Here is a 141,469-nt window from a genome sequence, read left to right as displayed (position 1 = left end):
AGCCCATCCATCCCTCTGGCACAACTCCGCATGGATTATGCCTTCCTCAGCTCCTGGGGCAGCTCCAGGTCCTCAAAGCCCCTGGGGAAACCTCACCTCTAGCAAAGCCAGGGCGGGCCAAAGGTGCCCTGCCCTGCCCGCAGCCCCCACTCCGCCCCTCGGTGCCCGCAGCACTCCTGGCAGCCGGGGCTGCCCCCTAAAACCCACCTAGGAACTGCCCCCCGGCCTTTCCAGGGGTGATCCCGGCTGGCGGGCTCATCCAGGCCACGCGGCCAGGGATCGGGTTCGGCAGGAAGGAGGCAGAGCCGGTGGCACGCCGGAGGGTGACCTTCGCCTCCCGAGGAAGCTGAAGGTCGGGGGCACCGAGAGGGACACGCACTTGAGGAGCCGTAGGCAGCCTGGGTGACACCTGGCACAGGCTGGTGCGAGCAGATGATCTCACAGCATTGCTGCCATTTCAGACCATTTCTCAGCACAGATCTGTATCCACGGAGCTATATGCACACGCGTTATATATAGACATGTATACATAGACAGCCCTATATATAGATGCACATACCTGCAGGAAGGTCAGGGCACCGAATCCTTGTTTACTTCTCTCAGCTGTAGTGGTTTGCCTGGCAAAAGCCATGACTTCCACTTACTCCCCTCCTCTTGAATTACACACACATGCTGATTCCCAATCCGGATCCACGAGGAGGATGAGGACCTGCAGGACTTCCTCACCTCTGGAGTGCTGTTTGTGCCAGGCTTCCTGTGTCAGCACAGCTGAGGGAGGCACGGCCACCTTGCTCCAGGAGGATTTCCTCTTGGGCATCTCGGTGTAAAGGCTGCAGCTGGTACAGGATCACGGCAGCAAAATCCCTGTTCTTCCTCTGGGGCAGCAGAAAACACTTCTGCCCCTGAGGGTTAAAGGTGAAAGCAAAAACATTCATAGTTACCATCCTGGGGGTGACCAGGCACAGCAACAGCCCAGGAGCAGAAAGGAGGCATCAGCATGCCTGGGTCAGAGATACCCACTGTGAGAAAATCTTCTGTGCCCAGAGGGTCACCAGCAAGCCCATCCCCCTCAGCTTTGACCCTCCTGTCCACCCTCACAGTTTCCAGCAACACTTCTGGTGCCACCCTGGCTGCCAGGCATCCTCTGCTCACTCAGACTGCTGTTATTCCCTCCTGCCAGTGAAGAATTCCCTGACAACTCAAACTTCCAAGGCGGGGGGGGCCACCAAGAAGGCAACCCCAGCCAGGTGGGCTTGCCCAGGCTGCTCCCCAAGACCTGTTTTTGGAAGGAACCCCACTGCAGTGAGCGCTCCTGACCCTTTCTGGGGTCACAGTGAGGCAGCAGAGCCCTTGGGGTTCACTCATGGCCTGCGCTCCTCTTTTCCATGTTGTGGAATGGGACAACTGCAGGACAGCATTCCCCTTTCTCTGGGGACTCCCTCGCCCCGTCAGAACATCAGCCAACCCCCCTCCCTGTGGAGAGGTGCCTGACACAGGGCCCCGTGCTGTGCAGCGTGTTTTCACCCTCGCTGTGACCCTCCCAGAGCCCACAAGCAGTGCTGTGGGCATGGCCCGTGTGGCTCTGGGTGCCCCCTCTTTGTCCCCCTGCCTAACACATCCATTTCAAATACCCCTGCAGCACGGCTCAAAAAAAGCCCCAAAGAACACCAAGATAAAAACAGAGCAAACACGAGGTTTAAACCTAAATAAGCAAGCAGACGTAACAGCGAAGTTCCTGGAGCAATTGTGTGTGATTGCCTTTGGCAGTAGCAGCCCTCGCACACACAGCAGCAGCTTTGGAAGCCTAATGCTGATGTTATGTTATTTAAATTATTCAGGGCTCGGTTACAGAGAAAACTCAGTAAATGGAGAGGATAAGCTGTGTTTCAAGTGTGAAATTCCCCATTTGAAGATGAGAAGGACTCTTGTGAGCCACTTTGATCTGCTGCAGAGCACCGGGCCTGCAAGCTGCACCGCGGGAGCGCTCCCCCCTCCCGATGTCAGCCTGGTACTTCCTAATTGCCACTTACAAATACACCAGGCAGAGCGTGGGGAGACATGAGCCCAGCCAGCAGAGCCTGGAAACAAAACCTTTGCAAGGAGGATGTGCCCCAAGGAGACTCACCACGGTCAAACGGAGATGGCTGGTCCCCAGGCCACCCTGCACGTCCCTCTGGAAGTGTCCCCACTCCAGAAACACAGAGAGCTGCAGCTGCTTGAGGAGCTTTGCCGAACCAAACAGTCGAGCAGGAGGACGTGCCTTAAAACAGGTTAATTTAATCAGGATGATTGTCCACACCTGTTACCACAGGTGAATTTAATTAAGATGATTGCCCTCCTCTTAGTTAATTATGACCTTCAGGTGCTGGGGAAGCACAGGTGCAAGTGGTTAACGTGCCCCATGGGCACGGATGTCACCGAGATCACTCAGAAGCCACCCCACAAGCCGGGATAAGGAAAGAAAAATTCTAACAGGTGAAAAGCACTATCTCCTTAAATAAAGCTCAGAGCACGCCAGGCATTCCAGCGTCCTGCAGGACAGCAGTGTATCTCACAGAAACATCCCCCCTGCCCTTTGCTTTTTGTTTGTACTTGCTCTAAGCACACCACCAACACGTTCTGTACTGGGCCAGGTCTTTCCCCACGCCAAATCAGACCTCAGCAGCAGGGAAAGCAGGGAAGAAATACCGTACAGCTCATGTGACTTTCAAAACACGGGGACTACTTCAGCCTTTCCTAGACATCCACAGCTGAACAACACGTTTTCAAGAGCTGGCTATTGCAGTGAAATCCTAGTAGCTGCTTTTCCAAATGTAACAGTTAGAGGTGAACTGGAGATAAGCACTGCACAAAGAGGAGCTCGGCCTCCTGGCAGCAGTGGCAGCAGATGTCCGTCTGTCCGGCACGCTGCTCGGCACCCTCACATCAGCACAAAACCCAGCACACAGATTTTGGGACAGCCTCCACAGGCTGGCTGGGAGGATGCTCAGAGGTTGTGAAAGCCTCGCTTGCACAGCTCTGTCCAGGCCTAAGGGAAAGAACCCACGTGTCTTTCCGCACAGCCCGTGCCCACAGTTCAGGTGCCTGTGTCCAGCTGCCCGGTGCTAATCCCTTCCCAAACCTACACAGGCACAGCTCCTGCTGGCTTTAGCAGGAGGGGATCAGGCCCCGAGGCAGGCAGCTACGCCCAGGTCCAGCCCAAAGGTGCAAGGCTGGGGGTCTGCTGCCCCTGGCTGCCCGACTGCTGCGCCTTCGAACAGAAACCTCTGTGCGTGCAAAGCTGCCTACTGCTCCCCGGGAACAGCATTAAAATCAGGATTTGTTGGAATTATTATCATTGTATGATTTGCAGTGTGGCCCAGCTACAGGGGAGATGGAGCAGTCTGAGTGCTGCAGGGCACAGCAAAGGGGCTCCCCAAATCTGAAGGCTGCTTGTCCTCATTCCCAGCTCCTACTTGCTGCTCCTCTGCAGCACAGCAGAGATGCCCCTTGTGGGTGGGTTTCAGAGGCAGATGCATCTGTGGGCTCTGGCAGAGGCTTACAGGGGCAGCTCTGTCCCAGAGAAATGCCCAGGCGATGCCCCAGAAGGGAATTTTCTGGGCTGTGATGTCGGGTGAGGACCCTGCACGGGGGAAAGCCAGCTGGTGCCACAGCCCAGCCAGCTTCTGTGCTGTGCAGAGACACAGCACAGCATCCACCACGGACAGGGAAAGACATTTAAAGGAAAAAAAAAAAAAAGAAAAAAAAATATAAAAGGGGAGATTATCTTCCTTTTTCCCAAGCAGCAGAAATGTTGACAAAGGAGTAGTATGTGGCAATATGTGGCAATGGTACCTGTGCTGACCTGAGGAGAGCCAGCGTGGCTCTGGGGAATGAGGGACGTGCTGTGGCCAAGCCCTGATCCCAAATGGCCCAAGGGGAATTCTGTGAACCCTCTCCACAAAACGCCCAACTCCACAGGATCGTGGGCACCGCCTGCCCTTACTACAGCACGTTCTGCTTGTGCAGGAAGCATAAACTGGAGTTTCATTTATCACTTTGGAGTTCGATTTATCACTTTGGAGTTCGATATCCTATTTCAGCAGAACAAAGTCCTGGATTAAATTTGCTAGTCTGTAGATTTTTGTGCTTTTAGACAGAAACAGTGCAAGGTTTGTGTGGCAGTAGCAATGCAGGCACCCGCTGCACCACAGGTGCATTGTCTAACTGTTTTTAGGGGGGTTGATCCTACCCCAAAGGGAGAAATCCTGGGGCTCAGCACAGTGCCTTCTGACAGAGCCACAAGGAACGCACAGAACGCACGGCGCTGCAGGGGCTGCCAGGGCAGGGGCACAGCACACGGCTGGGAAAAGCCATACGATATTTGGGGCAGATGGACGAGACTGTGAAACCTGCAGCTATGTGCTGGGCTCCCGAGTGCACCTTCGTGCGGGGGAAGCACCATCCCTCCAGCAGCACCCGGACAAGCGCAGGGAGCCAGGGACAGCACAACCAACGCGGCCGCTGCGAATCTCCCCGGCTGCGGGCGGGAGCCGGCCCCGAAGCCGGCCCGGGGCTGCCGGGGAAGCGAAGCATCACTGCCGGGGAAGGAGCCCGCCGGGGCCCCGAGCAGAGCCGCTCTGGCCCCGCGGCGGCCCCGCTAGGTGGCGGTGCCCACCCGCCTCTGCCGCCCCCGGCATCCCCGAGCCCGCCGCGGCATCCCGGGGAACCCCCAGAAACGGGACGCGCGGGGTGGCACCGCTTCTAAGGAAGATCCACGGGGTAATCGGTGTCTCGCCCCCGCAGTTAACGGCAGCAGGTGAGGCTGTGCGTATTCCAGAGGCAGGGAATGAGAGCGGGGCGCCGCTTCGGATCCTGGCGTGGCTTGCGGGTATGGGCACGGCGCCGGGGTCAGCGCACCGGGAGAGCGGGCAACATCAGCGGGAGGCTGGGCTGCCCGCGGCCGGGACTTCGCTAGGCTGCCCTACGTGAGGCCCCAGGCGCTTCCCAGGACTGTAAAGGCTTTGCAGCAGGTCCGTGTACCCGTGCAGACCCCAAACCCCACGGCAGCCGGCGCCGCTGGCACCTGGACCCCATTTACGTGGGGCTGTCACGCTCTGCCGTGGGCTCCTGCTGCACAGCTCCGGCTTTGGGATATTTTCCCGGCCAGTGACCCGGCACAGCCTCGGTGCCAGGGTGAAGGCAGCGTGTTGAAATGGGTTTCCCGCACATCCCCGCGCTGTGCATCCCCCGGTGGCCTCCCGTGCCCCCCAAAGCGGGGCTGGCACTGAACGCACCCGCTGCCAGGCTGTGCACCCCTTGTCTTGGTCCTGCCGGGAGTCCCTGGCTGCGATGCCACCACCCCGGCAATGCACCAGGACACAGGGGACCCAGCCCTAGCCCCTTGAAGCGCTCCCGAGGCACCGCGGGCTGGGTCCTGTCGCCCCAGAGAACCTCCGGGCAGCCTCCGTGGCTGTGCCACCCTGCAAGCCCGCGACCACCCACAGACGGGCAAAAAGAAAACAGCTCTTGGGCCAGAAGGCCGTGGTGTAGAGGAAGGGGCTCTGCTTGGGCAGCCCCCCGCCGCCGCCGCCGCCGCCCGCAGCGGCCGCTCGGGGCCGGGGCCGGGGGGACAACCCAAAAGACGAAGGGGAGAGGAAAGGAAGGGAAAGACAGGATGGAGGAGAGAAATAAAGGCTGAATAAAACGCCGGACAAAAGCAAAGATGCACAGACAGACGGATGTCGGAGGGGCCGAAGGAAGGCAGGCGAGCAGGGAAGGAGAGCGCCGAGAACAGGCGCCGTGGCCGGGCTTTTCTGCCTTCCCCGCGGCCCGGGGACACCGCCGCCACCGCGCAGCCGAGAACAGGCCCCCCTCGGTCACCGCCCACTCCTCCGCATCGATTAACGTCCAGGTGCTTTGAAGAAAATAAAGTCATTTATTGTCAAAGCATCCAACATACCCGGATAAACTATAAAGTTTAATAAATCTTTTTTTTTTTTTTTTTTTTTTTTCGCCGCCGCGGGGACACAGCCCCGGCTCCGCGCCGCCCGCGCCCGGGGAGCCGCGCTCCGGGCCCTCCTCGGGGCCGCCGTCGGGCTCGGGGCCGCGGGCCGCCTTCTTCACCTCCACGAAGGCGCTGCGCTTGGCCTCGCCGGTCTCCGGGCTGGGCGGCGCGAAGAGGCGCCCGCCCTCCTCCAGCCCGCAGTAGGAGCCGGCGGCGCGGTACTGCTGCTGCGGGGCGCAGCCCGGCTCCTCCTTGGGCGCCGCCGGCAGCCCCGGCCGCTCCGCCGGGAAGCGGCCCCGCGCCGCGCCGGGCCCGCGCTCCTCCTCCTCGGGGAAGCGCCGCTTCGCCTTCCCGGCCGCCGCCTCGAGGCCGCCCTCGGGGGGCGCCGGCCGCCCCGGGGAGCCGGCGCGCCCGCCGCGGGAGTTCTCCAGCTCCCGCGCCAGGTTGTGGAAGTCCGTGGAGGGCTTGGTGCTGGCGGCGGGGCCGCCGTCGGGCCCGGGGAAGGGGTGGTGCGGCGGCCCGCCGGGCTTGCCGAACTTGCCGGGCTCCTGCTCCTTGCCGGAGCCGTCCTTGGCGGCGGCGGCCTCGGCGGCGGGACCGATGTCGGGGCCGTGCAGCCTCTTGGGGCAGCGGAACCGGAGGTGTGCGGCGAAGGGCAGTTCGAACTGGAAGCGCTGGCTGCACTCGGGGCAGGCGAAGGGCGGCGAGCCTGCGTCGGGCGGGCACGACAGACAGACACAGAGAGACAGAGAGAGCACCGTCAGCCGGGGCCACCGACGGCATGTCCGCCGAGAGTTTGGGCATCGGGAGCGGGGGATCCGAAGCCGACCGCCGCCTCCCCATTCCCCCCGGCGGCAGGGATCCCCCTCCTTCCTCCCGCCCGGGGCACCCACCGTTGGTGCGGGCGGGGGCCCGGGCCGGGCCGAGCAGCAGCAGCTCGGTGAGCTCCTTCCCGTACCACACCAGCAGCTCCTCGTCCTTGGCGATGCGGCGTAGGGAGCGGTAAAAGAGCTGCCCGCTCTTGATGTAGGCCTCCAGGTTCTGCTCCTCCCGCTCCCGCGCCGACTGCACCAGCCGCAGCCACATCAGCCCCTCCGACGAGCCATTGGCCGCCGACGTGTCCACCTGAAACCCCGCGTTCATCAGGTCACCGCACCGAGAGACAGACAGACACCAAAGGGGAAAGGGAAGGTAACACGGAACTACCGAGACTCCATTCCACGGGCACCAGTGACACTCGGGGGAAGGGGCGCGGGCGGCGGGGCCGGACGGGGGTAGCGCCCGGTGCATGCAGGACCCCGGCCCGCCGCCCGCCGGCCCCGCCGCGCTCCCCTCGCCCTTAGCTTCATATCCAAAATAAAAATTTACCCTGACATAGAATTATTATTACATCTAAACCATAAGTGCTTAATAATTTAAGTAGAAACGTATGACAAATGCATCAATATGTTGCAATATATGACATTTTAAAAAATGTATTTTTTAAGTCATTTGATTTGTTTTCTTTTTCCCGGTGCTTCTCTTTTCTCTCTCTCTCTCTCTCTCTCTCGCTTTTCCGCGCCGACTGCACCAGCCGCAGCCACATCAGCCCCTCCGACGAGCCATTGGCCGCCGACGTGTCCACCTGAAACCCCGCGTTCATCAGGTCACCGCACCGAGAGACAGACAGACAGACCGACCGACCGACCGACCGACAGCACGGGGCCAGGCAACAGCGGCTCTGCCCCCGGGGACAGCCTCCCCGGGCCGGACTGTGGCGAGCGGCTGGGCCCGGGGACGAGCGGCTCTTACCCGGAATATGTAGGGGACGGTGCGCTTGTCGGTGGACTTGAGGGCGATAAAGGCGATGCTGTCATACAGGGACGTGTGGCTCAGGACGCAGGGGCCGAAAATGGCATTTTCCGGGATGTCGCAGGTGGTGTAAACGCTGGTAAAAATGTCAGTCAAGCACTGCTGGACCGTCTTGGCATCCCCGTCCCATATTCCCCGCTGGACGCCGGCGTCCTCCATCCCTGCGGGCGGAGAGAGGGGCAGAGGGGCTGTTACCGCAGCGGGTCCCGCTGAGCGGTCCACCGGGATGCCCCGGGAAACAAAATAAAATCGACTTGAATTATTAAATAAAACATTACGAAAAAAAACTCCAAAAAATTAAAAAAAAAAAAAAAAAAAAAAAAAAAAAAGAAAAGAAAAAAAAAAAAAAAAAAAAAAAAAAAATCAACTCCTCCTCCTCCTCACCCGCTGCCCTCCCGCCCCTCCCCGGACTGTGGAAACGCGTGCATCGAAGGGGAAGGGTGGGAGAGGCGGGGGTCCCGGGCGGGTTCCCGGCGCCGGCGGGTGTCCCCGCTAGTTGTGGGAGGTCATGTGGCGGGAGAGGTGGTGGCGCTCGCGGAAGGACTCGTTGCAGATGGGGCACTTGAGCTTCTCCTCGCGGCGGCGCTTGACGAGGGGCTCCAGCGCGTACTCCTTCTTGTGGTGGGAGCGCATGTGGTAGACCAGGTCCGAGGTCATGCGGAAGGACGCGTTGCACTTGGCGCACCAGTTCTGAGCCGGCAGGCACAGCGAGGTGAACGACGGCGGCAGCAGCGTCAGCGCCGACGGCAGCTGCAGCTGCAGCGGCCCCGCCGCCGCCGCCGCCACCGCCGCCGCCGCCGGAGCAGTTTCTCCGGTTTGACAAAAATTTAAAGCAGGCGAGGAGCTGCGAGCAGAGGCGAGGAGCGGGGACTCTGCCGCGCTGATTTATTTTTTTAGATATCGCGGCGGAGCTGGTTCTGAGCGGGGACCCGGGAATCCCGCCGGCCGCGTCCTGTCCCGAGCAGGCTCCGGGTCTCCCTGGTGCAATCCCCGGAGCCGGGCCGGGCTGCGGGCTATGCCGGGGGAGCGGGTGGGTTCCAGCGGCTTGTCATTGTCGCCGACTGCGTGTCAGCTCACCTCCCGCTCCGCGCGACAAGGGGAACGTATGGCTGCTCATTATCATAATCCAGCACTTTCCCTCCGAGACTTTAATTAAAAGCAGCAAGCAGAGGTAATTATTTTTACCTCGACACGCTTATTTATGGAGCAGGGTGAGCCCCGGCTGCCGCGCGTTACGAGGGGAGGATGCGGGCGGCGGGCAGCTGGCGGGGCGCGGGCAGCGGGCAGGGTGCGGGGCCGGCGGCGCCGCGGCCGGGGAGGGAGCATCGCGCCCGGCTGCGGTGCCCTCGCCCTTCCCGACCAGATTAGCGCACGGCTGCCTCCCCCCGCCCCATCTGCCATCGAAATCCGTCATTCGGGGCCGGCTCGGCAAAAGACCGGTGCTCCTCCCGGTGCGCCTGCTGACGGCTGCCGCCTCTCGCACCGGGCACGGCTCCGCCGAGCCGCCGCTCCCCCCGCCGATTTCGGGGTGCGACCCGCACCGCCGGGAACTTCACCCCCCACCCCCCGGAGCGGCGGCGGGGGTCCCGGCCCCTCCCCGGGAACGGAGGCCGGGGGAAAGGCGCTCCGGCCGCCTCCCCGGCACCCTCCCCGTTCCGCCGCTGCCCGACGCATCCCTTCCCCGAAGGAACGATTTCTCCAAACGAAACCACCGGCAGCGAGCGGCCCCCGCCGAACTTTCCTCCCGGCGGCGGCGAGCCCCGCACGGCTCCCCACGGCGCCGCATCCCCCCGGCTCCTCGGGCCGCCCCCGGCCCCGCGGCGCTGCCTCCCCCGGGCCGTCCTTTGTCCGGGCCGGGCGGCGCCGGGGCCGCTCCCGGGGGCTCCCCCGCCGGTCCCCGCAGCCCGGGCGGGCCCGCCGGCAGCACGGCCATCCCCGGCATTGTTCCCGCTCCGGGGCGGCGGGGGGCGGCGGGGCCCCTCCGCCGGTACTCACCAGGGACGGTGGGGATAATCCTCGCCCCGAGAGTGGCACAAAGGCGGCTTCGGGCTGGCTGCCTCGGGCTCTCAGCGCCGCTCCATGCCGGGCCGGGCCGTGCGGGCGGCGGAGCGGGAGGCGCGCGGTGCAGACGGACCCGGTGCAGTGAGGGGCTGGCACGCAGACACACACTTTTTGTTTGCTGCACATAATCTGCCCAATGACGCGTGACAGCCCACGTCCCTCCCGTTAACCCCTTCGGGGCTGCCCGCTCGCCGCCCGCCCGCCCCTCACCTGGACCCGCCGCCACCGGGCACCGGCGGGGAAGGGGGTGGGGATGGCGGGGCGCGTTCCCCCACCGACCCTCTGCCGGGGCTGGGAGCGCCTTTGGGGCCGCGGCTCCGCTTCGGCCCGGCGGGGGTGCGGGGCGGGGAGCGGGGGTGCCCGACGGCCGCTCCGCCCGGCGCCGGGATCCCGGCGGCGGCTTCCCGCCCTGTCCCCTCACCTGCCAGGTAGGGGAAATCGGACACGCAGGAAAATAACCTCCTCGGCGGGACGGAGCCGAGTGGGGATGCCCGTGCCCGGCTCCGCGGAGCGGCCCTCCGGCGAGGCCCGGCGTGCGGAGAGCGGCGCCGGGCAGCCCCGCGCTCCCCGCCGCAGCCGGGTCCCCGCAGGAGCGGGGCGGGGGGCAGCCCCGGCCGGCGCCCCCCGCCCATTCCTGGCCGTTCCGGGGCGGGGGGCGGCCACGGGCTCTCCCCCTGGACACGCGAGGCTCCCGCATTCACCGACAGGCGCGCAGCTCCAGGGAACAGAGAGGCGCGGATGCGCTGTGCCGAGGGAAGGGGTTTATCGCCTGGAAAAGTGTTTACCGGTCCCTCCCTGATCGTCGTCATTTCAGATACAAAACAGATTTTTTAAAAAATTAAAAATAGAATTTGAAACCCTTTAAACAAAACAAAACAAAACAAACAAAAAAAAAAAAAAAAAATGAAAAGGGGAGACAAAGGGTTTTCCAGGGGCGAACGGAAAAGGGTTTGCAGAGTGGGCTGATGTTTGGCTTTCAAATTCACTTATCCTCCACATAATTACAAAAATAAAAAAAAAAATTTAAAACCCTTTAAAAAAAAAAAAAAAAAAAAAAAAAAAAAAAAAAAAAATGAAAAGGAGAGACAAAGCGTTTTCCAGGGGCGAACGGAACAGGGTTTGCAGAGTGGGCTGATGTTTGGCTTTCAAATTCACTTATCCTCCACATAATTACGATTCTCCTTGCATTAGGATTAAAGGCTGCATATAATATGCTTTCTACATTTATCTTATTAATTCGACAAAACGCAGCGTCTCCTAAAAGGGAGATTCTCATAACATTAAAAATATGGGAGTCCGTAAAAATTTGGATGTCAATTCCTGCTTCAAATGTGGTGGGGTTTTTTTCCTATTCCTGTTTCTTTTTCCCTTTTTTTTTTTTTTGATATAAATTGTCCGAATGACTGTCATTAGTGGGGGGAAAGAAAACCTACGCGCTAATTTTATTCGCGAGAATTTTAAGGGACACCACGGCACACATACGATCTCGAAATCGCTTCGGCGTGACCCAAGCCACCGAAATTCCCTGGGACTGGAAAGCACCGCGGAGGAATTTCCGAGCTTTTATCCAGCCTCTGATGCCTCTCTAAAAGGGGATCCCAGGGAACAGCGTCCTTCGACCCGCAGAACGGCTTTGGGACGGACGCGGGCTCTTTCTTTCGGAGTTTCTGCTGGGGGTGCGCCCACCGCAAACCCCGCAAAGCCTGGCGGCGCTCTCCCGGCCTCCTGGAAATGCCTCACCGGGATTTTTGGAGGACGCGGGGCAGGTGCGCCGGGCCCGATCGGGTCCCCGCCGCGCTGCCGGCGAGCGCGGTGTCACCCAGCGGGGCCGTGCGATCGCTGCCCGCACGCTCCTATCTCGGTACATCCATCTATTTTCTATTCGCTTATTTTTCCACAAAATCTCTTGCGGAGAGCTAGGGCCAACCCGGGCTGAGGAGTCCGGGCCGTTTTCCCAGGGACCCCCGCAGCCGGCAAACCCCCGGCACTCCCCGCCCTCCAAAAGCACAGCCCCTGCTCTGCCGAGCCCCTCTCGACGGCACAGCGCGGCACGACCAGCTCCCGGGCAAGGGGAAGCCCCAGGAGCAGTGGAGAAGCCCGGGAGCTGAGCTCAGAAGGGGCTGGGCTGCCAAATCCCCACAGAAGGGAGCCCGGGGGGCGGCCCAGGGCGGGGACCTGGTGGGGATTCAGGTGGCGGCAGGGCTGGCAGCGTGGGGATGGATCCCTGGATGCTCGGGCACCGCTAGCCACAGTGATAACCTCTTCTGCCCGCGGTGAGTCCGTGTGGGGATGGCTGCGGGGGATAGAGCACCTGCTCCCAGGAGTGCCAGTCTTCTCTTTCCTCCCTGACCTTCATGCAGGAAGGGGAGAGGAGAGGGACCAGGAAAGGCTGCTCAGCCTGTGCTCGGAAACACTCCTGCATCCTTTGGGAAACACTGCCCGAGTCGTGCCACGCACCAGGCCCACGGGTGTGCGGTTACTCCTGTGAGGAGGAACATACCCAGCTGAGAGTCAGCTCCCAGGTGACTGCAATAAAATCACTCATAAAATAAAATCACCGGGAGAACACACGAGTTCCCAGGAGCACATGAGCCCAGCCACACTTGCTCCTGTGGGGCCAGGGCACCGTGGGTAGGGGGCACGAAGGGATGCTCTAAACTGCCTTGCTACCCTCTCTGCCTCAGGGCCAGCTGTGGTCCCCGGGAGGCGTGCACCAGGTGGAATGGAAAATCCTCTTAAAACGAAATGTGGAGCCACAAGCTTTTCTGGTGCCTGGAGAAATGCAGCCAGAACGGTTCCCTTCCCTGGAGACAGACAGGCCTCTGTAGTGGAAATAAATCAGGGCCCCAGCTGAATGACTGAAACCATCCTTTCTGCTTGTCACCAGGCTCGTGGATGGCGCCTTTCCTGGGGAAGCCCTGTGCTGGGGTGCCAGAGACATCCCATCACACTACAGAGCCCGCTGGGAGTCCTCAGACCCACAACCAGATGAATGTTTGCCTACCTCCAGGTCCTTGCCAGGTCCTGGGCACACCACCAGTGTTCTGTCTTGTTTCCAGCCCAGCTCCCAAACACACCCGGGGTGCCTGTCCCTTCCTATTGTCTCTGACCCTTCAGCCCCACCTCACCGATGCTGGACTCCCGGGTCAGGTCACTGCCATGCCGCAAAACCACAAATCCCTAAAATGGGCTAGCTATCAGCTTTAGCTGTGGTTCACCCCAAGGAGCAAAGGCTTCTGCTCCCCAGGTACCTGACATACCTTCCTTACCGGCTTTCTTATGGTTCAGACACACCACAGGCACCTCGGCTCTTTCCTCATCCCTGATGGTGCCCGAACTCCCCCTCTACTTTCTTCCAAGCAAACACAGAGTCTGATTAGAAATATTAATTTGCATATTCACCAAAGGGTCACGGGAATTTTTTTTATTACCTAGACCACCGACCATAATACAGGTGGCTGGTTAAATGGTTCATATATAGCCCCCTATCGCTGCTGACTTTCTATTTCAGAATTATTTTTCTCAGGCTTTCTGCTTCTCCTCCTTACTTGGCCTGACAGCAGCATCAAGGTGTAAAACCTGGAAAGCTTTCACCTAGCTTCACCTTCCTTCAAACATTTAACAGCCTGACAGAAGACATGATTGGCTACGAAGGACAGAAAAGGGAGAGAAATGGAAGAAGGGGAATCCCTGCAGGACTGAAAACTGCCTCTGCCTCCTGTACACCCCCGGGCCTTTCTGTCCCTGTGTGCCACCAGCAGTGTCCCACGCTGGGACTGGTGTGGGGTCGGGCAGTGCTGGGCTCCATCTCCTCAGGAGACCCGAGCTCGGAGCGGTGGGCTGCGTGTCTCTTTGGTGGCCACACGAGCTCTCTGCTCTCGGGTCCGTGAGGACGTCGCTCACAGCTCCCCACCGGACCCTGGGTGGCCGCTGGGTTACGCGTGGCCGAGCTTTGGCAGGAGCTGACTGCCCAGCTCATATTCCCTCAGGTGGATCATCCTGGTGCAGGGATGGCCTCTCCCCTCCTGGTGCTGCCTGGGGGGCTCTGAAGGCCTTGGCCTCTCCAGCGAGTGACAGTCCCCAAAGTTAGCAAGGGTTTCCTAAAGCCTGGCGCAGAGGGGGTGGGGAGAGCAGTGAAAGGACAGACAGACGGGGCGGGGGGGAGGGAAAAAATAAAGATGCAGAGGATTTCAGCTCCAGCTCTGCTGCAGCAACTTGACGTGGGGTGTGTGAAGGAGCCTGAAACTTAAAAAGATTTATTTTCTCTAGTCATAAATCTCATCCCGTTGTTCCTCTGACCAACCAAGCATGATAAAGTCCTTTTCCATAAAGTATTCAGTATTAAAGCCACAAAGCTCACCCAATCAGTAGCCATCTGCTTCTCCCATAACTGCTGCTCCAGAAGCAGGGAAAAGCAGCCAGAAGAGAAAGGGCACCACTGTTACGGCTCTGGGACAAATGAGGAGGCACTGAATAGCAGCCGAAACCTTTGGTTTGCCTTGTATATCTGTATCTATAGAGACAGAGGAAGAAAGGAAGCATTATATTGATACAACAATTGTAAAACAAAAAAAGGAAGAGGCATCTAAAGGGCAATACAGCGGGCATCAGAGGGCCCCGCGGGGAGGGATGCTCGCAGATTCATACAAACCTTTAATTGCTTTGCAATTGAAAGATAAAGAGGCCGAGCGAAAAAAAAAAACCAAAAAAAAAAACCAAAAAAAAAAAAAAAAAAAAAAAAAAAAACAAAAACGGGGGGAGGGGAAAAAAGCCCCCCCCCAAAAAAAAAAAAAACAAACCAAAAAAACAAAAAAAAATACCAAACCAAAACCGGAGAGAGTGGCAAAGCGACCCGCGTCACACGGTGCATCGGCGCCTGAGCTCCGGCAGCCAGCGAGCCGGAGCATTGCTGGCTGGGGTACGATATTCCCGGGAGCGACCCCCCATCACGCTCCTCCCGGCCGCAGCCCGGCCCGGCCACGCCGAACTTGGCTGGCAGCCGGCTGGGAGGGAACAACCCCCAGGCGCCCCCCCGGAGCTCCCCGCCATGCAGGACACGTCCCGCGGCCGCCCCGGCATTCCAGGCTGGCTCCCCGGAGGGTGTTTCGGGGGACCCCTCCTCGCCGCGCCGCTCCCGGGCGCGCAGAACAAGCCGGCGAGGATGTCACCCCAAAAAAGAGGCGGGGAGGCGGGAGGGCGGCGGGCCGGAGAGGGGGTGCAGAAGGCTGGGGGGCTGCAGGAGCAGGGCGCGGCCCCCGCCCGCCGGGCAGACAGCGGGTTAATGACCGAGGTGGGTCATGAACAGATTTACGTGCCCCGGGAGCCGGGGGTTGGAGCCGGGACCCTGCTGCACGCTCTGGGGAAGGGACATCGCCCCCAGCCCGCGGGGACGCGGGCAGGCACCCACGGCCACGGGCCGGGATTAGCGGCGGCGGGCCGGGATTAGCGGCCGCCCGCTCTGTGGCCGCTCCCCGGGATTACGCCGGGATTAGGAGGCGGCCCCGTCCCCACTGCCGCGCCGGGCGGGGTGAGGGGGAGTCCCGGAAACCCGGAGGGGCTCGGGGCGCCCGGTCTCCCCCCCGGCCCCCTGCTGTGTCCGGCGAATGCTGCTTCCCTCCGATGGAGGGCAGGAGAGGAAAGACGAAGCCCGGGATGCTGCCGGCGGCGAGATGCAGGTGCCAGGCACCTGCCTGCAGCCATCCCGGATCCCGGGGGGCACTGAGCCCCCGGCTCGGTTCCCCATCTTGGGACACAGCGGGAGGCTGGAGGGCCCAGCAGGAGCCGGGGCTGGAAGCACAGGGGACCAAAAAATAAAAAAGGTGGTGGGTTTTTCTTTTAAGAGTCCCCGGCACGCGAGTGAAAGCAACACAAATAGGATTTACGCACCGATAAAACCAGGGCGGAGGGCCGGGAAAGGCGGCTGTGCCTCCCTCCCCCCCGCAGGTTTCGGTTCTCTGGCAGAGCACGAACGGGACCAAACGCCACGTTGAAGGCACGAGTCGCTCCCCGGCTTTTCCCGAGCACTGTCGTGTCCAGCAGCCCTGTATTATGTCAAAAATCTGGCATGGCAGGCAGTGGCACATCTGCTAGGTGTGGATGACATTCATTAGCCAAGGTTCTCTGCTAAACGGCCTGCCAGAGTCTCAGCAGCGCTGCCCAATGCCAATCACTCGTCTGCTGCCAGCTCAAAGGCAATCCTGCTTCAGGGATGGCTCCTTTCCATGCTGGCAGGAGAAACAGAGGAAACAATGCATTTGGATGTTTGGGATGTGAGCGAGGTTGCACATGGGAGCAGCAAGCAGATGTAGCAGGAGAGGAGATGAAGTTGTGAAGTGTCATTCAATAATTGCAGCACGAGGGAGATGTGCTGGTGAGCTGAGGTTTGGGAGGGGAAAGCGTTAACCCCTTTCCAAACCACAAGGCAGACAGCAGTGGAGGCTTTTTGGAAAGGAAGCATAATGAGGCTAATGCAGCAAACGGCCTGCTTGTGCTCATGGAGGACACACAGAACAACGCAGGGAGACTGGTGCCAGGACAGCCGGGAAAACCGCCCGGGCCAGGGGAGGGAGCAGCGCCGACCTGCTCAGGAGCAGCCTGGCTCAGGTGTCCTGTCCCTCTGGGGCTCCACCTGCTGCAGCCCACACAGCCGCCCTGCTCGTGACATAGTGGGCTCAGTGCTGGCCCTGACAGCTTGGTTCACAGCCCAAAGGGGCAGCTGCACACCCAGGGCAGGCTGGGCACTCCCCGCCCTGCCCTACGAGAGATGTGGAGACCAGAGGTGGAAGGAAGGAGCATCTGCTTGGCACTGCTACAAACATCATTCTCTGGGAAGAGAGGCTCCATTTTCCTCCGCTCAGAAGCTCTGGGAAGGTACTTGTTCCTACAAAGGAATTAAAACACCTCGATCAGAGGTAGATGTAAGGATGTTAATCTTCCCCTCTTATTAATTTAATAAATTTACAACCACATAATGAAGCTTGATTTTGAGCCACTATGTCCTTTCCAGGGAGCCCGGGAGGCAACCTCAGATAGACGCTCAGTGAAAGCTCCCCTCAGCCCTGTTTTCCCATTCTGACTTCTATTTCTGCCTACATCCATCCAGGTAGTGGTTCATAAAGCGTGTGAGATGCTACCTACCCCCACACACACACAGAGGTAATTCCTGCGACAGCCTCAGTTTCTTACATGTTCCAATACTTTTGCTCGCACCATGAAAGGCCACTGGCAGCTTGCAGCTTCTTTCAGCCAGGCAGGGAACCACAGGCTTCTCCCCCCAGCACTGGCCTCTCTGCAACTACCTGTGCTATTAAATCCCCGCGCGCACCAGGAGCCCTCCCAGGTCAGCACAACTGTTCCACGGTGGAGCCCATCCCCGACACCACACGTGCTCTTCCCACAGGCAGCGGCTTGCCCGACATCCTCTGCCTGGCCATCTGCGGCACAGCTCAGCTGTGAGCCCTTCCCTTCTGCTCTCGCCTCCCCAGGAAGTCGTTCTGCTCCGGCTGCATTCTGGACTGAGCCTTATCCCCCTTCTGTTTGTCTCTGTTCTAGTTACTTGGTCGGCCTCAACCAACAAATGTCTGCACATTATAAGAGATTTCCCCAATTTCCTGCTTTTCGTGGTTTAAGGCTCGCTGTACCACAGACAGCCCAACACCCTTCTGGCAGAGGCTGTGTGAACCCCATGCCCCCCCATCCTCAGGCACCAGAACTGGGTGGCTGCAAGAGCAGGAGCCAAATCAAGCGACAGAGACGAGACGCTTCTCCCTCCTCTCCGAACATTACACCTTCGTTTAAGTACGTGCGTAATCCCACTGGATCTACTCCGGTGCTTAAAGTTAAGCCTATTAAGTGTTCACGGAGCAGTGGTCTGCACACAGAGGAGCCAGGAGGAAAGGGAAAGGGGAGAGCGAGGCTCTGCTCCGGCAGGGAGCCATGGTGGCAGAAAACACCTCCCTGCTCTCCTTCCCCTCGGGCTCACCTTCTCCTCTGGCTGCTCCCCACAGCCCCGCCACACCAGGCTCCCCTCAGCGTTCGGCTGATGTGAGTGCGAGATGAAGCAGGGCAGGGGGGGAAAAGTGCTTTAAAAACTTGTCAAAACAAAAGCCTGGATGAATTTTTTAATGCCAGGTTGGGCTATGCGGTCGCTGTGTTGGAAACTGTATTTTGTTTTGTTTTCAAGATGCTTCTCGCGAATCTCATTGTGTTCATCATCATTATTTTTAGACAATGATACGGGGGAGAGAGAGCAGTTATCCCCTCTCCTACGAGGAGGGCTCTAGGAAAGCACTCATGCACGTGGTTTCCTTTGCTCTTTGAGGATTTCAAGCACGTACTTAGATTTAAGCCTGAGTGCTACTTTTTGTGACAGGGAGCACCTCTCAGAAACAGCACTCGATTCAAAACCTGCACATCCACGGAGCTCTGGCTCTTGACTCTGCTTCAAGCACTGCAAAACCTCCTGCCTTGGCCGCACAAAGCCCTGTCCCACCCTTTGATGCATTTCTTGGCACGTGCACATTCTAATTCCCGACACCACCCTTTCTTCCCCTTTTCTTAGCCGGCTTTTCTCTGGGCACAATGCATTATGTTTTCCTGTATGTACTACTCCATACTGCTTGCACAATGTTTTGCATGATCTAATATTCTTTGTTCAAAACTGCAAGAAAATCTAAATAAAGACTATAGCGTGTCGCATCAGTATAGGCATCAGCTAACGTTTTCCACGGCATATGGTACTTCAGAAGCCATATGTACCACTGTTTAGTGATTCTGGCAAAGAGGCGCAGAATGGTGAAATCCAACTGCCAGGATTTCTGAAAACAAATATGTAAATGCTCCAGTGCTTTTGTTATTCATAACATACCTCTAACACAGCACATACAATATGCTGTTCATTCTGTAACGAGTATACTACTAAACTATATTTGCTTCCGTTCTCGTTTTAAAAGATTTTTTTTCCTTCTGTATACGATTCCGCCATCCTCTCTACCAAAATCCATCTAAACTGCAATTCAGAAAAGGCGTTTTATCTATTTTGAAGCATACACCACGGGGAAGATCGTGTACCTACGCAAGGGTCTCGCATCAGAACAAAGACAGACGTTATCTCTGCAGCCTGGCTAGTGGAATGAAAGCAAGGCAGGGAAGTGCACTTAAGCAGATCAGCTGCACGGAGCCAGGAATAACCTCCCAGGGAACACGGGTGGGTTGGCCCTGCTCACGGGCTACTGCAAAGCAAGCGGGCGGACAAAGCTTCTGTGAACAGGCCCTCAGAAACAATAGCTGGGATGGGAAGAGAGGATTCCAGACACGTGGCCCAAAGTGGATGGTGGCTGCCAAACTCTGACCTGGGCCGGGATCGGTCCTGGTGAGCCGGGGCTCGGCCAGCAGGCACGGACAGAGGGGATGGTCCGTGGCTGGGGGCTTGTTCCCAGAAGGGCAGGCAGCACCAACACCGAGGTGTCGGGGCAGAGCACAGGGCTCACGTGAACACCTGTGCATCACTAAAGGCTTCAGACCCCATCAGCCAAGGCAGAAGCCCTCCTTCCAGAGCCAGCACCAGCAGGTACACAGGAATCAACACCCAGTTCCATAACCCACCTCTGACAGCGCTGCGCTGGGTGCTCCTCTCATCCGCAAGCAAATAAAGCTTGTCATCTCTGCCTGGGATCTTGCTGTGCTGAAGGATTCCAAAATGCTGCTGTTTAGCATTAAGCCTCCCCATTCACAACAAACATTTCAACATTACCTGTTGCCACCATTGCCTCTGTCTTTCAGCTTGTCAGTGTCCACAGAGGCTGAAATTGTGGGAGTGAGCAAGCCCATTCACTGGTCACTCTGCAGCTCGCTCCTGCCTTGGAAGCACGGCTCCTGACATCCCCAGAGCTCCTGGAGACACCAGGGGACCAGGCAAACCTCGGGAGGAGAGGACAGATACCAGTGCCTCCAAGAAACACGTGGCTTTTCCAGTCTACTGCTTAACTAATGTTGTTAAAAACAACAATGAGCCCAGGACTCCCTGCACACAGTCTCAGCGAAGTACTGTCACCCTACAGGGTCCTGAAAAAATGCAGCCATCTCCAGCCATGACAGTGTTATTCAAGACACACAGATGCCTTTTTCCCAAGAGACTGAGGACTGCTGCTCCTTTCTTTGCCAGTCTTGCACTGCAGCATCCCATTTCAGCAAGCACAACCTTCCTCAAGAGGGTCCCGTGCCCACCACTGCCTCTGCCTGACTTCCCTTGCACATCAGACCTGCACATTACCTCCTGTCTGCAGCCAGCCCCCAAGGCAATATCCTGAGCTGCAAACCATCTGGGTGCCCAAGTAATTCCTTTTTGGTAGGTTTTCCCCCCTGTGACACAAACTGGGATCCCACTTTCCTCCCCTCAAGTTACAGAGATACTCTGTTCTAAAGCTTAAGCCAGACCTCTGCCTGAAGCCAGGTCTTTCACCTCTAAACACTGTTTTTTGATATTCTACCACAGAAAAAAATCCTTCAAATAGGCCTTTATGTTTTCCTACTTTTGTAGGTCCTTCAGCCAGAATCCGTTTTTTCCTATTCTGTTCTAGCCAGCAGGTGACAAAAAATTGCCATAAGAAATGTTGGCTTTGAGCATAAGTGCCTGGATTAGAAAAAGAGACAATTAGAAAGTGAAAAGTGGCAAAAAGCTCTAAGAAGCCAAAAATAAAAGAACAAACAAACATGCAATCTGGCTATCAAAAAAGGCCACGTTTTTCCCTCACTGCAGTATGTCAAAATTACAAAGTATTTTGAAAGACAGGAAGTCATGGGGAGAGGGAAAACCAGCCCCCCAGGGTCAAAAAGGGGAGGCCTGGGCAAAGCCACCTGAAGGAGCTGACAAAGGAGGGCTCGGGGAAAGGCAAGCACCTCGCACCGTGCTGCCAGGATGCTGCAGTGATCCTGCAGCTGCTGGGTGAGACAAACTACCCCGAGGGAAGGGAGCCACAAAAAAGAGCCCGCTGATTGAGCTGGTTCACGTGCGCCCGCATTTATGGCAGCACAAAGGTCAGGCTTGTATTGCCTCTTGTGAATCCCTCTTCAACGAGCAGGCTGGGGATCCGATGAGCTCAGGAGGAAGATTTATCCACACGCCAGGGGTTGCTGGCCCTAACTCTTAACCTGCTGGCAGAGGTTGGGGCTCTTCATTAAGGGGGGCTATGCATGGAATACTTGCAGGCTTCGGCTAAGAGTAAATGTGATCTCAGCCCACACAATTTGCCACTGCCTAGGAGACAACAGATTATTTTCTCTCAGCACAGAAGTCAGCAGTGCCCTGGAACCCTCTGAGCAGCCGGGAGCACAGAGTGGATAGTGAGGGGAAAGCTGGGAAGGGGGTTTCATGGTGCATTGTTCATCATATCCATGAGCTTCAGATCGGCAGGGAAAACCCAATCCCCCCTCCAAGCTGTACTCCCGTGCTCCAGAGGCACCCCCTTTCTGGAGCCAAGCAAACACCCACTGCCACTGCCAGGACAGGCCCCTCTCCAGGGCCATTCACAGCTCCCATCACCAGACTCCCTGTGCCACCACAAAATCTGGCCCCTTTTAAGGGAGAACAGTCTTCATGTGGGATATAACCCCCTGGACAGGCTTGTTCCCTCTCCTAAATCCCCTGTCTTGATGGCACAAGCAACAAGGGTTTCAGGAGGAAAGAATAACCTGAGGAATTGGGTGTTTAAAACGACACATCCTTCTGCCTCTCTTATTACTTGTTTTCATTGAGGCCCACGTCTCTGCACCCCAGTCCCTCCACCTCTGACTGCCTGTACATCAGCTGCTGAGGTTATTTCCCCCCTGTTCTTCCTGGGGTGCTTCTGTGAACCCTGCTGAATCCATCAGACTTCATTTTACAAGATCCAGCACCATTTTGAAACTCTTGATCTTTCTGCAGCAAAAAAACCCCCAAGACAGCCCCAAAACATGGACTAAGGGGTTTTACACTTGGTGTTCTTGCACACTTCACCCTTGTTCCTATCTTTTCCTTTTCCTGTTGCAACCTGAACACCCCATGGTGCTGGCTGAGGGGCAGTAAATTCACTGCCTCCTTCCCTTCCTGCAGCCTCTGGCAAAGCTCTCAGCTTCCCTCTTTGCTGGGTTGGGAGATGTAAAGATTTCTCACCCGAGAGAACGCCATCCCAAGGAGCTTCCCAGCCCCTTGGGGACACCCCCCCCCAGGTCCCTCCAAGTGCCTGTGCAGCAGGCACAGCTGGAAGAGCCAGGCAAGGACTGGAAGAGGGATTCCCAATACGCAGAATGAGCGAATAATTTCTCTCCCGCAGTTAGTGCCAGCACTTGCTCCTTGCCAGTTGGCAGAGGGTACCGCTTCCTTTTCTGAGGAATGCTTACCATCCACCTTTCCCCCACCCCAAGGGGAAACCACAGAGGCTGGGGGAGTCTTTCCTGGCAGCCGGGCATCTGAAGGAGCTGCAGGCTTGGGGAAGCAGGAGGAATCCAGCAGGGAAGCCAGGTTTTACTTCACAAAATTCTTTTAGCTGAAGAGGAGCAGGGAGCACATTTCTCCCTCACCTGAGAGTTCCCATGGGAACACAGAAGGGCGGTGTAACAGCAAATTTTGGAACAGGCACGTCTGCGAAACAACTTCTGATATAATATTTGAGTCCTCAGATGTTCAGCCGCTCGCACATACTGCGCGAGCGCCTGATTTGCATGGGATTTGTATTTGTTGGTATTCACATTCGTAGGAGAACGCATACATTAGATTAATGTCATCACAGTTTATGGAGATCATCTGTGCCACAGCACCAGCGCAGCGCTCCGACTGCGTTCTGTGCCCCGTGGCACATGGCAGCCCCTCCTGCCCCGCCAGGGCCACCGAGAGTCGGCACGGCTGTGCCAGGCTGAGCCCCGAGGTGGTCCTGCTGGGTTCTCCTCTTTTTAACACAGAAGCTTAAAGATCATTCGGAGTAACTGTCTAAAATTGCCTAGCCCACATTCCAAAGATAAAATTAATCCAACCATTTTGACTTATTCTCTTATATTTGCTTGTATGAGCTCACAGCATGCTCCACACCCTCATTTTTAGTGCCGACTTAAGGACATTCAGCTGTCAAACAGACCAACTAGGTGGTCCCTTTTTGTCTTGCAAGAGCATCCCTCTCTCAGAGAAATGGGATGGTTATAATTCCCTCCCTGTTTGCCACGACACCTGGGTGCTCTCATCTGCTAGACAGCTGGAAGCTGTCACTAGAGATGCTGTTCTCATGGAAGCGTTGCTGGGCTCAGTCAGACACTCTTTGTAAAGCAGATGGAACACCTCAGAAGAACAGCACTGCAGCAACAAAAGCTCATTTTCTGCTAGAGGATTTCTGTTATTGGGCAATGCTTCCATCAGGTGACTTCACACCCCAGTGAGCCCGCATGCCAGCGGAGTCCAATGATGACTCCGTTAACCTACTTCCACTACCGAGGCCCTGCAGTTCCACTTCCCAAGGCTGCCCACCAGCCCCCTCTCCATCTCTGCCCTCCCAAATCACACAGGAGCACTAGCACTGGGGGCTCAGCCAGTGAGCTGCGGCCCTGCTGCCCGGGATTTCCGACAGACCGGGATTTCCGCTCCGTCCCCACGGAGCTGCGCTCGCAGGAGCCTCTCAGGCTGGCAGCCACATCCGAGTCACTTCTCGTGCACTGGGTCTGCAGAGTCTGTCTCAATCTTGGTGGCGCAACCCAGAGGAAGTGGGTGGCACAAAGGAAGAGGGCACACCTCCAAACCTGGTGATGATTTCGTGCTTACCCCGATAACAGGCCAAATACCACCTTTTGGTCACCCTTAAAAGCCTTTTTCTCTGCAGCACATGCCACCAGCCCATGCTCCAGCTACCTGCATAATTCAGCTGCTTCCAGTGCTCCTTACCCAGGCACAGCTCTCCCACCTCACAGCCAGCTCCCATCCCACAGCATTTGACACTCGGAGAGGCCGTGGTACGCATAGCTCACCCAAGAGAAGGGCATGCCCCGCTCCAACATGGGTTAGCAGACACAATTTCAATTTATGGCTCTTGCAAGCCACGTCTTGAAAAGGCCTTTCAATATTTGAGTGCTTCAGTCTTATTTTCCAAGGGATTTATACACTAAGAAATCTAGATGGAAACCTCCAAGTGATAATCGAATCCCTTAGGTATCTCAGAAAATGTTGCCCCATATGATCTAGTACCCTCATGACAAACAGCTCTCTATTTTTCTTTGTGATGGTTCCTACTTCCCACTAACATCTGTCACTGTGATTATGATCTCTAATGAGCTTCTAAATTATATCCCAGCATTCTGCCTTGATGAGTTACATTCAGTAACTTTCATTCTGCAAGACATGAAACACTGCCTACAAGATGCTGAATGAAAATTCCCTCAGCACAACAGCTGAAAAACTGGTTTGGAGAGGTTTTTTGCCTGTTTTGCTTGGGTTTTATTTTGGGGTTTTTAGGGTTCTGTTTGGTGTTTTTTGTTACGCATCTTATTCCAGGATGCCTAGGAACTTTACAAACGGGGCACAGAAAGCTGAGCCTTTCATTGCACACCCCTAAAATCTCCACCCAAAGATGGGAACTGTCCCTCACCACACAGCAGCAGAGATGGCACATTATTTCTGTAAGGCAGGACAAGGGGAGGAGCCCAAGCCAAGGCCCCAGAGAAAATTGCCATTATTTTATGCTGGCTCCCAGTTCCAGGTGAGGGTTAGTTTGGGTGATGTATCCAGACCCTTGGGATGCTGCACAGACTCAGTTTCCCTGTGCTGCCAGGATGCAGCATTATCTCCACACCTCCTCCCACGCACTCTTTTCCCCCAGTGATCACACCGGGACACTCCAGCATAAGTGAAACTGGAAGAGTGAATATGAACCCCCAAGGTTTGCTGCCCTAGCTGCAAGGAACCAGTGCCTCAGCTGTGGCCACTCAGCCTTGCTAACACATGCCCACGCTGGCTAGCAATCTCTAGAGGATTTGGATCTCTCCTGCTGATTCCTCAGACAACACCAGCCTCCCTCAGTGTTCTCACTCACGCATGTCACTAAGGTGCACACCCAGTGTCATACCTCGCACTAATGTCACCTGCCCAGCTGGGAAAGTGTGTATGGCGTGCCTGAAGACAAGGACAGAGCGGGCTGATCTTTGTCTGTGCAAACAGCTCCCCTGAGGCAGCAAGGTGTTGACTCCCTGCTGGTGACTCAGCTGCACCTTTCCCTGCTGCTCATCCAGGATCTCTGACGTGGTTCATGAGAGCTGAGCTCAGGAGGGTTTGATCTATAGGACAGGATTTATGGGGGTTATTCCTTACTTCCTGCAGATAAGCACAGACAGTGCTGATCAACAGTTGCCATGTTTCTAGCTCAGAGTAGCTGTGCTCTCTCTGTAACTCCTGCCCATGGCCAACCTTGCACTTGGTGCCTGCAAAGCAGCTCCAAAACTAATGGGACAAAACGTGCTGAGCACAGCAAACACATTGTTCATCTCTCCCAGCCAAACTGTGGAGAACCATCCACAATTCCCCATGCTCCCAGCCTGAGCCAGCACCCGGGTGGCAGGCAGGAAACAGGGAAGGTGCTGGGAGCACAGGCTGAGATTGCAATACAGTCCTGAGGGGGACAAGCATTGCTGGCACGCTGATCCTCGCTGCTGAGTTCCCAAGTGAACTTTATTTCTAAGGGCATAACTCTAATTGCAGGGCACTAGCCTGGTTCCAAACAAACCCCATCCAGCTGAAACATCTGCTCACTCACTGCAGCTGACACCATCTCCCATTTCTTTTGGTCTCTGTGCACACAGTACCTTTCCAAGCCCACGGTGACTCTGGCTCATTCCCTGAAGTGCAGCTGCTTCCAACAGTTCTTGCTAGGGCAGGAGCACAAAATCCTGGAATAGCAAGCAAAACAGGTAAGTCCTCCTGAGTAGAGAGAGAGGGAGAGCACAGGACTGGCGGGGAGCTACTGAGGAGCTTATGCCTCATGGCTTGTCTGTGCCACAAGATGAGCTGCCCAGGTGAACGCACACTGACTCATCACTGTCTCCCATACAGGAAATGAGTTTTCCAAGGAACTAAACTATGCCTTTGCATATCCTCAGCAGGGACTGAAGGCCCTTCCTGCTCAACATGCATCACTACAGGTGTCATGGGCGATGGTGCCATAGCACAATTGTACCATGAGCTATTCTGCTTCTTGGCTAGCTTTGCTGAGCAAAACATTTCCTTTAAAAGGCCTTTTTACAGGCACAAGAATTCAACTGGATCATGAAAATCCTGCCCCATGGGGGATGACAGTTTAGTACCCCAGCTCTCTTCCTATTGCCGTGTGGCAATTCTATCTGTTCCCCAAAAGCAGTGCTGCCAAGCACACCATCCTCTGCACCCTGCTAAGCCATGGAAACATACAAGGACCTTGGCAAACTGCTTCACCAGCTGGTCCCTGGGGGAAGGGACACGACCCTTCCTGCCCTTGTAGCATTTATTGCTCTGCCAACGGCACTGCAGAAAAAGGAGCCTGCAATCCAGTCAACACTGCTCCACCTCCACCCACCTTAACTGCCCAGACACAGGAAGAAGAGAAAAGGATAAAACCTTGGGTGGCAGGCAACGGGACATGAGTGCATAGAAGTCAAACGTCTTACATAGCTTTGCTGAGCAAAACATTTCCTTTAAAAGGCCTTTTTACAGGCACAAGAATTCAACTGGATCATGAAAATCCTGCCCCATGGGGGATGACAGTTTAGTACCCCAGCTCTCTTCCTATTGCCATGTGGCAATCCAAAAGCAGTGCTGCCAAGCACACCATCCTCTGCACCCTGCTAAGCCATGGAAACATACAAGGACCTTGGCAAACTGCTTCACCAGCTGGTCCCTGGGGGAAGGGACACGACCCTTCCTGCCCTTGTAGCATTTCTTGCTCTGCCAACGGCACTGCAGAAAAAGGAGCCTGCAATCCAGTCAACACTGCTCCACCTCCACCCACCTTAACTGCCCAGACACAGGAAGAAGAGAAAAGGATAAAACCTTGGGTGGCAGGCAACGGGACATGAGTGCATAGAAGTCAAACGTCTTACATGTGGAGAAATTGAGGAAAAGGTAATTCAGAGTCACAGAGATGTAAACACCAGTCAGATAAGACACATCCCAGCCACTTCACTCCTGTCTTAAGGCCAGCACAGTCACACTGGTGATCAGAGACACTTGTCATCCAGGCAGCCAGGGGAGCAGCTCACATGAACAGGGCAAGGCTGATGCATGCCAAGTCACCGGTGTGATCTGGCTGGTGAATAAGCAGGCAGGGCCCTGAGTCAGCCAGCAAACACTCCCACCACCATGCACCCTTCCTGCCCTGCGGTGTGACAGCAGCAGAACCAGGAGCTGACTGCAATGAAAGCCCCATCCTACCTTCTCAAAGTGGTGTTTCCCCAAGCACATGCTCTAGATGTGGAGTTTGGTGTACAAATCTCCACTGACCTGAAATTACACAGGGCAGGGGAACAGGAGTTGCAGCCAAGGGCAGGGGCTGTAGGCAAGAAGGAAAATCACCCAATCAGGTTGGAACGTACCTTGGATGGTTTTACCTCCTGCTCAGAGCAGGGCTAACACCAGAGCAGATCAAAAATCTAGTTGGCCTTAAAACCCCAAAGTGAGCTGACCCCAAATTAGCTCAGTTCTTGAGAGCCCGCTGCTTAAAATGCCAGGGTTTGGGTTCCATCCCCACGTGGGCCATTTACTCCAGAACTGGACTCAGTGATCCTCACGGGTCCCTTCCAACTCAGAATATTCTGTGACTGTGATCCCAGCCACGCCACTCTGGCTGTCCTGCCCCAGTGCTCAGCTCTAGCTGTGTGGTGACAAGGTTCCCCTACACCCTGCTGCACGTCTCTCCCAGCCTCAGGCACACAGCCAGCCTGCCCTAGAGCAGCTTTGCACCCACACAGGGCAGTCCTCCTTGCAGTGATCCCAGATCCATCCACCCTGGTGTGTACATGGCATCCTGGACCAGCAGGGACAGTTGGAAGTTCTGCTCTTCCCACACTGGCCATGCCACAGGGACCTGCTCAAGCATCCCTCGGAGCTGTCTGACCCCTCCCAAGAGCTCTCCAGTTCTCCCCGCTCTGCATGCCCAGCACCTAGAGCCTCACTTGCTACAAAAAGCAGGGTCAGAGCCCTTCTCCAGCTTCCAGGTGGCACAAGCTGCCACCTATCCCCAGTGTGGAGCCTCCATCCTCCTCAGGACAGCACCTGCTCTAGCAGGCACAGGAAGAAGCAGGTGCCACGTGGCCACCAAGTCCCCGCTGCGCATCCCTGATGTGCTGGGAGCAGCACCTCCTCCTCTCACTGCCCTGCAAATCTCCACGGCACCTCTGTGCCAAATGCCCAAGCACCATCCTCTCCCAGCAGCAGCAAGCCCAGGTGATCCCCAGGCTTGGGGATCCCAGAGATGGGAGCTGCTGGTACAAAAATCAGTCCCACAATCAGGGAACAACAAACAGTTCCCGGGGAGTGCAGCTGGGCTCAGGAGCAGTGACCTCACCCATGCAAAGCAGGATCTATAGGAAAAGACAAATATCTAATTCCACAAAGAGCTCCTGGGGAAAAGAAGGGAAAAAAAAAATCTAAACTCCAAGAAGCTTCCTCAAAATGTCCCACAAGGAAAAAAGCTGAAAAACCTCCCACAATGCCATCCAAAAACTCTCCCAAACTTATAAAAGCCTCTGTTTAAATACACAAACTTGAAAAAATGCTCTGCTGGCAATCTTCAAAATTGGGGAACTCCTCAAATGATGAGTGGGACAGAAAATGAGGAAAGAAAAGGGGGGAAAAAGCACCAGATAAACTCACAAAAAACATGGAAAGGAACGGTGACAAGGTGAAAAATGCACCAGCAGCAATGCCAGCAAGGGAATCTCCCTGGTGGGAAAACAAAAGGAAGTGTTTTTCCCTCCAGTTCCAAAATTCACCCCCCCACAAGCAAACAGCCCCTCTTAAGTGCTGGTCTCTGCTGAGTGCCTACACCTGTCTTGGAATGTGTTCCCCAGCACACAGCTCCCTGTCAGTAGGCATGACACCTGCAAGAGGTAAACCAAGCCAAGCAACTGACCCAAATCCCGGTGGGTTGCCCGAATCTTGTTTGTTCCCAGTGGAATTTTGTTCGTTCAAAGCTCGAGCCAGGTGTTTGGGCACACAGAGCACACGGCTCTTCGTGACTGTCACTCGCCCCAGCCTTGCAGCCGGAAGAACCTGGCACAGATGACTTCATGAAACCAAATTAGGGGTCATACACAAGAAAGGACATTGCCACAGCTCTGGCGTAATTAGGGCCCATCATCATCAAGGACAGGAAATTGGCACATCTGCTTTCCGGGCTGCTGATCCAACGGTGGCTCAGGCACTATGTCTTGCTGCAGCCCCTGGCCCTGCATAAATATTGCCCTGATTGCCCCCAAACCCTGGTACAAGCAGTTGTTTTATCACTCAGCCTCCCAGTTGCTCTTTACTCTTTCTCTCCTGGGCCTGGGAGGACAGAACTGACACTTTACAGCACCGAAGGGGCCAGGACAGATGGATAAATGTCGGCCCCTTTTCCCACAGTGTGACCCCAAACTGACCACAAGCGACGTTTCTGTTTGGATGCACCCTCGGAAGGTTTGAACCTGTCCCCCTGGAGTCAGTGATAAAACTGCCACAAACTGGATGACTGCTGGATCATCACCTGTCCTTTTTAAAAAATTATTCTTCTCCATATAATATTGAGGATTGTATCATCCTTTCCCTGGGTTGCACTGCACTGCAGGGAGAGTTCCTGGCTGCTCCATTCTTCTGTCTCCTCCGGCCGGGCCGTTGTTTCCCAAGAACACCAAAAAGGGTCACTACAACTCTAGAGTTGTGCTGAACTCCAGCCCCGGTGATCCCTGGGCGTTGCTCAGAGCCAGCAGCAGCTCCTGGGCCAGAGTGGGATTTCCATGTTTTCTGTCCTGCTCTTTTTTTGGCTCTCCCAGGCAGAGTGATTTATTTTTATGCTGTTGTGGTTTGCACCAGGACAGGCCATCTTTCCCTCTTTGTTTTCATTCCTTCTGCTTGTCTGAGCACCGTGAAAACAAAGAGCTCTGGAAAAGTGGAGACAAGCGGCTCTGTGCCTTGTCCAGGGCATCAGGCAGCAGAGAACCACAAGGAGCTCAAGGGAGCCTGTTCTGCTTCTGCTGAGACAGGAGTGAGCACCAGGGATCATCCTGGCTCCTCGGGGATGAGTCAGCGTGCACACAGCAGAGACTCTGCTCCATACTCCTGCACTTAGACCTTCTCTCATCCAACATACTGCTAGTGTTTAGGTTTCCTGGCTGTTGGAATTGAAGGGTTTCTTTCCCCCACTGTATTTTCAGTGGGCACTGCAAATGCTTCAAGATGTTGCAAAGGAAGAGCTATTCAGGAATTCCGAGCTTGCATAATTCCCAGATTTGTCTAGACAGACACTTTCCATCTGGATAATGCAGGCAGTACCACATGGACACGAGAGTTCCTGTGTTACTTAATGCTGTCCTTTTTATTTATTCATTTCTACGCTGCTTTACGGGATGCACACAGACACAAGGCTACAGCTGTAAAGGGAACAAGGATTTGTAGCTAATCCTTCAGGAGGCAGCTCTCAAACAGCTCCTGCGTGTTGTATAACTCCTGGAGCCCCTCTGGTTTCCCTTTCCTTTTACAAAGCACGACACTTCCATGTGTGGTTCATGTCCTGTGAGGGGAGAAGAAAAATATTTTCCTGTGAGCTGCCCTGGCTCAAGGCTCCCCATCATCGTCACCATCACCTGTCCTTGGGTTTGCACAGCTCAGGGTGTCTGGAAGCGCTGGCTGGTGCCAGTGCTGTGGAGCTGTCCCATTCCATGCTGCCCCTGGATCATTTGGCAGAAGGGAAATCCCAGACCTGAGTCACACAAAGGGGATTTGATTAATCAGCATTGCAGCCGCACTCACAGACAAACCCGAGTTTCATTTTTCCAAATGCTGGCAATCACTGAGCATCCTGAAGAAAGCAGGCTGGCTCACAGCTGTTGGGCAGAGGTATGCTGGACCTGAGCTGGATTCATCAAGCAACAAAACCCTCCTGACCCTCTGTAGTCTATGCAAGAGGCAGCCTGTGTGGCCACCAAGCTGCTGCTTGACTCCAGTCCTGAGGTCATCTCACCACAGCACTGAAGGGGCTCCCCCCCGGCACCACCCTTCTGCTGCAGCATTCCTGAGGACCCAGGGGCAGGGCCAGGCTCACGGCCAGGTTACAGCAAGGGTGACTTTTCCTTCCAGCTGCTCACTGCCCCAAATAGAGAAGCTGGCTTTGGCACCGTCTGCCTGAGGTCTTCCCGACCAGCCTGGGCCAAAAAGAAGGTGGGAGTGGGTGGATGTTAAGGGACAACATGTGGGGAAATCATCTGCAAATGCTGGAGATGAAGAAGGGAACTGTGTAACCCCAAAGGTGCTGTAAGTTGCTCTGTTTACTACTTTCTCTGCAGTAAACCTTGGCAGTGAACTTGAGTTCATTTGCGCATGGACCATTCAGGCCAAAACTTCGGCTGCTAGGGCTGGGTCACTTTGTAGCTGTGTTTGTTTAAGAGTTCAGTTTTCCATGACTGAGGGCGGTTCCTCCCTGGACCCATGGTTTCCCTGCTGTCCCAGCCTCCAGGCACAAGAAGCCAGTGTGAAGGAGGTCCTCGTGCAAGTGACCTGGATTCCAGACGGGCGGGATGGGGAGCGAGGACGAGCTGTGCCTGCTCCAGGTGCGGAACCAACAGGCAGAGGCAGCGGGACACCCAGCTGGGATTGGGGCAGGGGTCTGCGGCTGGCCTGGCTCCCCTGCTGCAGCCAAGAGCCAAGGTCCCCTCCTGCTGCTGCAACATGGCTTGTTTTGGCATTGGCAAGCCGCTGATGCCCCATCTGGCTCCCAGAATATGATGAAGATAGCAGCTCAGGAGGCTGCTTTCCTGAGGGTTTGTGTGCACACAGGGAGGAACGCCTGTCCTGATGGGGCTGGGCACCCTGTGCAGCACTGTGGCACTGGAAGAGGGCTGGGGAGAGAGCCAAGCGTCAGCAATGAGTTCTGGGAACCAGGAAAAGGCTGCAGACCTTGTGTGGATGAAGCAAAACAGCCGTGAGCCACTGCTCTGTACGTCCTACGTGCCTATCTCCCTCTCGTCCAGCCATTCCAGCAAAATAGCCGTGATTTATCTGCTTCTTCAGCAGAAACCACAGGCTAAAAGAGGAATTCACACACTTGGAAACAAGTAAAGAGTGAACTGGCAGTGGAGGCTTGTTCCAAACACACGGGGTCACATGCGCTTGAAGCAAGATTTCCAACATCTGGATAACATGACACGTACTCCCAGGGAAGGCGAGTGCTCCTGGGGCTTGGGGTGGACTCGTGCAGCTTGGAAAGCTGGAGCGCAGCTGGTTTTGGGAAGCTCAGCAAGCTTCCTCTGTTGTCTCACAAGCCTCTGCTCAGCCTTTCTTTTGGCTGGGTCTCTGGCAAAGCCCAGGCTGCTCTGCCCTTAATCTTCCATGTTTTGTGTATCCACGGAGACTGTAAAACACCGCTTGCTTACCCTTTGGCCTTGCTAGCTCAAAGGCATTAAGAACTTCGTGAGCCAGCTCTCTGGCTGACATTATTCACTGCTGGTCCGCGGGCTTTGGTCAAGTTTCCAACTCGCATCACAGGGAGGCTTGGCTTGGCGCTGGGATCGGCGTGGAGAAGGCACTGTGACACGGATGTGTCAGGTCAGAGCGCTGCGGCTGCAGCCAGCCGTCCAGAGACAGCGGGAATGGGGCTGAAGCGAGATGACAGGAAAACTCTCCAGCAGGATGCCTCTGACTTCCCCATAATCTCCTCCAGCGGAGAGAAAAGCAAGATCCTTTTTGCAGTCTGATTCACCTCCGCAGCCTGTGGGAGACACATGACCACTGTCAGGACGGGGCTTTTTTTTTTTTCTTTTTGTTTGTTTGTTTCAAAACCCCAACTCCGTGGTGTTAGCGCCCGCCTGCGCTCTCCGCCGCCCGCAGGCTCCATGGCCGGGGCCGTGCCCTTGCTGCTGCTGCCGCTGCTGCTGCCGCCGCTGCCCGCCGGCGCCGCGCCGGCTGCGGGCGAGCCGTCGTGCCACGGAGCCTTCGATATGTACTTCGTCTTGGACAAGTAAGCGGGGAGGCGAGGCGAGGCGCTGTTTGTTTCAAAACCCCAACTCCGTGGTGTTTGTGCAATCCCCAACCCCCCTCGGCACTAAATTTACGTGGGGCTTACTCTGTGGCACCCGAGCAGCGCCGGCAGCACCGCGGCCCGGCGTGACGCGGCTGCCGGGACGCCAGGGGGACGCAGGGGCCGGGCGAGCGGGGGCGGTGCGAGCCCGCCCGCCCTGTCCCCCGCCCCAGCCGCCCGCCGCCGCCGCTGCGGGGAGGGAGGGCCGTGCCGGGCCGGGCCGGGGCGAGGCGCCGGCGGGGATGGGGGAATCGCCGCCATCGGGCACCGAGGAGCGGGGCGGCGGCGGCGCTTTTGTTCGGGCGCGGCGTGGGGCTGAGGGGCCGCGCGCGCGGGGAGCTGTGAGGGGAAGCGGCGGGAAAGGCGCCGTGAGGGGCTGGGCGGGAAAGGCGCCGTGAGGGGCTCGGCGGGAAGTTCGGGAATCCTGCCGGGACCTCCCTGAGGGGATGTGCGGAGGGGCCCGTGGAAGTTTCCCCGCCGGAGGTGCGTTTGCGGCCGGAGGCGTTGGGAGGGAGGGCGAGCGGCGGCAGCATCTGCCGGCCGCCCCGCCGCGGAGGCCGGGCTTTTGTGGGGAAGCTGGGCGGCCGCGGTCGCCCTCAGGGCGAGGGGGAGCGGGGCCCGGGCGACAAACTTACCGGCGAGAGCTGGCGGTTCCTGGAGATATGTGGAACCGCGAATATTGTCAGTTTCTGCCCGAAATGCCACCCCGGATCAGGCCGCTGATGTGCTCTGGTTTTCCCTTGTAGGTCTGGGAGCGTGGCGACGAACTGGCGAGAGATATTTGATTTTGTACATCAGCTGACAGAAAGATTTGTGAGGTGCGTGGTGCTGCTTGTGAGACCCGAGGTGATGCTGGAGTAATTCTGGGCTGTGTTAAACACCCCCCCTCCTCCCCGGTCCCCGTGCTTTTGCAAGCTCAGGGGATGTGCTCCTCAAACACATTAAAAGTTTGGCCTCTAAGACCCAAATTGCTGGAAGATATTGGGAACTTGTACTTTTTTTTTTTCTTGTGCTTGGAGCTCAGCAAAAAGGTGACAGTATGTGCCTTTAAATACTCACTTTCTTAAATGACTCTCAGATGTGATTTGAAGTTTTTTTTTTAAAACTTGTTTTTCAATACACCATGTGCCTAGTTTCTGATGGAGATTCCGCATTTGGAGATGTGTATAAAGAAGCAGTCTTGAGCACATGTAAACATATGCGTTAATATATAGTGCAGGTCGAAAGGAGGGGAGCAGTGTTAAAGCTCAAACTCAGAGGAAGCCCATGCCATGTAACACTGCATTTGTTGTACTTACATATAATCAACTTTGTTACTGTCAGCAGTGTTGTCGGGCAAGTCCAGCTCCTCTTGAAATAGCTGCTGCAAATCCTGGCTGACCGCGATATCAGTAGTTTTAAGGTGCATCAGTGGACTGAAAACATACGGTCCTTCAGCTTTTCAAGTGTTAAGTCCTTACTAACCGTAACCTGATTAATTGATACTGATACTCGTGTGCAGTACATTACAAAGTTAGTGAATATATTAAAATAGCGATGCTTAAAATTTGAAATCATGCAGGAGAGAGTCGCCCTCAGGGCGAGGGGGAGCGGGGCCCGGGCGACAAACTTACCGGCGAGAGCTGGCGGTTCCTGGAGATATGTGGAACCGCGAATATTGTCAGTTTCTGCCCGAAATGCCACCCCGGATCAGGCCGCTGATGTGCTCTGGTTTTCCCTTGTAGGTCTGGGAGCGTGGCGACGAACTGGCGAGAGATATTTGATTTTGTACATCAGCTGACAGAAAGATTTGTGAGGTGCGTGGTGCTGCTTGTGAGACCCGAGGTGATGCTGGAGTAATTCTGGGCTGTGTTAAACACCCTCCCTCCTCCCCGGTCCCCGTGCTTTTGCAAGCTCAGGGGATGTGCTCCTCAAACACATTAAAAGTTTGGCCTCTAAGACCCAAATTGCTGGAAGATATTGGGAACTTGTACTTTTTTTTTTTCTTGTGCTTGGAGCTCAGCAAAAAGGTGACAGTATGTGCCTTTAAATACTCACTTTCTTAAATGACTCTCAGATGTGATTTGAAGTTTTTTTTTTAAAACTTGTTTTTCAATACACCATGTGCCTAGTTTCTGATGGAGATTCCGCATTTGGAGATGTGTATAAAGAAGCAGTCTTGAGCACATGTAAACATATGCGTTAATATATAGTGCAGGTCGAAAGGAGGGGAGCAGTGTTAAAGCTCAAACTCAGAGGAAGCCCATGCCATGTAACACTGCATTTGTTGTACTTACATATAATCAACTTTGTTACTGTCAGCAGTGTTGTCGGGCAAGTCCAGCTCCTCTTGAAATAGCTGCTGCAAATCCTGGCTGACCGCTCTGTACAAACAGCTGAGGATTGCAGTGCTTTGCTTTAAAAAACCCTACCACAAAACCCAGAATAAACCGAACGAATCCCTCGCCACACACAGGGAGAGATGGTGTGGTAGGATTTGCTGAGGAAAAGCCAGTGCGGAGTGCAGTTATAATCTTGGCCTGCTAACAACAGGATGATCCAATTAGGCTTTTATAAGTCAATACAGCTTATTGTCATCTTGTCAAAAGCAAATCTTCTGTAAACTTATGCAAAACTTCTGTCCAGGGGGCGACAGAAACTTTTCAAAGTTGTGTTGTAAGCTCTGGAATGACACCAAAAAAAAAAAAAAGAAAAAAAAAAGAAAAAAAAAAGAAAAGAAAAAAGAAAGAAAAAAGAAAGAAAAAAGAAAGAAAAAAGAAAGAAAAAAGAAAGAAAAAAGAAAGAAAAAAGAAAGAAAAAAGAAAGAAAAAAGAAAGAAAAAAGAAAGAAAAAAGAAAGAAAAAAGAAAGAAAAAAGAAAGAAAAAAGAAAGAAAAAAAGTACTTACATTCCCTTGATATCAGTAGTTTTAAGGTGCATCAGTGGACTGAAAACATACGGTCATTCAGCTTTTCAAGTGTTAAGTCCTTACTAACCGTAACCTGATTAATTGATACTGATACTCGTGTGCAGTACATTACAAAGTTAGTGAATATATTAAAATAGCGATGCTTAAAATTTGAAATCATGCAGGAGAGATGATACAACTTACCTTGGGAAAATTCCTGTCTTGGGCCTCCAGAGCATCAGGCAACTCCTAAGTGTTTTCCACTGCTAAGTAGATATGATTCCCTGCAACCCTGTGCAAAGAGACAGGTGACCTTCTTAAAAATACATTTGAAAAATATTTAATTCCTCAATCAAATCAGTTCATACAGCATTGCTTTTTCACAGCATGACATTTCTCTGGATGCTTTCAGGGAAGAAGTTTTCAAGTCTCACAAGTCTCTGGGTCAGAGAAACCAAGGCAGTGTCACTCTGGAAGACCCTGTGTGCTGCTTTCAGGGGGCTGGGGCAGTCAGTAGGCACTGCTTCTGAGACTGGGAGGAGATGATAAAGATAAACAAAAAGCAGGGTTGGAAATCGACATTGTGTCACCCTGAAAGAAAAGGGGAAGTTGCCAGGGTCAGTTTCGAAGGTGGGAAGTGTGCCTGGTTAGTACCCACGGGAGCAGGAGGGAACCGAGTGGTGTGCCTGCCTTGGTGTTACACCTGCGGCCCTGACAATTCCAGAGGGTGTGCCTTACCTTCCGTGCCTGGGGGGGGCACATCACCGGAGACTGTCATGTGGGAGAGAGGAACAGTTCAGCTGCTCTGCTCCCTGAGCATCTGGGTGAGGAGAAGGTAGGCAAAAATGCTTTAACTCCTCTCGTTTTGGGTTTGTAGTTCAAAAATACATTCCTAGGAGGCTGGAGGATAAAGATCATGTGAATGAGACCTGAATAAGTGAATTATAGGTATGTTTCTCTGAAATATGTTTCTGCCTTCTTTCCCTTTCCTGAAGCCCCAAGATGAGACTGTCGTTCATCGTGTTTTCCACCCAGGCGCATGTCATTATGCCGCTAACTGGAGACAGGTTAGTGCTGTGCTTTTTTAATTCCCTCTCTCCCTCTGCCCGTACTGAATCAGAGCAGCAGTAACAGGAACAGAGCAACGACTGATACCTCTAAGTGGTGGCCAGTCATGAAGCCACCCTGCAGAGCTGATTTAATTTTGTGACCATATGAGGATGGCCTCCTAAAAAAGGAAGGAGAGGAATGATGGGAAACAAATCCTTGATGTTACCTCTGCCACTGCTTAGCAGAAAAACTAGCAGTAATGTTTTCATCTCTGTGTGACTCTGCATCTTGCTTGGCACAGTGAGAGAATGATTCTTCCATTTGGTTTTGTAAAGCAAAAACCATTCAAAAACCTGTAACCACTCTGTGGTTATCAGGATTTTTTCATGTCTAGGAGAAGCATAAGATGGTAAATAAATGTTTCTCATATTCTTAAGTAAGGTAGGTATTTTGTTTTGTATTTCCTAATCTGGACTTCAGGGCTTGTTTTAGACAGTGGGGTTGGTGCCACCTTAAGGGTGTGAGATCTTCCTGACACTGTGGTGATGTACGGGTGGACCTGAACTTTCAGTGGATGGTTTGAAGGCACTGGAATTCAAGGCTGCTCACTCTGATTTCTAAAGCAAGTGAGGATTTGCAGCTAGGATATCTTAAGGATGGGTGGGGGGAAACAGAAGGAGGAGAAACTGGTAGAGGGGAAAATATTGCAAAAATAATTACCGAACTCCCAGAAACTGGGAAATGGTCGTGTGGAGTTAGTGCTCTCAGCAGAGGACAGTGGCACTGCTGTCAGAGTCCTTCTGTATCCTCGCAGCTTCCTCAAAACCCACACGACCTCTGCTCTCTCCCTTCTGTCCGGAAGCTACTGCCATGCACAACCTTCTGGGTTTTGAACCTGTGGATAAACCATTTAGGAGTCACTCCACAAACCTGTGGCAGGGTGGAAGTAAGGTGGTCCGTCCTTTCTGCTCCCGTTAGCAGGGTCAGTGCAAAACGTGGTGTGCTGTAGTTGGTTAGCTCTGCTGTGGGTTTGTTTGTTTTAAACAATGCATAACAACAAGTACGAGACCTCCTGAAAAGACCTGCTGCTGGCAACAGGCAGCATCTCAGCTGACATCTGAGATGTCTAAAAACTCAGGTCTGAGCCCCTCCTGTTTTAGCATTTAAAGAGTGGTCTGACTTGAAAACAGCCACTTCCCCCCATCCAGACTGGGATATTGGATCTGCTCTCTGTGGGCAGAGAGAAGCTTATAAGTCATTTTTCCAGATGGCTGGAGAGGGGTCAGGAGAGGACACTTGAGCCTGTTCTGAGGCCTGCTGAAGTCAATGAGGTCCTTTCTCCATTTCAGTAGGCTGTCAGTGGCCTGTTCCTTATCAGGCCCGAGAGGCAGCACTGATAGCACACAGGCCACTTGAAATGCCGGGCAGGCTGCTGGAAGCCCGCCACCGGGACACAAGCGCCTTTTTCATTGCCGGTCTGTGGCACACTTGGAGCCAGGGACACAATCGCGTTTTTCTCAGAAGCCTCGTGTAAAGCACAGGAAGAATCTCTGCAGATCTAGTGGCTTCCCTTGAGGGCCTTGGCTCTAGTTCAGGGCTGGCCGATGCTCCTGCGAGTGTGTCAGGGGAGGCAAAGTGCCACCCTTCTAGTTCAGGGGGAATTACAAAGAGAGGGTGACTGTGACCATATGTACACAGGTAAGGATGGATAGACACAGCTGGAGTAGCTGTCCTTTTAGATATTAAAGAAGTCAACAGAGGAAAAATCCTGAGACTGTCTGGCCCCCATTGTTCTCAACAGAAGATGAGGATGCTGGGCCCAATGCAGTTCTGGGGATGGGTGTTTGTGAGGCTGATTATGGGATGTTATGGCCTTGATTTGTTACGTGCACTTTGGACTTACAGGCATGTTTTTGCCCTGGCTTACTTGCTAATTCCCAAATGTCAGGAAACAATTTCTTCCCAGCAGTTAGATCAAAGTAAGGCAGAAATTTTTGTTTGGAAAGCCTTAGGCTTCTGATTGTTTGCAGAATGTTTTTGCTGGGTTTACTGCACAATAAAGCTGTGGATATAAAGAAGGCCACAGCATAGCGCCAAAACCCCCAAATTCCCAAATATTTTGTGAGTGTGGGCAGCACTGTGACTAACTCTGTAAAGAGAAGTCATTGTTAATCACAGTACAGACAGTGCTACAATAACCCCATGGAATAACAACAGCACCCAGGTGGAACAGCCTTCTCACACTGGTTAAAGCCCATTTGAAATACACACGTTTGTGAAGTTGAGCTGGAAACTGCAATAAGTGGTAAACAAAGATTGGTGCACTCACCTTTCGGGCTTACGGTTGGAAAACCCGCGGTTTGGGACAGTGGGTACCCTCAGGAATGCCATCCAGCTGGCATGATGTTGCCTTTGTTCTCTTCTGGCCAGCTGTGCTGGCCAGCAGCAGTCCAGGTTGCTGTGAGTCTGCTTTGGCAGCGCTGACCGGTGCCATCGGCCAGCCCTGCTGCCTCTGTCTGGGTGAAACTCCTGCTGGAGATAAAGAGAGATGGTGTTAGTGAAGGTGGGAAAGTAGGACTCTTGAGTACCTGGTTACATGACCAACCATCCCGTCCTTGTCCCTAGTCCAGTGGTGCACTGACTGCTCCTTGTTTCACAGGGATGTGTAAGACATGGACGTGTTTGGGGCCTCAGTCACGTCAGCTGCCCCTGCGCGTGGGCCCAGGGCAGCTTGCCAAAACAGACTCATCTGCAGAGAGTGCATTCTGCTGCGTGTATCGAGTATAGCAGAGTTGGCCACTGATGTGGTTTTCATCTGGAGCCCGTGCATGAGGCCTCAGGTTTGAAGCAGAGTAATTCTTTTAAGTGAATCAACCCTCTGTAGTGTTTAAGAGGCCTAGAAGGCACAAGCCTCCTCTAAGTGATGCGTCTGAGGAGGCTTGTGCAGGGTTTCCTTTCTCCAGTAGGACAGCTCACCTCATCAGAGATGGAGCCATCCCTCTTTTTGTTAAAGAACACTTCCCCTCTCGGTTTCACTGACACGTGTGTGTGTTTTCCTGTTTACTGCACATCCTCCTTAGCAGCAAACCCCAAGTACCTGTTTTGTTTGCCTTCGTTTGTTAGGGATGAGCTGTTGCCTTGCAGCACACAGCCTCACTTCTCACCAGAAATACATGCTCAGTGAAAGCCACCATCTCCTGCCAGTGCTCACGTGGTCATCACCTTGAGATAATTCAAGATTCCAGCACTTCAATAGGTGGAATGCAACACGGAAAAGACATACAGAATAATGTCCCCCCACTCAGAGGAGCTAAGAACACCCATTCCAGAGTCTGCATGGGTATTAGCAGCTGCGTTTGCCTGGCTGCTGCTGGAGGAGCTGTCTGAGGCAGTTACACAGCTTAGAGAGAGAACAGACGGGGTATCTATTAAAAAATTAGCTGTGCCTATGCTAAAACACAGAAATGGGCTGCAGCGCATATGCTGAGTGGGTAAAAGATATTAAATTTGTACTTATTCAGCCCAAACACAGACAGGCTGCAAGTTGCTGATTCTGTTTTGCCTCTTCCACCTCCGTCCCTTTTCTGACTTGCACCACAAAGCCAGCAGCCCTCAGCCTTTGTTAGTGTTCCTGAGCCATGCCGTGGGATGTCCGGGCACCCAGGCTGAGGTACAGATGTCACCAGGCTGCTGTCACGGTACAGATGAGTTATACAACCAGAACTTCCCTGGGGACTTCCGTGGCCACCAAGCAGCCTTACAGAAACTAGAGAAAGGGAAGTTGTGAGAGCACTGAGGAGCAGGAATAGGAGTCCTGAGTGCTGTGGCTGGTTGACTGCTGAGTCCCATTGATTACCAGGACAGTGCAGGCAGGCACGAGCCCCTGTGCCTGGCCTTCAGACCAGCCAGGGGTGAGTTTTGGAGTGATGGAGCCCACCTCTCCTGCTGGTTCTGGGCCCCAAGTCCTGCATCCACACTGCCTTCTGGCATCCAGACCAGGACCCGCTTGCACTTGACCAGCTTGGAGAATGCTGGGAGCTAGTTAACATCTGGCTGGGTCTGTCTGGTGCAGCTGTGCCCTGAGGGCAAGAGATGGTGCCTGATTAAACACAGCTAAAAGAGCTCATGCTACCAAAGATTTTCCTGCAGCCCCTTGTAGGCAGAGGCCTGGCAGCACCAGAGATTGCTGTGTGACCGGGTCACAAGACATTGCAGATAAATAAAACCGAACTGATTGTACAAAAGCTATTTTTGCAAAATGAAATCTGTTTCAGAAAACTGGGACTTGAGTTGCTGCTTGTTTCTTGGCAGCAGAGCACTAACGCCTGTGATGTGCTGCCACTCATTTCTGGCAAGCACCAACTCTGTGGTTTATAATCTGCGTTCGTACATAATCACTTGCAAGTTGTTTCTATAGATGCTGAATGTAAAATATTTGGATCAAACAGATTGTATTATCTTACATAACTTGTTCCTTTCCATACATTCAGTGCCACATATCTCTTCTACTCCCTCCCTTCCCTGGTTGTATCAGTGGATCCTGTGACGGGGAGCTTATTCCAGCTATGGATTGTACTTTGGAACAGAGCTGCTAAACATAGAGGAAGCCCATCCGTGGAACAAATGACGAGTGGGTGGCATTCAGGCAGTGTGGCATATGCATTCTTTCTCATTTGGTCTGGCCTAAGGAAAGCTTTCACGCATCCCGCGATGTATTTTCCCTCCATCTCCTCACCCCTGCTGGGTTCCTCTTTCTCACCTAGATTTGTCACAGTGTTCTATATATTCTGGCCCAAATTTTGCCCCTTCTTAGTTTTTGCTCTTCATTCCCTAGCATGACTTCCCGTGGACTTGGCTGGAACTGTGTTTGCAGAAGAATGAAGACCCTCCAGATCTGATTGTTTCAGTAGTCTCTCTGCCTTTGTTCCCCCCACTTGTGCTGATTTCACTGGAAATAATTTCTGTGGTGCAGTCTATCAACTTTAACCATTTCAGCCCCATAGTTAGAGAGCATCTTCCAGGTGGATCTGCTGTACTGCTCGTGAAAAATCACGGAGCAGATGCATTCTCCCATTAAATCTAAGTGAGCTGTGGACCTGTCTTATGAAGGGATGCCTTTTGAAAGGTCACACAAAAAGGTTCTAACTGTCAAAGTCTAAATCTGTCCTCAATCCTGCTCTTTTCCCATGCGAACAAAAGGTGTTTTGCAAATGCTGCATTTGCCTATTGATGTTTTCTTCAGGGCAAAGATTTTAATTTTTGAAGTCCAGTTCTATGTGATTAAATGCGTACATATTGATCTGGAAGATTGCTGCTGAAATAGAACTGCTGTTTTAGGGGATTTCTTCTTTAACTGCAATGTGATTGGAAGCAGAGTTGGTTTAAAGTAGCAAGATAGACCTAACGCAACAGAATTTCCACTGGACTATGTAATCTGAGGCTTTGCCACCTCTCTGCAATACCTGCTCCACCTGGACATTTTCCTTGATTGCATCTTTTTGACTCACTGAAGCATATTTTGTTAGATAGGTCTGAAATACCTGTTCCCACAGCGCCGCTTCTGTCATGAACACACAGTCTGCCTCCACGTGGGATCCTAGCTAAAGGCTCTAAGTTACAGCTTTTCATTTCAGTTCTCCGTGAGGACAAATACCTTTTTTCAATTGATAAATTACATCCTTTTCACACTTCAGGTCATACAAACAGGCTCTTACCTTTTTTTTTGTTCACAGAGAGAAAATCAAGAAAGGTCTAAAGGATCTGGAGGAGGTGACACCAGCAGGTGAGACGTACATACATGAAGGACTAAAACAGGTAGGTTTTACTCATCTTCTTGCAATCAACACATCCTCTGTTCTCACCCTTTGGGTAACAACCTGTAACATAAATAGATTTATGTTTTATCGGTCTGTTTTGCTCAAATCTGTCTGGTTGCCTGAGTGGTCCCAGTGCTGCCCAGACACTCTGCAAATCCCAAGCAGAAGATGACTAGCCATCACAGCAATGTGCCATGTGGAATGTCTCTGACTCGCTCCTTCTCACGGAGCAGGGGTCTGTGGGGTGGGTCTCAGAGCTCAGCCAGCATCCCAGTGACATGGTAAACAGCCGCACGCAGCTGGGGGCTGTGGGGCTTGCAGGGCCTTCCAGAGCGCTCTCCCTGGGGAGAGTTTACCATACAGAGCAGCGATCCAGAGACAAATGCTCTTCATTTTGGACTCTCTTAATTATAGAGTTCCCAGCCACTTTTATTTTTCTTTGTTCAAATAGTGCAGTTTGATGAAAGCTCTGGCCCTGAAGGTGAGGATCTAAGCTTTCACTGTTACAGAACAGTCAGTTATTCCCCAGTGACTGTAGAGCCTTGCAAGCAGGATCTACACAATGAAAAGCTGGGCAAAGGGAATTTTGTTGCTGTTAAAAAAAAAAAAAAGTTTTAAGCCATTCTTTTAATATCTTGGAACCTACTGACTGTGTTGAAATCTGGGGGGTAGCAAAGGAAACCCTTATGGTGGATTTGAAGAGATGTGTCCTGGAAGAACTGCGTGTTGGTAAGGGTTGATGGGTCAGTGACCCCAGTGCTTTAGAGATGGGCTCAGTGGTGGCTGGAAAGGACCGATGAGGGGTTTTCCCTGCCTGTAGTGAGTTCAAGGGAGGCAGAGGATTGCCATGAGAGAGGTGTTGTATTAGATGCTTAGAAGATGCATCACGGTTAAAGGTTTGGGTGTAGTTTTAAGGTGGATAATTAATTTTGTTGTTTTCAGGCCAACGTGCAAATTGCGAAGCAAGGAGGCTCAAGGTTCTCTAGCATCATCATTGCACTAACTGATGGCAAGCTGGACGGTCAGATTCCCCTGTATGCAGAGAAGGAGGTGAGCACGAGCTGGAAATACATGTCGTGCTCTGCAGACTTTGGGTGCTGCCTTGTTGAATAAAAAAAATTGCTTATTTCCTGTTCTATGATGCCACAGGCAAGGAAATCCAGAGAGCTGGGAGCGAGAGTTTACTGTGTCGGTGTCCAGGATTTTGAACAAGAACAGGTAAGAATAAGACCTTTACTATTAGAGAGTACTAGGCAGTACCTCAACCCAGAGTTTTACAGAGTTGATGTTAAGTAGTACAGAAATTTAATTTTACTTACATTAGGCAGAGTAATGTCTTCTCTGGCTCAGGAATCACACTCAGATGTATACGTAGACATAAATAGAACGTGTGGGTGTCGTGCTCACTGCCAAGGAGACCCGTTGGAAATCCCCCTGTTAACTGGGAGCTGCCAACGGGAGGGTGCAGGCAAGCCCCTCTCACTGGAATGGCAACCAGGTCAGGGTACTGATCACATGAACAGAGGAGCTGTAGGCAAGATGCAAGCAGTGTATATGTAACAGTCTTGGGATAAGGAAAAGAACGTGGGATTCATGTCCTTCACTGGAAAGCTGTTCCAGAGCTGCTGTGTCCCAGTGAACACTGTAGCTACTCCTGTTAGGCCAAAGTGGCTTCAAGGAGAGGTACACAAAGGGCTGCTTCCTGCAGAAGATGCAGAGAAAGAGCTTTTAGTGAGAGGCAGAGCAAACGGGGAAGGCAATTCTGGACAGAGGTACAAAACCACGGCCAAGATACAGGCCCTGAAAAGCTTCTTCAGTGTGATGCTTGCCACGATGACTAGCCAGCATTTTGTTAGCTGCAGTTGGCTGTGCTAAGTCCTGCAGTTCTGAAAACTCTTAGTTAGCTGTGAGAGAGCTCTCAAGTTTCCCTCTTTTCACAGAATTGATGAGGGTTGACATCCATTTAAATTTTAAGGGTGTAAAGCACTGTGAGGAATTGAGTTTGTCAGATGATTCATGTGTTTGCATGTGTTTTCTCTCCAAAGCTGGAAAGAATTGCTGACGTGAAAGAGCAAGTCTTCCCTGTCACTGGAGGATTCCAAGCACTTAAGGGGATAATCAATTCTGTGAGTACCAGGCAATAAGTTTTACCTTTCCTCAAGATTAGCGCATACTCCCCAGTCCCACTTCCAGGCAGAGCTGGTTCCTAAGGCAGGAGATGCAGTAGATGAAGTTCTTTACCATTACCTTAGAGAGGCAGTTCTGTAAATGAGCACTGCTTGTGCCTCCTGCAGTTGTTGGTGCTCAGACCCTCTGTAGAATTCGAGGACTCTTCCAGAGGAGAGGGGAGTTCATGTGCAAAGTTTGGGGCATGCTCTGATAAATGACTGCTTCGGAAACGTTTGGTCTGGAAAAAATGGAGACTGTTACTCAGGGAGACTTGAGAACAAACAACTTCTTAAAATCTGGGGAATAGGTGCAATTTAGGAACTAACCTTTACTTACAGAGAGAAGCGTTTTAAATCCATGACTTTAACCGCTTGTTATCCCAATAAGCGTTAAGACTCAGTTCCAGTTTTCAGCATGGCGTGACAAACTCCTGCAGGTGAGATGAGGCCATTTAGCTGATTACTGTGGTTCGCAGAAAGGGATCAAAGAGAAACATTTTGGTTGTGATCAGTGGCTTGACACTGTTTCAGCTGTGTGTTAAGACACCTGTGGTTGTGAACACAAAAGTTATTTGTCTCATTTTAGACTGAAGGCTGTGTTTTTTATGCAAGGTTAGCAGTGCTGCTGCTGCATGTCGGCAGCACATTGCTTACTGGCAGAAGTCAAAAGCAATAATGAAATCCTTTTTCTGAGAGAGAGCCCACTGTCATTCATTTCCCTTTCCTTTTCTTAAATAACAAGAGGATACTACTCACATACAGGATACTACAGTCACGAATTTATCACTTCCTTTGAGCACTGTGGTTTTTGTGAATGCCGTAATGCAGCAACTTATTTCCCTTGTTACTTAAAATAAGTGTAGTTCCAGAATCTTCCTTGGGTTTTGTAAAGAAAATTAATCCATCTTTTGATGCATTGACATTTGTTCTCCTGAAAAGACAGGGCAGCCAATGTGGCGCTGCCTAAAACCTTTACTATTTAAAATCTCTGTGCCATTTGAAGGACTCTTAGGATTCAGCTATGCTGCGGGTGCAAATGATCCAAGTGCCAGTGCTGGGCTTTTTTATAAGGGCTGGATGTTTAACCCCAGCTGATGACGTGGTGTTTCCAAGGATACTGCTTTGCAAATAAGCATGTCAGGGATAGAGGAGTAAAGGCACTCGCGTTCGGAGTTTCCCCTCCAGCGAGGGTCACTGACCTGCACATGGGCATTTCTGAGGGCTCAGGTCTCCGCACTCCTCCGCTCCTTTCGGGAAGCAGCAGGACTACGGTCGACTGAGGTTTCTGAGGAGCTCAGCTCAAAGAGTCTGTCATTCAAACACACGGCAGGTTAGTGTAAGCCGTAGGGCGTCCCATTACCCAAGGTGGTTTTGGGCAGTCTCTGGCTGCTAGCAGTGCCAGCCTGCTGCATCCATACCTCCCAGAACTTTAAAGCACCTTCACTTCTGTGTCAGCAGGGAGCGAGGCTTTTCTAACAAGATATGCCTGATGGTGTTTGCACAAGCCTCAATCCAGCTGCTTCTGATACTTAGGAAAAACCTGGCTGTAAAAATCCCACATTTGGGCATATCACAGCTGTAGAACAGGACCAAACACACGGAATGGCAGCACGGATATTTGGTATGTTAATATAATTAATACTCAATTTTCTTTGCTGGGGTTTGGAGTGATTGTGACAATTAATTCTCATAACATTATAGCACTGATAAATAGATATAATTGAACATGAAATAGTCACATTTTCCTTTTTAGTCACTATTATAAATTCATTTCAGTTTGCAAGTTAGCTAGAGAATACAGACTCGGAGACACTGATCTGAAGGGGAAAGCTAATTTTGACCCAGATGAAAAGGAGATAGGTCACAAACATACAACAGTATTGCTCAAAGTACAGAGTCAAAGGTGCAGTTGTGAAACGCTCTGTGAATGTTGCTGAACAATTTCTATTCAGAAAAAAACATTGTCTTCAAAAATGGTAGCAACCCAGCAATTAAAGCCCCTGAGCAAAACTACAGCCCAGAACTGCTGAGTAGGTGATGCAGGAGCCTCTATTACACTGATCTCTCCAGGTATGCGACTATTTGGCTGCTATCTTGTTACTTTTGCACTGTATTCCCGGAGAGCTGAGCACTTACTCTGCGTTTGTTAGTGTTAAAAAAAAAGTGATGATTTCAGCACAGACTATCTGTCGTACCTGCTCCTGCAGTTGCTTTCAGTATAAGCAACTACTCCAATTTATTTTCTCTGGACAGATAGACAATGTCTATTTAATCATGACCAGGGATTAACATTCAGGACAGTCATAATGAATGAACATTTAGACTAACCTTGGCTTAGATGCAGGAGAGCTTGCGCCGTGTTTTGACGTTAGTTCTGATAAAACCCTTGGGAAGTGAGAAGGGTTGATGTACCTCCATGCCATTGTTTCTGCTGAATAACACGCACTACTACACTACTAACTACATCCAACTACACTACTAACATCCACTACTAAAAGTCTGTCCAGACCTGTGAAGAGGGGGCTGCTTTGCAAAGTTTCTGCTCTGCCAGCATTGCTCATACCTAGCTTACAAGGTCATAACTAAACAGCATTGTCAGTGTGAATAAATCTGAGCAAAACTCTAGAGCTTAAAAGCAAAACGCTGAAGGCAAGTTACCGCACTCTGAGGAACAGTCACTGATGGGGTTTGGCTGATTGTTACACGGAGTGCAGCCTTGTGAGCGAGCCAGGACAGGGTGAAGGCTTTGGGAGGGCACAGTTTCTGTCACCGTGCAGCAGATCACTACTAGATAAGAAAATGAAACCCTTAATTAAACTGAAGTTCTGCTGATTTGTGAGTGAAAGTTGTCTGGTTGTCTCTGCAGGCAGAATTGGACAAGGCTGGTACCTTGAAAAGTTACATTAAGGGAACTCACTTAAGTAACATTATCAGTGTATGACAGCTCTAAGTAGACAAACACAATTTTATACTGAAGTAAGTTGACAGCACTTAATACAGGAAGTTAAAATATATTTTGTTCGTAGGAAACAGCACAAAAACTTACAGATAAGACTACAGGAACTGATACATGCAGAATTTTAGAGGAAGTAGGTCAAAAAAGGGTCAGCCTAGAGTTGTTTTATCTTCCGGTGTTCCAAAATTTCTTAAAAATTCTACCTGAAAATGATTAGAAATAGAATTGGTAATCTCTCCTTGTGCTTGTTCATTTTACAGGTGCTCAGGTTTTTTTTTTTTTATTTTTACATGGGAAACTCACTGTTAAACATAATGGACAAAAAAAAAAAAACCAGATTAAGTCATGTGACTGAGTAGTTGCATTGTAAATTGAAGCAAAATTCTCTCCAAGTTGGCTGAGCCTCTTGGGAAAAAGCCCTATGCCTCAGCATAAAGCTGTTGGTTTGTTCAGGAAAAGCTGCCAATTGGGATACTCAAGGATCTGCCTCCTGGTGAAGGGTTGACCAGGGGAGAGGAGACCTCAGGGTTTGCAGGGTGCAAGCTCCCAGGCTGACATGGACTGACTGAGACCCACCCAAGGAGTGCACCCGGGGCCAGTGAGGCCAAACAAAGGGTTAAATGCACACAAGGTCCTTAAAAAAACCTAGGTTCACCCCGTGTCAGACTCTGGCTAAAGGGGTTTAAGTAGGGAGTGCTGTAAAAAAATAAATTGCTTGCTATAAAAGTATAAATTCTCTCCAGTAAAACTCTGTGGGTGATGGAGGGAAGTCTGCTCCTGTTGCAAAGAGCAGTCAGCAAAATCCCTCTGGCATTCCAATCCCTTTGGACACCAGTGAAGGGTATCTGTGGAGTATCCTGGGGGTTTCCGTGTCAGCTGGATGGCTCCTGTGTCACTCGCTGTGCATGGCAGCGTGTTGCGGTGTTGCAGTTGCACGGCTCGGTGACAGCCAGCGCAGCGGGGCCCGCAGGGAGCTGCTGCACACACACACACCGTGCGCGGCAGCACGCTGCCGCTCCCTCGCCGACTCACCTCTCATCTGGAGCGTGGTGACGCTCACTGCCACCACGCCTGTGCCCCGGGGCTCGGCACACACAGCGGAGAGGGGCCCCGCAGGCTGCTGACAACTCGGTGGTGAGCAGACCTGTCCCCGTTTGCCGTACTAACACAAAGTCAGCGGGGAGGGAAGCCCCCAAACCACGTTGGACAGCCAGGTGGTGCCCAGGCAGGGACAAAACCACAGTCTAGCAAGAGGGAGTCAGTTTTGTTGAGGTAGGCAAGAGGTTTTCATGTGAGGAACAACTTTAGCCTTTTTGTTTATAAAACTTACTGCACTGGCTTCCCAAAGACATGCTCCAGCTTCTCTCCATGGATCTGACGCCTTCTTTTCCAGCTGTGCTGTCAGCAGCACTTCCTCAGGCTGACCTGGCTTTGGCACTGGGGGAGGGTGAATTACCCAGCTCCCAGGAGTCCAACAGCATCTCCCGCTGGTACCTGCTGTAAGGCAACAGAATTTGTGTTTAGGGAGGGTGGGAAACTTCCCCACTGCCTCAGTGGTTCTCCAGGGTCAGACACCAGAGAACGCTGGTTCCATGTCTCTAACATGGCTGCTCACCAAACTCAGCTGCCCAAATCCAGGGGCCAGGCTGCAGCTCGGGTACTGAGCAGCAATCAGGGACTACATGATTTTCAATAATCCCTTCTGCTGTGCAGCCCCCTCGAGCTCAGCTGCCTCCCTCCACTTCCTTGGGCAGTGTGCTCAGCCTGCTCCCTCCCTTTCCCCAAGTCCTGTCCCTCCACCGTGGATGAAGGGGGGTCAGCCAGCTGACTGGACGCGGTTAAGATTTTTCAAGGCCAAAATCAGCTTAAACGGTTCATTATCAATTATACATCAACTTAATTGGATCATTTCCTGTAGGAAGAAAATATGCTCGGTTTATGCACTGGGAATCCAGGAAGCAAACTATTAGACCTTTGAGGAGGTGGGGGGAGGAGAAATGCAGCAAGTTATCATTAAAAGAATTATTCTGATTAAATCAGTCATCTTATTTAATCCCCTTGGACGGTCTAATCTTCAAGCTGCACTGGGTGCAAGGTTCAGAACTAACGCTGCGCTATGTTTTCCATGTGATTGAGACTGAGGAGGTAGTTTTGGGAATTACTGCATGTAGTTGTTAAAAGGAATCAATGGCCTGGAATAGAATGCTTTCTGCTCTACCCTTCACTGCCGTGCAGCCCTCAGTTTGACATTCTCTGACATATTACAAACCATATAATGTTCTCCTGGAGCACAGTGAGCTTGATAAGCCAGCACCGGCACTGACACGACTCCGGTTAGAGTGAGCGTGCCTGTGCCCTGTGATTGGGATGGGACTTGTCAGCCAGCCCTGCACGCCTGGCAGCTCTCTTACATAAGGGATGCTGTACAACTGGCTCCAAAGGAAGCACTCACAGGTCCAAATGAAATCCAGCAACTCCTTAGTGAGAAGTTTCTTTGAGACAGATTTTTCTTACTTATTAGAAAAAAAATAAATAGCCCAAACAACTTTTTTTCCTGTTATGGAAAGTAACAGTTTGTCTTGATTCCTAGTTACATTACTTGGTAAAGTAATGGTTTTAGGGTTGTTTTTAGTAATTTGGGGGTAAAGGTTCTGATGCTGTTAAAATACGCATCTCATGACCCACAGTTTTGTCATCTCCATTTGCTTTCCTCAGTGGCTGCCAATGAGGTGCTGCTCAGCCTTGGTGTAATTAGAATATTCTCACTAACCTAACGCCGCGCCAGGCTTCTCTCGGGTGGTGATTTTATGCAAGACCATATGTCTCAGGGATTTTTTTCACTTAGATAGGGGACAGGGTAGCAGCCTTCCCCTTCCCCTCGCTCTTTGTCCACGGCACTGCCAAGCAGTGTCAGGGAGCAGGCTGGGCTTGGCAGCGAGATGTAGTCACAGGCACAGCTGTTTGGCAGCGGAGAAAGGTAGAGCCCATTAGATATTAACTGCTGCAGTTCCTGCTCTGACTTTGTGGGAGAGAAGCACCAAAATGGTGTTTGCTTGAAAAGCATGTGTTTTGTTCCAAGTCACCCTGAATTGATTGCCTTCCGTCTAGTGTGAGGTGGTCCTGCTGCCTCGTGCCTTTCTGCACAGCTCGGTGCTGGGGAGATAAATGACAGAGCTTGCTTGAGCACAGCAGAGGCACGTGATGTGAAACCAACGCTAGAAAGAATGAGAGGCTGCACTTTGGAAACAGTTAATTTCAGGGAGTTCAAGCATTAATTGCTGTATGGACAGGCTGGCCTGTCCAGAGCCTAAGGTGGGCTGTGAAGGTGCTTCTCACTTAAAAAATCTGATAAAGGTTTCTCCAGTGTAATCACAGAAATCAAGAGCTCTACTTAAATTTCTTTCCTCTTGTAACCTACTCTAGATTTTTTCTGTTAAAACCTAATTCTGCCATGCTATGGGGCGGCGGGGGGGGGGGGGCACAAGTACTATTTTCATAAAGAAAGCAACAGCTCATGAATGAGAAACCTGTAACAATGCCAGCCTACATACGCCTTAAATTCTTCATCACCCTCATTTCACACGTGTTGATTTTACATTGCCATAAGAGTCACTGAATTCAGCACAAAAGATCCTGCTCAATGCACAGTCAGCATTTCATTCTCTGGAACAAAACCAGTGAGTCCAGCAAACCAATTATACACCTCCTGCTTGACTTCTCTTTCCTTTTTACTGTCTTAGCAGTAGTAGAAAAAAAAAGTTTTGAGTTAAAAAGAAAAAAAAGGAAGCTAGCTGCCAGTAATACTTCTAAGTGACTCATAGAAAAACAAACCTACATGGAAACACAGGGTAAGCCCAGTCCTGATGCAGCCAATTGGAAGGAACGAAGCAGAATAGTTTTAGGAACTAAACCAAGCACCTGGGTGAGCTCAACTGGACACAGCTCACCCAGCACCAGCACAGTGCTGCCTTCATCATGCATTCCTCTGAGGAGCTCCACAGCCCCGAGCTGGGATGGGGCTCCAGAAGGCATTAACTCACCAGAGAATGGCCTTGCTGAGGAGCAGTGTTCCGTAGGCTGGGACAGGTTTCCCCAGCTCTGATCTGAGCTTCTGGAGCCCATCTGCATGCCCTGCTCCCCCTGTGTACGCAGGAGCCCTGCTGCTGCCTACCATTTAAATAGCTGCCCCCACGCCCAGTGGCATTGCTGAGCAGCTAAACCTGGAGCCCAAAGGTGCAGGCAATTCCTCATCAAGAAAAGGCCCACAGCTGGCAGCCCTTGAGGCTTCGCCTGCATGCACAGATCCAGCTGAGGCACGGAATGCTCAGCATAGATTTAAACACTCTTTATGTTGTTATCAGGGCCCTCTCAGACATCACCTTGCATTACTGCCCCCCACTTGCCATAAATTTATGACACTGACAGTCCGTGTGTTGCAGTGACAAGTACATGAGATAGGTGCTTGCCACTGTGTCTTGAAATATGTACCCTGATGAGAGATGCAGCTCTTCACGAAGCTGGTTTTGTGGTTACCTGAGGGAGGAGCTTGGCAGGAGGAAAGCACATCCTCATGGCAGGTCACACCATGAACAGTGTTTAGTTTCTAGCTCTGTTTTCCTTGAGCTTACAATTTTGCTCACCAGCTGTTCTGTTTGTAGCATTCCTAGAGAAAAATTACAGACCTCACATTTGGGAGGGAGAGAGGAAAGAAAAGGAGTCTCCACAGAAAAGCTACTACTGCCTGCAGCTCTGAGGCTGCCATGCAGGGTGCTCTCGGGGCCGTGCTGCCATCTCTGGCTTGTGCACACTCTGGCTGGCAGTGTGTCCGTGGACTGCGCTCCGGGGACAGGCTTCGTGCGCCGACCAGGAGATAAAGCTGCAGGGATGTTATCTGTGCACACACCAAGTGTGGAAGCGATCCTGTTGTGCTGTCAGGGGGTTTTGCACAAGTCTTGCAAAGATGAGCTTTTAAAGGTGAACATTTTCTCTTCTTTAGAAACAGGTTCTGGAAATAGCAAGTTGGATGCATTTGCTCTGTTACCGGACATACACTTTACTCAGAGACTCATGCTGCCTTTCCCCAAAAATGACAGCAGCCTGATTTGTGGTCAGCTTCTGGTGGGCACTGATGTAAACAGAGGTGCAAGCTTGAATGGATCCACAGGGAGGAAAGGCCACTGGTGGCTCTAGAAATCCTTAGTTGTTCAGAGTTGTTAATGTGCCAAGTCTGACCAGAATGTGTCAGCAGCTGTCTCCTTCCAGCAGTTCCTGCTTATTCTTACCTCTATCCCAGGAAGCAAATGCTGTACATAGCCATAGAGCATTTTCAGTTCTTGAAATCATTATGGTGGTTCAGTGAAGAATCCAGCTGTGATGATGACCTACCCAAACCCTGTATGCAGTTTACAGTTCTGGGCAGGAACAGATGCCATGCAAGTTATGATTTATGGTGCTGCCTGCTGCCAAAAACTTTTGAACTGCATACGGGGCTAAGCAAAACCGAGTGAGGTTGCAAGACAAATTGACACTTAGCGTATTTTGTTAATTGTCTCTGTATGGTTGGGCTGCTCATGGCTTGTTACTAGTGCATTGTTCTCACAATTTCATGGAACACAACCTTCATTAGAGGCCTGGAAGGAAAAGTTGTTGTTTGTGTAACACTGTGCCGCCTGGTACAGCTCTGTTCCACAGCATGTGCTGAGGGAATGGCAGGCTAAATACTGAAAAAACTGCAGGAGCCATCCTGCTTTCCTGTTAAACACTGAGAACTTGTAAGAGGCAGCAGTGAGGATGAAAAAAAGAGTCCAGGAGAGCCAGGCCTGGTCTGTGACAGGCTAAAGAGGTCCTGGAAGATCCACAAAGCACATTTTCCACAAGAAGAAATGTTGCATAAAGCAGGGGAAAGATCTCTCTGGCAAGGCAGAATTGATAAACAGAAGTGGAGTTTGCAAAGACCATTAGCAGTGGGGAGCTTGATGTCAGCCTGTTAGTTGGCTGCCTCTGTGCAGCGTGCTGCAGGGACATCTGCCCTTTCAGTGCTGATGTCAGAATTTGGGTGTGGGGTGTTTCTGCAGCTCAGGGCTGACAACACCCCAGTGAGCGGTCAGTTCAGACACCTGCAGGTCAGAAACAGGCAGTGTTTCTCCAGCAGCTCTGGTGGGAGGAAATGCGTTAGTAATGACAAAAATGGGAGTCCACTGCTTTAGAAATGGTGAACTGAAGTTTCTGTGAGCCTTCAGGAACCTTCTAGTGGGAAGCACGTAGAAAGCCATGAGGACAGATATGGATTTTAAGTACTCCTTAACAATCAGGAAAGTCTGGGAAAAATGCACTAGGTGAAAAGTGAGGCACATGGAAAAGCTGATAAAGCTTTTGATAAAGGGTAAATGGACCTGATAAATGAACTTCCTACAACTGTTTTAGGAAGACTTACATGTGCTTACTTGTAAGCCACTGAAATAACCTGGAGACAGGTGGTTTAAAGCTCCACAGCCCCAGCTGGTATGGCTGTGGTGTTCCCAGAGGAGCTGGGCAGCCCAGCAGCTGACTGACAGCAACCCTTTCAGCAAAGAAGAGCTTGTTAGGGCAGGTAGGACCCAAGGTGTGCCAGTGAGTTTGCATCAAGGGCGAGTTGGCTTGTGAGTGCCCCTGGGTATCTTGGATGCTTCTCTTCTGGTACCTTCTGCTCTCAGAAGTGTCCTGATATTATCAACTTGCTTTACTGAGAGATGCTATAGGAACTGCACAGGGTCCACTCAAGAGCCATAAGAAGGGATTTCACTGAAGGGGTGGGAGGCTGCCCTGCATGCATCCATCCCTGCGCAGCAGTGCTGGGCAGCAGAGTCAGCATGGAGCACAAGCTGCATTTGTGCCACTGGTTCTTGTGCTGGCTGCTCTAAGAGCTGGCCCTAAAAAGCCCCAGGGTTTAAAACATAAGATCCTTGCCTGCTGCTGCTGCTGTATGGCAGCAATGTAACAAGTCCTGAACACGGAGAAGCTACAGAACCATTTCCTGAGCAGTCTGTTGTGCTGCTGTTGAACGACTGGATGTTTGGGGCATGGATTCCATGTCTCATTTTTGTACAGTCCAAGAGACTGACTGCCTCAGAACAGAACTCCACTGCCTTCTCTTGTCCCAGCAGCCACACCCTTGTTACCTGCTCACAGCTGTGGTCACTTTATCTGATAGACTGTGCTCCAGCTGGCACCGTTCCCACACTGCACAGGTCGCCTCAGAAGGCGAAGAACTCCCTCTAGTCTTAGCACAGCTCTCCACTGCTGAAGCTGCAAGACAGCAGGACAAAGGCTGACAGGTTTCTGCTCTGTTTTGCTCTTGGGTTTGTGGGGATTTGGTCCTCTCTGGTAAAGCCACCACTGGGAGGAAGGGGAGGGCAGGGAATGAGAGAAAAACCTTTGTGAGCCTGGGAACAGAGTCCTATATTTGGTGTGGACCTCTGGAGACAAAGCAGATGACATCAATTCTCAGAATCTCTCCTTGCATGCTGTTAAAATATGGCAATTTGTCTTACTTGAATTTATTTTATGTCAGCAGAGTGCTTAACTGTCCTATCCAAGGATGGCCTTATAGAGTTATTATTTCAACTTTTCTTGTGGGCAGTAGGTTTCTAAATAATGAATTTGCAGTGTCTTGGATTATCCTGAACTAGAAAAGAGGGAGCACTGTATAGATTTTTGTGGAGTTTGTTTTGGTCTTGCTGACTTTGCAGCCCAGGTTTCCATAGCAGGATAGTTTAAAGTTAGTTTTACATTCTAAAGGACAGGGGTGTGAAGGCATGTTAAATAATGCACATAGATCATAAGGAAAAACGGGTAAGATGCCTTCACATAGTTTCTCCCCAGGGGGAAAAAACTTTCTATTGGAGTGCACTGTGCTGGCTGGAAGGGATAGCTTGTGTGGAAAGGGAAAAAAGATGAAAACAGATAGGAAAGAGTGAGTGGGAACAATGAAAGGTGTCAAGTTTCTGTACCTTCTTCTAAGCCATGCAAATACGTTCATTTCCCCCACACATGAAAGCACATGCAGCAGTTGCTGTATTGAAAATATTCTCAGTTTCCCGTGGTGGTGGCAGAATCCTTATGAGCCAAACCGTACACAGGGCTGGTCTCAGGACAGCTCGTGGGCTTGGACCCTGCAGAGAGTGTGATGGCTTCTGTTCAACTCTGGGGAAACTCAGTTCTGAGCAGTGTTTCAGTGTTGCTGAGAGGGACTGTTAAGGATACTAAACAGAGGTTAAGCAAAGAACTATATTTGTGTGCTTCTGATTGGCTCCACCTGAATCCAGTTAGTCCTTGATGAGGTTTGATGTCTGCTTTTTAAGCAAACTTGATCCTTGAGGAGAGGAGCTTCTGGGGACATGGCACATTTCTCTACCATTATCCTTTTTTTTTTCCAAGCATGCACTATCAGGAGTCTTTTTGAAGTATAGAAAACAACCAGACAAACTTACAAACCCAAATTTTAGTTTCAGAGGCTTTGTCACCCCAATATAAGCTTTGTTTGAGGGGGGCAGAAATGGTAGAATTAGGCCACCACCCTTGCAAAGAGAGAGTCTCTAAACAGTGCAGCTTGCTTAAGCTAAGCAAAGGACGGCAGTAATAAAAATTGTGAAAAATTATTGTCGAAGCAGTTATTTCTACGATCAGTATTAGCATCTGGAATTTTCTGCTTTAGCCAAGAGCATGCATGAAAATGGATTCCACGCAGGAGATCAGTGTATTCTGACCCCTGTATTGAAATTTGCTTTTGTTCATGATTTGTGATCATTTTATCTACACCGTATTTCAGCTCAGTTTGGGTTATTGTGTCTGCCCCCCCAGTTTGTTCTTAAATCCAAAGGTGGTTAAATATATCCAGGTAGGTTTTTTCCTGATTTATATTGCATTTGGAATCACATTGTTAGAAAATGCACGCTGGGATGTAATGAAACTAGAGAACCACTGCTTTGCAAGGGAAGTCAGGTCCTGTCCCAGACTGTCTTCCCCTCTCCCCAGCCTCCAGGTCATATCATTGACCCTTTCTCAGACACGGGGCAAATGGAGCCAGGAGAGGGGCTGGAAGGTTCTCCCTCTAAAAGCAAAAACAAAATTACTGAATTCCGTGCCACCTGCTGGATCTGGACTTCACAGAAAGCTGGCCTCTAGTCTCAGCTTCACTTGAGCTATTTGTCTGACTCTTCAGTGAAAACAACTGAACATGCTTTTACAGCAAAGGAGTAAAATGCTACACAAAATATTCCCCAGCCCCCAAACCAGTCAGGGATAACTTCTCTCCACACTGCAATAGGAATCAAAAGGCTGAAGCCCTTTTTTGGAAACAAGATCCTTGGCTAATAGGAACTGCTTGGCTTGCACTGAACTCCAGGCTACATTCTTTCCTAAGATCTCTGTTGCTGTGTCTCATCCAAATGCACGCGCCTGCGACGTCTCTATTCTTTAAAATACCACTTAATATTTAACACGGGTTTTAAAGCACTAAAAAATTAATTTGTGCTCAACAGTTTGTGGGGAGAGAGACAATATGGGAAGTGTTCAGTGAGGCAAGATGCTCTCTTCCTTGGAGCTTGGCGTGCTTCTTGTCAGAGCAGTGCCTACATGATTGTTTCTGCTGGGCCTGGATGTGTAGCAACATGAACCACTGGGAAACATCACAGAGTGCAAGGAATCCTCCTGGGAGGAAGGCAGGAGTTAAGAGTAAGACAGAGGGACATGGCTAGGAAGTCAGGGCAGCTCAGCAGCAGGCATACACCTGGCAAGTGGAGCTAGAGAGGGGACAGTAACAGGACTCTGCTGTGCACGTGATCGCAGGGACCTGAACTGATGCCACAAAATGTTTACGAATGCCTGCTAAAAATCCCACTTGGAACAGGAGAGCTGAAGTGAGATGCCTGTCCAGCGGCAGGCAGCGCAGTCAGGAACACCGCTGTCGCTGTGCCTCTCCGCGCAGGGCAAGGCGCCAGCACTCGCAGTAACGCGCGCTTGGCTTGAGCAGGCTTCATTGTTGGAGGACTGCTTTTGACTGGGTTAGGTTTTGGATCAGGCTCCTTGTGATTAATCCTTGGCTTAAACACTAGGATTGGGGTTCATGGAAAATCAGCATAGGGATCTGGACATCATTATATTTTAAAGGCTCTCCGGAGTTTAACAAACTAATCCAAGCCTTAGGAACTCCTAGACTTGACTGTGCAGGAGCTGCTCATGCTCCAGGCAATGTCCTGCAAAGTCAGACTTAGCAAACCAAACCTGTAGCTGTGTGTGTGTTCTAGGGAAAAGCATTTGTTTTAAACTAAGATTGCTCATTGAAATAGTGCTATGAAACCTATTTGTGACTATTTGTTTCCTCCTTTCCAATAGGTTTTGAAACAATCGTGCACTGAGATTTTATATTTGGAGCCATCCAGTGTCTGTGTAGGAGGTAAGGTTTTATAATTTTAATATGCTATACCGTTATTATGGAACTGTGGTTCCCCCCTAATTTATCCAAAGGAAAACTGCATGTCTCCAGAATAAAGCATCTCTAACTTAAGTCCTCAAGAAGTTAGAGAAATGTGAGATTTCTCTGTTGCTTTCTTGTTCTCCTCAGAGGAGCTGACCCCCAGGGCCTGCTTCCATAGCTTGGGTAATGCACGTGGAAGTTGGAGAGCATTTACCCGCCCCTCTCCCCTGAGTGTGCTCTGCACTTGTGTCAGATCTGCCTCAAAATCTGTGGAGTGTGAGAACAAAGCACATGACTGCATTTTTGGGCAGCAAGAGAAATAGATTAATGAAATAGAAGAGTTGCACAGAATTTTAAGGCCTTGTCTTCTTTCTAAGCGTCATAATCCACACACAGTTGGAGATCAATCAAAATAAGGTAGTTGCAAAACGTTACTTGGATATTTTTGTTAAAATGTGGATGCTCTGGATGAAGTCAGTGGCCCTGGTTAAAAAAAAACTGTTTTCACTCCTCCTCTGCACAGCTCACAGATAGCGTGGCCCTTAGGCAGCTTGCAGAGAAGTAGTACTAAGGAGAAATGTTTTCTTCATCTGGTACTTCAAGTGAGCCTGGTCTGGGTTTGGGGAGTCTTGTTCTAAGTCCCCTGTTTCTCATTTCTCATTCACTGAGAAACTGTGTCTTACTACGCAGCTGAGCCCTGGATCATGTTGATAGCCTGAATCTGCTTCCAGTTTCAGAGGGCTGTCTCAATAAAGATTTGTGAGCAAATCTTGCCTTTGCTGATTTATAAGGAGAATCCAGCACAAGGGTTCAGGAAAAAAGGAGTTCTCACTAAGTTGGAAGCATTGCTATGTTGTGCTTTGTTTATCACAGGCTAAATGAGATTGCTGCGGTCTAAGTGTAACTTACTGCAGTTTGGTGATTTTGTGTGTTTGCTTTCCCCTCCAGAGGAGTTCCAGGTTGTCCTCAGAGGAAGCGGCTTAACCCTTGGTGGGAGAAACGACAGTGTGACTTGTACCTATCAAGTGAACGGAACAACAATCCGTAAGTGCAGATGTTTGCCCTCGTCTGCCTGTGTAGTCCTGTAGTTACCTCAGCTCATGAAAACTCAGAGAGAAAAATAGCAAAAAGGAGGAGAGCTCAGAGGATTAGTAAAGGGAGGAAGGTTGTTTCACACTCTGCTCAGTGGTTTCAGTGTACTATCAGGTGCCTTTAGCTGTGAGCAGTGTTGGCAGCCCCCTTGCTGCAGGCATTAGCATGGTGAGAACTCTTTGGCTCCTGACGTTTGGGCAAGCAGATGTTTGCTGATGAACCAGCCCGTGGCTGCAGTGTACTGACTGAGGTCCCTTTCTGCACGATAATCCTGGCCAAGACATCTCACTGCAATTCCCAGAGGTGCTTACCTTGTTTTTTGCAAGGTCTCTGCCGGTCCTGGGTGGTGTGCCAGGTGTGCTGTGGGTTTCAGGGGCAGGTCAGTCCTCCTCCTGCAACAGCATAGAAAAAGGCCAGGTCAGAGCAGTGGTCTGTTTGTCATGGTCCATGAGCTCCGTCTGCCCAGCATCAGGGCTTGCTGCAGCCACAGCACAAAGCAATTCTGTTTCAGATGGTAAGCAGGACACCTGGTACTGGCACTTTCCTCTAGCTTATATGTGAGTTTGCTTTTTCTATCCAGAAGCTCAAATGGATGGCTAGGATAAGTACATCCAACTTCTAGATCTAAACAGAATTCCACAGAAGGCAGCTAGACTGGAAAAAAAACAAAAAAGAAGTTCAAGGAAAAACTACAACTGATTTTTTCCCTGCCTAGTGTCTGATTTCTGTATTAGCCTGTCTTAAATTCCTGCACAATCAAATTTGTGTTTCCAGTGCAGTGTCTTCCTTAGCCTGGAAACTGTATATACTGCAGTGGGCTGCCAGTTTCTCCTGCCTGTTAAATACCTACAATAATTTGGCAGTATAACAGGGTAACCCAGTAGTTCTGGATGCAGGCAGCCTGTGTAAGTCAATTCCGCTTGTATAAATTTCCCTTCAGTTTCCATTACAATTGTCACCTCTGCTTCCCATTGCCCACAAATACTTGCTACCATCTGATGTGAGAATTGCCAACTACAGCTCTGGGCTGCTTGTTTTTTCTTGGCTTCAGAAAGGGGTGTGCTGAAGCACATGAGGGTAGGGGAATGGCACAGTGATGTATTGATTATAAAAACACAATCTGCTCTATGGGGTCTTGCCAGGGCCTTTACATCCCCCCGGTCCACGTCTTCAGCAATGGACAACAGCGAGCGGCTGGGGAGTAGCACAGGCAGAAAGCAGGGGCATTTCAAGTGGTCCTTCCCCCAGTACATGGGGTCATTCTCCACAGCTCTGTGCTGGATTCTGACTGCCTGCTTCAGAGGACGCCTAAAGGGGGCCAGTGGAGCCAGGATGAGCAGGAAGACAGGGTGGGGGGCGCTTGGAGCAGTAGCAGGAGGAAGGAGATGGTCCCAAGAGAAGGACAGGCATCCCTGTGTCATTGCAGTCCCCTCTACAGAACCCTCAGTATGTGAGGGCACTTGGGTGAGGATCTGTGGTGTTGGAGTTCCCCTCACTGAGAGCCTGGCCTCTCTTTGGGACCAGCCTCTGAGCACACCCTTACTGTGTCAGCGCCCCTGCTTTTAAAGGATGCATTTGGCATCTTTCTCCTTCTGCATTTATAAAGAACCATTACCAAATGCTAGAAAGGAAACCTGCCAAATGGAGCTGTGGGATAGAAAAATAATCTATGAAACATACCATTAAGACAAAAACATATGGCAATGTGCTAATCCCTCTTCCCCACCTCACAACTAGCCCCAAATCTAGGCCAAGCAGTCAGTGCAGATTATAGCACATATGAAAAGCTCATTTATGCCAACAGCTCCTCCTTCAGCTGCCCCTGAACTGCTTGTCTGTCTGCCTGTTCCTGAAATGCAGGACAGAATCATCTCCAAGTTGATCTGGCAGATCACTTTCTGCTCTCACCCCACAGTCAGGAAATAATCCTTGCACAGAAATCATTAGTCCTGCAGTGGGGAAGTTCGGGCTGATGGGTCTGCACACAGGAACTGAATTTTCCCCTGAAAAATCCTAACTGAATTTAGCAGACACATGAGGCAAAAAAGCTCCATCCTCCCCTCCTCACATCTGCAGAACAGAAATGCTGTACTGGACACAAGGCTCTACAAATAAATGCTTTGTGTGCTCTAGAGATAGGTGCTTTCTAAGTGAAAGAGGTTTGCAAATCTCACAGACTCAAAAGCAGAAGAAACAGTGGAGAAAAACACATTCAAGTCACAGCTAATAGAACAGTCCTGCAATGCAACGCACAGGGATGGAACCAACTAGAAACAAACCTTCATCTTCCAACTACCAGGAAACTGCTAATAGTGTTCTCACTCTCCACAAAGATGGTGTTAATTCTGGGAAGTGTTCTCTCTGGAAGAGCACGAGCTGACTCGAGTAGCTCCAATAAGCACTGTAACCTGGGCTCACCTGGCATTTACAGCCAGCTCTGGGGCTCTGTGTTCTTACCTTGGGCCTGCCTTGCTGCCAGTTTCAGCCAGGACAGACCAGTAAGGAGCATGGGAACAGAGGGACCTCACAGCAGCATGGCTGTTCACATGGCAGCTCCTCACCTGAGCTGCACAGCACAGTAAGCTCATGTGATTTTTGTTTTTCAGATGAAAGGCCTAAAACAGTACAGTCTGATTTTTTGCTCTGCCCTGCACCGATCCTGTACAAAAGCGGCCAGTAAGTACTGAACCGAATGCCAGCCCATGTTTTGCTGGAATTTGGCACCATTATAGCTGACCTTAACTGGGAGGGGTTTGGCTGAAGGCAATATTTTGTTGCTTTTACAGGGGGTAGTTTGTTGTTGCATTTTTTCCCCATTTTTGTGTTATTTCCCTGGTGTATATGCCAGATTTGGAGTGGACTTTGAGTAGTCATCTGTGACCAAACCCATTTGGACAGTGCCTTAAAAATGAATATTCAGCCAGTTTATGAAATACTGAAAAGATCTGGCTTGTCATAAGTTCTATGCAGATTAGCTGTTTTAACAGGGCATAATATGCTCTTGTCCAGATCCTCTTCAGGCCCACTGTTACAGAGATGACATTACCACTGACACTTACAAGCTATTATTAAAATTAGGTGTCAGGACACGTACCCCTGCTCCACACATGCTGATCCAATGAATTAACAGCTCCAGCACTGGGGCTAAACTGCAGCTCTGGCCTTATTCTCAGTGTCACCGGCCAGGGCTGCACATTACTTCTGGCCCTTGGAGAACTAATCCTTCCCTCCTCCTCTCCAACTCAAAGGTGCCTCAGGGCCTTATGATCACTTGGACTTCACTGTGCACATTTCTGAAGACCCTAAGCTAATCTGAAATCAGAAAACTGCACATCAGATCTGGGTGCTGTGGGAGGGCCAAGGCTTTGGCTGTTTGTCAAGTAGTTATTCCCAGAGACTTACTAGGCATGAGGCTAATGCTAATCCAATAGGAAGCACAGCAGTTCTGCACTGGCCTTTATGTGTGGCAGTTCAGGAGCTGAAGAGGTAAGCACGTTGTATAGATGACTGGTCTGTAGCTATATTTCTGACTTGAGCAACAATCAGCCGCCCCAGTTGTGCTGTCAGATGGAGAGCAAAGCTCCAGAAGCACATCTGGTTTGTGTGTTGAACAGCAGGCTGGGGGAGGGAAGCTGGAAAGAAGGAAGAACGTTCAGTGCTTGACCCCAGTGGGGCGGCTCGGGCCAGAGGGTTTGCCTCCTGAGCTGTGTCATGGCTGGCAGGGACAACCAGCATGGAGCAGAGCTGCATGCAGCACAGAGGGAGGGTGAGGGATTCAGTACCAATGTGTTTCCTGATGTTGCTTTTCACATGGTTGTGTGACAAATGCGTCTTGTGCCACGTGCAGCAGGGTGTCAGATCCCTGTGCATCCCTCAGCGCAGCAGCTCTGCAGCCTCTGGCTCAGCTGAAACCAGTCAGCACCACCACAGCTGTAAGGGAACTGATTTTGTCATCAGGACAATGTCAATCAGTTGGGTTCAAACCCCTCTTCCCCAGCCAGGTATTTCAGTGCACTTACTGTACACCAGAAGGGCAGTAGCAAATTACATACACTCCCAGTACAAAGCATACATTACATACAGTCCCAGTATGAAGCTCCCTAAAAGCTGATGCTGTAAAGGCTTTTCCACACACAGCTTGTCCCAGAGTATGTAATCAGCCAGTTCTGCCAAAGGCATGTGAAGTGCATGGCACATTGGTATAGGTTAAAGCTGTGCAAGTTAGTTGCACATGCTGCATTTTCCCTTGCACTGTGGAGTGGTACTGAACCACACAGCTGCCACCCTGGAACTGCAGTGTGGAACTGCACCTGAGCACAATACAGTCGGAGTTCTACAGGTTCACAGCAAAACACCTTTTCCCAAGTTACCTTGTGAAACACAGTTCCCTGACATCCTATTGAAGGAGTTGGAGCTCTGGCCCAGAGCTGAGCAGTTTACTGTGCACAAGACTGACAGCTATGAAAGATATGTACGTACTTGAACTCTTAACTTCCCATTGGCACAGCCTAGACTAGTGCTGGATATCTCCCAGTAATTCCTCATGTAGTGGAGCTAATATTAGTCACTAATGTAGCAACAACTGCTCTGTTCTTTTCTAGTGCTCTTTTGGGTGGAATTAATGGAGCACAAGCAGCCTAAGTTACCTTGCTGTGTGACTTTTAAACCCACAGTTTAGTTTCTGGGTAAACAGTCAAGACTCAAGTAACAGGTTTCATAGTATCTTTTCCTAATCAGAGACACTTCTTGTTGCCTGATGAATTAGCAGTTTTCACATGCAGAGCAATACTAAGCTGTGTGAAATAGAGAAAATGACAAAGTATTCAGGATGTTGTGTTGGTGAGCCCCTGCTCTCCTGGAATTTGGCCATGGTGTGTTTCAGTTTCCTTCCCAGCTGTTGGCTGCATCGAGTCTGGAGCTTCCCAAGTGCCAGCTGTAGATTAAACCAAGCATTTTTTTCAGTCTGCTTTTCCACAGTACCCTGTAGCAGATGGATGTATCATCCTGAGGTTGGGTGACAACATGACTGTGCTGCCTGTGCCATTTAAAATCCCTTCTTGTCATGCTGCTTCTAAAGTGCAAAATTCCATAGTTGCTTACAAACCCAGCCCACTTACAAGGCTCCTGATCAGCTAACAGCTGACAGTTATTCACGATTTTCACACAAGCAACCCATGCCATATAAAACAAGTTATGAATTTGAAATAAAGCAGAAAGGGAAAGTACATGTACACCTGGCAGGAAGGTGAGGAGGGTAACTCAGGTTGAATTGCTTTGGGAGATCACCTATGCACTGTGGTGGCAGGTGTAACAACACAGTCAAGCTGGTTAGTAAACAGGACTCTGATACTGCTGCACTGCCCATTTAAAAGTCACATTTTGAGGGTCTCAGAATATTAGAGAAAATCACTTCCCCTTTTTAGCAGAGACTTGGATTTGTTGTCCTGCCACAGCTCGAGAGCATCAAACCAAGCCAGAGGCAGCTGTGACCTCTCCATTACTGTACATCTTTCTGTTGTCACTGTGCCTCGGAAGGCAGTCAGAGCCCTTGTCTCTTTCAAGAGACTACTAGTGATCACTGGCCCTGAACACTAGTACAGGAAAAACAGCGATATTTTACAAGTCTGCATTCCTTGCTAGTTTCATTCTGCTCTCTCACTGCCCAAGTTCTGTGAGTTTGCATTCAGAGCAATCTGTCTGTAGGCTTGGCTTCACCTGCAGCTGGCTTCTGCTCTGGTCAGCCTTTGGTGAAACCCACTGTGCCCTGCATGGAACACCAGTGGGAAAACAGCATTTCTCACACTGCCTGAACACTTACAAATTTGCCTTTATTAGGTGCGTGGATGACAGTAACTACAGTTCAAACTAGCACAAAGAAACATTGCTTTACTGAAATGCTTCTACTGAATAGTTGTGTGACTACTACTTATCTCAGTCTATTTAAACTCTCATTTCTCAATAGAATATCACAGTAACGTTTAGGATCTGACGGTGCCTACTGCAAACATCCAGTCTTGTGCAGACTCTCCTCTAAGTCAGGCAGGAAAGGATGGATGTAGGCCAGGCAGTGGATTATTCAAACTGAACCAACAGGCTGAGGAATTGTCATTGTTCTTAAAATAGTTCAGGGAACTACAGAAGGCTGTTTTTTCATGCAGCTGCAGTGCTGGCCAGCTTCCATCTTTGTGCGTCCTGCACTTGAACTCAGGTTTTGCTAGGACAGAAGAATGCAGCGTCCTTCTCCTTGGGCTCAGAACCTTAAGGAATAACAGAGCCAAAAAAGGAAAATCCCAGCCTAAACCTGAGTGTAAGTGAAACTTCTCTCACAGGTACCTCGGCTTGATGACCAGCTTGCATGCCAAGGTGGGACAGTGCACACTGCTGCTATTAGTGACCTTATTTGCCCTCTATTCAAATGCTGCTGTCTTCAGCTTCCATTTATGGCTTCCTACATCCTGTCCAACACAAACAGCTGGTGGCACTTAACGAGCAAAGATTCAATAGGAATTATTTGCTGGGTGGTAGGAAGGAAAATGACCACTGTATTGCCAAATTCTTGGTTACCTGCAGCTTCCAAAGAGCTGATGGAGTCTGGGGCAGCTCACTTGGCACAAAGCACACAGCAATGCAGGAGGTAATCTGTTACCATCACGTGCCTCACGTTCAGCTCTAGGGGCTCTAGGATTTCTAGGTGCAACATGTTTCCATGGCAGTGGAACAGGGGTACCTGGAATCTGGCTTTCCATTTTCTAAGTGTCGTTTTTATTAATACCAGCACCAGCTGTAAGGAGAAGAGCATGGACACATGAAAGCAAAGAGATACAGAGAAGATGAACGGATTGCGGGCTCCATCCTTCAGATTACCTCACTGGGTTTCTAGACAGCTGTCCCTTTGGAGAGCAGCTGGAAGGTGCTCTCCGGAGTGGTTGTCATGGCAGGCTCCTATCCAGGGATCCTGACTGCTCTCACTACCCAAAGATAGATCCTCTTCTGCCCTGACTCCATTCACTGCTGCCTGTGACCTGGGAGCCAGGAACTGACCAGCTGCTTTTGTGTCTTGCATTTTGGGGAACCAGAGCCCATTCCCTTGGGACAGTGGTGGTCCCAAATTCATGGTGCAGGCAGGATGCCAAGCAAGCGCTTGCACCTCCAGGCACATACCCAGTACACACAGCAGCAGGGAAGCCAGTCTTTGCACATTTGATTTAACTACACCAAGGAATAATTTTTTGCACTGTTACTTCTCTTTTCTTCCCCATCAGCTGCAGCCACTTAAGTCTTGCTGCTTCCTCCCCTGTGCCACTGTGCTGGCAGCATGCATAGGCGCTCAGCTGAGGCATTACCTGTGCACTCCAGCATTCATTAGGACCCTGTGAACCCCTTTCACACATTTATTTCTTGCTGCAGCTCCTTTGTGGAATTTGTAGTTTTCCCCTCCTGTTTCCTGTGCTTGATAAAGTCACTCAGGAAGTAAAAGCAGTGTTGAAGAAGCGATGCTTTGTAAGGTGACTGATGGTGAATATGTTTGCCTAATTAACTTGTGGCTAATAATTCTAAGCCATTAAGTAGCTAGTTAGTACATGCCTCGAATAAACACATCTGGTGCTGCCCTGAGTGGAGGTTGTGGCTGTGTGTGGGTGACAGATGTGCTGTTTCCCCAGCGCTCCCTTTTCCATGCCGAGCAGCACGGCAGTGCCGCAGCCGGAGCCAGGCCGCCTCGCAGCAGCTGCGCGCTCCCCGAGCGGCCCCAGGGACTTGTGCCTCCTCTCCTCAGCTGCCCAGCCACTGCAGCCTGCTCTGGTGCCTCAGAGCCGGCGTGCAGCTCCAAGGAACACCCTTCTCAATAGCTTAGAGACTCCTGCCTTCTGGGCTGGAAGGCAGCAGGAAAAGGGGATAAAGTGTCGAGCCACCCAAGGAGCAGAGAGTTCAGAATTCCCTAGCCCTGCAGATTGATCTCTTGCTGAACAGCGGGCATTGGGAATGGTCACGCCTTGCTGTGTCACTGCCTGGAACTGCTAGGCTGGACTTGGAACAACCTTCCAGGGAGGGAAGGACAAAAGCCTTCTCCTTCCTATGGACAGTTACTTCCTAGGCTGGCAGAGCTCATAACACTCATCAATCTTAGAAGTGAGAACAGCCAGGATCAGCTCCATGCAGGAGAGCCCCTTTCTTCCACCGAGGCTGTTGGCTGGCTTTTCAGGTCCTGGCTTTTTGTGGTGGGGCTGTTTAAACTTGGGTGTTTTCCAGACAGAGGAAGGAGTTATGGCAATGAAATAAACAAACAGCAGAATATTTTGCAAGAGGCTAATTTGCCAGAAATTACGTCTTAAAAGTGAGACTTAAGTTCTAAGTTACCAAGGGGCAAGGTTTTTTCCTAGTTCTGAGGGCACATGAACCCTGCTTACACTGTAACTGCCCCATAATGTCCCGCACAAGCTGTCATTAGAGCTAGAGCTGCAGGCCCAGCCCATGACCTCTGTTTTGTCAGACACCAACAATAGCACAGCTGCCCCTGCCTGGCTGGGATCTCAGACCTGCCATTTGGCACGAGGAACAGAGCAAATTGGATAAATACACATAAACACATTGGGAAGGGAGGGAAAACAGAACAGAATGAACCAGAGCAGCAACCCACAACTTGTTTGATAGGGATGATTTAAGTAGGCATATGGTATAGTTAAATGTGCTTTCAAAAACATTGGCCTGATTCTTCAAGCAAACACAAAATAAATATCTGAATAGCATGCGAGCCGATCCGGCACCATTAGTGCTCTCAGAGGACACACTCGAGTGCTCGGGCTGACACACTGACATTCCCGCACCAAGTGTCAGTGCCTCATGTTCGCATGGCACAGTGGTACCTCCCTCTCACACTGCAAGCAGGCCACGAGCTCCCAATGACTCCGGACCTAGCAGCCAGTGCCACACCTTGCTGGCCCGTTGTTGGCAGAACGGCCCAGCCACGCCTCTCACAGCTGGATTCATCCAGCAGTCCCACTGCCCTCACACACACCCAACTCTGGAACTCTCTGGGTGCTCACCTGACACCCCTCTGCAACATTAGGTTACTTGGTACCTAGGCACACCTGCAGGTTACACCTCACCTGTGGCTCACTGTGCTCTACCAGATGGACAAACAGACAATAGCAGTAACCTGAGACAGTCTATCTTATCACAAAGTCCAAACTCACACTTTAAAGATGCCCCTGACAACCCCCCAGGTGTTTCTCCCACAGAAGCTGCCCACAAGTACTGAAGTACACAAATCCCTGTGATTTCCAGTGCACACAGGTACACACACATGTCATCACCTGTTTAGTCAGACAAGGCCAGAACTTGGTCCTGGTCATGTGCAAAACACCCCTTTGCCTGTATGAACGAGTGCTGAGAAAGGTGTGCAGAAATTATGAGTTTTCTGATAACATGGAAGTGAGCAGCTGAAAACCAGAGGGAGGAGAGCTGTTGCTTACTATGACTACCTTTACTACTGTTATTTTTGTTTTGTCACTTTTTCTTCCTCTGCTGAAAAAGGTAAAAATTTAGAAAAGCTGTTGTCAGCAAAGGCAGACAGAGTGTTTGCAAGCTGCAGCTCAGTCTCACATGTCTTTCAGGGTCACTCAAGAAAGGATTAATATGCTGTGGCTGTGTTGAGCATTTCTGTTCTCTCTCTAACTAAGTGACACTGATCTCTTTCTGTAGTGCTGTTCACTAAGTAGCCTTAGCACAGCCTTTGTGGCAATGCAGACAGGGGTGTCATTTGACCACAGAGCTGAATTACTCACTAAGGTAAGGGGCAGTGCTTGCGCTGAGTGCTGAGCCACTCGAGAGCTTGGCAGCTGGTGTCAGCATGCAAGCATGGGTTAAAGGACCAATTTTCCAGGCTTCGTCCTCAGTCTGAAACCTGCATGGTGACTACATATCACTTGGAAAAAAACATTGTTCAGAGACAAGGGGACCAGTTAAAAGGAGAATTAGATAAGACTGGCAAGTTAAGAGGCAGGATGTTGACTAAAATATTTCCCATTTCACATAACACCGGTCACTAGTGTGAAAAGGCAAAAGCACAAAGAGCCCAGTTACCTCTCAGAGGCCAGCTGTCCTTTGGGATGCATCAAATGGAGAGAGCAGGCAGCCTGCTGCTGCAGGAGGTCCCAGCCCCCAGGATGAACTCTGGGCTCTCTCAGCTTCTCAGTGCGCTGCCAGCCTTGCCAGCACCTCTCTGATGTAGGAGATGCAGCCATTCCCAGCACCAGCCAAAAGGGAAGCCACCTGTGCTTCTCCCTTTTGACTTCCTGCTGCTCAGCAATTGGTAGGATGCCAGCTGCAGGTCAGCTACAGGCTGTTTTCACCTGTTCCCTGTTGTTTTCACCATTGCAGAGCCCCTCAGGGTGCTCAGGTGAAGGCAATACCCCCCCAGTGCTGCTGTGCCCATGGCCAGTCCAGCCTGGGCAGGATATTGGCATTATCCTCATTGCAAACAGCTGGGCTTCCCCTGTGCCCTGGGCAGGAGCCAGGGGGGTCAGAACTGCTCCCACCTGCACCAGGTCTTCCTGTTGCAAACTCACTGCGGTGAAGTGTTTCATGTAGGCACATTAAACGTAAGGGTTAGGGTGTATTTCCCTACACAACGTTTTGTTCCGACATAAATAAAAACCAGTATGGTTCCCAGTGTCTGGTGCTCCCATGGGACAACCTGCCCCCTCCAAAATAGCCAGAGAAATCAACTCAGGTGGGGGGAAGCCAGAAATATGGCTGGAGTAGGCTTAATGTCTGTCATAAATACTAACTTCTGCAAATATTTTAGAAATACATTTAGTCTGACACAATTAGGGTATAATGGGACCTATTCACAGATGGAAACATCCTCAATGAATTGTACAGGCTAACAGGCCCCTCAGCCATATGGATGTGGTGTTAAGATCAGTAGTAATTTCTGGCGCAGTCCTTCATGTCCCTCCTAGGGCACGCAGTGTTCCCAGAGCATTAGCAAGGACTGCGTGAGCAGAACTAAGTGCTGCACATCATGCAGTGGCCATAGGATCCCGAGCTGAATTAATAGTCTGCTTTAACAGAATAATGATGTTTCATACCCTGCTACTGCGGGTTTCCATGATTCCACAAGATCAGAGTAGTTCCTTGCTGGCTTCCCCCACAGTGGGTGAGTTCTCTCACATTCCCTAGGAGTTCCCAGCAGTGAAAGTTTGTGTCCTGTTCCGTGGAAAGTCAAGCCCAGACAGACAGCATATTGCACATGCAGCTGGAAAACCTAGAGGGTTCCGAGGTTACAACAGGGAATCCTAAAGAACCATCATGTGAATTTCTATCAGTGCTAAGCTGCACCAAGAAGGGCAGGGGGACAAGTTTGTACTAATTCTTTACCAGAATCCCCAGACACCTTAGTGAATTCCAGGATGAGCAGGTCTCGCTATCCTCAGGAAAATAGTGCTCCTTTTTGTGCCTGTGTGGCTGATGGGAGGAAGACACCTCTGACCACTTCTAACTGCAGGCCATGTCCTGTCCCCAGCACAGTTCCCACTGAGTGAATGGTCCCGGTGCTTCCCGGGCACAGCTGGCCTATGGCATAGTGGCACCGCACCAAACAGGACAGGCAGGGCTGGAACCCTGCTCCAGGAGAGCTGTCCCTGTCCTTGTGCAGCTGGGGCTGTGGGTCTGTCAAGAGCACCACACCCAGAAGCCCGCGCTGGAAATCCCTTCCTGTGTGTGTTGCCTCCCCCTGGGGCAGGGATGAGTCCCTGGATGCAGAGCCATCCTTGTGGTCCAGGAGTGTTTGTTAGCAGAGCCCAGGGAGCGAGTCCCCTCTGCTTGGGTCAGGGGGAACGGAGGGGTAAATGTTAATTGCACCCCAGCAAGCAGTGCCCAAAGGCATCAGAGTGAGGTTGGTCAGATGGAGCCCGTATTATAAAGCTATCCATTTATTTCATAAGGCAGTGTTGGAAGGGAAAGTGCCCTTAAAATACACAGAACTATTTTTTGCCTTCCTCCTGTGTACAGCATTTTTGCTGTTTGAGTGCAGGCATTTAATTCTGAAGTACCTTTGTCACTGTGATTTTAGTAACTTTTTGAGCAGTCGCCAGTTTCATTTTCAGTGCGTGAAAATTGGAGGTAAATTATTTATTACTTCCAGCAAATGTCTTTCACAATTGTATTTAATTTTTTCATTTTTTTTAATGGGTCATAAAATGGCAGTCTTTTAGTAGCTTCCCATAAAGTAAGGAGCAAATGAATACTTTGGAAATAGGTTACCGTGGATGGAAATGTCAGCTGTATTTCACAGGGAATGGGAGGCTTTAGACAAGAGCTGCAGGGACATATGGTGCTGGGCCACATCCCTCTGCTGTCACAATAAACCAGCAGTGGGCATGAGGGGAGGAATTGCGACTCTTCGGTCTCCTCAAGTTACATTTTTGGGTAAATTGTGTATTAGCATGGGCAGTGGGCCAGGACCGACGCAGCTTCAAGTCACAAGAGTCTTGTGGTTACCTTTGGTCAGAAATCAGAACATTTTTTAAGTCGCAAGAGTCTTGTGGTTACCTTTGGTCAGAAATCAGAACATTTTTAAAAAGCTCTTTTCAGACTTTAAGTTTTCCAGGATTGGTTCCCATCCAAAAAGTGATACTGCACAGACAAAGGATAGGAAAATCCCTTCCACATGGAGGAAGGGCCGTGAACTGTAAAGGAAAGGCAGTTTTCCCTAGTACAGTGAGGTGGGTTTGAAGTACAGGCTGCTGGGGAGGTGCACACGTTCGGGCTGAGGTGGAGGAAGAGCCGTAGGGCTTGTGCTGCTGTCACTACTCGTGCTCCTTTGCCAGCTCTCTGATTCCACCTCCCTCAGGTACGGTGTCAGGAGGGAGCAGAGGATGGGAATGAGCATCCTGCCTCAAAGCCCTGGAAAGCTGCTGTCTGTGGGCACTGCTGGTGTTGTGAGGAGCTCCCCTGCCTTTCCCTGGAGCCTGGCCCTGCGGCCCGGTGTGTCCAGCTGCACGGGGAGGAGCTGCTCAGCTCTGCGTGTTCCTGGTGCCAGCTGCAGGATGGTGCTGCGGGGGGCTGCAGCAACAACACTGCCCAACTCTTGAGGGGCTTTATTTGAGGGGCCCTGAGGAGATAGCCCACTGTGTGGCAGCTTTCCAGAGCTCAGCCCTCAGCTGGGATCTGTGCTGGTACAAAACTAGTACAGCCTCACCTTTCTGTGGTGAGCCAGGGCTGTGCCCAAGGGCTGTGCCCAAGGGCTGTGTCTCTGGCTGCAGGGACAGGAATGTTCTCTTGACTGGACTGTTCTGAGCTCCACTGGAGGGACTCGGCCCTCGTACAGCAGTGACAGTCACCAGTGGGAAATGCAGGGGCCTGAGAAATGGGATTGCTGCTGCTTGTCATTTTCATCTCAGAATATTTTCAGTTTCGGCAGAACGCCGAGCTGAAAGCCTGACACACATGGCCGGTTGCTGGTAAACACTAGGGTGTGTTTGTGTACGTGTCTGTCTCCGAGCTGTGTGTGAAGGAGTAGCAGAAACAGGACACCTCTTTCTGGGACTCCAGTTTAAGGGGCAGTGTTTGCATGAATCACAAGTACCCACAGCCCAGCAAACAGGTGGCTGCTCAAGAAATGAAAGGACGTACTGGGTATCCGCAACAGCCATGACAGTCTCAGGGAAGGAGTGCTTTTGTGTGTTGACAGGTTCATCCTTTTGAAGATGAGGTAATTATCTGTGTGAGTTCACTCTGTGGCTCCCAGAACGGAGCGGGTATGATGGGCTCCAGTGACATCTCCAGTGGCTCATCCCTGCAGCGGTGTATCAGGGCGGGAGCGGGTGGGGCAGGGCTGCCCTCCCGCAGCGTGTCGGTGCTGGAGCTGATTGCTCAGTGAGCCTGCTCCCTGGGATCTGTCAGCGCGCCGGCAGCGGGAGCAGGGCCGCAGAGCTGCGGGCACGGCGTGGCACGCGGCACCGGGGCTGGGCAGTGCAGTCCAGCCGGTGCCATTACAGCTGGGAACGGGTACTGCGCTGCCAACAGCCAGGTGTGCAGTGGGAAATCTGTGTGTTTTACAGAGTGTGTCATACAGCCCGGTGAGATCAAGGACATGTCAAGGTCCCCAGGATGCCAGGGAATGATCCTTTGCTTTAGTGTGGCTTACGTGTTTTATCAAGGTGTGTTTCCTGTCCCTGTTTTGCTCCATCTGCTAGCAAAGACCATCTACCAAAACAGCCTCATTCCTCACTAGTGGCATTCCAGGCAGGATTCAGAGGGCTGGCAGGGCGCACAGGGCTGCTGGGGCAGCTGCAGGAGTGTATGAGCAGCTCAGCCTGGGGGTCCTCCTCCCCCCCAGAGGAGGCAGGAAACCCTCCTGCCCTGAAGCTCCAGGACTGTTTGGCCAAACCTGAGCAGAATCCTCATGCTGGAATTTCCCAATTCCTCATTACAATGCCAAAACAAGTAATTGCAATTAAAAAAAATAAAAAGCACCACATCTTAAAAATAGTCATCATTGACCAGAGTTTCACTGTGGTTTGATTCATTGCTGTGCAAGGGAATCAAATAGGTTTGGTTTTTTGATTGGTTCTGATTCACTTATTCCAGTGAATTCCAATTAGAAGGAAATCAGAGTTATTCTTTCTGTTGGATCAATTATTCAGAACAGAGATAATTTAAAAATGAGTTTAGTGGAAGCAACTCACTTCATTTTTGCTAAAACTGAAGAAGAAATGAGCCAAATTAGCTAAAATAGCTTTGAACTCCATATTGACTGCAGTGTTTGTGCCAGAATAGAAACTCATGACATGTAAGAACGGTGTAAATGATTAATCATTTTAGTTCATGGATATCTACATTTTTATTTAATTACATCTATGCATAACATAAACTGTCTGAATCCTGGGAATCCAAGCCAGAGAAGCTGAGGAGTCTTATTCTGTTTAACATCCACCATGTGTTGTTTTCTTGTAGGGTTAATTTGTAAAATGTAAACCACATACTATTTGTGTGCAGTGTTCGGGGCTATTTATAGCAAGTCCTGACCATTTATAATTATCCGACATCTTTAACCATAATGTCTGTGTGTGACTAAGGAGATGGTTATGGAACAGACAAAACAATGCTACTTTTACAGCTGAACTTCACTATATTTCATGTAAAACTTTTGGGAGTATTTTCTACTCTGTGGAATGGGGAAGGGGTATTCTCTACTTGGACAGCTCTTTGTCAAGGAGACCAAACTTATTCCCAAAGAGGAATAAGCACAGGCTTCCATTTCCCCTCTGAGGACACTCCCTGTGGAGCAGAGGCTGTAGGTACAAGTGCCTGCACAGCAGGTATGAGCCTTTCTTGGCTCTTCCATGGCTGCTCATGTTTCTCCTTTGTCTCTTGGCAGAACCCTGGAGGTTTTGGTGAGTTTGAATGAAGGCCAGTCTTTCATGTCCAGCTCGTTAACCATCACTGCTTCGGAGTGTGTAAGTGCATGGCTTCTGTAACTCCTTGTAAAATCTCCACACCCCGTTTCTTTTTGGACTTTGCCATTGCAAGACCTCGGAGCACAGAACCTCTGCTTCCACTCTGCTGTGCAGAGCTGTGTCTTTCCAAGTACTGGGAGGCTTCCCTGTCCTCAGAGACCTGTCGTGAGGGCCAGGTGTGACAGTCAGCTGGGTCCCATTCCGGCATGGCTCTTCCCTGAGTGGGACTGGAGGGAGCAGACGGGCACAAGCTTGGCCCTTCAGCCTGTGTGTGGAGAGGCTTACAGTCCTGCAGAGGTGCTAATGCTCTGTAACTCTGGGGCCTGAGTGAGGAGTGTAGGCTCTCAGCTCCTGTTCATCCGGGGAGACAGCCTGTCCAAGCAGAGGCCAGAGCGTCCCACTCTGCCCGGGAGGGAGGCAGTGTGAACGTCCTGCTAAGTCTGATCACAGGTTATAGAAGAGATAAAAACTGCTTCTGGGAGAGACCACACACTTGTGCAGCCAGTGACTGTTCTAACTTAACGCATGTATTTTCTACTCTCACTTTTTTTTGCTGTCCTTTAATTCCTTTTGTATTACAGAGGACAGCTGGAATTTGTGGAGGGAGACATGAGCCCACGTTGTTGAGCATGTGCTGTGCACATGGGCCTTTAAATGTGTCTTACCTCAAGTGTGACTGGGGAGCAGCTTTTCCACTGGGCGTGGAGCACAGAGAGAATCTCTTTTACCCACCCATCACCACGCTCCCAACAGGATTTCTTTGCCCATAGATCAGTAACTGAAAAGAGAAAAAATTACATTTTTATTCTATTCATTTAAAACCTCACCATTGGTGCAGCTGTAGAGATCAGAGATCCAGTGCAGCCCTGCAGTGTGAGGAGGGGAGGCCTCACTGAGCTGGGAGCCGAGGGAACACACAGAGCCCAAAGCACAGTTCTCTGTTTCAGGGTCTCTGTCAGTGAGCAGCATGCCAGCCGTACACCCGAGCAGGGTGGCTGAGGGCTGTGCAGCACAGGAGCTGCTGCAGCCCAGCTGCAGCCTGCCTGCACCGCAGCCCTTGCAGAGGAGGCAGCGCATGGTGCCCCTGTAAGAGCTGCCAGGAGTGCCAGAGAGGAAGAGAAAAGCCCTGACTCAAAGCAGCTCAGAGCGAGGTGCTGGGCACCGCCTTCCCCCTGAGCTCTGCTGCTCTGTGCTCAGCCTGTCCTGGCAGGAAGCAGAGAGGTACAGATGTGCACAGCAGCAGGAAGAGCTTCTCAGCAGCCTTTTTTGTCTCTTTCTGGTTTCTGCTCTTGGCCTGTGCTGCAGCAAAGGCGGCTCCACACAAGAACTGCTGTTTCCATAGTAGCAGATGGGCAACTCAAGAAATGGGTCACTGCTAGAACTGCTCACTAATTCTGGGAGCTGAGCAGCTGATGGCTGACTGGGAGATGAGTTACAAGTTACAGCCTCCCAACAAACACACGTTAGTGCAGTGAAAACAAACAAAATCACACGGCATTAGGTACCCAGGCACCACTGTACCTGTGTGCCTCACTGCCCCTGGGATATGGCTCTGTTCCACCCCCATGTGCAGTGGAGCACCTCTGGGTCAGGATTGCTCACGCAGTATCCCAGTCTCAGTGGTTCCCTGGGTCTCTCCTTTCCTTTTTCTCTCTGCTGAAGTCTGAATAACTTTTGTTTTCGTAGAGATGCTGTTGTGTTTCTGTCAGTGTTGTTCTAAAAGCCTAAAGTGTACGAATAAAGGCACCCCAAGGAAGTGGGTTGGAGGCGTGGGAGGTGGGCTATTCAGTTCTGTAGTTCAAGTGTTGCTGGAAGCAGGAACACTCCCTCCTTCAGCTTCAGGTTCCCACAGTGTGGCTGCTGGGAGTCAGTGTGCCACAGTCTGTGCAGGGGCCTGGGCGATCAGCATCAAAGCCTCACAGGTGCACTGTTTGTAGAGACGCCTTCAAACCTCCCTGCGAGCTCCCCAGTCCATGTGTGAGACCTGGGACCTCATGGAGGAGAAGGGCACCTCTCTGTTATCCACAGGCTTAGGATGAGACTTCCCCTGTCGGTGTCTGATGGCTCATTCCCTAGCAGGCAGTGGGCTCTCTCTTTTCCTCAAGCTGGGCCTCGTTCTGATCTCAGGGCTATCAGTTGTACAAGTTTTACATCAGCAGGAAGCCCTGGGCTGAGCGGGACTATCGCTGGCTTCTGGGGCGAGCGGGTGAGGCAGCACTGACGCTGTCCCTGCTGTCTCCGCAGTCCAGTGGCGTGGCAGCGCTCATTGCCGTCCTCGTGCTGTTGCTGCTGGTGGCGCTCGGCCTGCTCTGGTGGTTCTGGCCCCTGTGCTGCAAAGTGGTGAGTACAGACCCCGGGGAACAGCCCCTGCACCCTAAGCTGGGGTGGGAAACACAGATCCTGCAGGAAACTGTGAAGTGATGGGGAGGCAGCTCTGGGGGGGCTTGTGACAGGCAGGAAAGTGCTGGGGAGAGCAGCTCCAGCGCTGGGGCTGCACTGGGCACGGCCCCGCCTGTCTGAGTCACAGGCACAGGAACCAGCACCAGCACGGTGCTGTTACTGGGAATGGGGTGGCCTTAATGGTGTGCAGATGTTACCCTGACAGCAAGGACCACTTTAAAACTGCTTTCAGTAAAATTGGTATTTGTAGTCCATTATGGGCTCTCAGGTTGGAAATCCCTATTTTTTTTTCATAATCCCTGCACACATCCATCTCTTTTATCTGAGTGTGCTCTCTGTCCTCACCCCAGCAGCAGCAGTGTTGATCACTTGCCTGCTGCCATTCCTTTCTGGGGGAGCGGGGAAGTTTATTATTCATCCAGCTCAAGGACAGCATGGAGGACTTGGGAAATGGAGATTGCTTCCCTGGTCTGCGTACCAGTTCTTGTCTGGGGCTTGTGGAATGTGGGGCAGAGAGGAATTTGCCTTCTCACTGACCGTGCTGCAGTCCTTGTGACCCGAGGGGTCCATCGGGCCCCTGGCTGTCCGGGGCAGGAAATCCCAGCCTCCATCTGCACCCTCACAGTCCGGGCTTCCTGAGGTGAGAACAAAAAGCTTTGCTTGTTCTCATTCTCCACAGCACAGGCCCAACAGAATCCAGGGAGCTTCCTGTTAGTCACCTTGCCTCCACTTTGTTTCATATGATGAGCCTCCCTGTGAAAAAGGAACATGGCAAATCAGTAAGAAGCAAACTACTGGTTTTATGATTTTAAAAAACTTAACATTGATTCATACACCAGCTTCATAAGTTAAAATTCTTATGTGAAGCAGTCCAGTGAATAGTTCTATATTATCAATTTTCAGCCTTATAAAACCATAGTTCTTCAAATGTTTGTGCCCTCTGTGTTTCCTCCCACCTCCTGTGGGTACTATTTTGTTACTCCAAAAGAAAAGGTAATCTTAGGCCTCTTTGGTACAGCACTGCTGCGTTCCAGGCCCACACGCTGTTGCACTGAACTTACTGCAGAAGACTGATCCTTCCTTCAGGTTTTGCTGTCGCTCAGTTCCTGCCCTTCTCTCCTGCCCATGAGGCTTGGACATCCATCACTGGAAGGCCACTTGTGGCTTAGTAGTCCTGGGCTTCAGGGCAGCGTCCCTGAGGAGAGAGGCAGCATTAGGACCGGGCAGGACCTGCTCTTCCCTTCCTCTGGCTCTGCTTCCCTGGTTTCCTGGAACAAGGAGCAGGAGCACAGGTGTCAGATTCTGATGGAAAAGAGAGGTCCAGGGTGTTGTGGGCAGAACAAGTGTCTGGAGCCAGGCGGGTGTGTTGTCCCCTGCCCGTGGGCCCAGCTCCATCCTGGCTGGGGCTTGGTCTCTCAGTGTTCCGTGGTGTGAGTCCCATGGACACTCAGAGGGTGAGACAGGGAGTCTCCCTTTTCCTTCCTTGTACCCCCCTTTCAAGGGTTTCACTGTGACAGTTCTGTCACTTGTCCTTCGCTGTGGAACATATGATTGCAGCAAGCTGCTGTAGGCTCTGTGCTGACATCTCCTAATGCCCACATCACGGAGCGGCAGAGAAGTGTTAATGAGTGGATCAGAGGCACTGCTGCCTCAAGCACCAACTTCTTTTTTTTAATGATTTTTGTAAAGAAATCAACTCTTCTCCAAACTCAAACCTTCATTTTTTGCGACTCACTAAATGAGATGGAGCTTTGCCCGGAGAGGCTGATGATAACACCAAACAAACTGAGGAAGCAGCCCATCTCTCCATGAGGGTGATAAGACAGCAGCATTATTCACAGGCTTCGTCGCTGAAACAATCTGAATCCAGCTCGGGGAAAGTTAATTTACAATATTCAGGTCTTCCTCTGTGCAGGTCTGTGTGCAGCCCCATGCAGAGCTGCACGTGTGCCTTGGATTTCTCTTTTTCATAAACAGCTTTCTAATGATTTCACTTGGAATATCACACGATTGAAAAAAATCCTTGTGTGTGCACGTGTGATTCGAGTGTGTGAGTGTGAGAGCCTGTGGAAGCATAAGGATGCAGGCATTGACATTCCAGTGCTGTCAGCAGGGTGAGGAGCTGCTACTCAAAGCAGATTATTTTCTCACACCACTGTCACTTTTAAAACAAGTTTCATTTTCTGAAGCCATTAGAAATAACAGCTAATTAATGGATTGCTTGGCTTTAAACTGAATTTCCCCTCAAACTTCAGCAAGTTCAGGAGCTGGCACAGGATTAGATCCTCCACTTGAGGAGATGAGCAAAAGCTGCCACTGACTATTGCCTTAGGAAGCCAAAGTAAGCTCAAACAAGTCAGGTTTCCCTTGATTGTCAGGGTGGGAGCTGTAATTCCTACATCCCCAATGGGCACAGGGCCCGCAGGAATTCCATCCCTCATCACAGGGAGGTTGGCTGGGCAAAGCTGTCTGTGCTCAGACAGATGTGAGGCTTCAGAGTGGCACAGCTGTAGATGGGGAAGGGCTGCGCCATTTATATGGGTGCATACAAATCCACCCAGGATGACCTTCTCCCGTACAGCTGGCAGGCCTGACAGAGACTGTTTTGGGATGATGGTTAGGGACAGGTGAAATGGAAATAACGACAGAAATTAAATAAGATGTCCCTTGTACAGCTGGCAGGCCTGACAGAGACAGAGACTGTTTTGGGATGATGGTTAGGGACAGGTGAAATGGAAATAACGACAGAAATTAAATAAGATGTCCCTTCATTGAGAGAAAGTGCTGCTTTACTGTTTCCAGTCTCCTAATTGCTTTCAGCGAGAATTAAATATCTCCAGGCTTTGGCAAATCCAACTCAGCATCCAAGTATCTCTCAGGATCTGTCTCACGATCCCTCTGTGTTGCTGTTTCATGTACAGTTAGGGTAATGATAGCAGTGTGGCTCTCAGGAATGTTTCACTAATTAAATAATTACTTTCTGTTAAGTATGCTGGAAACTCCTGATGACTGGGAAGAAAAAGTGTTTGGAGCTATTTAAAGAAAAGCAATGTCTGGCATGGTTTTGCAACATCCTAACAGCCAAGGGATGTCTCAAAGTTGAAATCCACAGGTCACTTTCCAATCCACCCAAAGCGCTCTGAGCTTGACAAATTCCGTAACTTAAATCTGAAGGGCTGTGGAAAGCTGGTTCCAGGGGTGCCATAAGTTATTTCTGCAATAGGGCAGAATTCCTTTATGCACTGCTGAAAGTCCACAGCCTGTGTAGGCAGTCAGTAATAGCTGTCTGGGTGGCACTGAGAAGTGAAATGTAAATCAAGATGGAAGACTCTACTGATCAGAAAGATATGTTTCTTTCATGCATTATGCTGACTGTCTGCAGTGGTATTGCTCATAGGCAGTGTTTAATGAAAGTACTAAAATTAAATAGCACAGAGTGACTAAAGTAAGGCATATATTAATTAAGTTACTTAAAGCCTGTATTACATTGAGTTGTTTGTCAGCATGCACAGTTTTGGATATGTTTTTGTAATATCAAGGCATAGCAAGAACGGACTCCTTGATATTCATGGTGTATTTTTTAGTCATTTCCAGGCAATCCCAAGCCCAAAACATGGCCCAGTGTCACCAAAAAACTTACCAAGGTTAGCTTGCAAACCTGCTTTTCTCGTGGAGGAGTGCCTGTGCATTCAGTTTTCAGCCAAATCAGTGGAGAGGGTCCCTTGCCTGCCTCTCCCCTGCTGGGACTGTCAGTGCTGGGCATTCTCTGAGCTTTACAGTGTGAGTGTGGCAAAGGGAACGGGAAGAGACTGTAGGGAGATTTAAATAGAGGTGCAAGAAATGCTCCCGGGAGCGGGCTTCACCCGGAGCAGTGTCAGAAGTGTGGGAGTGTGACTGCAGTGCAGGCACTGCACAGTCATGGAGCTGGGAGGTGGGAAATGTGAGGGCTGCGGAAGCGTCCAGGACATCCAGAGGTGAAGCCTGAGCTGCCAGAAGGCATTTCACACTTGTCACTGGGCCAGCGACTCCCAGCCGCACGGCAGCAGCGGCAGGAGCCTCACACAGGCCTCGGACGCTTTTCCTCCGGGACTGCTCACGGACTCTGCGGGGTCTCGGCGCTGGCTGTTCCTCACGGCGGCTGAGGCTCATCCGGCCAGGAAGCGCGGTGGCAGACGCGTCTGCCCAGAGTGTCTGCAGGCCAGGGATGGCAGGTCTGGCAGACGGATGGTGGTGATTTCCAGAAGGCCTCGCTGATGGATGCTCAGGGGAGCGGGCAGCAGAGGCTGCCAGCTCGCTGGCGGTCGAGGGGGCTCGGGTGGAAACAGGCCACTCTTACCGTGGTCTGTTGCCTTTGGCCGCTGCCAGAGCAGCACCTTATTCTTTCCTATGTTTGGCTCTTTCAGGTCATCAAGGATCCCCCTCCACCTCCGTCAGCCCCAAAAGAGGTAAGGTCTGATGGTGCTCATCTTACTGCACTGCTCACATGGAACCGCCCCTGTGCTTCCCTGCGCGCCGCGTGTCCGGCTCCTTGTCCGAGTGCTGCCGGAGAAAGGACTGCCCCGAGGGGCACCTTCAGAGGAGAACAGGGTTGCTAAAGTCCAGATCTCTGCTCTGCCTCAGCTCAGTGTGGCCTGAATTAAGTCCAGATCCACAGAAACACTTAGGCCTTTATTCCAAGATACCTTTGTTTTCCACATTCTGCACTGAAAGCAGAAAGCTTGAATAGCCCTTGTCCAACATCTAAAGATGCATGTAGGACTTAGGCAGCATTTTCCCCCTGCTCTGTCATTCCAGACACTGAGGAATTCCCCTTAGAAGGGAATTCCTCTCCCTCTTACAGGCAGTAACGCACTGGAGGCTCTGCTGTCCTCAGTGTTTGCACCCCTTTCACAACCAACAGGGTACGCTCTGGGAACTCCAGTGAAATATACGGAAAAGACATTCAGTGTGTGGGTGGAAGCATCTTTGAAAAGTAAATACCATTTGAATGTACTTACAGGAAGAAGAACCGGAGCCCTTGCCTTCCAAGAAGTGGCCCACAGTGGATGCTTCCTACTACGGTGGACGAGGAGTTGGGGGAATTAAGAGGATGGAGGTTGGTATGATTTGGAGGTGGCAGTTCCCTCAAGCAGGAGCTCTCTGAGGCTGCAAGTGTGGAAACAAAGACTTGACAGTGCACTGAAAATACAAGGCCATAATGTGTGCTTGTCTTCCTACTGGCATAAGCCTTGGAAAATTCGTTACCATATCGAACAATTCTGACCTTGCCTCTGAAAGAACAGCTTTCAGTAGTTCCATTTGACTGGGACTTTAAATAGCTGCCTCAAGACATGCTCTTTCCATCACGCTAATGAGAAAGAGAGAGTGAGAGCCTTTTCTGCGTGTTTTGGAAGGAATTACAGTGAAACATAAGTCCCCCAAGTGTGGGCCAGCCAAATGCGCTGACAATGGTGACGCTGAGGAGAGGCTTGATCCCAGAGGGACTCGCAGCGACAACAGAGCCTGTCTTTGAAGAGACACGATAGCATCATGTTAATTAAAACAGAATGAAGAATGTGCATCCTTATGGGCACATCCTTATGGCAGGTTTTGTAGTCAAGTCAGCCTATATGGAATGTGCAAAGCAGTTCCTAACTGCAGTCCAGGAAGCTGTCTCTGTCTGAAACACCCACCTCGGCCATACTGAGGTGTCTTGATGAAACTTTAAAGGTATTGGTCTAATCAGCTTTGCTCGAGTACTTTTTAAATGCAGAAGCAGAGCATGCAGGTTTGAAGCTGTGTCACTTACATGCATTTTCTTCAGCAGTTCAGAATTGCTAATTTAGAAGAGCTTCAGATTTCACAAAAAGCAAACATTTTGTGTAGTGTTTTTCAGAAGCAAACTAGGAAATGCTTTCCAACATCAAGAATTACAAGCCTGGATTTGAGGGAAACTATGATAGCCTCCAGGAGGGGCTCCCAAATGGGATCCTGCACAATGGAGCAGAAACCTCATGAACACAAGCGACATCAGGACCACAAAGAAAGACACGTTCAGCCCATGGCAAAAATGCAAACGAGGGTAGAAACTGATGATTAGGTTAGAAAACCTTTTCATCTGTGGTAGGAATTTTGTGCAAGACTAAGGGCTAAAGAAGTTAACCAACTGAAATTCCTGCCAGCGTAATCATAGGCCCTGGAAAAAAGCCCCCCTTCTGTGGGGCTGTGGCTCTGTCTGTCCCTGAGACCCCAGAGCAGTGACAGGTCTGGCTGGACACCGTTGGTCAGTGCCTCTGGGTTTGAGTGGGGAGCTTCACCTCTGCTCTGCCGTGTCTGGGGGGGCTGGGAAGAGGGGCTCAGGCTGTCGGGAGAGCAGGACAGGCCTCACAGCTCTCCCTGGCTCAGAAGAGCACGCTGCTCCTCTGGAGAGCTGGGACAGAAGCGAGAGAAAACACCCCAAGGGAGGCAGAGGTGGTTTCTGTGCCATGGCCAGTGACAAACTTGCTGGCCCAGTCATGACATTTCTTGCATGTTTGCAGTCCGTGTGGCAGTGGAGTCACCTGGTTTTTGTTGCTTCTCTGGCCACTTTTATTCTGCCATTCCTCCGGCATCCTGATCCCTCTGGCAGCTTCCCCTTCTGGAGAAGGAAAGGGACTGAACCCTCACCCTTGCACTTCCCACTCCTGTGGTGGGGCAGGTACCCATCCAGTCCTGCCTTCCCCCCAGCTCCACCCCTCTGTGACAGTCCCAGATAGCTTGGGCAGTGCTGTTTGCTCTCCTCGCTCTGTCTTTTGGCATTGCTTTCAAGGTTTGTGATGTCATTGCCAGGCCCCACCTGTTACGTGAATTCATTTTTATGTCAAAATTGGGTGGTCAGATTCCACCACTTCTGGTTTCTCCTGGGTGAATTGGCTTCTGTCTGAAGGAGAAGGTAATTTTTTCAATGAGAGATCCACCAGCTAATGGTTTTAACAGTGTTTAAAATACGTGTTAGCAGCCACATGACAAGCGCTGTACAAGTACCATTGATCACAGTGAAAGACACAGCTGTACAGGGGCCTCCTGGCAGGGGCCTCCTCATGCCCAGCAAATGGCATGATTATGGCAAGTCTTGCTGAAATGATCCACGCCACTGTCAATAAGCACTCTCAGTCTTTTAGCTCTTCCTTTTTGGATGAGAAGGGAACAGCCTTGTCCAGGCTGGTTTCTGTGTGCAGTACAGCAAACACCCCAGCTCAGATTGCTGCATGGTGCCTGCAGTTACAAGGTGAAGGGGGATTCCTGCACCAAGGTGAATTATTCCTCTTAGTGGGGAGGTTTTTCCATGTATTTCATCTCCAGAGGACAGTGAGTACAGCCTGTATGGAAGTGGGAGTATGTGTCTGTCTCCCCAGTAGTGATAACCCTGGTTTGATTCTCTTTCCACTGTATATGGTATTATATGCACACACACACATACACACACACTTGGAGCAGTGTAACATACACAGTTAACATTAACATACACAGTGTTGCATGTTCTGCATTCACTTAGGCAGGGTAGACAGCTTCTCCTGCACTTCTCCAGTGTATGTCTTCCTGCAGGACAACATGGAAAACTGAGCAGGTTCAAGGAGCTTCTGCTTAAACCTCCCTAAGCATCACATTAAAACTACACTGGGGTTCTTGAAAACTCTCTGGGCTAGGAGACCAGGGTTCAGAAATCTTGCCTTTCATGGGTGCCAGATTAAGGTCTGGTATTTTAGAATAAATCAGAAGCGGAAATTATATTTTTATATCACTACTTAGAGAAGATTTCACAGATTCCCTGTCGCCCATGTGAAGCAAGATAGGATTTTCTTTCACTACTGAGACTTACAGACATTTACCTAAGACTGTTGTTACCATAATGAAGAGGGAGTGTTCTCCTCAGTACCTCCTCTCCTGTTTATCCAGCACTTCTTCCAGATTTATCCTCTGTTATTTGCAGCAGTTTCCCTGCCCTGAGGTTCACTCACATCTGAAACTCTGCCTTTCCTCAGGTGCGCTGGGGCGACAAAGGCTCCACAGAAGAAGGGGCCAGGTTGGAAAAAGCAAAGAATGCTGTGGTGAAACTCCCAGAAGAACCAGAAGAACCTTTTCACCCTAAACCACCTAAACGAAAGCCTACCTCACCAGCCATGCAGCAGAAGTGGTACACGCCAATCAAGGTATCTGTTCAGTCTTTGGTAGGATTTGTTACTAAGGGCTGGATTCTTTGTGCCTTATGCAGGCTGAGCCGAGCCTTACTTTCCAAGTGTTCCCATTCAAGTGTAATGTGCTATTCTCGAAGGGAACACCTACTCAGCAGGAATGGCAGGAGCAGTTTGTAGCCCTAAATGCAGTACTTGATCATTACTGCCACGTTCTGTTTGCCTCCCCTTAAAAAGGGACATATTGTACAGTGACAGCATTAAAATCTATGGGGGCTTTGTTGGCTTAGTAGAACTAATTAAACCCAAAACTGCACAGTTTGTAGCTGCTACACTAAGTTTTAAACACACATTGTCATGACAAACCCAAAAAAGCAAAAAATTGTATGAAACAATGTAATGCAAGAATTCTGATAAAAAGCGAATTGTTGTATCTGGCTCATAAGAATGGTGCTCTGAGTCACCTGCAAACAGCACACAAGCACTGCCTACAGGCAGAGGGTAGGTCTGCAAACACCTTGCCTTTAGGTGTTAAGAGCAGAAAACAGCCAGGTGTAGCTGGCACTCGGGATACTGCTGTCTTCCCAAGTGCCTGCGGGTCCCTTGTGACCCCCAGAAAGCCCTGAAGCCGTGATGTCCAGACACTCGGGCAAGGTCTGGCACCATCCTTGCAGAGTGGGATGCTCCTAACCAGCTCCGCTCCCCGGGCAGGTGAGTGCCCTCCCTGGCACTCCACGCGGGCAGGAGCAGCACCACAGTGGTTGCAGGGGACACAGGCCAGGCTTGCCTGGCTCCAGGGAAGTGGTGCTGCGCGGCAGGTGCCCGGGATGGCCCCGGGCAGCCCCATGCGGTGGCGGTGCTGCTGCTGCCCCTGACTGAGCCCGTGTCCCCGCAGGGCCGGCTGGACGCGCTGTGGGCGCTGCTGCGGCGCCAGTACGACAGAGTCTCGCTGATGCGGCCTCAGCAAGGAGACCAGGTGGGTGTGCGGCGCACGGCCTGGGGGGCAGGGGGCCACCGCAGTGGCACGCGGGAAGGGTGACAGCGCGCGATCCGCGTGGCGACAGGGGTGTGGCACCGGCACAGGGCTCCCGCAGGCAGAGCGAGGGGTGCTGGATGCGGTGTGTGCTCAACGGGAACACAGCCTCGTGCAGGGTAAACTCCTGTCACAGGCACACAAATCGCTCTCACACCCAGCTCTTTGTAGCGGCAGAGGCTGGCGGTAAAGTCCGTGCAAGTTGCTTCCTAGAGCTTTGCACTTCCACACCAGTGACACCTTTCACAGAAGAAAAAGGTGACGAAATGTGTTTTCTCAGTCTTTTCTCCTCGAACATCTGTGGCCACTGAAAAAGGGGCCTCTCCCCCAAATGCGGCTGAGGACACAGAGCTGCTGTGTGCACCTCTGATAGTGAAACCAGATCAAGTATTTTTGATTGCTGCTCCTCAGGAAAGTCTCATTTTGAATGTCAGCATTATCTCCTGCATCCACTCAGCTTCCTGTCTGTGGCACTTGGGAAGAGCCACGGGAGCAAATGCTTTTCCTTAAGCAGGATGGCACAGGTCACAGTCTCACGTACTACAGAGCCCTGTCTATGCACCATACAACATGAAGGCCACAGAAAAGGATGAGAGGGCTGAAGGGGAGGGAGTTACATGTGGTAGAATGGGAGGTAACAGGAATTTTGATTCTTTTCCGGGGATGGAGTTTGGTGCTGTTCAGAAGGATGAAGAGGTGTGACTAAGGTAAGGCAAGTGTTGGAAGCAGCAGAATGGCCAAGTGCCGTGCTGCAGGTGGAGAGCACAGCTGGATACAGCTGTTAGCATTGTTACCGTGGCAGGTTAGTCACTGTTTGCATGAATGATGCATGTGACATGGAGCAGCAATAACAGCAGCAATCCACACACAAAATACATGGCACAATACAGTTTAACAGGTACATTCAGTGTAAACAGGAACATAGAAGGGGTGCCTGAAAAGGCTAAAAAAGTGTCAATCAGGCCCTGATTTGGGGATTTCTGCCCCTTAAGGCAGGGAGTTACTGTAAGGATTGCCCTGGGGGCAGGCTTTGCTGGGCCATCGTGCAGTCAGACACCTGCCTTCCCTGGGCCTGGCAGAGCAACAGTGGCCAGCACCTTGGCTTGTGAAAAAAAGCAGTAGCTCAAGGGAAAAGGAGTGATATTTGTGCCTAAAGGAGTGGTGGGTCAGATGTGACCTGTGTCACTGCGGAGTGCCATTTCTGTCTGCACAGTGTTTGGGGAAAATATGCTCTCTTTCCCCTTGTTCCTAACACACTGGGTGGAGATCCCACAGTGGGCCCTTGGTGTGTGTCAGTGCACAAGTGTGCATGGGCGCACACACACACACAGAGCCGTGGAGTTGTTCTATTTCATCATCTTTCTGTTACTGTTTACGAACTTGTCAGTTCCCTTCGTAAAAGAATTCACTGCTGAATTGCAGTGCTTGATCAGGCAGCTGAAATTTAGGCACGAAGTATCAAAGCAGCGCGAGCTGTTGATGCATCCCCGTGCTGTCCCGGCCGTGCCGTGCGGCAGGCGGTGCGAGGGCCGTACCGGGAGGCTGCCGGGGAGGCTGGAGCCCCGGGAGCCGCGGCTGCCGGAGGCGGGCAGCGCCCAGGTGTGGGCACACCGAGCAGGCTGCGGGCACAGCTGTGTGGCGGCCGCGGAGCGCGGGGCAGGCCGGGGCACGTGGGGCCCGGGGGCTGCAACACTAAAGGTAGCACGGCTTGGACACAGCTGCTCCCCGGCTCGCCTCAGGCACAAATCCAGAGATCCAACGCGGGCTGGCTGTGCTGGGGGCCGAGGACACGCAGCCACTTCAGAGACAGCTGCACGCCGCAGCAGCTGCGCCGGGCTCCCAGTGAGGGATGAGGACAGCAGGTATGGATCGAGGGCCCCACAAACAGCCTCCATTAAGCCACGAGCGCTTTTGAAGGGCTCCCATCAAACAGAGCAAGTCCGCAGCAGGAGATTTCGGCTGCAGAGCCATGTGGCGTTTTCTGCGCTAACAAGGTAATTTATAAATGATGCATTACCCTGTGTCTGTGCTCCTAGCTAGACTTCCTTCCTTTTTTTTTTTTATTAAAGGGGCAAAGAAGACTGAGCCACAGCAGTCTGGGCTACTCTGATAAACCAGTTCAGTGTCCAAGGGTCTGTACTGAACTTCTTTTCCCAGGAGTCTGGGGCTGCCCAGGAACACAGTCTGGCACAGGGGCACAGCATCAGCCTCGGGCCTAGTTTTTCCTCTAAAACCTTGTGTTTGTTTTCCAAGTTACAGTTTAGCACCACAAGATCATCAGCAGCAGTTTGGATTCTTTGTCTAAGCTTGCTGCAATGTAATGGTGGCTGAGACTCTGATCCTGTGTGCATTTATGCACACAAACATCTTTAAGTCCACAAATAGCCCATGGCACTTGTAGTGCCATTTTTCCCTGTCAGGACAGAAATAAGAGTCAGTGGTAAAAGAGAAGAAAGACTGTACTTCATTCTAGAAGAATCAAAAGAGAGGAGAACTATAGAATACTTCCAGCTTGTACCTCCATGTACAAACCAGCCTTTTAAACAGGGAGACACTTGTGCTTGTTTTTAAGCCTGTTAGTATTTGCATCTGTTTAAACTGACTTTGAGCATCTCTGCGTAATGCAGAAGTAATACATTCTGCACGTGCAAGATGTGGCTATCAGTGCTCCCTCCAAAAGGAAGCTCCTGGTCACTGGAGTCGTGGCCTCTCCCTGTAACCTGAGCTGCTTTCAGGAGGGTCTGGCTGGCTGCCTGGCAGGTGCCCATCCCGACTAGAGTGGCTCTCCTGGCAGTCGGATTTGCTGTCAGTCAGTGGAAGCGGGAGGGACCATCTTGCTGAAGAGAGGATGTTGTGCTGGTGTCAGGAGAAACAGGGATATTTTCCCAACTACGTAGGCAGCAGTTCTTGGCACTGCCTCCCTTGGTGCAGATGAGTCTGCTGCTCTCTTAAACGAGCCTTCGGGACTCATCCCTCTGTGAGCATTGATAGGAATGAGAGAGCAGGAAGAAACCAACCTGCCTGTCAGTTCCAAGGCCAGCGGCATGGGCTGACAGCCATGGAGAAAGGAATGGCAGTGCTGGGGGCAGCACGGATGTGCCATAGGTGTCCCACAGCTTTTCTGCCAGCACACGAGCAGTGCAGCCCCGCAAGCCAAGCCAAAGGAAACCTTTCCATGGGCAGGGCAGGGGCTGGTAATCACCGAGTGTTTCACTGCGCAGGATTCCCAAGCAACAAGCACATTTGTTTTCCTCATCCTCACGACACCTTTCTGATGGAGTGAGCTGCAGGAGAGTGATGCACCAGGCCTGTTCCCCTGCCCAGATTATTCCTCCCCTGTGAGCTGGCGGCGCAGGGCAGCTGTCCGAGCGGCTGGCCGGGATTCGGGAATGGCCGCTGAGCTAATCTCCAGGCTTTGCAGATGAAGGAGGCAGCAGATAACAGGATTAAAGTTTCCCGACCCAGGGTTTTCACAGCCCGAGACGCGGGCGGAGGGGGAGACAGAATGACTTCTGTCATTAATCTTAATTGATTGCCAAGAGGTTTTTAATCTGGCTTATTAATTAGGAAGGTCCTTAACACACTGTCTACATATCAACATCAGATGCTCTTTTGGGACTTTGGGGACATATGGCCTATCTATATTTACATTCACACAATTTACACATACATACATCGCTGTATGGGAGCTGCTCGCACGGGTAACGCGCACGCAGCGCCGAGGAAGCGTTTGCATTCACACGCTCTTCAGCAAAAGGGGATGGAAATGAAAAAACACCTCGCGCAAAGGTTGCATTTCCACACAATGAACTCCCATACCTCTGTTTATAATTGATACGTGTATTAATCCAGATCAATTTTATGTGCCATTTATCTAGATTAGTGTTCAAATGGCATTCTTGCTTTGGCAGATTTAAGTGAGAGGTCCCAATGTTCTTCCACAGCGACATGGCACGTTTTAAAAAGTCCAGGCTGTGGTTCTACTGCCGTTTTGGAGGAGATCAGCACAAATACTCGACATAACAGAGTCAGGTGATGCTGGAAGTAAGTGACCAGAGCCAGAGAGTCTCTGAGATGGGAGGCAGTGACAGAATGAGGTGAACAGAACTAGGCTGGTTTCCCTGTCACTTCACTGGGCTCTGCTCCTCTAACCAACACCAACGGCACGTGAAAACACCTTGAAAAGCTGTCTCTAGAAAGTGAGTTTCTGTCTCACCTGGTAGGTGTGCTATCACTGGCCACAGCTGTGGCAGCCCGAGCTCCTTCAGTCACCCAGGGCGAGTTGTTACAAACCTGTGGTGAACTGCAGCTACCGGAGTTCAGAGGATGCTCAGATGTGCCCACCCAGGCCCTGCACAACCCGGGGCTCTAAAGCCTGTGAGCAGTTGCACATGTTAATTCTTTTATGCACAACATTATCCAAAAGAAGGCAGGTGGAGGGACCTGTTTTCCCCTACAGCTCTTAAAAAGTTGGGTAGAACTACAGCAGACCTGCTGCTGGATGTGACTGCTGCATGGGAGAGGCAGACACTGGGGAGAGGGAGATGAGAAGTGAACCAAAATTACATTTATTGCCTCTGATCTTATTACTGTATTCCCATTACTTTTGTTCTTAAATCAGTTTTTGCATGTTTAAGTGGATTCTGAACTACAGATCCATACAGCGTTACCAAAACCCCCATAACACTTCAGTTGTTTGCATTTTGAACTGGCCAGGTGTTCCCCAGCCAGAACATGTCCTGACCCTGACTGTGGGCTGGCTGTGTCACAGCCTCCTGCAGTTTAAACGCAGGCTCCAAGGGAGGTAATGCAGGTCACAGCGATGGTTACCGGTGCTGCTCCCTGTCACAGAGGGTTTGTGGGTGCACACAGGTCTGTCCCCTCCCAGTCACTCCAGAAAGAATTCTGTAACTTCTGGGAACTGGTGGGCAAATGCTACATGAGATCAACCACTGCAGTTCAGGTGGGCTCAGCTCCTGCCAGGCTCCAAGCCGTGCTGGACAGGTGACCAAGGAAGAGGAGCAGTGTCCCTGGCCTGCAGCCTCAGGACAGGTGACACGTCTGGCTGTGAACACAACCTTGGGGAAGGGTGACAGCCTTCCTAGGACAGCGCTTCCCTGCTGCAGCTTCGTGCAGGTGCTCGTGCGGGTGCTCTGGGGCTCTGTACTGCTCCTTCCTAGGTAATGGTTGTTCCTCAGACACATTTCTGTCTGCAGTTTTCTCCCACAGCCTTGCCCTGTCTTTATTTTATTAGTCCAGCAGGCCACACGCAGCAGTGTAAAACAGTTTGATCCAGTGAAAAAGGAGTAGATTTTCTTGGAGTTCATTATCACCCTTTTCCAGTGGAAGAACAGAAATGCTTTACTAGTGTGAAATAGAAGTTCCCTTTCTGGATGCAAACTGTGCCTGTCTGAGCAGAGAGGAAATGAGGGTGCAAAGCACACATGGAGTTTGTAGCATGTTTTTTATCTTTCTGTACCCAGGTAGATGGATGATATTTTATTTTACATTATAGTAAAACACAGAACCTGCCAAAATCTGGAAGGGCTATAAAATGATGAACAGAACGAGCATATTATGATCTAAAAGAAAATTGGTTATTTAGGATTGAACACTCAGAGCAGTGCCCAAGGGCTCTGAGGATATCACTCCATTCTGGGAAGTATGTTCCCAGCCCAGCTGAGCACCCCTGAGTTTGGGAATCTCCCAGAAACTGAGTTTCCTGCTCACCCAGGAGAGACAGAGAGGATGTCTGAGGGCACCCCCTCTTCCATGGGCTGCTTCCCTGCCTCTCAGGACTGCTTTGCTGCCCTGTTCCCATCTCTGTTTGCCCCCTTGGGGAGCTGTGAGTGCCTGGAGTATCTCCCGCAGCCCAGCCACAACCACTCACAGGCCATTTGCTGTCATGCCTTTACTAAAACAACATCTCTAGACAAAGGCTCCCCAGTGAAGTGGCCGGGGAGTGATGGGAATGCTGGGAATGCCCCTCCCAGCCCACCTGCTCCCACGCTGGGGCAGCGCTGGTCCCCTCTGGTGACATCAGTGTGCCCCAGCAGGTGGTTACAGGCCATCGGGGCCCATCGGCTCCATGATTACGGCGGCTCAGTAAGGCTTTTCTCTCCGAAACCAACATTTACAATAGAAAGGAAGGGTGTTTGAAGGATTAGGAGAATGTAATGGATATAACTTTTCCATTGTACATAGGAATCTGTGCATTAGAACTGTGGGAATTCTCTGAAAGAACTCTTCCTCTTTCCTTAAATTTTTCCTATGCTTATTGTAATTAAGGCCCTTTCCTCCCAAGCCAGCCACATGCCCAGCTGGCACCCTGTGAATGCTCCGAGGAACTCTCAGGGCATGTTTGATGTCAGTCTGTCCTGATTTATAAACCCATAAATGCTCTGCTTAGAGAAAGGAGAGTAATACTAGGTTTTGGCTTGAAGAAGTCAGGAGTAACGGAGTGTGCTGTGTCCCCCCCGGCAGCAGGGAGGACGTGCCTTCCCACTGGGCCATGGCCATACATCCCTGAATGCAGTGTGTCCTCTGGGCACAGCAGCGGGGCTCTCTCGAGGGACAAGGGCAACTGAGGCACCTGGGCAGAGGGGATGTGAGCCCCAAGTAATGAAACAAGCCCATGCCAGAAGGGGGAAGGAGAGCTGCCCCTGGTGAGCCTTGAGTACCAGCTGGGAGCAGAGGGTCGCTGATCCAGCTAAAGGGGTTCACTGTGCATTTCTAGGGGGTGAAAATGGGAGAGTTAAACTAAAAACCGTGACGAGGGCATTTGGGGCCAAAGAAGAACAACATAAAACAGGTTTTCTCCTGTCAATACACTCTTACTTGTTGTGAAGCTTAGGGTGCAGAGATTTCACCTTGTACACAGACACAAGGCAAGCCAAGTCAGATCTTACACCAGTCTAGAATGAACTGCACAAAGTCCCCTGCATTTATCAAGGACTGCACTCCTTAGGTAGGAAGTTGTGGCATGGAGGCTTTGCTCTTGAGATGGCTCTGAAGAGTAGTTTTATTAATAATTTCTTCACCTGCTGCCTTCGGGCTGAGCCATGTGGCAGCCCCTGTCAGCCAGGAGAAACACTGGAACTACTGATCCCCTGCTTTGTCCAGTGCATGCTCAGGGACGGCGTTTGCCGTGCTTTTGCCAAAGGCTGCTGTCACTGGAGGTGGCCTGGGAAGGCCAGTGGTGCTAATGAGATGGCGGGGAGAAGGGAACTCCGCAGCAGCAGTGGGAAACAGTGCTCTGGGCTCGCTGCCACTCTGGGATCAGGGTCTGTCCCCGACCTGTCTGACATGGTCTGAGCAGAGCCCTCAGCATCTGCAGCTGGGCACCTTCCTGAACATCCTCCCACTGGTGTCCCTGTTCCCACAGAACCTGTGGCAGCAGCAGGAGATGTGCCTGCTCGGGAGATGACACCGGAGCACGTGCACGGGGGTGACCTGACCTGCTCACACCTGCAGTACAGCCGTGCTGCCTGCTGTGAGAGGAAGGGCTGGCTTCCTCTGGCACCAGGGCTACAGCTCTGTCTGCTGCCATGGCCTAAGTTTGGTCACACACCCCAGCTTCCTGAGCCTGATATTTTCAGATGTGCTACTCAGATCTATTTTAAGGGTTCTTCCCACTGCAAGTCTGTGGTGAGCATTAGAGCTTTAAAGCACTGCTTTGGGAAGCTATTATCAGTAGGTATTAATTATTGAACACTATACCTTCTGGAAAAGTTGTTTCATCACTGGAAAGTGACCTTGCTAGAAGAGGGAGAGGGAAAGAGAGGCGTATGGTGCCTCCTGAGAGCAAGTGGAGTGATGCGTGGCAAGAGAAGACACTAAAGATTTATTGTCTGTGGCAAAAGAAACACAGATCTCTGCTTGTGCAGTAAGTGTTTTTGACATCATACGCCATAAAGAGTGATTGGATGCTATAGTTAAGAAGTGTTTCACTGAAGGGAAATAACAGACATTTTCACAGTGCTGTGTCTATTAAGTGTCCAACTGCGTGGCTGTGCAGCTGAGCTGGCCCTGCTAACTCCAGTGTTGGAGTTCAGGCAGTTCTGAGTTAAAAGGCAGCTGGATGATCCTGAGAGAGGACTCTGAGAATCTATCTCTCTTGAAAGAAGGTCCCTTTTGACCTTGGCTGGTACAGGTTCTTACTGCCTGACAGCACATCACTGGTCAAGTTCAACATCAGCACTGTTTGGACGCCTCACATGGAAATTTAATTTATTAACCTGGCCTTAGCCTTTTCCCTGGAATTTCTCTTTTTCCCAGGTGTTAGTCAGCAGTGCACTTGTCTCCCAGTGACACTGGGAGCTGGACTTCTCCCTTTGCTCCAGTGTTTTAAAAACTCCAAGAGAAACAGGTACTCAGTTTAACATAAAAGCTGGGGAGAAGCCAGAACTCAGGCTCACCTCTCACCCCGTGGCTGCCCCTGCCAGGCTGGAGAGCGAGGTGTGGCCAGAGAGCTCCTCGATAAATCATCATTAAGTCCAGGCGCAAATACAGCAGCCAGGCCCAGGCGCACAATTAGGCACCTGATTGTGGTGAAAATGCAACTGCACACTTGGCAGCAGACAGGACAGCCCGTGCCTGCCCTGGGAGGCGCGGGGATGGCACCTCTGGAAGGGCCCTGTGAGGGGCAGAGGTGCTCACAGCGCTCAGACAGGAGCCTGCCCAGCACAGCCTGCGCTGGGGTCGCTCCTCCTGCCCACACAGGGTGGCAGTGATGGAGGGGACAGGTCACAGCACAGCTGTGTCACCTCTGCCTCTTTTTGCTGCTGTTTCTTTTTCTTCCCTTCAGCAAGGCAAAGAGGGGAATACCCAGCCAAGTGGGATCCGTGATTCAGATGACAGCATGTGAGTGTGTGACTGAAACTGCAGTGAGGCTGATTCCAAAGGAACATTCAGTTTAAAATAACGCTGTCACTGTTCAGGGACAGCATTTTCCATATGAACATGTCTGATCTGGGAGTGTTGTCAATGCCAGGATCCTAGGGGTGCCAGACTGTTCAGCCACTGCTCCCAGCAGCAGGGCCCACCTGAGAGTAGCAGGGAGTGACCCGGGAGCTGAGGCCGGGCGTTCGGGGAACAGCTTTAGTCTCTGCTGTTGCCTGCACAGGTGAGGTGCCACTGCTGGCTTCAGTTCTGTTTACCTGTGCCAAAAGTTTTCAACCTGGACTTGAACGCTTAGCAGCCGAGGGAGGAGCCCAGTTCCCAGTCAAGAAAAATGAAGTGCACTTGTCCTGTGCCTGTTCAACATCCTATGATGCATTTTCTGTATTCTTAAGTCTTGTAAAACCAGCAGTCCCTTCTCCTTGATAGTGTGCAGGTAATTTCTTAGAAGGAATTTGATGGAATTCCTGATTTGGAACTGAAAACTTATACTGAAGGTCTGAGAACAAGACTTGTTGGGGAGAATCGACTAGCCAAGGAGTGAAGTTACAGTTAAAAAAATCATAGAACTACCAAAATTACTGCAGTTTTTAGTTTTAAAATGCATGTCATTTGTACAGTCTGAAGTGCAGCTCAAAGGAACTCTGTCTGTATCAGGGGATCTTCATTAGGTTTATTCTGTGAGCACAGTAAAACCAGGATTTCTATACAGATTCAGGAGGAGAGGCTACCTGGGCCTCATTTCTATCCATTTTCATCCCACCTGCCACGGTCCTGCCATCAGCTGAGAGGTGTTTGTGTTTCATTCTTGTACTTAATCCTAAGGAAAGCATCATTTTGCTTAGGAAAAACGCAGTGTTTCACATGTTTTGCCATTTCTCACCTTTGCCTCCAAAGAACGGGTCCATGTCCCAAAATCCCACCAAAAAATCCAGCCCCAGAATATAGGAATTGTACCTATATTTGGGAAAGCCATTTTCATTGCTCTTTGATCCAGCATAGGTGCAAACACAGGGTTATTACCTGGGTTATTACCTGGGTGACCTGCACTTGTAAGCTCTTGCATCCCTGTCTCAGGATTTCCCATCATTTATTACCATCTCTGTGACAGAAGAGGAACTGTATTTTCTGATTGTCGCTGCCAAGTCTGCAGTGATTTATTCCTATAGGCTCTAACAGAATTAAAATCTTAATTAAGCTTATGCCACTTTTTTCTTTATTTTAATTAGGAACAGCCAAATCACTTGTCTGGGGGAAGGAGAAAGAAGAAGCTAAAGAGCAGCAACACTTTTTTCTGTTCTGTAGTTGTATTAATGAAGGCGTGGTGAGAATGTCCTCCCAGAGGTACCACGGGGCTGGACAGGTAACACAGCACAGCCAGTGCTGTGGTACAGAAAACCTCAGCCTTCCACAGAAATACTTTCTTGAGTGTTTCCTGGTGTCATTTCACACCTAACTTCTACAGTCCTCACTTCAGTAGGACACCAGGAAATGACCCACTGCAGCGCTGAGCTTTTGGTGCAGTCACATTGAAAACCCTCTCAGATCATCAAGTCTGGCCGCTTGCCCAGCACTGCCAAGGCCACCACCGACCCGTGTCCCCAAGTGCCACGTGCACAGGCCTTGGAACACTTCACGGAGAAGCATCGTGTTCCACCTACAGCAAACCGTACACAGATCTCACAGGCTATGCCCTGAGCACATCAGAGGTTCGTACTAAGCTCTCCTAACTCACCAACCATCAGTGAAGTGTAAGTCCCTCAGTTTTAGCAGCAAAGGGATTTTCGTGTGCTCCTCGTTCCCTGTTACCCATTCCTTTCTCCCCAGCCAGCCTCTCCAAAGGCTGCAGCTTTGCACAAAGCTTGCTCTTTGTAGGGAAGCCCTGGCTGAGTTTGTGTGCTCCTCCACAGGGTGGAAGATTTTTTTTCCCACACACTGTCCCACAGGCAGGGCCCATGGCAGGGAAGTGGCCATTCCACGAGCTCTCCTGGTCTGCAGGGGAATGCGCTTCCAGCAGCAAAGCTGCTGTGGCAGGGCTGGGGGCTCAGGCTTTCCCAGGGCTTCATGGGGCGGGAGCCATCCCAGGGGGACCTGGTGGCTCCCAGTGCTCCTGTGAATCTCCTGCTCAACATTTGCATGCTGACATTTTCTACTTAAGGGGCCTTTTGGCATCTCTGGCATTAATTTATAATGCTGTGGCAGCGGGGCTGCAGCACTGCTGGAACAGCCTTTACTTTAGAAAGACTTTGCTCTGGAATCAGACTGGAATCAGTGCAGAGACTGACCACATTCCAGCTGCTCTTGCTGGAATTTTTGGCTTGCTGGATTTTGGTTTGTTGAATTTTGAATTTTTGATCGTGATTGTTTGGCTAGATTTTACAAGTGTATTTTCTAACTGTATTTCCCAGTATCTTTACATTTCACACGTTCTAATGGAGTGTTACATGACATTGTTGGATTTTGTGCACCTTCCTGTGTGAACTGAGCTGCGGGATCAGTCCAGGAAAAAAAGGGCTTGAATTTGTGTACTTGTTTGGCAGATGTAATTCAGAGTCTGAAACCTCCTCTGGTTCATGCAAAGTTACAATTAGAACCAGGGGGTTTTACACGAGCAAAGTGGGCTTACAAGGGCCGTTTATGTCAGTAAGGCCTTGGAAGGGCCAAGGACAGACCAGCTGGGTTGAATTTTATTACAGCTGGTACAAGGCCCCTTACAACATGCGTGGGTCATTTAAAAATTTCAGAAATCATTTAGCTTCAATCAGCCCTTCATTAACTGCAGTTAAATGCATGTAAACCATTTGAGGACAGTTCACAAAGCTATTTTTACTCATTTAACTACACCTGTTTGAAAATATAATTTGAAATATGCAATGAATTACAATAATCGAACCTGTGTTTAATTTTTACCAGAGAATTTTTATTTAGAAGCTTCTGATTTGCCAGTGCAGGCTTTGGTTCTGTTGTGCTTTCAACTCCAAAGAGCTGACATGCTCTTTTCATCAGTGACAGGATGTAGAAAAGGCACCGATCTGCCCGTGTTGCAATTAAATTCAGGCTTCAGTCCATGTGTGGCTGCAGCTTCGTAAGGTAATTGTGCACACCTCATTGCTTTTTAGTTCTGAATGCTGCTGTGGTCATTTACCAGGTAATTCCAGAGACAAGGTCTAAATTATCAGCGATTTCATAAAGTTTAAAATATCCATACCTAGCGGGAGGACGCTGGGGCATTGCCCCCCTGCCTCCCAGACTGTGAGACCAAGATCCTGGAAAAGCCCCAGCCCCGGGGGGAGCGGGGCGCTGGGCAGCCCACGGCTCAGTTCTGTGTACACCAAACACGGCGCTGCCATGGCAACCACGCTTCATTCGGCTCTGTAATAGCTGTGACAAACCCGCCACCTTTCCCAAATTCACCATTTATCACGGCATTCCTACACCTTAGCTCCAGTTAACTGTTCCCAGCTACTTCCCAGCTCTCACACAGGGATTTTTGTGGGGGCTGTTCCTTCCCTTTGTCCAATCATACCAATCCGATCCCTCAGGCAGCTTGAATCTCTCTAGGTGGCATAATTCGAATTTTTGCCAAGTCCCTTGGAACTCTAGTGTCCTCCTCCTGATGGCATTCTCAAGTGACTCCTCAGAGCAAGGCTCCCAGTGACACTGAGGGGGGGCTGTGCTGTGCCCACACACACACACACACACACACACCTGCCAGCTGGGTCGGGGCCCTCTGCAGGGTGCACAGCTTTGGGGAGATCTCACTGTGCCCTTCCTCACGGCCAGTGCAGCCAGGGCTCAGGCTGGGCTCTGGGAGCAGCCCCAGGCTCTGGGAATGCCCCTGAGCACACTGTCCCTGGCAGTGCCATCCCCCAGCCCAGGCAGATACTGAACAGTGGGGTTTGATAACAGTTCCTTGGTGTTTCAGCACTGCTGGATGGATGCCCATCCTGGCCCGGCCCTGTGCTGTGCCCAGGTGTGTGCCCCCCAAACCAAGCCATCTGCACTTCCATGCCCAGGAGCAAATCTGGGTCAGCCCAGCCGGGAGGGGAAGGGCTCTGGGCAGGGGCCCAGACACCCGGCACACGCTGCTGCTTTTCCTTTTGCAGCAGTGCAGCTTCTCAGGAGAGGCCGGGTCAAGTACTACCCAAGTACTCAAGGCTAATTCCTCAATTACCTGGAGGAGCTTCCTTCCTGAATTCCAAAGCCGACAACTCCATCACCACCTCAGCCAGGCTGTGTACAGCTCTAAGCTCTGGCCAGCCTCATCCACGCTGTAGTGAGAACCAGATGTTCCCTCCCTCCACAGCTCCTCTGAGTTATCTCCCATTCTGAGACTGGCCTCGAGGGTGCTTCCCCCTGCCTGGTAAAAAACTACAGAAACCCAGAAGCTTTGGATAATGAAGCAAACATATTTTTGTGCTATGGTGTGGGCAATTTTTTTTCAGTCTGCTGCTGCTAGTTTTTAAATATAAAGTATAGCATATGTTTAACACAGAACATATGGAAAGAATGAAAAAGCAAATCTTGAATTCCAAGTATCGTATTCTAAGTGGAAAAGACTCCACAGTGTGAAAGTGGTCATTCAGAAAAAAAAAAAAATCAGGAAGATGTACTTATTATATGTAAATACTTATAAACTCAGTTCTGAGAAGGAGAGTTCCCTCACTCTGGGCAGTGTCGAGGCACACACAGAGGTGAGTCCTGCTTTGAGAGGAAGGTATGACTTCCCAGCCTTGTTAGGAAGGGTGCTGAGGTCAGGAGGCTGCTCATCACCCCTGCCAGGAGGTCGTGTGCTCCTTCCCTGATCTAAGTCAGGCTGAGTATGGCACCTTATTTTTCTGGACACTGACACTGCAATGATTTAATTAATTTCTAAGCCAGATAATTAACTTCTAAATTCTTAGCACACAGTTACGTCAGTGTAAGAACTCTTCCATCTGTATTCGTGTCTGCTCTTGTACTTTGTACCTGCCTGTGTAGGACAGATCAACCCAAACTTTCAGCTGGCAGTTCATGATCTCTGAGTGCCCAGACTCCATCCACATGGGCCTGGGTGCTGGGGGTGGTTCAGTCCCATACAGGAACAGCAGCAAATGCTCCCCTGTCCCATTACTGGCGGGGAGAGCTCCTGAGAGGCCATTTCACACACAGAGACCCCGAACTGAAGGCACATGGATGAACCAGCACGGCCACCCCTGCATTCCCTCCTGCCCCTCCCGGTGCTCACAGAACCAGGCACCGCTCGGGCCCAGCCCTGCCCTGAGGGAAACACCGCGCAGTGCAAAGCCCAGCATTGTCCCCAAACTGTCCCCAGACTGCAGCCGCTTCTCCCATCTCCCGGCACTTGTCTCTCCTCCAGAACACAAGGACAGGGAGAACTGGTTTGAATGCCACCAGACAAGTATTCTCTGTTATTTAGAGAGAAAGGACTCAGCAGTGGCAGGGAGGGACCCCAGGGCAGGTCTGTGCTCCCCAGTCCCACCAGCACACAGGAAGCTTCAGGTGCCATCCCTACTGACTCTTCCTCCTTCCCCCCTTTCTCTTCCCTCCTTTTGTGTGCAGTCCCAGATAACTGCCAGTCACTTGGCCGGGCTGGCTCACAGAAGGTGCAGCAGGCACAGATGGCACTAATGCATAAATGTGATCTAGTGAAGGGATGCCAGCACCAACCCCCCACAGGTTCCAAGGAGCTGCAGTGCACTTAGAGGGATACGGGGACTGGCAAGGTGAAAGCTGAGATTTGCAAGAGCTCACTGTTCCCAAACCAACAGCAGAGCCCTACAGCAAACACATAGATTTCTTTATTAATTTAGCAAATGCACTTAATGCCACCATCTCTGGGTTTGTGTGAAACAAAGCCCCTCCAAAGCCCTCACTCACTATACAAATTAAACTGAGTGAAAGAAAAAAGGGAAAAAGGCAAAGGTGGGAACTGAAAACCAGAACAAACTCAGCAGTCTGCTCTGATTCCCATGTTTTGTGGGAGAGCTACTGAGAGGAAACATGGCACTGAGGGATTGGGGTCAGGGGATCCGAACAGGGTCTGGCAGCAATGGAGTAAATTCCATAAATACCCTGTCCCTCCTCAGCGCTCGGAGCACACAAACACCCCACCAAATCCCTTTTTCCCATAGTCACTGGTAATGGACATTTAGGAAGAATGCAGAGGGAAAGGAGTAAAGTCGGCCTGATTGTGTTTCCACAGGACACCTCTCCTGACTGCTAGAGAACAGGGGCATCTCCATGGGCACATCTGCAGCAGTAGCTCCTAATGAGGAAAAAAACATCTCAGGGAATACAGCCTCCACACCCAGGCCCCATTCCCAAGGCAGGAAGAGAGGACATCCCAGTGCACCCGTGCTGGGAGCCTGTGTGTGACAGGCCAGCCTGGGGGGCCAGGAAGGAGCCCCTGACAGACTACACCCTGTCACTGTGCAGTCCAGGGATCCTTCACATCCCAGTGCCATGAGCCTTACGCAGCTGCCTTTAAAGGAGCTATTCCTGATTTCCAGCAAGGTGCACAGGAGAAGCAGAGCCTAAAAATTAACAGAGCTGCTAACTTAGTGACACTGGCACCTACGGGGGAGTTGTAGCAAATGCCTCGGCAGTAAAAAATCAGAGAATGCTGCTGGGGAGTGGGATGCCCAGATACCTGAAAAGTGTGAATTACTAATCCCTTTGGCATTCCAACCAAAGCCTAAAAATGTGCTGGGGGTTTGTCTGCAGGAAGAAGAGTTTACTCTTGTGGTACCAGGGAAGCTGATGTGGCTGAGGGTGGGGAACAGCCTGGCACCCGTGTCCTTCCCGGCCCAGTGCTTGGTGTTGGCACAGAACTGCCCCCAGCTGTAGGGCTGGGACAGCTGGGTGACAGTGGCACCTAGAGGGCTGCCACGTGCAGTGTGTGCGCAGAAGGAGGGTCCTGCTGGGCTCTCCCTTCCCATCTGCAGAGCCAGAGCCTACCCCAGCCAAGTGGGCACAGCCTCAGGGAGCTGCACCCCCCTGCTGCAGCCTTGCTAGTGCTCCTCCTCGGAGCCCCCACTTAAACCCTGCCTACTGCTTCAAACAGATTGACATCTTCCCACAGAATTTCTGAAGTGGATTTTTTGGTTATAGTAATTGTATGGTAACTAGCTTAAAACGATTTCCATAGTGTCCTAAATACCACAGAACTGGGCTGCCTTCTCTCCTTACAAGCAATTGCCACATGCCAGTCAGATGCTGTATAATCCATGGGCCAGGATCTGAATGCTGTGCCAGTGCTCTGTTATGGGCTCAGAACATGTGCCTGGATGACTTACACACCTAAAGCCATAGAGCACCTGGGTCTTAAATCTCTGGGCCATCTGAAGAGGAGAGTCTCTCTTCAGAAAGGCCCAGGTTAGAGAGCTGATCAGGAAAAGGACACTGGGAAGTATTCCTAAAGAAAAGGGCCTGAGCTGAGGTCATAACAGACCAGAGTGGAGTTTAAGGAGAACGGGTCTTCTGACAGTTCTGATTTATCTACTCCTACACCTGATTTCAGAGAAGGATAAATTGCTTTCTTCTCACAGTGGTTGCACAGAGGGGAGGAAGGAAGAATAATGGGAATATTTAACTTGTGGTTTAGAGGTGCCATCCCTAGGCATGCCGTATTTCTGATATTCTTTGCCCTCAAAGATAAAAAGGGCCCCAAAGCACTAGGATTTGCTAATTTATGGTTTCACCAGGCAGATTCTTGATTCTATGAGACCTGCAGTGTGATGCCTCTATAGTAGCAGATTATCTTTCTTCCTAAAAAAGATGTACCACACTCAGGAAGTTGTTTTGGATGCTGACATGAGGAAACTGGCACTAGAGATCAGGCCGGGAGTCAGTCTGTCTAGAGACCCCCCCCCCCCCCCCCCATTAACATAAATGGGGTCCCCATTCACAGCAGGGATTTGTCCCAGAAGATTTGGGAAGAGCTCAAAGAGCTGAGACATGTCTCACAGAAAACCTCTCCCCCGTTCTTCCCCACACGCTGCAGTGCTGCACGTGTGGCTCTCAGAGCTTCACCTGGAGGCATGAATCACAATCTGACCCCGCAGTGTCCCGCGGGAGGAGAGGGAGCTGTCCCAGGGACAGCGCTGCACGTCACCGTGGAGAGGGCAGGAGACGTGTCCTGGTTTTGGCAGCACGTGCACGAGCGGCTGAGTGTCGGTGCTGGGCAAGGTGTGCGCTGGGCCGGCGCCAGGACACAGAGCACCTTCCCTGGGGCAGTGCAGCGGCCTCGCTCTGCCTTCCAAGGACTAAGGAGAGCTGAAGGAGAAGAGCCCTCCGTTGGCAGGCGCCTGCAGTGAACTGAGAACCTGCCCTTCAGGAAAGGGTCAGACCCTGCCAGGTCAGGGGGGTACTTCCAGGGAGGCAGCAGTGCTGGGAGTGAGGGAGGCTCACTGCCAAGGGTCAGGAAGAATGAGCTAGGGCCCTCACTCCAGAGGATCCATGCTGGAAAAACAGGGGCTCTCCAGGCCATTTCCACATCCTTTCCTTTTGCATAAGCAGTGCTTGCCTTGCATGAGGAAAACAACAAACTCCTGCCCTCTAGAGACAGGAGACCTCCAGCTCTGCTGAATAAAATATTTGCCACAGCCTCCTTTTGAAGCAGATGCTACAAATGCAGCCAGTTTTATCCTCCCCCAAGGCCCACGGGCCGGCTCAGCAGCTCGGCACTCCCTCCTCCCAGCCCTGGAAGGCCGGCTCGCAGGAGAGGCAGCTTGTCACAACCACTCTCGGTCAAGGCAGGAGTTTATTTGGACAACTGCTGAATACAGCAGTCACGGAAAACTTGGCAAAGGAAAGAAATCCCTCCCTTTTCTTGCTACCCAAACCCATCAGGGCAGGACGGCCAGTGCTGACGCCAGCCCGGTGCCTGCTCCCGCCCACACCCTGGCTGCCCACAGCCCTGTGCCATCTCCATTCCACCTTGCCCACGACAGGGTGCAGGGCACACAGGCTGAGCGCAGGTGACTCTCGCTGGGTGCCACAGACACAGGGAGCTGCAGAGCTCCTGGTGACACCGCGGTCCCACAGGGATACACCCCTGGTGACATGCACTGCCAAGACAGAGCAACTGTGCTGACTTGTCCATATGCCCAGTTCCCAAGTAAGTGCTGCTCAAGGGCAAAAAGCTGCTCCAGTGGCATTTCCTCCAAGCTGCCGGTGCACTAAAGACACCCTTGGCTGCCAGGGCAGCAGCAGCTGTGTGCAGTTCCACCCATGCAGCGAGTACCAAGTGGGTATATACATAAGCTTGTATATATGTATATACACATATATATATATATAAGCATATATACATAAGCATGCCCTGCCCTCCTCAGTGTGTACTCCAAACACACACAGGCACTGAAAAATAAAATCTTCCAACCTAGCATCTTTAAACTACCTCTTTGGAACCTCTCCCTGGCAGGTTTGGTTTGTTGCCTTGTGCTCCAAAATACAGCATTTATCAGGTGCAAAACATAGGAACTACTTCTAAAAAAAACTTCGTCCTGTGTTCCTGCCCTTTGTTTCCTGCAGCTAAAGCAGGTCCAGGGAGTGGAAGATGGCTCTGAGGTACCTGTAACTTTGCAGCCTTTTTTTGGGCTCCCTTTTGGAAACCAGTTCCTGGACCCCAAACCCTGTGACCTTCAGAAGTTGATGTCCAGGACCGTGGGATTGCTGGGAAAGATCATGAGGTTCATGCACACATGCTAAGTAGGCTACATTACATAAATCTGAGGAAAATACACAAATTAACATCCCTTTCCACTGGCGCTGCTGGCAACATTTGTTAAAGTGAAATCACAAATTCTTGCTAGGTCCCAAATAACACCAGTTATAGTTTGTTTCTTTTCATGATGATGTTGTTACTTTAGGAGGCCTTTGAGCCCACCCTGTGGTGTTCTCAGAGCTCACCACAACTCTGTCACAGCTGTTTCAGCCAGCAGTTCAGGAATTCTGGGAAAAAGCTGCCTCACGCAGCCCCAGGAGCAGATCCTGGTGCCTGCAGCAGTACAGGGGTTCAGGAGCACTCCTCTGAGGAGTTACTGCTGATGAACTGTGTGACAAACGGTCCGTGCAGCAGCAGGGCGTGCTGTGAGGCAGCTCTCCGGGGGTAAAGTCCTGCTCCCACACCATGGCTCAGGGCTGCCCACCGGGACCTCTCCAGGTGCCACCTGCAGAACGGCAGCGTGCGGGCTCTGCCGCAGGTGACAGAACAACTGGCCGTGGATTTGCCTGACATCAGACAGACGTGCTGGTGGCAGCACACCTGGGCACAGAGGAGGTCTGAGTGCTCAGAGCCCGGCAGCACAGCCCTGCGCTTGGTATCAGCAGGATGGGAAGCCAGTTTCAAATGCCCACAACACCCTGAGCTTCCCAAGGGTCTGAGACGAGGGATTACCACATTGTGGGGGACAAAGAGCAAATGGGAGGGAGATGGTGCCAGCATCCAGACCGTGAGGGCTGTTCAGAGCTGCACAGGATGGGGTAGATTAGCAACCCTTCTCCACAGTAAAGAGTGAGCTTAAAAACAAAAAAAAAGCAAGTCCCTTCAGCTGTACACTTGTCAGTGGGTATTTATGGGGTGATTGAGTGTTGTAAGTGAAATATATCCCAGGCAGCGGAGCCAGGAAGGAACAGTCAGATTTAATGCCAGAGGGATTTTAGTGCCCACATGGGCCAGGTGACACAAGCTCCAGGTAATGCTGCTTCTGCCACCTCTGGAACAGGGAGGTCACGGAGGGCCCTGTCAGACAGCGTGGTTTGGCCCCGCACAGGCGCTCTGGTTCTGTTCCCATTGCCCAGGGGAAGTGCCAGGATCAATTCAGCAAGGAAACAGGACTCTGAGGCAGGTGCTGCCAGGCACTGGCACCTCAGTGCCCAGTTTGAGTCCCTCCCAGCTTTACTCCCTCAGAATTCCCTTTTAGCATCACCATTGCACACGAATGTGCAGGTCCAGAGCACATTCCTTATCCCAGTGAGCAGGAGATGGGGAGGTAATGACTCTGAAGAAGTGTGGAAAGCTGGAAATGACCTGTTTCCTTGCATTAGCAAAGAGGAAGAGGTGTACACAGTCCTGTCTGTTAGTGCAAGGGCTCCTTAGAGGGAGGCAAAGTGCAGGCTGGGCCACAGGGTGTATGTGAGAAGAAACAGATAAAGCAGGTTCTTGCCTGCTGACCCACACTGCAGCAGCAGCCTGGGCAGGCTGCCCTGGGGAGCTGTTGGGAGCAGACTGCTTCCTGGGGACAGGCTGTGCTCACAGGGATGTGCCCGTGGGGGGTGGGAGATGCTCTGGCCGTGAGGATGGGGCAACAGAAACGACACAACGGTGTTCAATAGGTGTCTTGGGAGGGACGTTATTCTGAAGCCTGTCCTTCCTTGTGGCTCTGCAGGCACAGATCACAGAGTGCAGGATCAATGCCAGATCCCAAAAGGGCCTGTGCTCCTCATGGGACACTGAAGCCGAGGTAGGAGCACACGAGTCTCAGCAGCGGGCGGTGGGATCTCAGCTCTCCAAGGCCAGGAGATGCCAGGCTTTTAGGACATTGGGATCACATGGAGCAATGACTGTCCAGGCAGGACAGCAGTACCAAGTGCACCTCTGGGAAAAGCAGTTTTCTTAGTCCTGAGCTAGATGCTGAACACATCAGCAATGCCATCCACGGAAACTCTTCCCACAGATACAACTACTTGGCATGCTGAAGAAAACACGCAAGGACAAGCACCTGAGACCAGGCTGAGCAGCTCAGCCTGGAGCCTCAGTGCGGTCACATCCCATCCCAGATCCAGCCTGCTTCACCTGCCCTTTCTGAATTCCTGATGAACACTGGAAGGGCTCCGGAGGAGCCCATGCTGTGTTCTCCTGCCCCTGCTAGAGCCCAGAATTCTGCTGGGATCGCAGGACAGCACCATGTGTCTGCTCACACACACACACACCCCAAAGTGCTCGTCACACCTGGCTCCCCACTGTCAATGGCCAAGCTCCAGGCCCAGGCTCAGTGTCCCAGAGGGATCTCTCCTCCCCCCTTGCCCACAGAGCCTTACAGGCTTGGAGAGGGACACAATGAGGAGAACTGCTCCTGCAGGCCCCTCCTGGTGCCTTCTTTTGTGCATTGCCAGGTGAGGTGCTAACCTGGGGTTTGGTGTGAGCACCCCACTCCCTGAGATCCCCTGCCCTGTGAGAATTTCCACCTTGCTCTGTAACTAAGATCCAGTAAAAAATTCAACAACTAAAGAAATGGCTTTGATGCAATATGAAAGAATTCCTTCTTAGGTAAACCCCCTTGCCATAGATCTCGTTCTTGTTTTTTGTTGCTGTTCAAGACCTGCCACATTGTTCCCCTGCAGTGCCTCTGGTGCATCTGTGAGCATGAAGGGTAGGGTTTTTCCTATTGGATCTGGTGCGTAGAGACAGATCTTATATTCCCTACAAAGATCACAGAATGCACGCATAACTCATTTTTTAATTACTCTCGTGCTAAACCACTAATTTAGTGCAATTTCATACGGACTACATGTTGGTATTGTTAAGGTTTATGAGCCAGTGATTTACAAGGCATGGTACGTCAGAACTCAAATTGGTTGGATTGATGATTTAATTGAGCACAGGGACACGAGTCTAACAGTAACTCCCCACACCAGGGTATCCTGGCAGTGCCACCAGGATGAGAATGCATTGGTGAAATTGGTTACGTGGAACACGCATGTTTTAATTGGGAAGTCCAAAACCAGACTGGTGAGACTAATGTTTAGTAAATAGTGCTTCTACTTAAGTAAATAGTTCTCTCTCTAAAGGTCAGATTAATCAGAAGAAGAATTTAATATTCTGTTTCTAAAAGCTGGTCTCAATGATGACACAGATACCGCTGCATGGGAGGTTTTGGACGCCTTTCGAGGAAGGACTTACGTGAGTCCACAGCTTTTTCTCCACACCAGTTTGCAGGAGACAGTGCTGGTGGTCACATCACTGAGTTTCTAGTAATGAAAACCTGAAGCTCATATTGGCCTGAAGTGATAAACCCCTAACAAGTAAACATAAGCCTTTCATTTTCTGCCTGCCTCAGTCTGCCCATCTGGAATGCAAGTGGTTGAACTTCCCACTTAAACGGACAGTCTGTTTGTGATTACATGTTACATGTCTGATGCTGACAGTGTTTGGAGAGCTGGTGTTTCTTAGGGCTCTGAGATTCCCCTGCTCAGGGTGTTTTCCTGACCACACAGCTTCTTTCTCTCTTCCCTTCTCCATGAGTCATGGAATAAAGAAGGTGGGGGCAGAGATGTGGGAGAGGAGTGGGGAACCAGAAAGGGCAGTGCTTGTTTAAGGTTCTCCTCTCTCCCAGCTCTGCCTGGAACTACTCATCCTAGCAGAAAAGCCATGTGGATATGGCACTTGGGGACATGGTGGTGGCCTTGACAGTGATAAAGGAATGATTGGACTGAGTTATCTTAGGAGCTTTTCCAGCCTAAAGGATTCCATGATTTATCTCTCTGCATCTCTTCTACATTTATAATACAGATGGTGGCAGTCAGAAGTTCCTATGGTTCCTCTCCCCACCTTTTCACCCATTCTATACTTCTTAAACAGCTGACAGAAACAGAACTGAAATATGAGGAAACCCCTTGATAAGAACACTGCCCCTCTTGTGCCAGCCAAGACCTGCTTGAGTCATGCCAGATAACTGTGTGCCATCACCCTCCTAGATGCCCAGAAAAACTGGAGATCAAACTACATGAATGACAGGAATATGAAACCCAGCCCAAATTTCATCTGGCAATTCCATAATCTCCCAGGTTTGAGCAGAAAGCAGTCATTTCCCTCCAGCAGCGCGTCTCAAAGCAGAAATAAGGATTCAGAGCACAAGCAGTACTGCCTGCTCCAAAGCCAGCACTGTTCATGTGGCACCATCCTTGACAGATGCCCGTGACCAAAGGGAAGGAATTGCTGCTGTGCCAGAGAGCTGCTGTGAGGCAGCACACCCTACTCCAACACCCCATGACCCTGTGAGAGTTTAGGCATTTAAATGAGCTCCAAGTGAATAAAAATGGTTGAAGATATTCGCTTCATTTCAGCTACACTAAAATCTGTCAGTATTCACCTGGACCGCTTTATGGATGCGGCATCACAAGAAAACCCTTTTCCTTTGTGCACAGCAATTTACAGATCCTAAGTACAAGGTCTGTAGATGCAGAGCTAGGGTTATTGCTAAAAAATGCAGTTTCAGATCAGCAGCAGCTCTGCTAACTAACAGTCACATCTATCCGCGCTCGCTGCGTGAGGACCTGGCTCAGGGGAGATTTGGGGGCAGGATCTGCTTTCCCCATGCTCTTTCCTCCCCACGGTCAGAGGGGTCTGGGTTTGCTCTCTGCAGCTTGACAGAATTTGTGAATTATGCTCACAGAAGGCCTGGGAGTGTCAGAATGTGTCGCCCGTGTCCTCGTGCTTGCCTAGAGCCAGCATTTGTAAGGCAAATGTGGTGCCTCACTCTGGGTAATTTCCATTAATCCTTAAAAGGTTTTTCATGGGCTTGTTGTTTTCCCAAACATCTGAATTTCAATTACAGCTTCCTTCCAGCACCCAGCAACCTCTGTCTGTGTGCTACTCCACCAGTAACAGCCTCTCTCTTCCCTCAGGGCCGCTGTATCAACTTCACCCGAGTTCCCTCTCAGTAGAGGAGAAGAAGCGGATACCAGGAAGAGAGACAGCCACACTGCCACTGTCCTACCCAGCTGAGAGAACCGAGCCCTTCCTCGCATCCCTTGGACCATCTTGCAGCCCAAATTCCACAGGTTCCTGCATCCCTGCTCCGGGAGCCCGCATTCCAGCTGTGCACTGGTGCTCTGCCCGTGGCCCGGAGAGCAGCACTGCCATGTGTGCCTGGCTCTGTGCGACACCGAAGGGACAGCACAGACACCAAAGATGAGAATGCTTTTCTATTTTTTGTTATTTGCTGTTTTTTAAGGACTACAGATTCTCAGGACGCAATGTGCTTTTAGCGGCGACACAGCGTTCCCCAGCTGCAGCGGAGGCACGTGGTATTTACACAGGGACTACTCGCCACGGGCACAGGATAACAATTCCCACCAGGCTAAGCAGGCGCAGAGCCAAGTGCCTCAGAGCCATGTCAGATCCCCAACCCTTGCCAGCTCCCTCCGTCGTGCCTTACGGGAACCTTCTGACTGGAAATCTTGTCACTCTAACACTGAAAAGTGCACACGCATGACAAAATGTAGACAGGATGCCTCGAGGTATCGGTAGCGAGCAAGACTTTGCCCTTTAGTTTCTGAAGACACCTTTCTTTCATTATGCACCCGGGACAGGAAGGAATTACTAGAGCGTTATTCCGCGGGAAGACAGCCTGTAAGCAGAGATCTCGAGCCGAGTTGGAGGGACTGATGCTTCAAGACCTTGACACTGTGGCTGGTGGTTTTTCCCCTTTCCTGCATTCACAGTTCAGTAGCGCATAAAACATCATCATCTATAAACATACCTAGCAGTCGTAGGCTTGTGTATTTTTTTTTTTAGATTAAAAAAAGCAGTAGCCACTAAGCTGGTATCTCAGGGTTTTTTTCCCCCCGCAAATCTCCAAGGGCTCTTCAGCGTCACAAGCCAGCAACCCTCTTTGCATGAGAATTTCAAAGTTTAATTAATATAATTAAAGGCAACAGCAAGCAGCAGCCTGTGAAGATTTTGCTCATCTTTTTTATGCCTTTTGACATTGAATGACCTATTACTGTATGTGCGTTCCTCAGTGGCGGAGGGGGCGCTGAGCGTTGGGTACGATTCCAAGTGGGAAAGACCTCTTTCCATCAATTCGGAAATTAAATTTATGGGAGCGCCGGCCATCACCAAACATCGACAATGTATGTATTATAATTTTTTAGAAAAACCAGTGTCGTGTCACGTCGACGATGCCAAATTATGTTAGCGTGAGCGGAAACACTGTGGGGGAGGAAGGAGGGAGCAGCTGAAGAAAAAGGCTCAAATGATCCAGTCACTTTCGATACTGTACTTCAGAGGCAGAATGGATATTCGAGTCGAAACCTGACAAAGCGCGCCCGCTTTGATGGGAACTGGTATAGACAATGACCAGTGGCTGGGTCAGTGGGATGTCTCTCTGCGAGCAGGGAGGCTTATCAAATGACACTAAAAATAAGTTCAACAACCATCACGTTGGAGGGGAAAAGGCGAACATTTCACATTTGGTGGGCATGAATGTGTGCAAGATGGAAAGAGCAATGCGGAGCATCCTGGGCTAATTATCTCCTTTGTGCTCTTCATTGGAATCGCAAGGGACAGAAATAATTCTCTTGGTCCATGTCCAAATCCGTGGCACTGCCCAAAGATGCCTTTACATTTATCCACTCGCTTACATCTTGTGCTTGAGTTTATTTATGTCACTGGTAGCCTCATCAGCAACAGCCATGTCTGCACATTAGACTATAAATAAAATTATTATCTAAGTTTCAGTTATTATTTCCGTCTTCTACTCCCCTGTGGCCTCCACATCATTCCCACAGCTCAGACCTCCGTTTTCCAGTGCCATGGTGACCCGTGGTACTGACTTCCAGAGGCAGCCCACTTTCCTGTGCGCCGTGTGGCTGGGAAAGCTGCCACAGCCACACCCAGGGGTCCTGGCCACCCAGGGCCGGGGAGAACCTTTCCAACACCACAAGGATGCTGATCATTCCTTGTGGAGCATCAGCCACGCAAGCAGAACCACTAAGTGCCCGCAGCAGCGCCCTGTTGCTGCAGAACCACAGCTTGGATGCGATGGCACTGGCCCTGGGCTGGGGATGTCTGACCCACAGAGCCCAACCAGCAAGCCCTTGTGTGAGCTGAAGCACCTGACTAAATCTCTGTGCAGTCTCCAGCCCAACGCAAGACCAAGAGCGAACGCTGGGCAGGTGTGCCAGGACACAGGTGAGGTCCTGCAGTGCTCCTCGAGGTGCTGAGGTGGCACAGCTGCAAGCACTGAGCTCACCAGATACCAGGTTAACACACACTACTGGCTCCCCTCACTTTTCCTTCATTTTCCATGTACACACGACACATTCCAGGATATCACTGGAGTGCTGGCTTGTGTTCTGAGCTGGGCTGTGTAACAGGACAACATGCAGATGAAGAGGGTTTTTCCCTCACAGTTATCTGCTGCCTCTCAAAGAATATTTTTAACCAACTGAGACACAGAGGTAGAAATGCACTGACAATTTTTTGTCCTTTCTGCCTGTGCCCACTGAAACAAGCATTTCTTCACAGAAAGGCTGATCCCAAGCAAAAACCACATTTCGGGTCCGTTACACGGTTTTTCCCTTTTAACTGGCACAGTATCACAAAGAATGTTACACTTAGCTTTTTGGTGCAGATAATACCTGAGAGTTTCCTTATTACACAGAGTGGAAATGTCAGTCACAAATAATTTGGGGGGCAAGAGACATAGGGTGATATAAAATCCACTGATTCAGATGACACAAATGAGACTTCCTTGGCAGAAGTGCTCAGGATGCCTCAGAGAACTCTAGAGAGCTGTGTACAAAGAGCCCAGCAATGCCACCAAGCAACCCCGAAGGGCTCCTCTCACCAGTGAGGCAAGGGAGAACTCATAGGAACAAGAAGATCCTCAATATAACAAGGCTATGTTTATTCTGTACTTTTTGATAATAGCAGAAATTAATTGGCTGGAGTCAATACGAACTAAAAACTAATTTTGCCATGTTCTCTTTCAGTTTTTTGATTTAACAAGAACTACAGCATTTGTCAGGATGAACCTGCTGTTTGTAACCCAGGGGAGCTGGGTCACACTGATCCAAGTTGAACCAGAAGGGATTCTGAGTGCTGTGATGCAGGCTCATCCCGAGCCCTAGGCACTGCAGGACAGCCCTGGCTGGCTGCTATTAATTCCTGCTGGGGATTTTCCTGCAGGAAATTTCTGAGCTACATCCCTCTTCTTCTCATCATCCCTAAGGCGACACCACAACTGTGTTTCGCACAGTGCAGTTAGTTTTACACCCTTGACTCGGCCTTATCACACTGGAACGCTCCCACACAGGAGTGCACTCCCACTCCTGGCTGTGCTGGGGGTTTAGTGGCAAAGATCAGGTTATCTTTGACCCCCCTCAGCAATGGCGCCTCATGCAGGTCACCATGGCTTTGCAGCTCTTTCCTGGGATTCTCACAAACTCCCAGGATACAGACTGCCCTGTTGTGATGGTGACATCAGACGGCTCTGGTCACTGCTGTCACCTTACCATGTCCTCATGGTTTGAATCATACTGACATACTCCAGGGAAAAAAACAAAGGTCAGGTCCCCTTCTAAGTAGGGGAGGTTTTGTTTTTTCTTTCTGCTGTTTCTCCCGCACATGTAGGAGGAACTTGGGAATTCTGTATTATGTCATTTCAGACCAAATCTCCCTTTCCAGCTGTGGAAGAAGCGGCTATTTTATTGGTCACAATTCAGACTGCAGGGAAAGGTGAAGAAACCCGTGCTATAAATGAGGGAGAAATCCCCATCTGATTGTCGGTCATTGAGTGCTGCCTCATGACAACAGGAACCGTGCCCGGCTGCAGGACAGGTGTTTCCTTAGTTCACTGGGAAGCACCAAAGGCACCGGCACCATTTGCCTTTGAAGTCCAGCTGAGGGAACCTCTCCTTCACCAGAGGAGCCACTGAGGGGCAATTTGGGAGCTCAGCTCTGCAGTACTGGGAGGCAGGACCCATCTGTGACCTCCCCTCTATGCGCCGCTGGGCATCCAAAACGGGCATGGCAGTGTGGCCCCGGGAGCAGGATGGCACAGCTAACAGGCACCTGCCGCAGACTCACGAGGGGCCAGAGCAACGTCCCCTTCCCGACTGCCAAAGCGGGGGGCTTGGCTCTCGTCCTCACCCAGAGCAGGGCCCTGGCCCAGGGAGCTGCGCCAGAGGAGGACCCTGGGCAAACGGCCTCATGTGGCCCAGGGGGTGGGCACAGCACTCCCAGGAAAAGCCACAGCAGGGGCAGCGTGCTGAGCAGAAGCTTCAGAGGCTGCAGTGTGCAAGTCAAGCAGTGCTTCATCTGCTAAAGAGCAGCTCCTGAGTACCTCTTGTGCTGTTACAAAATTAACGTCACAATTTCTAGGGAGGGCCTTATTAGACCTGGCATGTCCTATTTTACTTCACAAATCTGTTTTGCATTGGCTCAATTAAAATTGTTATATATTTTTGGGTCCTGTGTAGGTGCCATCTGTTTAACAGTGCAAGTGGGTCCTGTGATGCACTTGTAAATGTTGTGCTGCAATATTTTTTTTAATATAATGAGGGACTTTGGATGCAAGAAACTGCCTTTACTTGATAACTTTTTTGGGTTTAGGCAGTGAACTCACAATGGTTCTTCCTGTGCTTCAAGGATGGCTCCACAGCCCATGGAAAAGCAAAATTTGATTTCCATGTTTGCACCAAAATTGTATTATTTAATTCACACTAATTTTTTTTCATTTGCTTGCTTTGCCTGATTTTGTAAATGAACTTAATTTCCCAAATGGGAATGCACAGGACTGCTCAGCTGGGGCCTGTGGCTGCTGCTGCCTTCTGGGGAGCTCTGGGATGCACCGGTAGGGCCCAGGGGCCCACTGCAACAAACCACGGCCATCCCCACTGGGCTTGGGAACAAACACACCTTCTGAGACACAAACCCCACCTGCAAAGCTGGATGTACTCCACAGCACAGCCGAGCCCAGGACAGATCTCCTGAGAAACAGAACTCAAACATGGTTTTATACTTTGGGGGGGGTCTCAGTACCATTTTTAGGTCTGCTCTGATGTCACCAGCAGCAAAATACCATTCCTGACTCCCAGTGAATCATAACAAAACCCCAAACCCATCCCATTGGTTGGTTCCTCTTTAAAAGCACAATCTCAATTTCTGCTAAATTCTCCAACACATTGCAGGAGAAAAGCATCTGCAATGGCACCAATCCTGCAGCATTTGTGGGGTTCCCAGCTCTGCTCCACAGCCAGGAGAGGGATCCCAGGTCTCAACATTCAGCTTCTGTAAGTGGAACTGCTTTGTTCTGGGTGGTGAATTGGGCAGTACCCAAAAAGCTCCCAGCTCCCTGCAGCACTGCTCAGCAGGACACTTAGGCCAACTTGTTCCACACAGCATGCTGCTTCTAAGCTGCCTTCAGGGACATGGATTTACCTGGAGCACAAGTCCTGCCCATTTTGGGATGCAACAAGACATGACTAAGTCACAGAGAAATTCCTCCCTTACCACACCACTGGTTTTAGCATTAACTCAAGCCCCACCATGGCCCTGAGCACCTGCCCAAGCTCCAACAACAGCCCTCACTTCCCTGGAAAATCTCCTGAGGACACAGGGAGACCATCTGCTCCAACTGTCTCTGGAGCATGGATTTACCTGGGATTTAGCACAGCCAAGAACCTGACTGCTCCATACCTGCCGCGACAGCAGGGGCTGCAGTGGCCCGAGGCGCCTTCCCCTCTTTCCCCAAACCTCTCCGGGCTATCCACGCACGCTGTGGTTCCTCGGGACAGCTGCCTGGGATTGCCAGCCCCTGGGATAGATGGTGTCTACTGACAGCACTACAAGACGCTGATTAAATTATGTGCTTTGACCAACCTGTGTGGGGAAAATTAATTTGAGCGCCAAGTGATGGGTTCGGCGCTGCCTTGTTGGAACGGGGAGGTTGGGCTCCGTGATGCTTCATCTCCTTTTATTTGATTAGGCAAATTAGGAAACAACAGTGTGAAATGCATTATTGTACTGATCTGATGTCCAAAACGTGAATCTGATTAGAGCTCCGGCCTCGATGCTTTTTTTATTGGTTTCTCTGTAAGCTGAGGAAAAGCAAGTAGGCCAGAAATAGGTATTTTTCAAATTACATTGGAATGGCAGTAACAAACATCATATTCTGTACAGGCTTCAGTCCCTGGAACAGCTCCTCATAAAAAGCACCTCTCAGCTTCTGGAGAAATTCAGTACAACACGTGCTAGGAAGGGAGGAGATGCCCCAGCGAGAGGCGGTCGGCGCCAGATAGGGTGATCCACTGACCCAAGCTCCCTGAGAGCTCTGTGGGGTGAGACCCTAGGAGCAGGGACACCGTGTCCCTCCAAAAGGATGCCCCATGGTACTAAAAGGGGCTCTGCAGGGCTTCTCTTGATAAGGGTGCATGCTGTGGTGGTTAGGGAGAAGAGAGGAACAAAGCAGGATGGATGGCAGGGTGCCACGAGCCCAGGGGACAGCCAGGCACCATCCTGTCACAGCACGGAAAGGGGGGCTGGCTCCAGAGGGCTCTGCTCAGCCCAGCCTGTGCCAGGCTCCCTGCAGAGCCTCCTCACTACACTGGGCCCTTCTCTGCAAAGCTCAACTCAAGGTCACCCTGTAACACCAGGGGAGAATAAACGTACAGTGTAAAAGTAAAACAACACAACATTTCACTGCAAAGGGCTCTCCAAGAAGAGCCAGTGCAGGTATCCTTTGGAAAAGGGTCACTTCACAATACAGCCCTTCCAAATTGCAGCTCCAACTCAGAATTAATTATCCTTTCACTGTCTTGGGTTTTCTTTTCTTCTTTGCTTCACATTAACTGCAGCTGAAATTATTTTAAAGCAATGATCTTGAACATCATGTCCTTCAGCTGCCCTGAAAACCCATTTTCCATGGAAAGCCTCCTTTCTTCTCCAAGATTTCTGAGAGTGTACAAAGCTCATCAAGGCTCTGGTTCTCTAGGGGTGTCAGATGCTTGGATAATACCCAGGTGTCTGCCTGCTGGACCAGCTCCAAGGTACTTTATTAGCATGAAGAGGCCTATTTGGGAGCAGTTTAACTCCTTCGGCTCTCAGGGCCTGGTGTGTGTCCTGCCGCAGCAGCCAGACACCAGGACACCAGCTGTGCACGGTGACAAATGCAGACTCTGAGTCACCACCACTCACTGCCACATCGTGAAGAGGAAACACCTGACGTGTCCTGTCATCACAACTGGAAAGATCACCTGGTTTTGTCCCACCCACGTGAAAACAGAGGAGAATTGCAGGGACAGCTGCAGATCACAGCTCTGCTGCGCACCTGAGGCTCAACCCTTCCCCAAACTGCTTTGAAAAATCCCAGCAAGCCCCTCTTGGGAGCCATGCCCTCCCTCATGACAGCGACAGCATGAGGGCACACTGCGGGGCCTGTTTTCCAGGCAGGCATGGCTTGCAGCTTGGCGTTCCCAGGCACGGACTGACAAGGGATCCCGGGATCCTGAGATGCCCTTGCACGGAGCAGGGCAGGGGCAACAAGGGCCTTTGCTGTACCAGGGCGACCTGGAGGGACGAGGGGGACTTGTCCCTGATCCATCTGAGCACACGCATGCCACCCGCAGCAAAGCAATGGAGCACGTGAAGATCCTGTCAACACACACTTAAAATAAGAACTGTGAGCAGACGCCCTTGGATTTCCAGGGACTGCAGGAAAGTTCTGCTCCTGGCTCCAGCAACTTGCCCCAGCAGCGGCAGAATGTCTCAGCATGGTCCCACAGAAGACACCACGCCCACTGGAACAATGCACCCTGCTCCATCTTGCTGCTGAGATCACATGGTCTGCATCACACCCTTTGACATGAGATATTTTCTTTAGTTTCCAGAATGCAAAATTGGACTATGCAAAACAAAACCACAAACCACACAGATCCCAGCCTTAAAAAATCAGCTCCCGCTTAAAAAGCAAAGCTCCTTTTAAACTGCACACTGTGTTGCTTCAAAGCTTGCAGCAAAGGGCTAAAAATCTGAGCCACTGAGATACATAAGGTTTGAACAAATACAGTCCCAATGGCTCTGTTTAAACCTTGGACTTTTAAAATTTTAAGTCATTTGTGAGCTGTTTGAGGCCTTTTCTTGGACTTAAGAGGCGAAACCTTCCTTAAAGTTTGGGGTGTTTCCAAGTGGCAGTTGGCAGCAAGAGAAGAGTGGCATTCAGAGCCAGCTGTGTTCTCCTTCCCCATGCTGCCGACCAGGCCACAGGACAGGACACGTGCACCTCCTCTTGGAGATGACTCCCCCTTGCATGTCACAGCCACATCTATGCAACCAAAGAAAACATTTAGTGTTGCCAAAGCATTACACAGCGTAGGGAGGCTGTGAGAGAGTGAGGTTCTTCTAGCTGGCCTTGCAAACACACTGAGGAAACTTGGATTTTGTGAAGAGTGAAAGGAAGTTCAAGCCCTCTGTGGAATGGGGCTCCAGAGCCCACAGCAGCTGAGCAGGGAGAAGAGGAACTCTTATCTCTCGTCCCAGCTGGAGGGAAAAGCAGCATCGCTGGTCTGAGCCACAGCGAGCAACCAGGGGCCAAGGAAACGCTCTCACAGTGCTGCTGCAGTCTTGTACCCAACACAGTCCCTTCCAATCTCCATGTCCTCCTGCTCCCAGAGATGTCCCAGTTCTCACACAGATGTCTCTGGGGGATGTCAGCTGAGCCCAGGGATATCCCCAGCCCTTAGAGAAGGGCTGTCACACTAGCTGATGGAGCTCAAAACATCCACAGCTTCATCTCCCTGCCAGGACAGGACTGCACAGAGGGCTCCTCCACCAGGATCTGGACGTTCCTCAGGTGAATTGCCCTGATGAAGCCAATGCTGAGTACTTTGACAGTGGGAGGTGATTCTTGTGTCCTCAGAGAACATCTGCAAACCATGCTGGGGCATTCACTGCCACTACAACAAAGCCAGGCACACCAAAGTGTCCAAGACAAGGCTCCTCCTCCCAGAGCTGCTAAAACTGCACTTCCCTCTTCTCCTCAGGGATGAAGCTGTGCCTCTGACATACGCACCAGCTAGAGGAACTTCACTTGCAGGGAGGCGATGAGGACTATTCCAAGTGGCTGATGTGGCACTGGTTGTATACAAGGTGGCTGGTGGCACCAGCCGCCTGCTTTCCCCTCCAACCCCACACGAGTACTGCCATGGGATCAGTTTAAGTGACAAAACCTTCACAGGACCATCAAGACGCCCCTGTTACTTCTATTTGTTTTGTGTTACACAGAGGCCTCTCCCAGCAGCTGAAGTTGAAACAGGACTGGCTTCAAAGGTAAACATTTCTCACAGCTTTCTCATCAACTATATTAAATACAGTCATAACCTCCCCCCAATATTTTCTGTATTTGCTGAAGGATGACGTCCTCCTTGCCTTCAGCGTGTGCCAGATTACTCATAAACCTGGACCATATGCCACTGCAATTTACTGATGGGCCCAAGCTGTTTTGGTAGATACAAAATCCGAGGGGATTAGGGAAGCTCGAGCCATGCTGAAAACAGAGCAGCAGCAGTGGGGCAGCTGCTTGCTCTCTTTGCTCAGCCTCAATTTAGGTCAGTGGACAAGAGCTGCCCCGTGCCAGGCTGGAGAGCCGGGCTGGCTGTGGGGGCGCACACGGAGCGGACCCCAGCCATGGGTGTCTGCCCCGTTGGGGGGCTCACCCTCCGCAGGGCAGGTGAGGCCGTACTGCTTCCTCGGATCTGGAGCCTGGCTGCCACACCCCGTGAGGAGCCCTCGGCTCCAAGTCAGAGAGGGGGTGCCTTCCCCCATCCCACAGTGACCCCTGCCTGGCAGTGCACCTCGGGGTGTGGCAGAGCACGGTGACAGCCACTGGTGGCTGCAGCAGAGCTCCCTGCTGAGACCTGGCTGGTGGCCTGTCCAGAAGGTGGCCGCATGACTGGCAAGTCACCACAGCTGTGTCTCTGTGCCTGCTGTCCACAGCTGAGCCAGGAGCACCACCTGAACCAGGGCCTTTCCTAGGTGGGGGCTATCCAGTGCAGAAGCGCTCGAAGCCAGCCTGTGGCTCCCAGGCCTGCACCTTGGGTGCTTTCTTGAGAGCCTGAACTCTCATGAACACGGAATGACATGACAGATCTGCTGATTTGAGCAGTGCCCATTTAACACCTGGCAGGACACACAGTGCAGCTGCAGCAAGCAGCTAGTTATTCAACAGCTTCTTCGCTGCTGCACTGGAACCATCCTTCCCTCCACAGCATCTTACACAAGGACCTCCATCACCTTGAACACAGCTGCTGCCTGTCACCAGGGAATTCCAAATATCTGCAGAGAGCACCAGGGAATGGGGACCAGAGTGCTTGAGCACAAGCACACCAAACTGCCCCATAGGGACAGGAAGCAATCCTGACTAAGGCTGTTGTGCATGGAATGTCAAACTTCAGCCATGGGAACCTTCCTTCCAGAATATTCCTCCACTGGGTGTAATTTGGGACTTCCTGTCACTTAGAAGATGCTCATGATCAACATAGCCTGACTGGATTTCCAGCTGTCAGAGCTTCCCTCCAGACCACAATGTACCCCACTGCAAGGAGTTGCTCCTGGGGATTACACTGCTCCGCATGATTACAGCCCATTATGACTTTTAAGTAAGAGTTTGTGATTTTCCCTCTCATGTCTCATCTTGACAGACGAAATGCACAAAAAAAACCTGCGGACCTCTATCTACTGGGCTCCAGAGGGACAGCAGGGCCTGACCACAAGAGCCTGGCTCAGGCACCCTGTGTCCAGGTCCCTGAGAAGGGTGGGGCCATGCTGCATCCCACTGGCTGCCAGATCTGGCCGCAGGTCCTCGCTGGTGGGGACATCGCTTTGTGCCCGCCCAGCACAGCCCAGGGTCCGCAGGGCTCTGTGTCTGTGAGCCCGGAGCACCCAGAGACAGCTGTCAAGAGACTGAGCACAAGGGTCTGCTGATGGCTGAGCTTTTCTGTGTATTTTACAGGTTCTTCTCCTCAAGTTGTCACTGCTGTGTCCCAGAGTGACCCCAGACCCCCCACACCTTCCTTCAGAGTCAGGGCAGGTGGGATGGAACGTGCTACTCCCTGTCCATGTGCCCAGATGTGCTATGCAGATGGGTCTGTAGGGAGGGATGGGGTCTGGCTGCTGATCACTGTTTACAACTCTTATTAAACCCATTCTCCTTTCCTAATTATTATAATAGTTCCTGAAAACACCACCCGTGGACTTTAAATGTTTGATGTGTGCTCTAATGAAAGCTGTGGAATTATCCCATGCTCACTGCCACATGGCCCACACAGCAATGGAGATGCTAAATAATTTTTAAAAATTTATAGTTTACAAGATGTATGTCCCATCTGTGACGATGCAGCAGCTCCCAAATGCCCTGAATTTCACCGCATTAACAACACCTCTTAAAACCAACTGGCTGCGCTCCACAGGAAGTTCAGTAACAGCCCAAGGGGTGAATCACAGTGTGCACAGGTTGGAGACTGACCTTGTTGGGACCAAATGCCACCCAAGCGCACAAACTCCACGGCCAAACCAAGTGCTTTACACCTCCAAGTAACACACGGCTGTTAAAGGCACTAATCCCATCATTCCAAAGAGAAAGAAGCTCCTTTTGGCATCTTTGCCAAAGCTCAGCCTAATCACGGGCATGACAACAAAAACCTGATGAGTTCAAGTGCAGTATCCCTGGAATGATCGATCCCTGGGGTGAGATCAGGAGTCACTTTTTCCCCCTCTCCCAAGAGACATTCTCTGTCACAAGGCAAAATCACACAAACTGTGCCCAACTTAAAAACTGAGTTTGGGATGGGAGCCAGAGCAGATGGTTAGGAAAGCTAAACACCGCTGATTTATTTCTTACCCTTTATGCAGCAATATTAGAGACAATGGCCCTGATCAGAACAAATGAGAACAAACACAGGAATGCAGACTCAATAGAGAATTAACAACCAGCACTACCAGATTCCATTATGCTGTGATTAATTCTGAATTTGTGGCAGGATTATCAGCAGCAAACCTCTAGCTCTATCTAATAGAAGCAGTGCCAAAGCATCCAGCCTTTCAGGGAGGGCTCTTCAGTCTGCAAGGGACTCCAGCAGGAAAATGGTGTGGAAGATGTCAGCCTCTGTGCTGTCAATTCAGCTGAAAAATTAACTTCCTGTGCCTCACATCCACCCCAAACCCCGAGAAAACATCTGAAAAGTCTGGACAGACACCAAGAAGAAGCTGCAAGTCTCTGAGTCAGGGAGGTCTGAGGGATGTCACCTGCAAACACGAGGGACATAGCCAGAAGGCTGTCACCCTGCCTTGTCTGGTCTCTCTCATATGAGTACTGGCCTTCAGCCCCCCATTTCCCACTGGGCATGCTGTGAGGCTGGGGGGAACATCACCAGGTACTGTACAGCCTCGCTCTTCCCTTGCCATGACTTCCTGGGTGCTCCAAGCTCTGTTGCATGACATAAAACAGCTTTGGTCACATGATGCCTCAGTTTCCCTGTCTCCAGCACACCACAGCCTCTCCCCACAGAGCTCCCCTCCCCGGCAGGGACAAAAAGTGCGAGACACCCGTTACGGCCTTGTCACCATCAGCATTCCCACACACAGGCTATATGGATACTTAACAATTGTTCCCCACTGTGCCACGTCACCCCTGGCTCGCCTGTCTGTGCAGAGGACACCTGGGCTGGGAACTGCTGCCGGCAGCCACAGGAAATGGACTTGCTGACGAGGGTGTTCAAGGCTGTTATTTGTGAGATGCAGCTGAGGTGGGACGCGATGAGTTCAGCCCTGTTTTGCTCCATTTCCCATAGCTAAGCACACAGTAACAGCTGAGTTTATACCCCGAGCTGCCATGCATGAATATCTCATTATAACTGCAAAGACCTTTTATTTGTATCGGCCCTGCACCAGCGCTGCGCTGTGTTAATCACCAGCGCTGAGCTCTGTTCATGACCAGCTCCGTAAACCCAATGCAGCAGGTTTGGTTCCCTGCATCCTTGGACCTCCATGATGGAAAGCAGGGGGGTGCTGCCAGACTGGGATTTTGGCTGGCACATAGTGGATTATGGCTGCAGTCAATGGCGAGGAACTCCTGCCCAGCACCAGTGGTGAGAGCACAGAGGTGACGTCACGGCCGGAGTTGTGCTCGGCACAAAGAATCCCAGTACACTACCACAGTCTGCCTTTCAAAGAACTGGTTTCTTATGGCACTTGATCACTCTCAGGAACAGGCATGAGAGAAAAGCCAGTGTCACTGGCTTGATGGAAGCTGCTAGGGATTTTTTTAGGACCTTGCTGAAAGTTGGGATTTGTTTCCTCCCACCTCTGTGGAAAAGGGCTTCTCTGCACAGAGCTTATCTGCCTGTAACTCCTACAAGATCCCATCTCCTAACTCCTCCAAAACATTCCTAAAGCAGAGCCAAAAGAGAACGGAGCAGCTGGGAGGAGGTGGGGGACATTTAAGGGTGCTTGCAAAGGCTAGGAACTGTTTTTCCTTCAGGAAAGCTGAAGGCTCAGTAAAAAAGGACAAGAGTGAAGGCACATGGGAGAGAAATCCAAACACAAAGACGGAGCCAGGTGATGCAGTGAAGTACCAGCACACAAAACACACAGATGCTTATGAGGTAACACAAACCTCCAACCCAGATGTCTCTTACAAAACCAAATCCTTAAAAACCTTCAGCGTTGTTTCTCCTTTCACGAACATTCATAATTTGGAAAACTCTGGGCTGGAAATTGCTCCAGCTGTTCATGCTCCAGGAGCTGTGGCTGCAGTGAGTCACTGCCACATGCGGGGACCTTGTGAAAACACTCTGCAGAGCCCAGCAGAGGCTGCCAGCACAGCACTGAGACAACACCGCAACTCTGCTTTTTGGGGCTGCTCAGACCCCCTCCTATGAGGCCCAAACACCTTTCTCCTTCGCTCCTGGGTTTTGGTTCCAGCTTAAGAACCTGTGGAGCAAAAGAAAGCTGAAACAACTTTATTGCTCAGCCAGGCCAAGCAGGGACCTCGCCTGAAACTCCTCCAGTTTGCTGGACTTCTAGTTTGGCTCCAAGCTTGTACTGAGCTGTTGCCACAAGCTTGGAGCCAGCTCTGGGATCACCCAGAGAGCCAGGCAGTGGCTACACACCATATGGGGTTATGCAGCAGTTCCTACACCCAGGGTCACCTCTAACTTGCACCCAGAAGCTGGCCTCCACACCAACATTTTGGAGCTTTTTGTAATGCCTGAATGACTTACCATGGAACATGAGCACCTGCTTTAGCCATCTGTGGCCAGGAGAGCTTAGGAGACACAGATCTGGCAGTGCTTTTGGCAGGGAAGTGGTGCTTCAGAAGTTCAGGGGTTTGACTCCTCAAAGGGAACAATTAGCACAGCTCTTCAAAGTATACATGGAATGACAGGAAGGAATGGGATGTCTCTCTACAGCCTTCAGCAAAACCCAAACCTAACTCATGCCTATATGAAAGCTGCTGCTCTTAAAACTGGTGCTAATAAAACTGGTGGCAAGATGCTGAGAAATGGCAATGGGAAATGTGCTCTGAAGTGTTTTGAGCTGGAAGTCAAGAGCATTTCTAGAAAGGGAACTCCCAGCTCACAGATCTAAAAAGAGCTCCCCTTTCCCAAGACGCAACAGTGGCAGCAGGAGTGGGGATCTGCCCTGCGAGAAGAGACACCATGGCAGTGGTACAGCCCACGCCTCTGAGCTTCTGTCGTGGCTGTGCGGGGCTCCTAGCGAGGGGTTCGTGCTCTGTTGTTCCCCACTCCCATCTCCTGTTCCAGGGGCAGTGGGACGGATGGGACGTACTGGGAGAGGGGATGGTGATATGTGTCTGGCTTTGGCAGTCACCCCATGTGTTGTCTGGCCCTGGCAAGACAGCAAAGCTCAGGCTCTCTCCTTTCCAAGGGGCTGTGGAAGGAGAGCTGCCCTGGGAAAGCCAACAATATGGACATGAATTGAAGGAGAGCTCTGACCTCAAACCTGAGCTCTGATTCCACAAGGAAAATCCCACCAAAACTGGAAAGAAACTGAAGTCACATTTGAGTGACCCACAGGGGAATCCCACATCTGGAGGGGATTGTGGGGCTCCAAGTCACCCACTCACTTGACACCAGACAGCAAACAGAAGCAGCAAAGGCAGTGTCTTCCTCATGGGTTACAAACTGTTCTAGCTCGGGGCAGTCACCAATGAGCAACAAAGCCCCCCCTCCTGCTAGCAGGTACACAGCGTGGTTCCTGTCTTTAGTCCCATTCACTGGGACTCCCCATGCTGGGAAGTGCTGACCCCTCTCTCCACAGGCACTGATGGCATTCTTGGCTTGTCACCCTCCTGCTGTATACATAGGAGAGATTCTTTCTGCACAGAGCAGGAATGACACAGGGAGTAAAACACGGACTACCCTGGGAACTCTTTTTACAGCCAGTGCAGTATCTTTCTGGGGGTGGGGAAACTTGCACATCTTTTCTCCAGTTTCTCTTTTATAAATACTTAATCTAACTCATTTCCTTCCCTAAGTAGACTTGGATATCAAAATAAATGAAATAAATGCAGCTCTGCTGTGGGCTTTGGTAGAATCTCCAACAACTGTGGCAAATGCTGGGAAGCTGGCATTCCTCTTAAAAAACCCCTTTTTAATTCCTGCTTTCATGATTAGGTCCTGAAGCACAGATACATTCAATCACCACCTCGGAGTACCTCGTAAATGTCTGCTCAGTATCAGAGCAGTAACAACATGAAGAACCTGTAGTGCTTTAGGCAGAATATTCCCATTTGCTCGCTTTGAGCACCAAGGGTGCAGGAACAGCCCTAAATTCCTCTCAGGAAAGCTGGGCTCTGATAAGCACCTGCCAGCTATGCCAGGTACCTGCACCAACCCTTTTATGGACTGTCACCTTTGAGCTCCTCATTCACCTCAGCTCCCCCCGTTCCCTAAGATCCCATGCCCTAAAACGACTTTGGAAACGGAGCTGGTTAAACTGCTGCAAGCGTCTGTATGGGTGAATGGAAATCCATTTCACTTCATGTCAAATACAGCTTAAATCCCCGTGGAATCCAACCGAATTACGTATCAGACATGGTTACAGTAAGTGCCAGTGAGAATTTCTCCACCAGAGTGGTGAGATACAATAACACCAGTTTACACCAGCGCTGCCTTGTCTGAATCACACCTTTCTGCCACCGATACTCGTATCTGATCTAGTGCAAGGCGCCCCTACCTGCAGCAGCTCACTCAGCCAGGGACCGTGGGGCAAAGCCACCAGTGCAGGCGAGAGAAGAGTGGCTTCAAAGCAAGGATAGAAGCACAAAACCTCCCTATGCAGACAGGGGCACAGTGCGTTCAGCTGCCAGCTCTGCAGGTAACCAAGGGTGAGTGGTTTGAGGGGGCTGTGGGATGGAGGGTTTGGACAGCAACTGACAGGGAAGGATGCTTGGTGGCCCATGAGGAATTGTTTGATCTGACCAAGGACATCTCCTGAAATGGTTGGCAGGTCTTAAGAGAAGCAGAAGAAATGTGGATAAAGATACGCTGCATATTGGTTTGGCTCTGAATGCCATTTGCAGTTTGGCCACATGAAAGGACCTTACATGTTTTCTTCCTGTGAATGCAGATGTGGAGCCTTGCTCTGAGAAAACACAAGTATGCTGGCCTTAAATCCTCACTCACATCCAACTTCCAAATGAGAAGCAAACATTTAACACTGATAAATTAAGTCAGAACTGATTCATTAAGACCAGCAGAAACACAAGCCATGCCACAAACAGTTCTCAACAGAAATTTAAAACCTTCTGTAAGCAATTTGTGTGTGGCCAACAGGCCGAGGGAGGGGTCTCCCCCACCACTTGACTTATTTCAAGACAACTAGCAGCATCTCCTAGGGCAGCCATGCCTGACCATGGCTGTTTCGAGATGCCTTTAGCCTTGTGCCTCAGCCCAGAATTTGTGTGTGCTTCCCAAGAGGAGCGTGCCCGTGCTGATCTGGCTCGGGAATCAAGGGCACCAGCAGGCTCCAGTGACAAGCACGGTGGCCACGGTGCACTGCTCTGGCTCCCCACGTGTGACAGCCGAGCTCCGCTGGGCCGTGCCCATCACCCCTGCCTGCCCTCCCCGTGGCCCAGTCACCTCTGGGGTGTGAGGAGCAGCAGCTGAAGCCACGCAGAAAAATCCCAGGTTCCCGAGGGGCACTTCACACCCCTCCGAGTGCAAACGCTGCCACTCCGGGCTCAGGAGCCAGCACGCCGTGACACCTCCCTCAGCAGGCGCCCATGGCTGGGGAGAGCCCAGCCCGCCCGGCCCCCTCCCGCAGCCCGGCAGACAAACCTGCAGCGGCGGTGACCTTGCTGCTGTCCTCTGGCCGCAGCCCCCTCGGGAGGAGGCACGCGGAGCGGGGACGCCAGCCAGGAGCTGGGCTGCGAGACACGGAGCTGGACACGCTCAGGGAGCGGGGGCCGTGCATGCATGGCTGGTGACCTGTGGGACTCCGGCTGGCGGCTCCTCCAGGGCCTGGGACTTGGCAGGCTCCGCTCCCAGCCCCTTCTGTGCAGCCACAGGCAGGTGCCAAAATGCTGCCCAGCCTGCATGCGCTTCAGAAGGTGAGGGGAAGGTGGAACTGCGCTGCACCAGAGCCTGTGGGCTACCAGGACTGTCTCCCAACACCTCCATCTGCTCTCACCTCACCCCATGGAAGGAACTCGCTGATCAGTAGCATCACGTTCATAACCTCGTTCCTACCATTTCACACTGAATTGTTTGGTTTTTTTTAACAGAAGGTGGTAGTGAAGAACCGGAAAGGTTTCAGCAGCCTCCTGAGCATGAGGCCAAGAGAAAAGGCAAGACGGCACCCTAGCCAGAAATGCACACTCTAGCTGAAGTCACCAAAACCAGGGAACTTTGCCATTGGACAAAGAGAGACTGGGGTAAAACATGGTGAACGCCTGAAATCAAGGCACATAAATGGCAAATACTGAATTTGGAGCAAAGAATTAGTATGTGCTGGACTAATTAAATGCAGCAAGACATGGACAGGGCAGAGGGCTGGGACACACAGAGAAGTTTTCCAAATAGGACTTACTAAACCTCCCAGGTGCCTTCATTCACCAGCACAAGTGTCTCCCTCTGTGCCCCAAAGCACAGCTAGTTGCCTTCTGTACCCCATACTGTCTTCCTTTTAGTTGTATTTTTCCTAGGCTTTGGCACCATCAGTTGCTGCTCCGTTTGACGGCCTTGCCCAACAACAGCCCTGACATGAATGTGCTAACTGTGCAGTATGTGTGTGTGTGTGTTTAAAAACACAAAACAGAACTCAAACAATGGTTTGCTGCATCCAGCAGCCTTTCCCCACGGCCAGCACAAACCCACTTTGACACGAGGGCAATGCCCAGCCAGGCACACTCCAGCCACCCGAACAGCAGCAGACACGCCGCTCTCCAGAGCGGACTGGAAGGCTCTTACAGACCCATCTCCTGCTAAGGGCGTGCCACAGGAGCACCTGGGGGGAACCTGGCACACTTGGCATCTGCTCCCAGTTTAAGCAACATCCTTAATGACAAAGAATAGTTCCATTGCAAATGTCCATCACCCAAGCTCCATTCACCTCCCCGCACGCCGAGCAGGGGCTGCTGGCACCAGGAAGGAGCTGGGCTCCCTAAAACAAGGCGGCTTGCTCAGGGAGGGTTATTGCCAATGTTATTGCCATCCACGTATAAATATGTACGTGGACCATCATTTTCTTGTAACAAATGGTGAAAGCCACAGCGGTGACAGTGAGGCAGCGCGGGAGCAAGGTGACTTTATCACCTACCCATGACTATGTTTCCCAAGCAGCCTCCTCACCAATCCGGAGCCCTCCATGATCATTAGTTCCTGCACATGGCAGCAATGAAATTGTCCCTTAAAGTAAATCATTCATGGATTTTTATAATCCGAAATAAAATTTTCTAATATTTTTTTCCTAAGTTTTCCAGGTTTAAGGTTTTAATCTTTTATTATTTATTGTGCAGCAGTTGTGAAGGGCATGATGAGCAGCCCAGCGTAAATAGTCATCGGTGGAGGGTCGGTGCCTGACAATGCCACATTGAATAAATTAATTTCTTTTCTTTTTCTTATTACTCCACATTCTCTCTGAGGGGGTTTGAATATAGCCAGAAAAATGGAAGAGTAAAACAAAACAAACTAAATCTGCACTTTGGCTTCTGGGTGTTTTCCTGCCTGGTGGCTGAGGCTGCTGATAAATATTCCCTGGAAATGGTACTGAAGGAGGAAATGGCATATAGATATATTTTCCTTTCTTCCTTCACACTCAGAGCATCAAATTCAAAAGACGACAATTTTCTGCTGCTTGAGATGCAGAGTGTTCCTCTATTTCTGCACTCTCCAGGATTTATCGCTCTTTTAAACTACTGCAAACACAATTTAACCTTTGCTACCTTTACCTGTGGTCATTTCCTTTGGCCCACCAGAGCCTGAATTAATGCTAATCACAGCAAAGCACTGGACCTTCTCCTAACTGTAGGCTTAAAAAATAATCCTCTTTGCACAGAAATAGACATAAAATATCTCATTAGACCAATAGCACTACCAGGCACATTCCAGCCTAGAGTATAAAAAAATTTATGTTATGTATCATTTCTTTCTACCTAAATTCTCTGACTCCTGAAACTGAGGCAGAACATCCTAGTGAGCCTGCAGGACCCACTTCTCTGTGGCACAACAATGCTGTGAATAGAGGACTCTCCAAACTGCACAGTACAGGTGACACAATAATGCCGTGCCTGGTTGGCACCGTAATGCTGCCACTTGTTTTCTCTTGGAAACAACTTCCCCTTTAATTTCCCTCTGCATTCAAACCGTAGAATAACACCAGGAACCATTTCCCTGTACAAGAATCCTACAGTATTTCAATTAAAATCTCTCATCTTTAGACCATTTTTTTCCTGGACACCCCTCCAGTTCCACTCACAGCCGAGGCGCAAAACCCAATTAGTTATTAATTGAGGCACGTTAAAATTCATTAACTCTGCTTGTGAAGCTGAAGCTATAATTAACTGTCTGCCCAGGCTTTTGTTCTTTCATCTCCAGGTAGAAGGTCCCACAGTTAATAGGATACGGCAGCATCCCACCTCCTCTCTGTGGCAGACAGCCCGGCTCTGGTGCAGTGGGAACGTCCCACTCTAACGCCATCCCTGCAGCTGCTGCCTATCCTGTGCCTCAGGTCAACCAGGGCACATTTGGAAAGAGTGGGAGCATTAAAAAACCTTGTGGAAATATTTTGCATAAGGCCATTTCCCACAAGCTCACCACCCTGCTGCAGGACGGCCCCAGCACTTCAATATCTGAGAGCTGCTAAAAACACAGCTCAAGACAAATCCCGTGGAGCTTTCAGGCGTGGAGCAGCACCAAGCCAGCCTTTACTGTAAAACAAGCATGGGAATTCACTCCCATGTCAGGCGTCTGTGGCAGCCTCCGCACCGGCAGCCACACACGCTGCAGCATCTCCACGGGCTTGTGAGGAACACAGCCAAATCTAACCAAAACTAGCTCTTCCCAACTGGAGCTGCTTTGGGGGGTATTTCACAGACAGATCAGTGGAAGTGACTTCCCGCTTCTGGTACGAACCGTCCTTGGCAGAAGGGGAATAATTTGCGCTTAACCTGGGACACAGTGGATTCTGTAACTGTAAGCACCATCAGTAAAGTGAATAGGGGGAAATGGTGTAAACCAGAAGGAAAGAGAAATGTCTTGTCTTGGATGTTTTTCCACCCATAAAGGCACGGCCATCAGGGGCCAGGGCAGGTCAGAGCAGAGGTGAGAGAGCCAGGACTGTTTCCACTTCTTTTGCCCCACACACACATTCCCTGTTCCTGCAATGTGCCAGCCTACACATTGGAGCTGGCACCGAGGAAGCTGGCTGGTGCCAGGAAACAAGTCTGGTGCAGATTATTTCCCAGCTGGAGCAGCAAGGGAACCACAGAGACTCTGGGAGTTGCAATGTGGTTGCTCACCCCACTCTCACTGCCCCATGAGTGCACTGGTACAGCCCCTCAACCAGCAGCCACACAGCCTCTCTCCTCAGGCTCCAGCCAGGCTCAGAGGGCACTCTGAGGATCTGGAAAAACTGCATGAGTTCCAGGTGCCAACTAGGAGACATATGGGGAAGGATCGTTTTCTGTCGCCACAGCCAGAGGCAGCACTGGCAAGGGAAAATGAAACTGGAGATGAGAGAACAGGCAGAACAGTCCAATTTCTGCAGTGCCTGTGTGGGCACTGCCATTTGTCAGACAATTCCACCTCAGAGCACATACACACAGAGTGTCTATCCCCAGCGACAGCCTTCAGAGGGGCTCCCTGCACCCAAACTGTGACAGCCCAGCAGTCCCAGAGCTCTGCTGGGACCCACCCGATCCATCCCTCTGGCAGAGACCCTGGCGGTTCCCGACTCATCCTGCCAAATGACTCACGGCAGCACCAATCAATTCATGTCCCTGTGTGAGAACGCAGGGAAGCAAACATGGCCTCTGTGAAAGCCAGGAAAAAAATGGCAGTGACCTCGCCCAATTTCTCACATGGCTCCATATCCATCACACCCATCCCATCCTCATAAGCTGCACAAGGAGCTCTAATGCCAGTATTGATGATGCTGTCAAGCCTTCACAAAAGGTGCCTGTCAGCCCCGTGTAAGGCAGAGATACGGGGAGCTCAGGCCATCAATACCTGCAGAAGTCTCACAGAGAAACCTCTACTCAGTGCAAGAACAGACTGGCAACAGCTTCTTCCTCCCTTTCCCTAATCTTGTGAGGATAAATGCCCACAAGAGTCAATCACCTCCCACTCTGCTACAAACACTCTTATTTTCACAAGAGAAATCAAAACCATTAAAGGCCTCTTTCTGTACAGGAGCCCCTGGGGCTGGGACCTTGTCACTCTCCCTTGAGCAGCAGCTGAACAGGACAAGGAGGGCAGTGACAATCCACCTGCGCTTCCACCTCTCAGGCTGGGAATGCCGCCATGGAGTCTCACCTTCTATCACTGGGCCTCCTCGTCTGGGTCTGTGAGCTACCAGGCCCCTCACCCAGCAGCCGGCTCTGCCCAAAAGCCAGGTGGCTTCAATACTTCATCAAAATATTTAAGACCAACATTTGTTTTGCCAGGAGCGATGAATAATCTGAACAGCACCTACCTCAAATCATGACTATTTTACTTAGATCAGAGGCAGAGAGCCACCCTCTGATCCCATGCCAAAACTGAAGGAAAATAAAATGTCTTTGGAGCTCATGAGAGGGAATAGGTACAAAGGCACAGGGAATGAAGGACTGTGTTTATCAACAAAACAGAGTCAACACAGCCCCAGGTCCCCAAACTGCACCGCCCAAAGAGCCCTGTATCTCCTGTGCCCTCTGAGCCTGTGCCTCCAGGGCTTGGAATGCTGTTTCTAGGAGAAACAAGTTTCCTGGTTTGCTTCTTTCCAAAAGCAGTGACCCTAAACCTCTATCACCAGTAACAATAATTAAAAGGTGCCATAAGAGGGAGTCTGTGGTCGGTTGCCACTACAAGGAACAGTCTCATTATTTAAGTACGGATTTTTAACTTCTTTGTCAGGACATGGTTTCACAAGGACATGGCTGTCGAAGGCCATTTAGAACTCACGGGATACTCTATGCTTTAGGCTCCCTCAGGACTGTCAGGAAAAAGGGAGGCAAGGAAGAGCTGTTGGCTGCTGTGTAGTTTTGCCCATGCAGCCAGAGAAGGTATCAGTTTGTCAGTCCTTCAGACAAGAAAAAACATCCTTTCTCTGACCTTTCTCACCAACATACACTTAATACAGCTTTTCTTAGCTGGGACACAGCAAAGACCCAACAGCCCTAAGCTAATGGATAACTCAGGAGGGGCACTGGGGAGAAGTTCCCGTGTCAGACAGCGCCCACAAAGCAGAACTAACCACTTATCACAGACAGACAGGACCCAGCAGCCTCTCCAACGGAACAAAGACAGGGAGATCGGAACACAGCTCCAACAGCCAGCTTGGGAATGCTCCCAGAACCAATTCCTAACATCACACACAACTGGGAAGGCAGATTTGTAATTTAAGTCTCCTTTCAAATGAACAGAAAAGCCCTGACATTAATCATAGCTTTTATTATACATGTTATGCAACTATTGGATCTACCTCATTTCCCTGACTGCCCCTTCCTGGCAGTCCTAGAGCTCCCAAGGATGTCTCCACAGAGGAGCACAAGGAGTCAGGAGAAAAAAGCCCTTCAGAAGCACCATGGGAAGGAAACTTCCCAGAAGATGGGGCTGTGGGCTTCCCACCCTCCTCACAAGGACCATCAGCTGAGACCAGCAACCACTTAATATTTCCCAGCTATAGAATAGATGGAGCATGTGGTGGATGCTTGGAATGACAAGCGAGGCCAAGGCCTGCAAACACAAGATGTGGGCCACCAGGTGGAGGTTTTCTAGACCACCTCTAGCCTTCTGCAGTCCCTGAAAAAAGCAGCTTTAGGAATCAACATATTAGTATTTTTGCCTCAGAAAAGTAAGTGCATCCAAGCACACTTTTCATCAAGTTGTTCTTATTTATCATGACATTTCTGGGATGCTTTGAGGTGTGTGCCCCCCAAAGAAGGTGGCTATGCTTTTTATTTCACATCTGGGAATTGTCTCTGCTCTCCTTTACCAGCAGCTTTGTGCTATGTTAGATTTTCTCCTAATTACAGTCAGAAGAACAGGTTCAGATCTCTGAAGAGAAACCATTCAGAGTGAGGCAGCAGGATTAAGTCCACTCTGCACAGTAAAAGCAAATTAATCTAGGTGGATAAAGTGTGAGCCTTTAGTTGCCAGGAATCCTCTAAAGCCTGCAGAGATTTATTCCTGCACTGCATTTCAAGAACACCCGGGTCCCCCCCAGCCCAACCTCACGGCACACGGGTCCAGATTAGGCTTCTCAGCCAAATGTACATAAAGGGTTTTCTACTTGTTGCTAACACTGTACATGCAAATAATAATAAGGAATCTTTAATTAAGGCAACCTCTGGTGCATGAATTCCGATGTCACCAAAGTAAGACCTGGAGGGCCACCAGTCTTGCAAACAAGTGCAGATCCCCAGTGTTTAAACAGCCAAGCAACAGAGGAAAGAGTCCAGTGTTCTACATTACTGCCTGCAATGTTCTTTTTCTGCTTGCTTTTATTGTACATTCTTCTCATACCCAAAGATTTTGCTCACTTTCAGAAGTGCTCCAGCCACACCTCCTGTGCCACCAGGCACAGCACCAGGCACCCACAGGCTGTGCTGGGAAGAGCCAAGGCAGAGCTCGGGGGGCAGCAGCCCTTCCTTGCAGACCCAGTAGACACATGGAGCCTGGCCTTGCCAGGGGATCCGGCAGCGACCAGCACTGCCAAGTGGACACCTGTAGTTCCAGGGCCAGGGAAAAAAAATTCATGTTTTATGACTAGGATCTAAAGCAAATTTTATTAGGAGCTTTTATGTTGGTAGCTTTGAGTAGTTTTTATAGAGAGGAGTTCTGAAAACTGCCATAAAATTTTGCCTTGGGGGTTATGATTACATTTGTATCTCTCCCAAACTTAGATAAATAAAGACGACAGTTTTTACTGTAGAAGCTTAAAAGGTTAGAGTAGTATTTGGTCTGTGATGAACCTTTTATAGAGATGATGTTGTAAGAATTTATTCTTAAATATCAATAAAAAAATACAGCTTAACACTTCTTGATAAAGCTATGGTGATTAGAAGAGCTGTCAAAGAGGTGGCAGCACTGCTGGTGGCTTCCTTCCTGCTCAAATCATGCTTTAGTACATTTTCAGTTGCTGGAAACTATTAACTAATTTGCATTCTGTCAGAGGAAAAGGGTACTTTCTAAGGACAATGCTTTGTGGTGTCCCAGTATTTGAGACCAGATTCACCTCACAGCTGACTTTGGGGTTAAGCTGATACACCCCCCTTGAGGAGGGACCTTATTCAGTTCTCTTTACACTCTTGGCAAAAGGTAAATAAGACAGGACACCTGATTTAGGCAGCGCAGCAGGTGCCACAGCCCTGCCCTGAGCTCAGCACATGCAGCTCCCTACAGCCTGTGCTCAGGCTGTGCCCCTGCCCCACACCTGCCCAGCACTGGGGTACCTCCAGCCCTTCCTGCACAACTCCCCTGTGTGATTCAGCACCTTAGTAACAGCAGCAGGCCTTTCCCAAAGTCTCCTCTCCCAGACACCGCACCCACACAGACTATCAGGACTGTCACAAGCCTACAGGGTGGGGGGTCCAAACCCGGACTGTCAGAAGGACTGTCACAAGCCTACAGGGTGGGGGGTCCAAACCCCTCATGTCACAAAGAGGTCCCAGTTCCAGGAACACTGTGCACTGGCTGAAACAGGCACTGCAGCTGCTCTCAGGGGAGTGAGGCACACACAGCATTAACATGCTGATTTTCAAACGCACAACAGCTTGTGTTAAAGTGAACACTTGAACAGTGGAAACAAGGACTGTTGAACTTTCTCTCCCCTCCATCAAGCATAACCATAATTGGGATTTCAAAATTCAACAAAAAGTAGTGATAATCTTATTTGTTTCAGACAGGATGACTAATTAGAGAGGAGAACTCCCTGAAAGCCTTCAGCAGAGCAGCTCTTGGCTGAGCGCAGCACGGGCACAGGCACCTCCCCACCCAGCCTGGCACGCCCTCAATGTGCTTCACAAGGCAGATTAAGCCCCGCTCAAAGCCTCTATCAAGTCAGGTGGTCTTGAACACACATCTGAATTAAATCTTTGCCCACAAATATGTTAACTGAAACAAACTGGACACCATCAGGAAGAAATCACACACACTGCGACAAGTGCTCACAGTGAACCAGTGCGTGGCGTAACTGGCAACAGACACAAAGTAAAATGGAAATCACAGCATGCAAAACGAGACAACAAAGGCACGCGCGCAGAAAAAAGCTGCTTTACTTCTTTGTAAATCCCTCCCTCTTACCTTAAATTCTTCAGTCCAACGCTGCTCAAACAGGATCGCTGTCCTGCTCCAGCCATCCGAAGAAAGGTGGATGTCCTTGAATGCACTTGGGATCACAGTGTTTGCATCTGTTTGTGTTTCAGTCAGTGTCAGTGTGCGTGTGCTTCGGTGGAAATCTGTCTTTCAATGTGTTTAATGTGTAAATAAGACTGGAACATCTCCTACCTTAGCCTTCACCTCCTGCTGTGCTTCATGGTTGTCACCTGGCAGGTCTGCTGTGGCTGTGCTGGGTCACCAGATATCCAGAGGAAACAGCTGGGCCACGAGGCACTGCAATGCCAGCAAATGGATGGTGCAGAGTTAGCCAAGTCACAGGAAAATGCTCAAACATTTCATGATGAAAAATCTTTCATTCAACAGGTGCCTGAGCCCCAAAGACACAAGCTAAACATGTGCTGAAGCACCTTGGTCAAACAATAACGATTCCCAGTTCACTTGTATCTACAGAGAACAAGTACCCTGGAAATGCACAGTTCACTTGTATCTACAGAGAACAAGTACCCTGGAAATGCACAGCCACCTGCAAAGCCAGTCACTTCCCAGCAACCAGAGGCTGACCAGCCCCACACAGAGTGAAGGGTGAAAACCAAATGTTTGCATCTCAGAGCTCAGAACTAATTTGCACCCGTTACTACCTGGGAACTTAAAGATACATGTTTTTATTAGGAACCGACATGTCTTCAGTGTTTCTGGGGAAAGTAAAGAAGCTTAAAGCATTATTTGTTATGAATTACCTCTTTAGGTCTTGTCTTGCTACAGTGATTAATACTTCATTGTGTCCATGTAAGGCTTAAAGATGTCACTGACAATGGCACAGAGTTTCATCCCAAGCCAAAATATAAGAAACTCAGTAATTTAAGGGAGGTCTTGGTGTTGCTTTAAAGCAGAGCTGGCTGGTAGGACTTTGAGGCTGTCCCCAGCTGAGGACTGCTCAGCTCTGCAGGCTGTGTAGCTGCTCGAAGTGCTGCCTGGCCCTTGACACCCTCCCCCAGACTCCCATCTTCCTGCAGGCTGATCATCAGCTATTCCAGTAACTCCTGCAGGCACTCCAGGAGCACATTTCACATCCCCTGCCTGGCTCCGAGGACTGCAGCAGGTGGATATTGCCCAGGGGTGAACAGAGTTTCAGAGGCAGCGGAACGTCGCCAGCAGCTGGAGGCTGAAGGCAACAAGCCCGATCAAAGGAGCTGCTGTTACCTGAGGCCATCCCAGAGCTGCGCCTCCGGAGAGACGCTGTGTGTTTGCCGTGCTCACAGCGTTCCTCGGGATGCTGGGGACTGTCTGTGCGTGGGGCTTGGGGGGCTGCCCCAGCACCTGGGCCCCCGGCTCTCTGGGCTGGAAACTGGGAGCCAAGGCAGCACAGGAGGGAGGGACGCAGTCCGCACCACCCCAGTGCACAGGGGAAGGGGAGGCACTACCTCATCCTGCTGGGGACGTGCCCAGAAAAAGAGAACTGAGAAATGCCAAACAGAATGAGCCAGCCGAAACAGGAAGCCTCCAGAACACCTTCACCCAGTTTTGCGTTCTTTTTTTCAAATAAAAATGTTCTGCTTGTCCCAGGTTTTACAGTACGTGTGTTGCACTGGAGGGCAGCACCCTAAGCTCAGCCCTCAGATGGGATGAGCAGAGTCTCCACACGAGACAGCATCACTCTGTGCAACTCCATTCCAGAGCCCCAGTTCAGGGATGTGCAGGCTCAGGACACCAACAGAGACATTTGGATACCACATGCCTTGTTTATCACAATTCTGGCAGAAGTGCTTGTGCTCCACATGGGTAGGAGACCGAGGAATGTCTTGGAGGGGGTGGGGGGGTTCAGGGAGTCCCCAAGCCCCTTTGCTCCTTTACCACTATCCTGTCTCATTGCAGTTATTTTCCTGCTCACGGTCACACACACGAAGCATAAGCAGGGCTTAGCACAGGGCCTCCTTAACCCACAGGCCATGCGCACAGGATGAGGATAGCTTCAGGGAGGAATTTTTGCCAGCATATATTTTTGCTGTTGTTACAGGTTGGCGTCTCCACAGAGCAGTGAGAGAGAGCCAAGTTTATTACTAACCAAGTTTATAATTTACAACCTGCACGACTGAAGGCTGAAAACACAGCAATTTTGCAGGGTAATTCTGGGAAGTAACCATCCTGCAGCACCAATTATTAAAACCACTTACACACAATAAAGCTATAAAGATTAAAAATATAGCACACTTGTCATTAACTATGGATGAAGTAATGTAATATGTATTATAGAGCAGCGCAGGGCCAGCCGCGCACTACGGCACAGCCCTGCCAAGGAGCCCAAACCCCAGTCCCAGACCAGCACGCGTTTTGTCAGAGCCCAGGAACAAGTTTGTCATGCAAAATAAACACAGATGTTCCAGCAGTGACTGCAGCTCCCAGGCAGGGCCAGGCAAAGCAAGGGCTTTGGGAAGCAGGGCTCTGGGTGCTCTGCTGCTGCTCTGCACACACGGCATCCCTGAGCTGTGCGTCACGCAGAGGGCACATCCTGCTCTGCGGCCTCATCTGCTCTCTGCTCTTCCCTCTATTTGTCTCTAGATATTCTGTCCTGCAACACACTCAAACTGGCTCAGCATACTCTTGGGCCTGGCACACCTTAGTGACACAGGCGCTCCATGTGTGCCTCAATGGCTCCAAAAGGCCCTGATTTATCAGCATCTCGGGCACCACTCTGCTGTGTCACTGCAATTGTTTCCTTTCTCCCCTCGCTCTGTTCCCCACAGAAACAAATAATTTTCTCTCCTTTCACACACAGGAACACACCTCAGCTCTTCCAAGTACAGGATGCAGGTTGCTAGAACATTCTGCCGGTACACACACACCTGCACAAGCACATGCACACACTATGGCACCTCTCAGCTTTACACCCTGTTTTACTATTTTCGTAGAGAAAAATACAGTTAGTATATCCTGATAGAGAAAATATTTATGTTGGCTAGATCAATGATCAACTGAAGCCATAGGGGGAAAAAAAGAAAAAAGGGCTGATTCTACTAGAGGACGAACAAGATGATTCCCCTCCACAGACCCACACAGGGGAAATAAAACACCAACCACAGAGATGACTCCCCTAAAGCAAGCAACAGCTGGAATTTCCAGCATATTCAGTTCTTAATTTGACTGGAAATTTGCATGAAATCAGCCACAGATGAGGCAAGGAGAAACACAGAAAAGGTCACTGAGTAACTTCAAAATCATAACTGGGTGTGTGACACCCAGGACACTTGTGAAGATTTATTCTAAATATACTGAAAGGTTACATTTATGAAGTAAATTACTGACAGAGCATTCCTCTCCCAGCCCCTCTCCAAGCCATGAGCCTGAGACACAGGATAATGAATTTCCAGTACCTCTGAGCTGGGCACAGATAATCCATTCCCAGAATCTCTGAGCAAGGCCGCCTGGTTCATTGGCACTGCAGACCTGGTTGGGTGTCATTAGGTGCCGTGCTTGTCCCTGGGCAGTGCAGGAAAGGACATTTGTTGGTGCGAGGCAGAGGCGGGGCACAGTTCAAATCTGCCCCAGCTTCACACAACCTGTGTGCACCTGGCACTGCAGCCCACCTGGGGTGGGAGGAAGGGTGCACAGCAGGGGAAAATGCTCACAGCAAGTGTGAAAGCAGCACCAACCAGAAAGGAGGCACCGGCATGGCTGGGGCTTGTGTCACACTGATCTAAGATGGTCTTTGTGATATTCTGGCCTTTGTGGCCAGGAGAATCCCACACAGGACTGGGCTTGGCAGAGCTGTGACACACAGGTGCCTGAGTCAAGCACAGACTCAGGGCTGCCTGTGGCCTCTCCTCTCACATCACTAAGGCCCTGTCATCCAAACCCTACCATGCCTGAATACCCGTAACTGCCAACCAAAACCACGTCCTGGCTATGCATGCGCCGGCACAGGCACTACACTCCACCAGGCTGGATTCTGAGCTGAGCCACCCCCCAGTTAATCAACTCACCTCTGTCAAGCAGTTTTACAGCAGCTGCCTATGTGGTTTCTTGGTTTTGTCATAATCATATAGATGTGTGCCCTGGACTGGCTCCTGCTGGTCCCTGTGGCTCTGCAGTGGCCCCTGAAAGGGGAAAAGGCCAGAGCCAGGTCCCTGGCCATGTCTGTGGGGAGCACCTGTGTGACCCATGAGAGGCCACACGGGAGGACGCCACCTCGCCTGCTCCTGGGGAAAGCCAGCCAGAGTCCTAACAACTGATCCTGATTCCAGGAGCCACAAGATTGCTTCCATTTTCTCCTCGCAGAGAAATCTGCAACCAGCAGCTTGGTTTTGAGCCAGAGCCATACATATGGATGAAATGGGGTCACCTCTCATTCCCAGGAATTCAACAGTCATGCCCAGATGTTTCAGCTGGACTGATCCCAGCATATGCTGTACTGGTGAGGGTGGAACTGGATCTCTTAAACCATAGAAGAAACAAAAAGGGTAAAAGAAAAAAAAAAATCCCAAACAAACAAACAAACAAACAAAAAAAAAGGGGCTGGAAGAGTATTTCTGGTCTTTTCTGGCACTGTCAAGCACAGAAATCTGGAACCCACAGTGTTAACGAGTGTAAGCTGCTTCGACAAGGGAATATATACTGTTAAATCTTGGGAGTTATTTAAAATGCCAGTGAGTATAATAGCAGTGCTCTGAAATAACCATTTCATCTGCCTACATTACTCTAAAATTAATGAATAATGAAGCGATGCCCTTCACATTCTCTTCCCTTTCCATTCCAAGATATATTGATCAGATGACATTTATTTAAGTTTGGGATAATGTATTAATTTCAAGATAATTATTCAATATACTTTTGTCACTGTTGATATGCTTCAATGTCATACAGGGGCCAGGGGATGAATAAACTGTTATCTGACATTGCTGGACAGGGTGCTAGGAATAAATGCAATCTTTCTCCTTGAGAATCACTGCCTTAGTTTTCCCTTTTCTTTTCCCCCTTCGGTGGGGAGGAAAGGCGTTCTGATGGAGCGGAGCCAGGCAAGATGGATACGGGGGGGTGGTGGAGGGAGAGGGAGCACTGTGGGCTGAACTGCTCTTTCCTTGCCACCAGGGTCAGCCTGACGCTCAGCAGAGCTGACAGAGCCCATCCTTAGTGGATGCCACTGCAATATTAACACTCATTTGGAACAGATGTGGCTAAAA

The 141,469-nt window shown here is 50.9% G+C and overlaps 3 protein-coding genes across 6 annotated transcripts in view; 1 reads left to right on the top strand and 2 right to left on the bottom strand.

The window, feature by feature from the left end:
• Positions 1-622, bottom strand: part of FGF5 (fibroblast growth factor 5) — an 8,302-nt gene extending 7,680 nt beyond the window's left edge. Inside the window, exon 1 of one of the 2 annotated variants that reach the window (XM_041459622.1) lies at positions 560-622. Coding sequence is in view for 1 of the 2 variants with exons in the window: in XM_041459621.1 (XP_041315555.1) it covers positions 208-259 (52 nt within the window). In the remaining variant the exon portion in view is untranslated. Of the gene's footprint in view, positions 1-207; positions 302-559 lie in introns of those variants that run through there. The other variant, XM_041459621.1, reaches the window with a different exon arrangement.
• A 4,294-nt stretch (positions 623-4,916) lies between these two features.
• Positions 4,917-9,957, bottom strand: PRDM8 (PR/SET domain 8). Its single transcript, XM_041459608.1, has 5 exons — positions 9,833-9,957; positions 7,778-7,998; positions 6,880-7,111; positions 5,997-6,695; positions 4,917-5,065 (listed from the first exon to the last, which is right to left on the bottom strand). The coding sequence occupies exons 2-5, from the start codon at positions 7,994-7,996 to the stop codon at positions 4,917-4,919; spliced, it is 1,299 nt and encodes a 432-aa protein (XP_041315542.1). The 5' UTR covers positions 7,997-7,998; positions 9,833-9,957.
• Positions 9,958-32,929: 22,972 nt separating this feature from the next.
• On the top strand, positions 32,930-111,974 carry ANTXR2 (ANTXR cell adhesion molecule 2). Of its 3 annotated transcripts, XM_041459617.1 has the most exons (17): positions 32,930-33,084; positions 33,891-33,962; positions 37,026-37,097; positions 42,813-42,894; positions 43,839-43,946; positions 44,046-44,114; positions 44,942-45,022; positions 58,392-58,452; positions 59,422-59,517; positions 62,172-62,241; positions 74,948-75,026; positions 77,271-77,366; positions 81,830-81,871; positions 82,426-82,521; positions 85,427-85,594; positions 86,472-86,552; positions 110,139-111,974. In XM_041459617.1, the coding sequence occupies exons 1-17, from the start codon at positions 32,960-32,962 to the stop codon at positions 110,175-110,177; spliced, it is 1,437 nt and encodes a 478-aa protein (XP_041315551.1). In that variant the 5' UTR covers positions 32,930-32,959; the 3' UTR covers positions 110,178-111,974. The 3 variants fall into 3 exon arrangements, with proteins under 3 accessions (XP_041315551.1, XP_041315552.1, XP_041315553.1); XM_041459618.1 differs by lacking the exon at positions 77,271-77,366; XM_041459619.1 differs by lacking the exons at positions 32,930-33,084; positions 33,891-33,962 and adding an exon at positions 34,850-34,940.
• The last annotated feature ends 29,495 nt before the right edge of the window (positions 111,975-141,469 follow it).

This window comes from Pyrgilauda ruficollis, unplaced genomic scaffold (genome assembly GCF_017590135.1).
Source record: "Pyrgilauda ruficollis isolate IOZ18807 unplaced genomic scaffold, ASM1759013v1 scaffold139, whole genome shotgun sequence".
Classification (NCBI taxonomy): Eukaryota; Metazoa; Chordata; class Aves; order Passeriformes; family Passeridae; genus Pyrgilauda; species Pyrgilauda ruficollis.
This window is presented reverse-complemented; position numbering and strand designations above follow the sequence as displayed.

Excerpts from the sequence above, each read along its gene's own strand:
- PRDM8 (XM_041459608.1), bottom strand. The coding sequence starts at position 7,996 with ATGGAGGACGCCGGCGTCCAGCGGGGAATATGGGACGGGGATGCCAAG. Across the intron at positions 7,112-7,777 it reads CCGTCCCCTACATATTCCGG|GTGGACACGTCGGCGGCCAA; the intron begins GTAAGAGCCGCT and ends GCGGGGTTTCAG. Across the intron at positions 6,696-6,879 it reads GGCCCCCGCCCGCACCAACG|GCTCGCCGCCCTTCGCCTGC; the intron begins GTGGGTGCCCCG and ends CGCCCGACGCAG.
- ANTXR2 (XM_041459617.1), top strand. The coding sequence starts at position 32,960 with ATGGCCGGGGCCGTGCCCTTGCTGCTGCTGCCGCTGCTGCTGCCGCCG. Across the intron at positions 33,963-37,025 it reads CTGACAGAAAGATTTGTGAG|CCCCAAGATGAGACTGTCGT; the intron begins GTGCGTGGTGCT and ends CCTTTCCTGAAG. Across the intron at positions 37,098-42,812 it reads ATGCCGCTAACTGGAGACAG|AGAGAAAATCAAGAAAGGTC; the intron begins GTTAGTGCTGTG and ends TTTTGTTCACAG.